The sequence below is a fragment of the Anopheles gambiae genome, chromosome 2, assembly GCF_943734735.2.
Source record: "Anopheles gambiae chromosome 2, idAnoGambNW_F1_1, whole genome shotgun sequence".
NCBI lineage: Eukaryota > Metazoa > Arthropoda > Insecta > Diptera > Culicidae > Anopheles > Anopheles gambiae.
The window spans coordinates 14,208,825-14,334,192 of NC_064601.1; the positions used below are offsets into that span (position 1 = coordinate 14,208,825).

At 47.4% G+C, this 125,368-nt stretch overlaps 9 protein-coding genes across 25 annotated transcripts; 3 read left to right on the forward strand and 6 right to left on the reverse strand.

Annotated features, from left to right (window-relative positions):
- Nucleotides 1-7,351: 7,351 nt before the first annotated feature.
- Nucleotides 7,352-21,845, forward strand: LOC1281068 (atlastin). 8 transcript variants are annotated; one of them, XM_061647800.1, is made up of 8 exons: nt 7,352-7,686; nt 15,494-15,974; nt 16,056-16,205; nt 16,291-16,446; nt 16,538-17,167; nt 17,253-17,533; nt 17,610-17,676; nt 19,145-21,845. In XM_061647800.1, exons 2-8 carry the CDS (start codon nt 15,780-15,782, stop codon nt 19,277-19,279), a joined length of 1,614 nt encoding a protein of 537 aa, XP_061503784.1. In that variant the 5' UTR covers nt 7,352-7,686; nt 15,494-15,779; the 3' UTR covers nt 19,280-21,845. The 8 variants fall into 8 exon arrangements, with proteins under 8 accessions (XP_061503784.1, XP_061503791.1, XP_061503787.1 ...); XM_061647807.1 differs by lacking the exon at nt 19,145-21,845 and adding an exon at nt 18,758-19,138; XM_061647803.1 differs by having other exon boundaries at nt 7,387-11,779.
- A 158-nt stretch (nt 21,846-22,003) lies between these two features.
- On the reverse strand, nt 22,004-31,322 carry LOC1281066 (yemanuclein). 6 transcript variants are annotated; one of them, XR_009765198.1, is made up of 6 exons: nt 29,777-31,322; nt 28,428-28,664; nt 25,689-28,343; nt 25,542-25,617; nt 23,811-24,084; nt 22,004-23,429 (listed from the first exon to the last, which is right to left on the reverse strand). XR_009765198.1 is itself a non-coding variant. In XM_061647798.1 (5 exons), the coding sequence occupies exons 1-5, from the start codon at nt 30,080-30,082 to the stop codon at nt 23,398-23,400; spliced, it is 3,306 nt and encodes a 1,101-aa protein (XP_061503782.1). In that variant the 5' UTR covers nt 30,083-31,322; the 3' UTR covers nt 22,004-23,397. The 6 variants fall into 6 exon arrangements, 2 of the variants coding, with proteins under 2 accessions (XP_061503782.1, XP_061503781.1); XR_009765199.1 differs by lacking the exon at nt 23,811-24,084 and adding an exon at nt 25,236-25,439; XR_009765201.1 differs by lacking the exon at nt 29,777-31,322 and adding an exon at nt 29,515-29,724.
- Nucleotides 31,323-32,936: 1,614 nt separating this feature from the next.
- LOC11175569 (protein D3) lies at nt 32,937-33,989 on the reverse strand. 2 transcript variants are annotated; one of them, XM_061643291.1, is made up of 2 exons: nt 33,271-33,989; nt 32,937-33,192 (listed from the first exon to the last, which is right to left on the reverse strand). In XM_061643291.1, the coding sequence occupies exons 1-2, from the start codon at nt 33,920-33,922 to the stop codon at nt 33,137-33,139; spliced, it is 708 nt and encodes a 235-aa protein (XP_061499275.1). In that variant the 5' UTR covers nt 33,923-33,989; the 3' UTR covers nt 32,937-33,136. The 2 variants fall into 2 exon arrangements, with proteins under 2 accessions (XP_061499275.1, XP_003436014.1); XM_003435966.2 differs by having other exon boundaries at nt 32,938-33,192; nt 33,283-33,988.
- A 963-nt stretch (nt 33,990-34,952) lies between these two features.
- On the reverse strand, nt 34,953-36,124 carry LOC11175838 (protein D3). The gene is made up of 2 exons (XM_003435967.2): nt 35,623-36,124; nt 34,953-35,536 (listed from the first exon to the last, which is right to left on the reverse strand). Exons 1-2 carry the CDS (start codon nt 35,839-35,841, stop codon nt 35,045-35,047), a joined length of 711 nt encoding a protein of 236 aa, XP_003436015.2. The 5' UTR covers nt 35,842-36,124; the 3' UTR covers nt 34,953-35,044.
- Nucleotides 36,125-36,218: 94 nt separating this feature from the next.
- Nucleotides 36,219-39,654, reverse strand: LOC11176082 (phosphatidylethanolamine-binding protein homolog F40A3.3). Its single transcript, XM_003435968.2, has 2 exons — nt 38,876-39,654; nt 36,219-38,767 (listed from the first exon to the last, which is right to left on the reverse strand). The coding sequence occupies exons 1-2, from the start codon at nt 39,295-39,297 to the stop codon at nt 38,614-38,616; spliced, it is 576 nt and encodes a 191-aa protein (XP_003436016.1). The 5' UTR covers nt 39,298-39,654; the 3' UTR covers nt 36,219-38,613.
- A 767-nt stretch (nt 39,655-40,421) lies between these two features.
- On the reverse strand, nt 40,422-41,727 carry LOC3290548 (protein D2). The gene is made up of 2 exons (XM_550759.2): nt 40,872-41,727; nt 40,422-40,796 (listed from the first exon to the last, which is right to left on the reverse strand). The coding sequence occupies exons 1-2, from the start codon at nt 41,363-41,365 to the stop codon at nt 40,655-40,657; spliced, it is 636 nt and encodes a 211-aa protein (XP_550759.2). The 5' UTR covers nt 41,366-41,727; the 3' UTR covers nt 40,422-40,654.
- Nucleotides 41,728-44,066: 2,339 nt separating this feature from the next.
- Nucleotides 44,067-75,909, reverse strand: LOC1281063 (ATP-binding cassette sub-family G member 8). Of its 4 annotated transcripts, none has more exons than XM_061643290.1 (9): nt 75,805-75,909; nt 73,596-73,919; nt 49,561-49,755; nt 47,543-47,908; nt 45,887-47,104; nt 45,665-45,808; nt 45,329-45,588; nt 44,980-45,260; nt 44,067-44,900 (listed from the first exon to the last, which is right to left on the reverse strand). In XM_061643290.1, the coding sequence occupies exons 3-9, from the start codon at nt 49,731-49,733 to the stop codon at nt 44,655-44,657; spliced, it is 2,688 nt and encodes an 895-aa protein (XP_061499274.1). In that variant the 5' UTR covers nt 49,734-49,755; nt 73,596-73,919; nt 75,805-75,909; the 3' UTR covers nt 44,067-44,654. The 4 variants fall into 4 exon arrangements, with proteins under 4 accessions (XP_061499274.1, XP_061499272.1, XP_061499273.1 ...); XM_061643288.1 differs by having other exon boundaries at nt 75,756-75,883; XM_061643289.1 differs by having other exon boundaries at nt 75,602-75,883.
- Nucleotides 75,910-76,568: 659 nt separating this feature from the next.
- LOC1281061 (ATP-binding cassette sub-family G member 5) lies at nt 76,569-91,335 on the forward strand. The gene is made up of 8 exons (XM_320996.5): nt 76,569-76,847; nt 76,987-77,286; nt 77,367-77,665; nt 77,745-77,888; nt 89,823-89,990; nt 90,055-90,266; nt 90,339-90,669; nt 90,738-91,335. The coding sequence occupies exons 1-8, from the start codon at nt 76,794-76,796 to the stop codon at nt 91,036-91,038; spliced, it is 1,809 nt and encodes a 602-aa protein (XP_320996.6). The 5' UTR covers nt 76,569-76,793; the 3' UTR covers nt 91,039-91,335.
- On the forward strand, nt 82,115-89,712 carry LOC11175676 (uncharacterized). Its single transcript, XM_003435969.2, has 2 exons — nt 82,115-84,205; nt 87,553-89,712. Exons 1-2 carry the CDS (start codon nt 83,897-83,899, stop codon nt 89,617-89,619), a joined length of 2,376 nt encoding a protein of 791 aa, XP_003436017.2. The 5' UTR covers nt 82,115-83,896; the 3' UTR covers nt 89,620-89,712.
- Nucleotides 91,336-125,368: the final 34,033 nt, after the last annotated feature.

Consider the following 125,368-nt stretch of genomic DNA (forward strand, 5'->3'; position numbering starts at 1 on the left):
AGAAACGGAGACGAGCAGTTTCGGGGCGAACAAACACGCTTGGCGCGCCAAACGGGGACGAGTGATGTTGTGGCAGAGATTCGTACCTGATTCCCGAATGGGACGGATGGCAAATGTCGCCCACGCCCGTGTGTGTGTGTGTGTCGCGTGTGTAAAACGCACTGGCAAACAGTTACCAACATTTCCTTCCAGGATAGTAGGACTCCACTAGCAAACGGAAGATTTGACTGGCGTACGAACGAGAAGCACTTAAAAGCGTTTGCGGTGCGCGCGCTCGTCAAGGCACGGGTGGTTCAACCTAGCCGTATGTATCCGTGTTGTTGCTAGTGAGGTGAACGTCTGTTGATTGGACATCCCGCATGTTGTCGGTACACTTTTTGGTTCGAACGCGAATTCTTCGACGCGTTCGTTTTGAGCCACCATTCTCAAAATAACAACGTTTCGTTGTACCTGATAAACTGTTTCGAACATTGGGATAGTATTGGAGAACTTTGGAGGTAAGATTTTCAACATTTGGTGAAGTTATGATTTAATTTGTAGTCTCACATAACGGGAGGAATGATGCGGAAGCATTAAAGTTTGGAGTGCCTAAACCTATCGTACGATAATCTAACTTTTGATCTGTCTGTTATGAAACTACACGGGAACACCTTTAAACCACTCGTTCTTACCTAACATACATGGTAATTAATTTCAACATTTCGCAGCAATTTCAGTAAGCTAGAACCTTCAACATTAATCTCTAACCGCGAGGCCACATGAGGTGAAATATATAGCGAAATGAACACTTTGACAGGCGAAATATCTGACGTATAAAGCATCACAGCAACCAGCTGATGTGCAATGTAAACAAATAATAACATGCACAAAATCGTAATAAAATCCATTAAATAACTTCAATATCGAGTGCTTCGTCAATTTTCAGTCAACAGTTCATAATTTCTTCCAATTAGGGAATGTTCTGCTTGAGAAGATATTATTTTTAATAGAATTTCGAAAGTGGATGTTGTGTCTCCCCTAACCCTTTTTAGCTGTACCTGTCAGATATTTCACCTGTCAAATAGCTCATTTCGCTGTATATTTCACCTCATGTAGCCGCGCGGTAATGCTATATGTACGGTTATAATGCGCTTTCGTAATTGACAGGGTAAGGAAATTTTTACATATTCTTCCTTTGCTTGTTATAAAACAGCTGGGCTGAGATTCGAACTACGCCCTGTTTGTCAAGAGCCAACACTCTTATCCAATGGACTATCGAGCCATCGCACATAACATCGATTTACTCCCCAATATTAATCTCACTGCGCCAAACGGACATAGCAGGACTACTATCAATCACTTTGCCAACATGAATAAACCACCGCCAACACACGAAATTGTGACCAAAAATAAATCCCTACCCAGCAATCACTCTCACTGTGCACACATTCCCACGCCGTCGTACTGAGACCGGTGCCACCTTGGCAGGGGCGACAGGAGAGTTCAAGAAAATGTTTCCAAATTCCCAAAACCCATCACTGTTTGCCCGAACCTTCAATCCGAATGCTTACACTTCCGCAATACCGGTCGCACTCAATTCGCCGATTTGTCTCGCTCGTCATCTCGTCCTTCGTGTAATACGCGCACAATTCTACGATGTTCTTCCCTCCCGCGTAAGGTACCACTACTTCCCACCAGCCCCAGCTAACAAGTGCTGCACAAATTCAATAAACAAAACACCCACCTATCACGGTGATACGTACCACTGGGGAAGGACGCGTGGGCTTGCCACTACAAAAACCGTCGGGCATTGTTATCGGCTTGCCGGAAGAACAACATGCCCTTGCACAGGAATAATTCTGCACATAAACACACACACACACACACGCTGTGGCACATATATACAGAGCGCACCGGAGACAGCCCTAATGCGGCTTACAGCACACGATCATTTCTCCGTGTATTTTCCCTCCAAATGCTTGCGAAATAATGGGTATGGAAAATGTTTACATTTTCTTCGCGTTTTCACCAGCTGCCACTTACGGTCCAGCAATAGCAACAGCAACAATGATAACAACAAAAAAGTATTATGCTCTTTTAACCCTTTTTCCTGGGCCGTTTTTTTTGTTTTTGTTTTCACGTCGCCAATGCACTACACCACTCCGCTGGGCTGCTCGAGCTGTTGCTACGCAATGCCTAACCGATATGGGTAAAGGGGTTCCTGTTCACCTGTTGCCCCGAACGAATGAAGGTAGCGCCGCAACACGTTGCTACGGTAGCCTCCGCACACATGCACACAGGGGGCTCTTACTTTCCACATGACCTTTTCGCGGGAATCGCTGCCCGTCTTTTCACCATAAAATTCCCTTTTCACAAAAGTGAGCACAAACAATGACCGCGCGATCGTATCCCCCCCCACCCTCTCCCCTCTCCACCCAAAACAAAATGGATCAATGTGGTAGAGACAGAGAAAGCGAAAGAGAGTTCTGCCGCTTCTGGGCTGCCTGTACATTGCGCTGGAACCTTTATCTTCAGGTAAAAACGGGGTTTTCCGTGGAATTTTCATACTGCTGCTGCTGCTGCTGCGCCATACCATTGAAGCGTTCAAATAATGGAAAGAGAATGTATTTTTATTTCTACCCACTCACGTGAGCGGTAAAATGTGGGGCAAGAGCGATCCAGAGGGATGGGCGAACAAATCAAATCAAACGTATCCGTTTCAGCCCTTGCCGCTCGAGGCTGCTCGAGGTTGGAATTCAAGGGAAAAAGGATGAGAGCCTGTGTGCGTATCTCCCTGCAGCATCGGCTTTTTCTTGGAACACCGAAACAATCCGGCTAACAATCGGTGTTGAGATGCTGACCAGCGTTTTTCGGATTCAAGCCAGCGGGTGACTACTAGGCACTGCTACGGCTCCCGCTAACCTAGACGCGTCCAGTGTCGTGTCCTTTGGTGTGTTTGGTTTGAGAACAATATATAAATGAACTCACTCTTGTGTACGTGTGTATACCTTCTTTCATGTGAAACAATGGTATGAGTGAAACACATTCCATTTCCGGATTCAATTTCGTTAATTAAATTAATTATCATTTCGAGTTCATAATTTCATTGGAAAGGTGTGTTGCTCTACTTTACCGAATGTGGGTCGAATAAATACAACGAAACCCCACTTTTTTTAGTTAAAATCGTATTGTCTTGGTATCATTTGTTAGCTGTTTCAGCATTCTCAATAAGCTTCTCAAATAGTTATGAGTTGAGCTACCTTTTTGGCTATAACAATAACCATTATTGCATACCTTCAGGCGTACTGTGTACAAAACATTGCCGTGCCGTGTACAAAACAACAAACGATATTGCATACCTCAAGGCGCAAAGCCAGCAAACTAGATTATTATGTTGCAGCCTGTTAGGCGCACTTAGTTTCAGAGGTGTTTGAAGGAAAGGTACAATTGTTTCCATTGGCTGGAATCATTTTTAGAAAATTGCATGTTTTTTTTAAGTTTCATGCGAGTATCTAATATTATTCTAAAAATAGTTTCATACAATTTGTGTTGCAGGTTAATTATTATTATTTTTGTTTCAATCATCAGCCCATACTGTTGGAAACGCACGAATTGAACCCAGATCTATCGTATCTATTAATCCGTGCCACACCCGCGACAACATACTATCAATCTGACTGAATGTTTGGGATTTGTTTGCCCCCACTTGTGCATAAGGAAGCGCCTGCCAGTGAAAAAAAGGTATCCTACGCATCGTAATGCAATAAACCCTACAACAATCCATCGCTCGAGGGCACTCGCGCTCCCGGAGTACGCTCCTGCTCATATGGTTCTCGCACCAAACTCTTATCCGGCACCTTCCCGTTCGCATGCAGCCGATCGATCAAAATCGTTACACTATTTTATGTGATATTGTACAAAGCAGCATCAACAACAAAAATACACCCAACATACAACCGAAGAACACACAAAGCGTAAGCCAAAACAATATCAGCCCAGTGCAAGGGACGGTTGATACTCCTGTGTTTCCGGTTCATCGAGAGGCAACAACGATAACAAAAAATCTCAACCCAGTTGCCAATGGCACCGATTGGCTGTCGGAAACGACTTTTTAATAGAACGCCACTCAGCCGCACCGTCGAGAAGATGCATTACCTGCTGCCACGAGAGTGCGTCGTTAGACACATCTGGTGCAAGCGCGTTCGAGAGATGGTTGAAAGCGCTTTCATTTTTTTCACCCTCTTCCCCCTGCAAGCGGAAAGAATCATCTCGCCAGAAATGGCGAAAGGTTCGTCGTCTCCCCAACACCCAACAGACGTCCCGATAACGACCCCCTCGCCGCCGTAAGACGTCGATCTTCAGCGGGCATAACTCCTGCACCTTGCCACGTTTTAATGACACTTTGCTTTCTACTAAGAAAACCCATCAACTGCAGATATGTCCCACAAAAAGGGAGCACGGTGCCGAAACAAACGTCACCCACCCGGTGGCGCCTCCATAACCTGAAGGCAGCGCGCGCCTTCGAGATGACACACTTAAACTGTTCGCTACCGCGGTCGATTTCGTTTTATAACGACTGCAAACACGCTGCCGGATGAGGTGGTGAGTTTATTTCACATGCTCGAGTGGTCGTAATTGTCACTTTCAACCGTGAATCCACCACACCCCGCAGAGAGTGTGTTTTCTGTAGAACTGCGAGAGAAGGGAAGTGTTTTTTTGCCAACTTTCTACCACAATTTTCCAATGCGGTGTGCGTAAAAAAAGCGACGATATATTTCGACAGTAGAACGCGGTTTACTACCGGTACTCAATCGATTAATTGCTCGTAACCGGATGTCGCCCATCCGTACCGGAGCGATTGTTTATTAAAACCGCCCCAAGAAGTGTTTTTGCGGCTTTGTAAGTTTCAAGTACTTTGTGGTACACGACAGCTTTATCTTATCATTCGCACTCCCGAGAATGTCAACCGTAGGAGAATGGTGCGTGGTTTTATGTAACAGTAATTCATTTTAAAGACTGTTTCATCCAACATTAAATGCTGCCGAAAAGGTAAGCTTGAGATACTAAACCCCCACACCTACACCGGATGAGTTGTGATGAAAAGTGTCATGCAACATCATTCATTGGAATAAAACAATTGAATGTACTTCAAGTACATCAGCGCTCTATTTTGAACATAAAACAACTACCGCGATTGAACTTTTCCATGAACTCTGACGGACAGAACGCTGATAGTGATCTTGTTTAGAGCATTTTTAGATAGCATTTTCCACTGAAACACCCTACAATGTACCAGCAGATGGTCCGTTGCAATTATTCACTCTGCGAAACGGTAATCACTTAACGTTATCCTCGACATGACATGGCAGTGTTTGGAGTAGTTCGCGAAAAGAGTGGCACCATCATTTGAATTCACCTTCTTGGAACAGTGTGTCGATAAAATGTAAACACACAGACACGCTGACATTTAATCAAAGGTAAAACGTACAGCACACAAAGGTGCGCCAGCAGACCCAAGTCCGATGTACGGTCGGTGAAAATTGGCGCCCGCTAACGATGCTGTGTCATTTCTCACAATTTTCGAATTTAAATACTATCATTCATGGGGAGGGTAGGCGTATATTACGAGTTTTTTCTATTTTCTTACAATAAAGGTTAACAGGAATCGCAGAACAATGTAGTAAGCGTGATACGGCACAATTCGGTGTGACAATCGCACCAGAGAATGCTGTTGTCTGTTTTCCAATCCAACAACTGTGTTTTCAATAGCACATGGTACTTGGTAGGAATGGAGAGTTCCTCTACTACTACTCCGAACTGTTTACTTCATCTACGGTCCGCAAAGCTGTGTCGACGTTGTAATTTTTCTACCTAATTGCATATTTGAAAGCTTTAGCCCCAACAAATGCTAGTAAACGCCTTCACGTATGCAATGTGATTTCTTTTAAACATTTTAGCATAAATCTATTGCATACTTTTAGGAGTTTACCAGCTCCCAGTTGGAGTAGAAATTTAAGGATATTCTTAGTGCTGTCATGTCTTTAACTTGTTTAACATGTTTGATAGCCGCACCGGCTCCCCCCCCCCCCCTCCCACCCTCCCCCCCCCCCCCACACGACCGAATTATTTTTTTAAACAGTTTTCGGATAAAGGCTCACACGTCCAACTGCAACTCTCCACGCAACGATTGTTTGATGGCCAATCTTTCACCTTCCACCGTCAAAAAACGGAAGTTGGGAAGTTGGGAAACGGTCATTTTGACAGAAGTTTTCAAAAAGAAATCGTTCCGTAGAAACAAGGCTTTTCGCATCTAAAAAATCCATGCTACAAAGAGCCTCGAGTGAGATACCTGAATTCTACAACCTGTATGGTGTTGGGACCTATTCTAGGACTTGGTTTTGTAAAAGTGATACGAATGTCACACGAAGCGTAAACTTCAGCGTAAACAGGATTTCAGCCATACAACCGCATACTCTTTCGATGTAAATTTTACGCTTACCCACACAAATTAAGCGTAAACTTTTCTATTTTACACCTCGTGTGAAGTGGGTACTACAGAATTGGCAAGAGTTCGGGGTCAGTTCCAAGACCGATATGGATCTTGCTTCAGATTCTCTTGCCGTTTGGATATCACTGAATGCCAAGCCCACTTGTTGTACAGGTAGGTCTTTACCGACAACGGTAGTTGTGCCAAACAAGAAGAAGAAAAATTGATGTAACGAAGCCTAATAAACTACAGTCAGCTTCATAAAAATGGACATGCAAGTTCAAAATCTGTTTATCTTAAATATTTTTCACAATTTCTTCCTTTAACATTACCGTTACGTATATTTTTGAATCCAAAAGCCATCAACTGTTATACAAGAAAACCGTGCACTGCGGTTTCTTTTTCAAGCAAAACTGTAGCGCCCTCAACCGTGCACCATAAACACACGCACTTCGCAAAACATCACCCGCCTCGCAGCCAGAGTGACCAGAAATACCGATGTATCTGTGTACCTATCGATTTTCGATATTCCTACCGATTCACAGATGACCACCCTAAAACTAACGATTTTTCATTATCCTACAGATTTTCGCATAATACTGACCGAAAAGTCATAAAACCATTTCCCACATGATTTAATGCAGTAAACTCTATGTGTAATATGGAAATCACTAGCGACCAGAACCAGAAGAAGAACTGCCACTGCGACTGGTCCTAAGCGGCCGCGTGGAACCCCAAGAAAAGGGAATCGCCTCCGCTCAAAAGAAAATGTGTATCTCAATCCTAAAACATTCCGAAAACTACCGATACAAATTGAAACTCCTACCGAATACTACCGATAAAATATTGACGCTCCTACCAAAATCTGGCGAAATAATCTGGCCACACTGCCAGCAGCACTGCTTGCAGGTTGTGAACGTCACCGTGTTCGGGCAGCATTAGCGTTGATATTTCCCGAAGTACGGGTCATCTTTTCCATCGTCGTACTGGCTGATGTGTGATGTGAATTGTGCTACACCAAATTGGCAAAAATTGCGTGTCCCAAAATGTGCTGTGCGTTTTAGCAAGTGCAGAGTGCATCGTTTATCGTATATCTGGTGGTGCGCGATTGGCATTGAAAAGCAGTGGCAGTGCGCGCGTGGAGCACCATCGTGTCATAACTTTTGTTGATGAAGAACCAACTCGGTCGACACCAGCAGCGAGAGAAAAGATCAAAATAAGTGCGTAATATTTTCTTCATTTGGTTCGTTTGGTTGTTTCTCCTTCTGGAGGAATGCAATTTGTCGAGCAATCAGTCAACACTTTTTGGGTGACATTGCATTATTCAGCAAATCGAGTCGTGTTTTTTTGTCTTCTGGTGAAGTGATGGAGGAAGCTACTGGTGTGAAGAAAGGTGGCTCCTGCCGAAGTGCGACCCTGACGTGCTAGCGAAGTTGGTGTAGTGTTGGTAGTGTGAAAAAAGTGCAAGTACGAGATGCAGCAGTGTATGTGTGTGTGTGGAAGGGGGGGGGGGGGACTATGTCTGTTGAATTGGCCCCAATCACCTTTCCAATCCACAATGTTTGTGTCCCCACGCAGGCTACCACAGGCCGACGGAGGGGGGGATAGCTGGTGGACGTTTGTCTGCCAGGTGAAAGGCGAAAACTCACAGCAGCAGCGAAATATTTCGTGTTACACGGAGCATTGTGTGGAACGAAAAGAAGAATCTCCGTTGCTGACCATAGAAAAGCGCGGCACAGGTGTAGCTGTAGTCCGGTCGTGAAACATGGGTCCAAAATAGAAGGAATGCGAAAAATGCAGCACATTCCAGCGCCGCCCGAAAGAGGCTGAATGTTTGATCCCAAATCCAAGGGCTACCGATTTAGCATAGCCTGCTTTAATAATGCTCCGTTTCTTCCCAGCAGGCTGCTTCAAGGACCATTTGCAGTAACCATGGAACCACAGTTTACAGCGGCCATGAAGAGAGTGAATACAAAACAGGCCATTGTTCACCTTCCCGGATGCAAAACGGTCCCTCTGTCCAAATCCTCACAGCGATTCAGCAAAAGAATCAGCACAAAGGTGGAGAGAATCCAGTGGCACAATGGAACAGAAACAAAAACAACCAAACCTTCCCAGCATTGCGGATACCAACCGAGAAGGGGGGAAGAAAGGTGCACGCGGTCCAAAATTTGGACATCAGTTTGCTATGCTTCTGCCCTTCCCAAAGAGGAGTAGGCCTCCGGGTGAAGCAGCACGCGTTGCTCTGTTTGTGCTACCCCCTGGCTGTGGACATATGAAGGGCGCGCGAATGTTTCTCCCCAGTGCAACAGGAAGCTCACGGTGTCTCGGGAGAGGATCCACGTGGAAAGGCAAGGGACGCTGACAAGCAGAAAGATTCGGACAGCATGAAAGCAAGCCAGCACACAGTCGGGGAGAGAAAGAAGGCGATGAGCAGCAGGGGAACTGGGAGAACGGAACGGTATTTGTTTTCGTGGCAATGCGCAAACGCAGCACTCTACACAACAGAGGCGCCCGCCAGGGGAAATCTGTATGTGGGCCGTGTGTTTGTGTGTTATGTTGTTCTTTTTGTTTTCTTTTGCTCTCCACCCCGTCCCAACAACACACCATGCTGGCTTTCACCTTCTTGCCACTGTCTACCCCTTTTTTTGATGATGGTTTTCTGCTTGTCCCCACTGGGGAAGCGTTGAGGCGGATGCGGGCGCTCCGGATGAAAATTGTCCCATTTTTATGTCGCGATGTGGTATGATTAGGAGGCGCTTTCTGCTGATCTCTTCACTCACTGAAAATCACTGAAGGAATTCGCATGCAGATTGATTTTTAGCATTATTTGTATTTTGAAGACATTTTGCAGGCAGATCAAGAACATTACAATTCAATGACAAAATGAGTTCCAACAATTTAAAAATATTGTATTAATACCTTGTGAAGCAGGTTGATATTTCAACGCAAATTAATCTCCGTCCTCTCTGTACACGACAGCAAAATTTTGCCACTCCATCAGCATATTCGCCCAACAGTCGAACCCTCATTAAGTTGATTACAAAATAATGCGTCCGTGCACCTCTCCACGTCACACACACCTTTTTCCGCGCTTTCTTGCAACGAATTGCGTCAGTCGAACATCGAAAAGAACCGAAACTGCATCTTATCTTTCGACCAAAACCAAAAACCCATCAGTTGCTACCGACCGACCGACCGACCCTGAGAAATCTATGACGATAAAGCGCCGGCCCGCCCGCCAGCTGCATGGAATGACCACGAATCAAACAGTTCGTTCGTCGGAGGAGAAGAAGCATTATCAACCTATCAAACCTGCTGGTGTACAACACCGCACGGAAACACACCAGTGGAGTGGTGAGGAAGCATCGAGTCAGTAATGCGCTGTTAAATTAACACCATTGAACAGGAAGATGTAAAGCTAAAGATACCGAAGAAGAGTAATGCTCTATTTTGAATTGAAAATTTGCCCTCGCTACCACAGTTCCCATTTGGGTGAGTTGGAATTTGGGAATTGCTTCTTCTACATCATACAAAAAAGTGGAGAAATTGCGTGTCTTTGCAACCGAGCTAATTTTACACATTTTCTTCCCTAATCCCCAGCAGTTCAAAGCCACCACAACGCGTCCAGTTAAGAAGTGCACAAAATAGCACATCTCTGTTATCATTCTCCTACGTAGCGGCGAAACGTGCTCATCTGTCTTCAAAATACACCTGGAAATCCGTCACTAGCCACCGCCACCGCATGGAAGTACATAGAACGCGAACGCATGGGAAGCATCGCATATAAATAAACAAAAAATCCACCCACGGTGTTGGTAGCGCATCACTCCCAAGGGACAAGGGCTCAAGTTTGCCGGGGATCGCGCAAATCCATCCACACACAACAACACGACGATCGACGGCGCGTGACGCGCGTATAGGCTGCTCACGTCGGCCACCACCACAAACGTACACGCAAACGCGCAGCCACACGTACACAGCGCAACAGTAGGAACCGGACCACGAAAACCGCCACGACGGTCGGTCCAACACGCGCGCGCACACACACGAACACGGGGCGATGGAAAACGGCTCGACGGCCGCGCGCGGCTCATCAGTACGCTCCGTGTGGTCGTCGTCTGTGGTGCGCGCCGTGATCGTGTGTCCGTCCCGGGTGGTTTCGTGTAAGCTTCTCCGCTTTTCGCTTTTGCTGCGCCACGAGAAAGGCGCAGAACGTGACCGCTACTGTCCCCGTCGCGCCCCTGTGTGTGTGTGTGTTTGTGTGTGATTGGGTCCTTAAAAATAGTACCCCGTAAACCCTCCGACCAGGGAGCGCTAGGGAAGATTTGGTCAGTGCGCCGTTAGTCACTGCTTCTACAAAAAGCCAAAAAAAAAACGGAGCAGCACAGACCCAAGTCTCCCTTCTAATACTAATCAATGCTTAATGCGTGATGGAAAGAGAGCGAAAAGAAAGTGCGTGGGTGAACACATCACATTGACGTATGTGTGTGTGTATGTGTGTGTGGAACAGCTGCTTCGCGTAACCATTTCCTTTCCTTTTTCTGCTCATAAAACCCAGGCCATAGTCCATATACTGGGTGTTTTTTCGGGGGATGATTGGCGCGATAAATTAATCCACGCAGCTGATAATCTTTGGTGTGTGTGTGTGTGTGTGTGTGTGTGTGTGTGTGTGTGTGTGTGTGTGTATGTGAGTGAACGTGTGTGTGTGTTTATGTACATCGTTCACACCTTCTTCTAATCGTTATCAGTTTTCTGCTACATTTGCTGCTACCGGAAAGAAAAGGAGCAGGGAGAAATGATGATTACAGCACATTACACCCTTTTTCCACGAGGAAGCCTCCCCGTTTCGGTGGAGTTTTTCCAACACAACAGCTGAATTGTGAATTATTGAGAGCAATCTACTCGACGTGTGTGTGTGTGCGTTTGTGGTGGTGGTGTTTGCGTGAAAATGGCCAGGTGTAGCGTGTTTTATCAGACCGGAATACCATCCGAACACGCCACAGAACCGGAGAGTGGGGAAGCAGCCGGAATGTAGCCATGGCTGGAGAATATGCCAACACTACCATCATCAGAATGGAAACCACCCTCGGACTCTACTGCTCCAAATGGCGGAGAAATTAATTAGCAAACGCTACAGCTCCTCCTAAGGCTGCACGTGGATACACCAACATCTCCTATCGTACACCGTTGTCTACCTTTGGCTCTATTAAATTGAATTGAAACTCTTAAAACGCGCCTCGAATGCCACGTCATCTTCGACAACAACAATTGAGCAACCTCAATTTAGGGCGTCTGATGTCCCAATTTAAAGTAAAATAGGATTGACTGTACCTCTCAAATTGAAATTGTATACAGCAAACACCTATCTGGTACACCTCCAAAACCTTCGGCGCTCCAGGAATTGGAAATGATTAGCAATTGCATGGTGGCGTGTGTGTGTGTTTTTGTGTTGCTGATCCTGGTCAAAGTACAGTGCGCAACGCTTCTCCCATCAAACCCCCTTTCCAGCCGCAAAGGGAGGCTCACCAATACAGACACACATGGTTTGTGTATTATTTTTGCGTTGATGCCCTTTTTTCTGGTTCCTTCTTCTCTGCCTTCTCTGTTCCATTTACCTGGTCCACCGCTGCCGAGGGCACATCAGGGTTAATTGGACTTAAGCCAACAACGCACAGGTAGAATATCGCCTTGCGTGTCTTCGTGCGTCTTCTTACCCATTGGAAGCAAGCAAGTGCGCGATTGTGCTGCGTAATCAAATTGGTTTTATTTATAACTTTGTATTTTCCAATTTGAAACGTGAACATTCTAGAGAGAAAAGATATTTTTTATTTTTTTTATATTGGAACGTAAAAACTAACAAATAATGACTCTATAATCAAATAAATTCATTACTATTTTCATTATTAAGTCATGTTATCACTCCAAAAAACAAAAGCGCACGATAAGAGTTATCTAAGCACTGCCCCTCCACTCCTCCCTCGCGCCCACGAGATTGCATGTTGAATTTTATTGTGATGGATTTGAAAGTTAAATCCACCAACAGCGGTGGTGTAGTGGTTGAAGCCTGCTTTTTTATATTTTACGCAATGCGCCCGCAATGACGAAATATCGGTCAATGTCTGCGCGCACGGCTTAAGATGGGCAGCAGCAGCAGCAGCAGCAGGGGTGGGAAACTAATTCAAGTTCACCCAGCGTTGCAGAGACGCATCACAAAAACACTCACTCACCCCCGTCCCGCTCGAAGCCCTACTGATGTTTCAATTTTTCGGTTTTTTCTTTCCTCGAAGCCCTCTACCGAGACCGATCCAAAACCGAAAGTGAGTTGTTTTCGTTTGAAGATTAAAGGAATGGGCGCCTCTTTTCTTCCGAGGCAACCTTATCTGATTTCGTCCATCAATCAGCGTGATCGCGAAACTGCGAAACAGTGTGTTTGTTAGTGTGGTTGAAAAGGAAAACATCGCCGGGTATGATCTCCTTGGGAATGATTGGAATTACATACAAAATAACACAACTAGTGTTAAATTGTATAATTTGACATCTTCAAAATGCACCTACCCATACCTAATACATTTGCCCTCTTTTGCTGGTGTTAACATGGGTAATCAATTCTTCTTCAAACACGATCATAGTACACGCTCTATTAATCGCGATCGATGATCAAGAGACGACCCCGCGCGCGTCATCGAAAGCGAAACAGCCAATGCAGTGTGTAAGTTACACTGCTACATTCCACGCAATAGTAGCTGGGACGTGCGCGCACTATCGAAGATCGAAGCGTTCGATATATGCAACACAACATACGCGCACCCGCGTCCATCGAAAATGCGCCCTGATAACCGTTTTCTCGCTGGTTCAACTCCAAACTCCCCTTGCTTGCTGGCCCAGTTGTTTGAAGACGAGGCAGAAGAAAGAAAAGCCAGCAACCACCATATAAACAAACCTCCCCCGCCTGCCCATGTGTGTGATGATGTCGAAAGTGAAGCAACCGAGGGCATAAAACAGCGATTAACACGTAATCGAGACGGCCGGTGGGTCAAATTCCCTGCATGGAGAGTGAATTTTGTTGTGGAATTCAGCCGCTTCCTACCATACTTCCCGAGGTGTGGGGCGGCTTCTGGATGCACCACTGCATCACACGCAAACATAGGGCATGAAGATATCAAGCAGACAGAGCCAGATCCGGCGCATTACAAGATCAAGTGATGTAATAGCACCAAGCACTAGCGGGAATAAATCTTACCAACCCCCAGTGTGTGTCTCTGACGTGTGTCAGATGGTTAAAGCGCATGACATTAAGGGAAGGGATTTGCACCATCTCTCCTCTTCCCTGAACCACTTGTGATCCTGGCTGAGCGACGCAACGAAATAGAGGCTAACAAGAAGCTAACAAGCAGAAGATCAAGCGGTTTGTGTGGCGGGAGTGAAATAATCTCACGGATGCGATGCCCCCGGTCGTCGTCAACAAACCACCAAAAATTGTTGAAACGCGGGCGGAGGAGGGATGCTCTATTAATAGTTCACGGGCACAAAAATCTCAGGAATATGATGGTGCCCGGCTTCTTGAAATCCAAACGGAAGATGCGCTTTTCGTGTTTCGTACGCCAAAAAGCTAACACCCTGACCCGCTCTAGTAGTAAGAAGTGTTCTTCTCCACCCTTCAGTAAATCATTTGTTTGCAGCTGTACTTGTTTTGCCCAGCTGTCGCCGTACATTACACCCTTGCTGTTGTTGTGCCAAAATGTGTGCCAAGGGCTTGGATGGGGTTGTCCACCCAGGAACACTGGCCAATTATATGAACCTTCTAATTCAGTACCATTACACCATCCTCCTGTTGCAAAGGTCTCAAACCTTTGAGCCTAATGCAACACTTTTTTGGCCACAGTCTTTTCGTCTATCCTTTTCAGGGTCATTTCGGTGGAAAGAATGCAACATTTTGGACGCGCGATCTTTAATGTCTTTGTGGTTTGGAAAAATCAAAACTATACGTGCACCTTTATCACACACAAATACAAGGTTTGGTTACTCATATTCCGGTTTGACGGGTTGGAAAGTCAACCCAAGAAGAAAGCGGGTCACTCGGCGAGCCGCCAACGAAGAGAAAGTAGGGATTGTAGTCGCAACAGGTCGCTGTCACCGAAAGGCAGATTTAATAGCCATAAAGCCCCATAACAAGAACGCCCATTAGAGAACCTGTTCGGGTCTATGTCTTTAAAGAGAAAGAGAGAGAGAGAGAGAGTTTCCATGTGTTTGTGAAGTTGAACTTTGCAGCACTCGAGTTGCTTCAAAGAATATGAGATCAGTAACAGTCTCGTCTCGATCTTCTAACCGTGGCTCGATCTCAAACACAGTATATGCCCATTTTAGCTTCACAGACCATTTACGGCGCTCTGCAACACGCTACTGATCTTGACTTTGCGATCTTTCCCCGCGTGTTTCATGGTTGTAATTGTGTGTCCGTCAACCCAACCCCCCATATAGAGTGGTGGTAGTAATTGTGCGCGAGTCATCACTCCATCATTAATTCCAACTATCGACCCCACAACGTTCCGTATACTATATCGCGCAACTCGCCCCACCAGTGTGTCGTTATTGATCGTTGATCGTTTTGGATGCGCTCTCGCTGTGTTTGTGTTTATAGTATATATCTACACACGCGCGGCCAAATGGCCCCCTGTACGGGGAAGACCTTGAGGATCGTGGTTGCGCCGTAAATGTTGAGCCACTTCTAACGCATTTAGACGGTTGCGGTCCAGTCGCACGCTCGGCGTCGAGATGGTTTCTTTGCGATCTTGAAGAACGAGAGAGAGAAAAAACAGTTTCCAAGTGTGTGACGCATTGTTCCCCCATCCTTCTGTAACGTACGGAGTGTTTTGGAGATCTTCAGATGTTTTAATATAATGTTTTTTTAATAGAAGTATACAGGTTTTCACCGCATTATCGGATGTTTTCAAAGAATTGATCACATAGAAGCTTTAAACGTTAGCATTGTATTAAATTGTTTCTTTTTTGCTTTTCTCCCAACAGCCCGGATCTGACGCCGTGTTAAAGTTCGCCCAGCAACAGTGTAACACACACGGTCGGGCGCATGAATGACGAATAAGTTTTAAGCACGTTTTGAACTCCCACGAACCCCACGGACAGAAAGAGTGTGTAACTTAAAAAAGAAACCGCTTTAGTGCAAATTTTTAGATAGAAAATAAATCTAGTGTATAGTAATAGTAGTAGTAGGGCAAAAGCGCGCTCGTTCGTGTCCCCATTTCAAAATAGTTAAAATAGAGTGCGCAAAAAAACGAAAAACACAGCCAAAAGCATGGAGGCAAGACCGGTGCAGGTCGTGGAGACGAGCGAAGATCACAGCTTTCTGCTGAACGAGGAGGCACTGTCGGAAATTCTGCTGCAGGACAGCATCAAAGACCGGGCGATCGTGGTCGTCTCGGTGGCCGGTGCCTTCCGGAAGGGCAAAAGCTTCCTGCTGGACTTTTTCCTCCGCTACATGTACGCCAAGGTAGGGTAGTGGTTTGGCTTGGTCTTGGGATGAATTGTTTGTGCATCGCTAATTTAACTCATTCCGTCTGACCGTTTGCAGTATGTGCATCATCAGAGCGTGCTGGAGTGGCTGGGCGATGAGAGTGAACCACTGTCCGGGTTTTCGTGGCGCGGTGGCAGCGAGCGTGACACAACGGGCATCCTGATGTGGTCCGACATTTTCCTCCACGACAGAGCCAATGGCGAGAAGGTAAGGAAAAGAGGAGGGTGCATTTGACCAAGAGAGGGGTCGCCCTATGTGATTCTAATTGTACTCGTGTTTGGCACGGTTTCAGCTGGCAATTATACTGATGGACACACAAGGCGCCTTTGACAGCCAGAGTACCGTGCGGGACTGTGCAACCGTGTTCGCCCTCAGCACCATGCTATCCTCCGTGCAGATTTACAACCTCTCACAGAACATACAGGAAGATGATCTGCAACATCTACAGGTACATCGTAGAAAGGGGGAGGCCTTTTCTCTGTCAACCGTCCTAACCACCGAATGTTTCCTCCTTCCCTCTCTCTCTCGATTCGTTGCAGCTCTTCACAGAGTACGGTCGGCTCGCGTTGGCCGACTCGGGCAAGAAGCCGTTCCAGCGGCTACAGTTTCTCGTGCGCGACTGGAGCTTCCCGTACGAGGCCGAGTACGGTGCGCTCGGCGGTCAGCTGATCCTGCAGCGACGGCTGGAGGTGTCGGACAAGCAGCACCCGGAGCTGCAATCGCTGCGGCGCCACATCACGTCCTGCTTCTCCGAGATCGCCTGCTTCCTGATGCCCCACCCGGGCCTGACGGTCGCCACCAATCCGAGCTTCGACGGCCGCCTGTCCGACATTACGCCCGAGTTTAAGAAGAGCCTGCGCGAGCTGGTCCCGATGCTGCTGGCGCCGGAAAATCTGATCGTGAAGGAAATCAACGGCCAGCGGGTGAAGGCCCGGGATCTGGTGCAGTACTTCAAATCGTACATGGCCATCTACAAGGGCAACGAGCTGCCGGAGCCGAAAAGCATGCTGGTGGCGACGGCGGAAGCGAACAACCTGACGGCGGTCGCCGCAGCGAAGGAAATCTACACGCAGCTGATGGAGGATGTGTGCGGGGGCACCAAACCGTACCTCAGCACGGCCCACCTGGACTCGGAGCACAGCCGCATCAAGGAGAAGGCGTTGCATCAGGTTAGGAGAGGACCGCGAAGGAGGCGGAAGTAACCGTGTAGTGGTGCATCGGAATGATCATAATTGGGGTTTTAATGTTTTGCAGTTTTCGTCCAAGCGAAAAATGGGCGGCGAAGAGTTTTCGGAAAAGTATCGGGAAAAGTTGGAACAGGATCTGGACGAAACGTTCGTCACGTTCCGGGCGCACAACGAGAGCAAGAACATCTTCAAGGCCGCCCGCACGCCCGCCGTCTACTTCGTGATCGCGATGGTAATGTACATCATGAGCGGCATCTTCGGGCTGGTCGGGCTGTACACGTTTGCCAACTTTGCCAACCTGATCATGGGCGTTGCGCTGATCACGCTAGGCACGTGGGCCTACATCAGGTACGTGGGTGTTGTAGGAGAGCAAAACGGGACCCGGCATCTGCTACTGAGATCGTTTCCCTCCTCTCCCATCCAGGTATAGCGGCGAGCTGAGCGACTTTGGCGTACGGTTAGACGAGATCGCGAACCTGCTGTGGGAAAATGTAAGTTACTTTTGCTATTCCTTTTATATTGTCGGTGTCGGCGCGCTGCTGTACCTGCACCAGGACGAGATCGTGTACTATATGCGTATGCTGAACGTACTGTAGAAGAGCGGATGGGGAAGGCAAGGGGCGGGCGGTGTGTGTTGTAGTGTTCTGTTGTAGCGGGTGGGCTGCCGGAAATAGCTATATCGTGTGGCTATCGTGTTGAGTGTGTGCATAGGGTAGGTCGTTGGTGGGTGGGTGGGTGGTGGGTTAACTCAATTTAGCAATATATTATTTATCACACGTTTCGAGAGAGCATCCAACACACACACACACACACACAATACTCTACAAATAATCCCGTTCAAAGACCGTAGGACGAAGAAGAAGCCGCTGCTACTAATCCTCCCAGCCACAAAAAGCAAGTAAAAGCGTGACCCAAACCAGGTGTGAAATACCCCCTCTCTCCTGTGTGTGGATGCTAACACAGTAGTACGATGTGTGGTGTGTTACGATTGTTGACAACAAGGAACGGGAGCTACCTTTTTGGAACCCAAGAAAAAGCGCAAGATTATTGATCGAAAAACCCCAAACAGAAGAAAAAGCGCAAGTCAAACTCAAAATAGTTGAAAAAAAAACCAAAGCTCTAAATGAAATAGAACACTAACACGAAAGCAATTGTAAAAGCAAAAAAGCGAACAAAAAAACAAAGAAAGTCAATCAAAATTGACCAAACGAAACCGTACTCGATCACTCTATCTCTCTCTCTCTCTCCTTTTGGGGGTTCGTGTCCTGGCTGTGTTTAGTGTGGTTTTGTCTTTTTTGTTAATTTCTGTCTTACTTTGTCTGTGGGTTCAATGTTATTTACTTCAGTTTTTTTATGTTTGGGGTAAATGTGTTACGTTTTCTTTGCTTTCTATTCTTAGTTCTAGGTTTTGTTTGATTGTTTCTTTTTTTTGTTTTATTTCCTTATTTTATGTTTTAATTTTACAAAAAACACACACATCATTGGCTTTCTTTCCTTTAACAAAATCAAATCGAAATTTCATTCTTTCATTCCGCTCTCTCTCTCTTTCCCCACTCTGCCGGAGGGATATAGATTCTTGTCCGTTTCCTTTTCGAATCCATTGCTTGCCTTTCGTCTCCGATCATTATCTAGGTAGGTAGGTATGGAGGGTGAAGGGGTATGAGTCCATGTTCCGTTCTGTGGTGCCGTCCGAAATTGTGTGTCCTTCAGCCGGTTGTGGTAAAGTAAGAGGGGTAATGCATGTATGTGTGTGTGTGTCCGTCCGTCCGTCCAAGGTGTGTGGAGTCGTGTCGATTACACAAACAAACCCTTTGGGTATAGCGTTTAAGAACAGTCCCTCTTTCTCTCACTGTCTCTCTCCGTCACGGATTCTAATCGCTCGAGTACTCGTCCACCCACCATGCGTATGTGTGTGTGTGTTCTTTTCTTTTTCTTCTTCTTCTCCCCTTCCACTTCCAGATGATGAAACCAATCTACCAGTCATGCATGGAGAAGGGCATCCAGCACGTGGCGACGCACGCGACCGAGTACGCGATCAGCGGCGGCAATGCGGGCGGCGGCCGTCAGCTGAACGGCAAGGTGAAGCACTCTTGAGAGTACGCTTCCAGCCGATGGCAGGTAGCGACGACGACGCCGCCGCCGCCACCATCACCGCCAACCAACAGCAGCAGCAGCTGGTACGGCAGCTGGCCCTGGCGATGGTCCTGGCGGTATCGTGAGGTGGAGACGCCCGATGCTGCTGCTGCTGCTATAGAACCGACGAACAACAACGCACCCGATCGGACGTCCGCGTACTGTGTGGCGTCATCTACCGCGGGTGACCGTAAAGCAACGATCCTGCTCCACCGAGGAACCAACTTCAGCAATAGCAACGGCAACAAAAATACCAACACCACCAACAATAGCCTGAATAGCAGCAGAAGCCATAGCAGCAGCTTGTTGGGCAGCGACAGCGACAGCAGTAGTGATAGTGGCAATGGACCCGCCGTCCCCAGCGACGGCGGCACTAGGTTTAGTAAATTTATCAGTAGCATTAAGTACGCCTTTGGTAGCAACGCTGCTGGTGGTGGGTGCGGTACGCAACAGGACGCCAGGATCAACGAGCTGCTGAGAGCTGGCGATATTCACGAAAGAAGCAGCAGCAGCAGCAGAAACAGCAGCACGAGACCACTGGTGATCAAATCGACGTCCGTCTTCAAGCGAGCGACCGGCGTTGGTGGCTGCTCGAACGAACAATTCACCGATTGCACCAAGCGGGGACGCCACAAAGTACCGACGGCGGGGGTCACAGCACCACCCACGGCAAATGGAATACGCAACAACAACAACAACAGCCGGCGCACATAAGAAAAAGGTTTTGGAAGGGTCGCGCGCCTCGCGTTCTCTTTTGCTCTGAAGTGTTGTCCCTCAGATCCCTATCAAACCTTCCCTTTTGAGTAAACGAAAAACGAACACATGAACACTCTAGCGAGAAAAAAAAAGAATTTTGCTCAGCTTCTAAACCCTCTCCCTCCCCTCCTTTGCCCCGTGTTAGACACACCCACTTTATATTACTTGTTGTAGATCGGATCGCGGAGTGGGGCCGTTTCTGTCCTCCGTCGTTCGATCATGCATCTTGGCGCGGCGTTTTTGTTTACGGTTACGTTACTTTGTTGAACTCTTTACATTTGTTAAATATGCGCTATTTGTTTTATACACACACGCCCACACACACACGCGCGCGCGCGCGCTCTATTTACATACTGCATTTTTGTGGAGCCCCAGCACAGCAGCGTCGTGAAAGCGGAATTAATGTGCAGTCAGGAGAGCGCAGCTTAGAACGATTGAGATATAGTGTTATTGTGCCAAACGTTGTGGAAATATTACGGTGTTACACGGTTACTAAAAACATGTGAAATGAATTAGAACAGAGCGGTTTGTTTACACACAAAAAAGCTCTCCTTTTTGGCGGGCGTTTGTCTTTTGGTCAAATCAAAACCACACAAACACACACACAGCATCGTACGCTCAAAAATTTTGGATAAAGCCAGAAAGTGAAGCAAACGCCCCGCATGCAGTCCTTTGGCGAGCGCCCTTTGCATTGCAAATTCTCTTCTGCGCATATAGCATTATAGTGTATTCTTTTAAATAACTCTTGCCAACAACAACCACATACACACATACACGGTACACGGAACACGAAACATGAATAACAATCGAGGCAAAACAAAGCATCGAGCTTTTTCGAACTATTATGAAACACAAAAATCCACAATTACGTACCGGCGGTGAGGAAAAAAAACACAAACACACACAACTGCATAGCAGCATCGTCAGTGTGTATGTGTGTATCGAAACACAAAGGAAAGGAAGATGCAGAACGGATTTACCCGCAAAGATCACAATCATCAGCGGGCGCTCGCGCCATCGCCATTTACGAAATGTGTTTTTTTGTTTGTTTTTTTGATTTTGATAAGAATTTATATACGTTTGTTTTGTTATATTATGCGTAATATTTGTTTTGTTAGTAGAACGGATACCGGAAAGCGAGGTGCAAAGCAATGTAAAAGCAGTTTAAAAACAAATTCTCTTGTACATATATATAAAACCATAAACCTAGTGTACTGGGCCGACCCGCCTCTGTTGCTCTGTTTGTGTGTGTCAATCGTCGATCGTCGGCAACGTGTAAAAGTCGAAGAAAGAAACAAACAATAACCCCCCTTTTTTTCTTTTCCAGTACTTTACTAGTACTACTGTACAAAAAAGCTGTTATTGGTTTTGGTTTTCGTTTTCTAAATATTACCCTTTTAAACCCACATTCAAACAACAACAACAACACCAACGGTTTCGAATTGGTCTGATTAATGCGCTTTTTGCTGTAATTGTGTCAAGGTGAAAAAAAAATGTGAAATTTCAGTTTTTTTTCTGCGAACACAACACTATCCTATTTATGCCACTCTCTCTCTCTAAAGCTAGCAGTTCAGCAGTATAGTTTAGTTAGCTAGGACACACAGTGCAACAGCAACAAAGAAAAAGGGAAGAATGTAAGCTGAGGTGAATTTTATTTCGATTGCGACACGGTATATTGTGACTGAAAATTTTTCGTGCTCTCACTCGCAAAAATATCATTTGGTTGTTTAAATAAAGATTTACCACCTTTTATCGATTGTCAAAAACGAAAGCCGCTGTTTGCTGTTTCATTTACCCTGCTGTAGAATCAAGCAGTGAAATATTTACACCTCCACTCCAAACAATCTATCTATCTCTCCACCAGCAGCATGTTGATAAGCACCTTCTTTTCTTTCTTTTTTATCAGAAAAATCCCTAAACAACAGTCCGTTCAGTGTAGAAATCTAATTTCCGTTTTTATTACATCTTACTGTTTGTGTGTGTGTTTCTGTAACTCTGTGTTGAGATGGAGAACCGTTGAATCAGTGTGGCTGAAATTTTAGATTCATTTGCCAGATTCCATCATGCCCCTTCCCTTTCCTTCTCGTTTACCCTGTGATCTGGGAGAGTTCATTATAAAACGTAACGGTGGATGATCCTCTCCCCATCCTCTCCGTGCCAATCGGGAGAGAGAGAACACAGCACGATGTTGGGTAAAGTTAAAACATTATACACAAAAAATGTTCCCAGAGTGTTTGGAAGAAGAAAAAAACATATCCTACATTTTAAGAAGGGACGTAAGCAGTAGAAGTGGAAATCGGAAAACAGAAAGAAACGTTTTAAAATCAAATCAGGCTCTTGTTGGGGATAAATACTATAGCAAAACAAAAGCACACACGCACACTCTTTATACATAACATGAGCAAAACATAAAGAGATAAACAAACAAAAACATTCGTAAGTAACACCAGCATTAGGCAGTAATGAAGGAGAGGGGAGGGGGGGGGGGGGGTGAGAAGTGGGAAGTTGAATTAAAAAGTATTCAATTTAAAGTGATCATTTATCTTACGTTCTTATCGCTCTTTTAGGCTATCTTTGTATGCAGTCCATCTAGCTCTTCCCTTCTCGTTTTTTTACAATTCATACACAATCAACGTTCTATTTATGCTACAATAAACCCCCGCGAGTGGTGTGTGGCACCCAGCAGTTACTGTTTGTGTGACTGAGTGTCGCCTAGCTAACACGCGAATGTACAAAACAGAGTGTGAAACAAAAATGCACCCATAGATCTCTCTGGTAGAGTACTGCGAGTTGAATCGGGTTGATGGGATCTGTCGTTAAACGCACCACCACCACAACTACCTACCCATCTACCACCACCACACGGGGAATCAATATCCTTCTTTTCGTTTTAGCCCTTTGTTTAACCTACTTCTTACACTTCTCCACTGGCATTTTTTTCGTGAGCAACAGAAGAAGTGCGTGCGGGTAAATACAGCCGCCTGCTATAGCCTAACACACACACGTCCCTAAACTAAACCCTCGGCTCAATTATATGCATTGCTGTGTCCAGAAGGTGTTCCGTGTCGATACACACTGCCAATTAGTCTCCGGGAGGGGTTTCTACACATTAACGGGCAGACGCGCACGCCGTTTGCCACAAAAGCGCAACCGGACAAACCACATTTCACGCAGCAGTGGCGTTTTGCGCTCGGGCGCGTTCATGCGCAGCGTGCGGGAGAATCCCTTTCCTCGTTTGCCTTTTGGAGAGAGGTCATCTTTTTAGGAAAGCAATCTTTCCATTGAATTCGCGCGAGTAACGAACCCCGCCGCATGCGGTTTTTTTATGCTGCCATTTTTTTCTTATCCGAACGATCTATAAAAAACAAAAAGATTTGAGAAACAACACAGGTAATCAGTAAACACGTTTTGGGTAGCGAACTAGAATTTCACCAATAAAACCAATAATCATTACATAAGCGACTAAAACTAACAAGAAGCATGCAAAAGCATCAGCATAGAGCAATGAGTCGTGCGGGAAAGTGTGTGCAATTAGCGTGTAGAGTGCGCCAGGTGGTGTATGATTCAATGGTACAGTATGAACCCAGAGACACCAGAGAGCAGATTAAAGACACCAAAAGACTATTCTACGGAAACCCATCAGTCTCTACACGATTCGACTATTTACTCCCAGACACCGATTAATTGGAACAACCTGTCTAAACACCATCTTATCGGGCATACATTCGTAGTTTACCTCCACTGCGCAATACCGACATACTGTGGCGAATGGGACACCACTTCCGAGATACGCTTCAGGATGGGTAGGAAGGACGATGACACTACGACACTATATAAGCACATGCACATGGGGACAGCTATTCAGTTCTTGTGCGCACCCCCACCGTAGGTGAAGTTGGTGGCGAACAGTATATCTTCCTCATCCATATCACAGTCGATAAAGTAATCGGCAACAGTAGTGGAGCGGGCTGCTGCATTGGATGTGGTGGTGGTAGTGGTCGCCGTTGCGGCTGGAAGGGAGAACATACACGAAGGTTCAAGAGAGAGAGAGAGAGAGAGAGAGAGACAGAGCGATTAGGGAGTGGGGAGAATCACTTCCATCGAGTGATGGTTCAAACAGTGAGAGGGAGACAACGGTCCTCAGCAAGTTGGAACTAGTGGTGGGAGCTCGGAACCGGACCTACCCGATTCCGTGTTCGAAAACTATTCTGGAACTAATTCCAGAGCCGATTCTAGAGCTGATTCTGCAGTTTACTTCGGAGCTGATTCAGAAATTGACTCCGAAGCCGATTCTAGAGTCGGCTCCGCAGTCGTTTCAGCGGCCGGAATCGGCTCCGGACCGAAATCGACCTGGGAATTGATTCCAGAAATGGAATTAGCTCAGGAATTAGAATCAGTTATTGAAATAAAATAACAAGATTCAGAAGCGAAGCGGGAATCTCCATGAGAAAGGATCGTTTACAAGTAAATTTTGATTCTTTGCGCCTATCAATACGCAGCATTATTGGACCCAAACGCCTTTTCTTATGGTGATCCCGAAATCGACTCCGTTTCGAAGCAGATTCCAATTCCGGATCGGATTCCAATTCCAGAGCTGATACTGGATTTGACTTCGGAACCGATTCCGGAGCCCATTATGGAGCTGATTCCGGAGTTGCCCGAAGAGTTTTGAGCTGCACATTCCTAACGGCTTGGTTTGTAGGTGAATATGATTCTCCAGTATACCTTACGGTATATATCACGTTTAGCCAGGTTTTGTATTTTTAGCTGTGAGCAATTAAACTGTTGATAAGAAAAAACACCATTCATTCTGATAAGAAAAACATGTGATACAGGATTTTTTTTAAATTAAAGCAACGGAAACCCGTTAGCGAGAAACGGATTTCTGCCGTTCGCTCCAACGTACTAAGGACCAACAAGGTTAAGCAACGCGACACACTACACAACCCTGTGATCGAACGATCGTTTTCGATTATAGCCACAAAAGCAAATGTCTTCATGCTACTACAAGACCGATTATACAAAAATAAGCGAACAGCAAAACAAACAAATATTCTCTAACGAGATCGCTACAAAAACAAGCACATCGAGCAACAACGGTAACACACGGCAGGCCACAAATCACATCAAATTTAGTGCTAAAATACTTCAAAATCCACACCTTCCATATATCTACACCGCGAACGCAACGCTATTTTGTATGATCCGTCGCCACATCGCCTCGGTCGGATTGCGAGGATTCCTACGTTAAACGAGCACCGCAATATGACGGACCTCCCCCCTTGAAGGATGAAAGGGATGCAGCATCACGACCGGGACGACCTTTACGATCGTGGAACGAACTGGGCCAGTGGAACTTGTTGCACTACGTTGTTAATAGGGACAAGAAGTGATGTGTACTTTCAATGGATTTGATCGCCTCAACGCGTGTTAGTATGAGTGAGAGGGTAAAGTCCTTTCCACTTACCGTGCTGCTGTTGTGATTGTAACGCTGAACTATCCGGCTTCCGGTTACCGCTGGTGTTGTGTTGCTTTTGGAGTTCCTAAAATACGGAGAAAAAGCCACATTTTAGTATAAGAATGCCTCTTGTAAGTTCCTTTCCCTCCCACTTACCTGCAGTTCTTTGAGATCCTTCATGATCTGATGGACGTCCACATCGATGGGCGACGGTGTATCCTTTAGCCGGACGCTCCCAGCACCAGTGCCACCGGCCATATCGGGGAGATGCATACCACCACCACCACCACTCACATTGCCCGAAGGTGCAGCAAAACCAATCACACCACCACCCATGCCGATCGGGCTAGAGCCCGCACTGCTGCCACTGCCACCGTGCGACGACGATTTGTGCTTGGCCGCGATCAAGTTTTTATACTTTTCCTTGTTCAGCACGGGCAGATTCGATGCACCGGGAAGGGTTGGCGTCGTCATCTGCAGCACCGTCGCGGAAGCGGGCAGCTTCCCCGCCTGGAACGCACCACCACCAACACCGACCGGTGCCCTAGGAACGTTGTATTCCGCTATAATCTCGATGCTGCTGTCGCTGTCGTCCTCCCGGCTGTTCCACCGCTGCCGATCCTGGTTCCTTCTGTCAGCCGGCGTGGCAGGAGATCGTTTCAAGCTGTCCCTTCCCACCGTCCCGCCGGTGTCCGGATTGGCGAACGGGGCACCGGACGTGTCCATCGCGTCGAACGAGCGACGCTGATCGCCGGCGGACTGCTTGTCCGCCGCAGGCGGTGGTGGCGGTGAGTTCATAATGTTGATAATGCTATGGTCCGAGGTACGTTTGTGGGCAGCGTTGGGCGACATGTTGGCGGCCGCCGACAGTGAGTGATGTGTGGCAGTGGCGGCGCTCTTGTCACCGTCCACTCCACCCTTACCGATGATCCCCGACGACTTTATCGGCGTGGACGAACGGGGTGGACAGGCAGCATCGTGTGCTTTCACACCGTTCGGGGTGCTGCCGGTGGGCAGGGGCAGTGCCGCCGACTCGAACGGTGTCGTGCTGGGGGACACGAGCGGGGAAACGACCGGCGTGGATTTCTTCCCCGTCGGAAGCGGCGCACCACCAGCAGCAGCAGCCTGACCCTTCGCCAGTGCCTTTTTCCGCCGGTCCAGCTCCTTCTGTATGTCTTCGTAGCGTATCCAACCTTTCGGCCATAGCGGCACCACCTTCGTGCGCAGAAACTCCGCCAGCACCTCGTCCTCCGACTGGTTGCGCGGCCGCACCAGGGCAAACAGCTGCTGGCGCACGTTGTACAGCTCCCAGAGCAGATCGCGCGACCGCTCGTTCCAGGTGTACTTTTTCTTTGGATTGCGTATCTGCTGCGTGACTGGGTTGGGTGGGGCATCACCCTTCTCCCCGTTTGGCAGTGGGTTGTTGGTGACGGTTTGGGCCGCTGCCGCCAGCCGCAGCTCGTTCACCTTCAGACAGTCCAGCTCGTACTTGGTGACGATCGCCGGCATCGTATCGGCGATCACGTCCTCCAGCTTCGCAGCCAGCGATTTCGTCCTGCCCTCCAGCTTCCGGATGCGTATCTTCTTCAGCTTCAGCTGTAGCGACTGCCGGCTGACCGACAGCTGCGCCTCGAGATGGCGGAACACCGCATTGCGCGTGCTGCTGCCGGACGCGCGGGCCCCGTCGTCGATGCGGAGCAGCAGGTCCGCCACTTTGCTCTCGAACAAGTTCAGCTTCCCTCCTGCACCGGACAGGCCGCGCGCTAGCTCCTTCAGCGCATCCACATCGCGCCGCAGCTGGTCGGGAATGTCCTCGGGAAGCTTGCGGTCCTTTTGCTTGCGCTCCTTGGCCGGTTCACCGTCCAGCGCTCCATTCGCCACTGGCAGTGGCTCGCCCGACTTCCCAGCCCTGGCGTCCTTTTCACTTCCATGGCTGCTTTCGCTTTCCGACGCAATGTCCACCTCGGAACCGGACTCGGGCGAATTTTTCTCGCTTCCCTCCTCATCGTACTCATCGTCCTCCTCCTCATCCTCCTCGTCGTCCTCGTCATCTTCCTCGTCATTCTCCTCGTCCTCGTCCTCGTCGTCCCCGCCACCGTCGCCGTCCTCTTCCGCCTCCGAGCTGGACACGCGGCTCGACCCACTGCTGCGTCCCTTCTTCTCCTGCTCCATCTTGCGCAAGCTGTCCCGCTTGGCCCGCAGCATATCCTTCACGGTGGTCGTCTTGATCGATTTCATACCGCTTTCATCCTTTTTGCTGGCCTCCTCGCCCCCAACGGTGGACGACACACCGCCGGGCGCCACCGCTACCTTTTCCTTCACACCATTCGCCTTCTCCTTGCCACCACCTCCTCCTTCGCTGGCGGACGGTTTGTTCTTTTGCTCGGCCGCCAGCTGCCCATTATCTACGATCTTTTGCTTCTTGGCCACGTGTCCGTTCGTGCGCGCTTTGTCCTCCGGTTCCGGTCCGGACTTGCCGGCATCGGAGCCTTTTTCGACTCCTTCAGGTTGAGTCCGACCCGGTTCCAGCACGCCAGCCGTGGCCGCGGGCTTGTCCACCGTTTGCTTCGACTGCCCAGACAGACCGCTGGCGCTACTCTCCGCCACCGGGGCATTCTTTTTCTCTCCCGCCGGTTCATCCTCGTCGCTGCTTTCGGATGTGGTGGAGAGGGCGCGCTTTTTCGGCTTCGGCATCCGGTGCGCATCTTCGGGGCGCTCGAAGTTCGACAGCTGCTTAAATTCCAGCTGGCCCGAGTTGATGTAAAACCCACCGCCGACGGTTTCTATCTCTTGCGGGATCAGTTCGTCGTACTATAAAAGGAAGAAGAAGGAGCGGGAAGGAAATAAATAAAAGCATTCTTCAATATCATACAATAGGGAGCCAGTGGCAGTTACCGCTTCGGAGTTATCGATGAACGAGTCTTCCTCGTCGTAGCCGGCGCCACGATCGTAGTAGTCCAGCTTGGAGGGACGGGCTGCCTTGCCCTTGGTTGCGTAGTCCGAACCCGAGCCGTACTTTCGCTCCAGCTCCCGGGCCATTCGGGCAACGTCGTTGTCCAGCTCCGGGTCGGAGAGGAACCCGTTCGCTTCATCGTCGTGCTGCTGCTTTTTCTGTGCTTTCTTCAGCCGTTTCTACAACGAAATCAGAAAGCATTACACAAATTAATGTCGGTGGAAATACAAAATGTAATAAAAATAGTCAACTTAATTAAGGGGAAAAAGTAGTTTCAAGTAAGTGAAACAAACTCCTTCCAAAAAGGCCCATTCACACAGTTTCATTCATAAATTGTCGTTCCCGATTAAAAAAAAAAGTGCAAATTTAAACACAACAGTTGACATCTATTTAAACCCCCCCTCATCGCACCACTTTGACGTAACTTTGGGAAGAAACGTCAAAAACGCACCTCTCTTCTTTTTCTTTTCTACCAAAACACACGCATACACAAACACACATTACCACACTGACACACATCCCTTTTGACCATGGGCTGCGCTGCTACTCATAAAAAAACACGCACGTCTAGCAGCATACCACCCGCCCGAAGTCACGTACGCAAAAAGGGAGAGAATGCGCAAGAAGCAGAGCGACAACAGAAAAAGCGCGAGAATTATCTTCCGCCGCAAGATTCGCGCAATTAGAACGGAAGCGCAGCAATCGATTGTTGTATGAGGTAGGTGGGGAAGCGAGACACAGGCGCGGTGCAGTGACATCTTTCTTCCCACGCCCCTCCTCTTCGCTCTGTGGGTTGCATTCACCCACGCACACAACAAAAAAAAACATAAAAGCAAAGTGCGTTTGTATGTTACCAAAAAAAACAAAAACTGCGTACTTACACACCCACAAACACACATGCACTATTCCAATCCTCAGGTAAGGGGTGCAGGCAGTGGGGTAAAAACGCGAGCAAAATACGCACACGCACACCCTAAAAAGAATCACCTCAATTGCACCGTAATAAAGCGGTGAATTAATGACGCGCACCAAACTCGGACACACGCCATCGGATGTGGAAATGCACTCTGGTGGAGAGGGGCGAGTGAGGCGGACAGTACCCTTCCACCCCAGCCTACTAAGGATTGGCAAATAGACGAAACATTCCCCCCCCCCTTTCTTCCGTAACAGAATTTGACAATTGAAGGGAAACAAAACAGCAGAAACTGCGCTCCCAACACCCATACACACACGACAAAGATGGCCACGTTTTCTACACACATTCCCCCTTACCGCCCCGCGGCTAACCTACCTGCTCGACGTGTATCAGCTTGGAAAAGTTAAACTCGGGAAAACTGTCTGCGGTCGGCTCGAACAGGTTCAGCTCGAGGCGGACAGTTTTGAGCTTCTTCGCTGCTGTCGCCGCACCACCACCACCACCACTTCCGGCGTTCGGTCCACTGCTTGTGGTCTCCCCTCCTTTGCTGCTGCCGAATGGGTGAATTGCCGCCGCGGTGCTCGACTCAAACGCCGACGACAATGCACCGAACGGGCTGGTGCCACCCTTTTTCACCACATCACTGATCGTCGTGAGTGTGACGCGTTTTACATCCGACATTATTTGTCCACCAGCCCACCCACCCCAGCAAAGGTGCCGTGTCTTGTGCACGCACTCTTCACTCTCTACCACACTGCACCCGCCGCTCCTCCTCGCTTAGCACGGGCCCTTCGTTCTAGCCGCGCTGGCTCCGCTTCACGGGAGCGGTGAACGGTGAAACGATGTGTGGCGTGCCCGTGTGTGTGTGTGAGCGGACACACGCGGTAGCTTCTTCGTTACGTCGGCTTCCTGCACTTCCTCCTGGCCACGCTACATGCGTTGCACACCGTCACGGCACGGGAATGACGATGGTACTGGTAGGAGTGGGCCGGCGGCGCTTACCCCGTTTGGCCCCTTCATTCGGCAACACAGGCTGGCAGGGTGACGACCCCGCTAACACGGGTGGTGTAGGGTAAGGGGGGGAATAGAATGAAATCGACACGCACGCACACACTCACTCACGCAGAAACACAAAAGCACTCGCGCGCGCGGTCACTGATGATGGAAGGCAACGAAAGGTGTGCAAAACGGCTACGGAGGACACAACCGAACGGCACTTATCATCACTACCACCACGGCCAGCCACCCAAAAAAAGGTAACGCTCCCCCGAATGTGCACGCAACGGGAAACGAGGAGAGCGGTGTGCTAATTTACAAAATGGAGCTTCGGCAGGACTTTCCGTACGTACGCGTCGGTTTAGCGAAATGCACCGTAAAAAAACACGACACACACGAGGCTTTTTCCTAGAGACGGCTGCTTCGATTTTCGCGATACCTTCTCCCGTGGCGCACTAAATGAGACACGCACACAATTCTCACTCCACATACATACACACACACACATATGCGCGCGCGAGAAAGGCAATACACGGCACGCACGTTGCAATGAGACGAAGAAGAAAAAACCCTTGTGATATGCGTGTGTGTGAGTGTGTGTGTTTCTCTTTGGGGACCTGCAGCTGGACGTGCCCGTTTGGTAGTGTGGCACACTGCCCGCTGCTTTTCAACTACGATTACACGATTCAGTACAAGACAGTACACACTAACGTTTACACGAGCACAACGGACGGTGAAGGAAACACACTTTTCTCCGTAGGTTATGTTACAGTTCACCAGTGACTCTTCTCACACGATTGGTTTTGCACAAAAAAAAATTGGTCGGCCCTTGCACGCACCGAGAACACGGACAATCAGACTTTTCTTCCTGCCTTCCGTCTGCAGCTTCTGCGGCTGTAAACAATCGGCCCGTAAACGTCAGTGCTGCTCGGTGACCCAGCGAACAAAATGCGACCGTGCGTCAAAGTCTGCTCACTTTGACAGTTGGGATAGGTTTTTTTTCTTTTTGATGGTTCAGAGCGGAAAGCCAACATTTTCGTGGTGGATTTTTCTTTTAAACACAATTATATATTTCTGCAATTTTAGAATGTAAAAAAAATCTTTCAATTTTCATCACATAACTACCGTCTCAGCTTAGAACCGTGTTTTTTTATGTTTCAATAAAGTTTAATAGTAAATTTAATAAAGTAAATTAAAAAAAATGAATAAAAAATCAATTCTATTACGTAAACTAATTCACATACCAAAATGCGTTTTAAATCTATTATCGCTGTCCATTGGGAGCAAAACATGTTTGTATGCGAATTTAGAACAGTTTAAATCAGGGGCCTCCAAACTTTTCAGCTCGCGGGCCGCATTGCTTCAAAAATAACTATGTTGAGGGCCATTTGACGCTAACTTTAACTGATGAGTGAACGTTTAAATCTCTTTTTTATAATAAAATACCAATGATACTTGTACAGTTTCGTGTTACTAAAGCTTGATTTTGTCTAAGAAAAGTAAAAAAAAAACATTTTAATTTTAAAAATTCATAATAACGTAATATTTATATTAAATCTGACAAAGTCATCGTGGGCCGCATTATAAGCTCTTGAGGGCCGCATGCGGCCCGCGGGCCGTAGTTTGGAGACCCCTGGTTTAAATCAAAAGATAAATGTATTTCAGTTTGAATTAAAATCGTCGCAGACGACCCTATTGCGAAGGATCTTCTTTCATTTATTGAGATGAACGACCTGAATGGAAAACAATTTACATCCGATCTTGCAGGATCCGGTGCTGCAGATTTGTTAATTGGGTATTTACACCATTGCTGCCATAGCAAACTGGCAACCCAACAAACAACTGATTCGAAGATTTTCTTCTGTGCTAGAGCGAGAAAGCATGTCATCTTTTGCTAGTTCGGTAGCACCAAACACAGCACATGTGAATGTGTGTCTGGCCGAAAGAGTGGAAGGCGCAGGGAAACGATTCACACACGAACCAATTCTACCGAAAATCGATGAAGACGGACGTATCGTTTCCATCAACATTGGAGTGAAAATTAAAATTACTCAGTAATCCTTGAACAACGGGATAGCAAAATAGGTTACAGTCATAAAATTAAAAAAGTGTATGAGGGAATGAATTGTATAGAGTAACATTCTTTCATGACAGGTTCGGCTAAAACATTCGAATCAGTACTTCCATTCCTTGTTGCACAAGGTACTACCATTTGAACCATTTTATATTTCTTATTCGAAGTTTTATTCGACGTTGAATAACATTTCATTGTTCGTTGGGGATGCTCTTGCTTCAACAAGCTTTTTGGGAAAACCCTACAAATGTCGATTACCGCCCATCACTTGTAGCGCTTCACATGCCGTTGCTATGGTTACCGGTACGCGATGGTCATGCTGACGATATTTAAATTTTATCTTTTCTTTCAAGTTTAACCGCCAGCACAATTCTTTCAAAACATAATTAATGCATCAATTGTGTAATTTTTGGATGTCTATTTATCTGTATCACCACTATTCTTATATTATTCTATTACGCTGAACCATGTTGAGATTTTTTATAAGAAATTTTGATTTTGTTACGTTTATCTTACAACTACTGATTCCACCATAAAAAAGCTATTTACTTCTCAAAACACACACACGTCTCTTCCCTATAAATGAAGACCCCCTTCCCCACATTTACACACGTCGCAGCCCCTACCAAGCAACAGTGGCAGCACTGGGCTAACCCTTCTTCCACCTACGGTCCACCGAAAACGGTTCCATTGCGCGCGCCGTTCAGTTCGTTCAGCGAACCTAGATGGGGACACCGGGAAAAGAAAGAGCAAAACAAATTCTAGCATCAAACTCACTGCACCAGCCAGTCAAACTCACGCTCGCTCTCACATTCGCGCAGCTGTGCCTGCAGCGTGTTCACGTAATCGTCGTACTGCGTCTGGAAGAAGTTGCCCGCGTACACGCCACTCAAATCGTACTTGCGTGTAAAGTTGCGCGTGGAGAAGTATCGCCGCACCGTACCGCACTGTGCCGTGATCCTCGGTTCCGCCGAAAAGTCCAGCTTCTGCAGATGCTCAAACACCAGCAGCACGAACCGATGCAACCCTGTGCCCCGTGGCGTCACCGCTCCCAGATACTCCACGAGCGTTTCACCCCGATCGATATCGTTGCCGGGGATGTTCCCCACAGCCCAGTGGATAAACTCCCGATAGCGTGGATCATCCCGTGACGGTACGTCCGGATCGGTCAGGATCAGCGTGTACAACGCACGCTCGTTCGCGTTCCAGCTCACAACCGGAGGGTTTCGTATTTGTGTTGGCGTTAGCCGATTACCTCCTTCCGCCTGGCGGCCACTTTTAAACGACACCCGGGCCCAACAGTCGGGCGCTTCGTCGATCACATCCGGCACGACCTCGTACGACGCGAAGGCACGGTACACGTGCGCATCGTTCAGTATGTCGGAGGCGCGAGATTCTAGCAGCAGCAAACTAACCACCAACAACGCTACACCGCGCACGCACGTGGACATACTGCCGGGGAACACACTGTGGGTCACGAATGGCGTCAACTAACTGTCCTCCGGACGGTGGTGAGATTTTCCTTTTAAACAAATCCCCTCCAACATCGAATGCGGCAACCCTTCAATAGCCCACAGCAGCTGGCAGTATAGCAGTTGCGAAAAACTGGTTCTCCCTTATGAGGACACCCCCACGATGCGTAGAATTTTCCACTTCCACGCCGGTGTGAGAGTGAAAAGTGAACGGAGAGTAGATGTCCGTGCGTCTTTGTGCATCGATTATCTAACAAGCACGGGTCATTGCATTCTGCACACGAGAGTAGTGATGGGAATAATGAAGTTGGGCTGTCGTTATCGATTCCGACAAGCTCCTAACATATCTGGAAGCGATTTCGTCGGGTAGGCCCAGAATCAGAGTCGGCTTGGGAATCGGTGTTGGGATCGTTTTGGGAATCAATTGCAAAATCTGAATCGGCTCTGGATTCGGTTCCGGATTTGGAATCGGAATAGGTTCCGGAATTGGAATCGATTCCAGGATTGACATGGAATTCCGAAATCGGAATCAGAATGATTGTTTAGAGTAGATTTTAAACAGGTTCAATTTGAACGATGATGCGAACTCTTTTATGCAAATAAATGCCGTTCAACCGTTGTTCAAGTTTAAGTCTTAATTTATAGTCGGAAGCATCTGTCGGCCTATACAGACTTTCGATACTTATTCAGTATCACGCAGCAGAATAGTCAAACATTGCTACGGAGGGACGGTCCATTCTAGGCTTGAAGAGGCTCCAGAGTTGATTACGGAATCGACTCCAGGGTACATTCGGAATCATTTTCAGTATAGATTCATGAATCGAACCCGAATAATTCCGATAACAAGAGCCCACCACTATACGAAAGCCCAGACCAAGCGAAATCGATCATTAGAGCTAGCACACTATGCTCAACTGAGCCTAATTGGATGGAATCGGGTGATAATGACTCCGCTGTGGATGCCTATGCGACCCCAAACCTTGATAATTTGATGCATGCAAACTTGCCCTTTGCTGTCACCAGATTTGTTTTTTATTACGAAACATACCTCGAACAGATTCAGAGCTCATAAAAAATACATTTCCGGCCTTATCAACCGCCTTACTCCGTGCCGGACGATAGCTGTGCGTGCAGCGTCGGCACGTAGTCATCGTACTGCGCCTGGTAGAAGTTCCCGGCCACCAGCTCGCCGAGCCCGTACTGCTTTACAAACTCCCGGTGCCGGTAGTTCACACGATGGTTGCGGCTACGGTTCGAAACTCGAGGCGCCTTAGAAAAGTCAATCTTGCCGCCCGGCTGCTCGTACACCAAAAACACGTACCGATGCAGCCCGGATCCGTTCGGTGGGCCGGAGCCAACGAACGCGTACATATGGTCACCGTCCTCCACCTGCGTGCCGGGAATGTTACCCACCAGCCAGTGGCCAATCTCGCGGAACTTTGGCTCCTGACGGTTCGGTGCGTCCGGATCGACCATGAACAGCGTGTAGTAGGCGTCCGGCTTGGCGGTCCATTCGACGCGCGGCTGGTCCTTCACCTGCGTCGGTCGTAGCTCGTTACCGCCGCTCACGGTAACACCGCTCGGGTAGGTGATCTGGCAACAAACGAAGGGAGGGTAGGAAGGGATATCAATCACTGCAAACTGGCCAACAGACAAGCGTACCACCACTGCTCTCTTACCTTCGCAAACTCTTTCGGTGCGGCGTCGATCACGTCGGGAATCACCTCATGCTGGGCGAAAACCTGTTGCACCTCGGTCGTCATGTTGTTGGAGGTTGCTGCTGTCGTTGCGTCACCGCTGGCACTCGAAATGTCGTCCAGCACCAAACACAGCCAGAGCGAAACTAGCGCTACCGTTGCTGTACGGCGACGGGCTGATGGTAGGCTTGCCGGTGCCATCACGCTTATCTCGCACGATGAACAATTGACAAGCTACAAGTGAGCTTAGATGTGTGCCTGTTTGCAGTGCTATACCACAGCGAAAAACACTAATCTCCTCTTCTGGACGTGGCGTACGATGATAACACACCGATCTGGAAGAGATTGCTGGACTGGACGTTTTGAGTGCGTTCAGCAGTCACGAGATGACGAGAGTCTTGTCTGTCCCTCTCGAGCTGTTGAGAGGCTTTCTACCTTTCCGGTTTTTTTTTGTTTTGGAGTAGAGGGGTTTAATCTAACACACCCATTTTATCATAGTTTGCGTGACATCGTGCCCCCAACCTTTGACGCGATCGAGCTGCGGCAGGGCGGCGCGTTGATCGTGTTGGTGTGTGCAGGCGTTTGCTGTGTCGTTGGATCATTTCTAACAAATTGTATCTCTCTTTGTTCTTTTGTTCCGTTTTTTTTTTGGGATACGGTTAAATTCAGCGTATTTTACATATTTCCACAAGTAGTTTTAAAGCTTCTCAAACTTTTTGATTTCTTTCCATACTGTTTTTGCGTCTCTTTGGTTTCTCATTTTATTGGAAAAATGTGCTTTAAAAATGGTAGATATCAAAGTACCCACTTCTTACAATTTTATGTTTGTTAAATTTCGTTTTTTTTTTGTTAAAAATGAAATGTCATTTTTTTATGTTTAAACTATAATTTAACTATTATGAGTATTGTGCTTAAAGCTGTGTAAAATCAATCGATTTGATTCGGTCCAATTTTTGATACATTATTATTACATTTACTTTTTAATCAAACTTCTCTATTTAGTTATGGTTTGGTATTGTACAAAATAAATTAATTAATGCATTAGTAAAACTTCATTTTTAGGTAAAACTACTCACTACTTAAAGTACAACAAATCTAAACTTGTAAGAGGAGGGCGTTTTATTATGCCGATCATTGTATGAAACACACTGTTGAAAACATCGAGAACCAGTCAATAAATAGTAGCACAGATTGAGAACATACGTGTGAAAGTGTCCATAATTCGTGAAACGATTCAAACAATATCTAAAAATGATGAGAAAATGTAACAAAAAGTCACAGGAACTCTGTAATTCTTCAACGTAATACTTATAATAAATAAATTATAGAAAACAAAGAGATAAACTGATTATGTTCAAGATAAGGAAATTTGCTTAGGAGTAAATGCATTGAACTAGATCAATCATAATCGAAGGGCTGTAAAAATGACTCAAACATGTACCGTTGTAATGGAAAAGATAAATAAATAAATAATATAAAACAACGAAAAATGATCCTTCTTCTCCACGGGACAATGATCTACAATGTGTGGTTATGGTGCCTTCTTTCTACACAAGTCTTACAAACCCCTTTTTGTTATCATACCGTACACGAGGAGACGAGCGATCGGAGCTGAGAATCGAACTTACATCCTGCGTTGTGGAAACCGCCGCCTTCGAGCAAAAAACACACTCAAACCCAGTCCAAATCCTTCGCTCCATCCCAACAGCAACAAACCATTTCCAGCCGCACAGCCGCGCTTGCAACATTGTGCCCCTTTCTTGCCCTTTTCTCACGCACGCAGCAAGCTTCACCGGGTACGTAAAAGGACACCGATACGATACAATGATACATTGGCCCCTTCCGCCCAGCACTGCCGTGTGCGCACGAAGAGGTCGCAAATTTTTATTGAACACTCCAAGAGGTCGCAGTTCCATCGTCTGCAACACACACACACACATACACGTACACATAGCGTGAGCCCTGTGTGTGAGCGCAAGGCTGGCACCCCGTTTTATCCTACCCTACCGCTATCGCCCTTTCGGGTAACACATAACACCTATTGCCGGAACTTGCGACTAAACAGTAATAAGAATAATAAAATCGACGTATTTTCTCTCTCTCTCTCTCTCTCTCTCTCTCTCATCACTCCACTGCCCTTCCTCAACGTGCAAACGTACATTCGCTAGTGCTTGTTTTTCTCTTATTTTTTCATCTCTTCCGACTGTCTGACTTGATGATCGTACAACGTTATATGCTAAATCACTCTACCTATACTACCACATATCTTTGGGGATCTTTGTTTTACATAAAATCGTTTCTTCTGCTTCCGTTTTTTTTTCTTTGTTTGTTTGCGCTTTTCTTCTTCGCTTCTTGCTATTTATTAATTTTCGTTTTTCTTTTCGCTTTATCCTTGTTTTTGTCTGCCTTTCTACGGCTCGGCGAAGGATTCTAGCAGCAGACTCGCAGCCTTTGCCCTTCGCCGGAATTGTCCGCTCGGTGGCAAAGATCCCTTCCGAAGGTATCATGGCAACAGCAGAGGCACCACAGGTGAGCCGACGTTAAATCGATCTGCGAAGCACGTCTTTGTGTGTATGTTGTGTATGCCATTCTGCCCTCTCGAGGTGATCATTTCCATCCCATGGCCTATGTATCCTGCCCTATGCCAGCCACTCGTTTGGGCTTTTTTTTCTTTCCTTTTTAGCTATAGCTTCACAAATCCTTTCATCCTCCCCACAGAGCTCACAGATGCTGTGAACTGTTTCTTCACCGTTCGTCCCTGTCTGTCTGTCTGTGCGAATGTGTGCGTGTGTGCGTTTTTATTGCGCAGCAGACCACGAGCATCGCACTTTATCATTATCCTCTCAACCGATCGCGAGAAAGATCCTGCTTCTGACCCCGAAAGTTGAACGACCCCTAGTCGCAAGTTGATGCGCACTTTCTTCTCTCTGTCTCTTTCTCTTTCTCTTTCATCCTTCGCACTGTTGGCAGCTTTTAGAATGCGTTTTGAAAGTGTCCCAGCTGACGGTACAGCTTCGGCACGTAGTCATCGAACTGGGCCTGGAAGAAGTTCCCCGCCACCGGCAGCCCCAGCTCGTACTTTTCCGAAAACTTGTGCGTGGAGAACTTGCCCCGACCCTGGGTGCTTCTGTTAAGGAAGAATACACACACACACACACACACACGCACAGGGTCAGTGTTATGTTGGCACTTTCACGAGGTCAACCCGGTCATCGAAAAAGTGTCCCGTGCCTACCTGTTCGACAGCCGTGACTCCTTGTAGTAGATCCGCTCGTTCTGCCGGTACAGCAGAAACACGTACCGATGGAGGCCAGTTTTGCGGGGCGGCGCAGCGCCAATGTAATCCGACAGCGTGTCCCCCTTCGCCAGGTCCATGCCGGGTATGTTCACCACCAGCCAGTGGTGCCATTCGCGAAACTTGGGCGCCGTCCGGCTCGGCGCGTCCGGATCGGTCAGCACGAGCGCGTAGTAGGCGTCCGGTTCCGCCTCCGGCCAGGCCACCTCCGGCACGTGCTTCACCTCGGTCGGGGTGAGGATGTTGCCAAGGTTGACCCGCAGCCCGCCGGGATAGGTCACGTGCAGGAGGCTCTCGGGCGGGACCGGCACCACGTCCGGCACTATCTTGTGGTTGCGCATATCGCGCACAAAGTCCGACATCCTGCCGGGGGCGAACGTTCGCGACGAACTGGCACTGGCGAACAACACCCACACCGGGCAGGAGCACCGGGTAACAACACCGGAAGGTTTGTGGGAGCGGTAGGGAGGTACCTGGTTGCGTTGGGGGTAGAAAGAGAAAACCTTACCACCCACGGTGCGCTAGTTTTGTGGGGCTGTGTTCTAGGTTTATAGGTCGTTTGGTACTACTGCTACAACAACAACTACTACTGCTACTACTACTACCACTACTACCACACATCGAGAACTCGCAGCACTGTTGGAAAATCCAAGGCAAACACGCAAGCCTCTTTCGCCGACACTGTTCCGAACTATGGAAGAGAGGCGTCGTGTTTGTTCCAAGCGTTCAAGTTCCGACAAATTTCCATTTCCCAGCGAAAAAGTGTAGAAATGAACTGAATGTAATTAATTAAACTTTTTGCTCCTCCCCCGTTCCCGCTCCGTTCATTGCAAACATAAAGCGAGTGTCATTTGAGGCGCTGACAGCACCTTCCAACTTCCAAACTCCACTTCGGAAATCGTTGCTAATGACTCTTGGGGCGGCACACGCCCATCGGCGTGCAATGACCTGCAAATGCTGTTTGCCTAATTTTAATGACCTCATCGGTGCATCGTAAAAAAAGGGGAATCAAATGTCCTTTTTTTTAAAGAATTACGTACAAGATATCCCCGGAAGGGAATGCGCGATTGTGGCCACCGGAGCCTTTTCCCGTAGCACGCTGTGTGCACTCCGCTGCATTGCTTCCATGCCAACCGGGGGTGAAACAAAAGGGTGCGATGAAAGTGGGCTCCAGGCTTCTCCTCCCCCTCCCCCCCACCCTCACCCAAGGCGCATTTTTATGTTGGACCTGCCGCACTGCCCAAATAACAATAAACAAATAACTTCCAGCCCCGACGCCATCGCTGTCAAACGAGGCGGCTCCCGGTAGTGCCACGCCAAGGACTCGCGAACACATTCGCCCTTCCGTTTGCACATGAGCGAAAGTGGAACCCCAATCCTTTCCATTTACTTTTGTTGCAAATGTGCGAAATGTGTGTGTGTGTGTGTGTGTGTGTCTGTGTCATAGTGGGAAAAAAAAGGAAACACTCGAGCAAACACCGAAAGGTTCGTTTCTTCTTGCGAAGTACTTTTTTTTCGTTATGTTTTTTTATTGTAACACGGTGATTTTGTGCGGTGGATGGAACCGAAAAACAAGTTGTGTGTGGGGACATGGAGGAGCGCGTGTGTGTGGGTGTGAGAGGATACGGGAAGGGAACGCAACGGAAGGAAGCAAGGGGAACTGGGGAGGGGAGTTTAACGATTAACGAAGATCCTGCCTCGTTTTTTGGTCGCGTACTTCTACGCCGTATCCGTAAAGGTGGCGTACAGCTCCGGGACGTAGTCGTCGTACTGGGCCTGGTAGAAGTTGCCGGCAACCGGGACGCCCAGCTCGTAATCCTTCACAAACTCGGCCGGATTCCACTTGCCACGGTTCGGGTTCCTGAGGGATTTTTTTGGAGTCAAAAAAGAAGCAGTTACTTGGAAGGACTTGGAACACGCCACGCGCCAAACCTACCTGCTGCTGAGCACGGTTTCGTTAAACACAATCCGGGACGGCTGCTTGTAGACGAGGAACACGTACCGGTGCAGCCCGGTACCCTGCGGCGGTCCGGAACCGACGTAATCGGCCAGCACGTCGCCCGCATCGACGTCCGCGCCGGGGATGTTACCCACCAGCCAGTGTTTCCAGCTGCGCATCTCCGGATTGCTGCGCGACGGTGCATCCGGATCGGCCATCAGCAGCGTGTAGAGGGCGCTCGGCTCAACCTCCCAGCACAGCTTCGGGCGGGCCTTTACCTGGGTCGGCGTGAGCTGATTGCCGAGCGACACTTCCACGTCCGACTGGGGGTAGGTGATCTTGATCGTTTGCTCCGGTGCGACGTCGATCAGATCCGGCACGATTTCGTTGCGCCCAAACGCTTCGGTTGTTGGGTTCGCCGCTTGACCGCGAACGGTCACCAGCGCTAGAACTGCACCGCACGCAACGGTCACACGGAGTAGCAGTGCCATTTTTTTTATATTTTCACTCGACCTGTGTGTGTGTGTCTTTATTCAGCTGAAAGAGCGATTCACGGCGACGTTACTGCTTCGCCGACGTTGACTCCGTTCGGAGCGAGTGCACAACAAAGACTGCGACTGCGGCCGTTCGTAGCGGGTCCCCCTAGTGTCCAGACGGCGGAGACAGACAGACAGACAGCCGGACGGACGAACGGACAGCCAGTTCGTGGGACCCTTGCGATGGGCGTTTGTGTTTGTGTTCGTCTGCGTCTTAGAAGACGCTTCCCCTTCCTTGACGATGGCAGATCAAGCGCGATGTACGAGACGGGCTACAACGACAGCAGCAGACCCGTGGACCGGTTATGTAAAGCACCGTTCCAGATGCTCTTTTATATACCCACCAGCCATTTACAGCACACATAGACACTTTCAGACACGAGACGAGTCAGACGGTTTTGCTGGGGTTGCGCATCGATCCATCATGATCCCTTCGCGCCGCGCTACACTGCACCCCATCGTACGGGCTCTTCCACGATTTGCCTCACACAAAAACTCACACACATGTATAGCTCATTTCCCGAAGTTTTTGTTTCCGGGCGATAGACAGACATTCCGAGCTCGATGATGATCGGGCTTGCTTTGTGTTTGTGTAATGGTAATGCTGGTTGATGATGATGTTGCTGCTGACGATGAAACCCCGCTTGCACTGCCCTCAACCAGCACGTTCGCAAATCATATGTTTGCCCCACTCCCCCTGCCTGATGTGCACAACCCGCCCGACCATTGCATGCCTTTGCACGGGTTATCATTAGACAGATTTCGACGAATGTGTGTATGTGGTGTGGTGCTACCTCGGACAGCGCATGATAATTGACTTTTAATGCCGGCCGGCTTCAAGCGGCAACTAATGTGAACGCGCTTTAGAGACATTGTACAGATTGTAAATGATTGTTTGCATTAGCGAGCACTTTCAATGTGTAACCCTTCCTCCCACCGAAAGGGTGAATGAATTGGGTGCAGAACGAGGGGACTGTTTGATTGTCACGCTAGCTGCAAAACAGATTCGACACACCGAATGACAATTTTTGTACAAAACAAACACTGCTCAACCTGTGCTCGTTACATTGGAGGAGTCGATGGTACTGTTCGCTAATGCGAATAGTTCATTGCAGGTTTGTTTGTTTTGCGGTATACATGATTTGTGATCAATGTGAAGATTCAAGTGAATGTAAAGTGATAATTGTTCCCGAACAGTGTGGACTTCCCACGCTGTGTCGTCCCATTTAGCTCAAATTATTTGGGAAATACCGACGTCATTTATTATTTCGTAGCTTGTGCACAGCATAGCAAGAATATTTTTATTTATTTATTTATTTGAGTGTTTCCATCATACGAACTTCACTCCCCATAAGAAAGAGTCAAGGAAGTGTCCCACAACTATAAGAAACCATGGAAAACCCTGTAATCCACATTTGGTGTTCGGTTTTGGTTGTGGCGCGCTACGCAGTGAGGTCTGTTGCTTGAGCAACTTGCCACGAAATTATGCATTTAAGTGGTAAACCATGTTGATCCTCAGCATACCGGTTGGTCCTTATAGACCTTCTATTTTTTGCTCGAAATTTACTCTCAGTCAATCACATTGCGAAAGATGTAGAACAGATAAATCCCAATGGATCTTCATGCACAACAGATGAACTATCGCAGACTAAATTAATGATCGCCATCGGATCGGTAACAGGGTTTTTGTTTTTAATGAGTCCATTGACAGCCAACAACCCTTTTTTGTTATTTAAGTGCTTGTGTGCGGTTCACATTAACAAAAAAAAAACATAAGAACTTTAATGTTAAAAAAGGTTCGATTATCGATCTATCAGGAGCAATCGCTATTACAGGGTTTCCCACGATTTATTGGTTGGTTCCCATCAATTTTTGGTGGGTTCCCATATTTTTTTGTGCGTTCCCACGATTTTTGGGTCGTTTCTTAGAATTTTTTGGTCCAATTGTATTGATATCCAATCGGAAAATACCAATAAATTATGGTAACGAATCAAAAATCTATGGGATACGACCAAAAATCGTGGGAACGCACCAAAAAATCATGGGAACTGACCAATAAATCGTGGAAACCCTGTAACTAAATTAAATAAAATAATTTGAAATTAAATAACTATAAAATTAATGTAAGGGATGTTGTAAGGCTCTTCTTTGCAACAGATTGGAAGTAGGTAGAACGAACACTCAGTTAATCGATGAATCATACAACACACATACGATCGTTGTTAATCGATCGATCATTGGAAACCATTCCGATAGCGGATCTCAGCTATCATGAGGCACTGTATCTCGAGCTGGTCTGCCTGCTAAGCTTGTAAGAATGATAGATCCGATTGCCCCAGTTGTACTTGCATTTGATGTTATTCAGCGGTTCAGTACGAGACTCAGAGGACTACCACCAGTAGGATGTTTTGAAGATCAGGTGTTTACAAGCATTGAACTCTCTAAAGAAATATTGGGGACATCTAGCAAAGCACAACGTGCTCAACTGTCATCAGATCAACAAAGAAGAAGAAGAAGAAGAAGAAGAAGAAGAAGAAGAAGAAGAAGAAGAAGAAGAAGAAGAATAAGAAGAAGAAGAAGAAGAAGAAGAAGAAGAATAAGAAGAAGAAATGTCATCAACTAACAGAACAGAACTATTGGTTCTGTTACCTTAAGGTATTGTTTCCCTCGTACATCATTGTCGTTTAATTTAAAAGAAATGTTACTCATTCAATTTCTATCCGTTGTCTAATGCATGTATCCTACTTTGCCGCTGCCCTCCCAAATCGTCCTAAATGCCACGCGTACGCTAGCACGTAACACGAACCAGTTGCGTAGATATGCTGGCCCCTAACTACTACTCCCACTATCTCCATGTCATCTACGTTAGAACCTTTAAAATCGATCTCTACTACTTAGCTAACAGCTGCTCGTCGTCCCTATGCACTAGCTTACCAGTCGGTTACAACTGGCTGGCTGTATATGTATATATGTAAAAAGAAAACTGCTACCTTGATTATTTCGCTAAAAATAGAAAACATCATAATACACATAATGAAAGGACGGAAGCGAAACATACCACCTAATCTGGACGGTTGTATCATACGGGAAGCTCCTTCGCCCTGCACCATTTCGTATGCGGCAATGGATCGAAAGGGTCGTATCAGGGGGAAATGATAATTAGGAATAAAATTAACTAGCACTTTTACATCCTGCAGGCTTAAGTCTAATGCTTCAACGGGGGCCCTCTCTAACGGCCTTGCCATTACACACGCTTCCCGGAACGGCCCGTGCTCTTCTTTCGCATCAACGACTGGCAGTTCAGAAGGAAGACGAACATGGTAAGGGCGAAGAACACGATGCAGGTCAGCAGCAGTCCCAGCACGGTCGAGGTGTACATGTCGGCCGCATCCAGGACATGATCGCGCGGCAGCAGCTGATGGTCGGCCAGCACGAAGGTACCGTTCGGTGGTGGACACGGCTGCTGCACGATAATCTCAGTGTACTGAACCTGGAATTGAGCGCAGAGGAGTGATGGTTTTAGTGAGCCGTTTGGCTCCTGTAGGACTAAAGTGATCCTGTTTTAGTACCTGTTTGTTTCGACACTGTTGCTGGCTGGTGATGCTCGCGAGCGTTTCCGCACTGTACTCGTTTTCGGTCAGCAGCGGTGTGAGCCATTTCTGCGGCGCTACCAGCTCCATCCAGCGCAGATAGTCGGGCACGTTGGCGACGTGCACGGCAAAGCCACCGACGGCGGCCATCGTCAGCAGGACGAGCGTGGTCACTATCGAGGCGGTCACGCCGCACGGCACCAGGTGAGCGATGAACAGCACTATCGTTTGTATGGCCATTAGATAGAGCAGCATGTAGCCTGTGAAGATGATCGGAGGTTGGTTAGGCAACAAACAGAGCATCGTATGCACTGCAGTGTCCACTTACCCATGTACAAATAGATGCCGGTATCGTTGTTGGTGGTGTAGGAGTACAGTCCGGCCATGCTGTGTGCGGGCAGCAGGTACGCGAGCCATATGCACAGGCTCGGCATCACGCTCAGCGTGCTCTGGATGATCATGTACAGAAAGCGACCGTACAGGCCTAGCTTGAGGTCCTTCTCCGCATGTCTACGATCCTCCTGTACGTCTCGTATCTGTAGAAGTAGTAGCGGCCAGAGTGCAACCATCATCATGCAATGGTGATAGCTGTGAGAATGAAAGATCTCGTCGTTAGCGATCTTCTCCTTGTAAGAGATCCTATTAAGCCCAAGACTCCACTCACCCAAGACGATCGTTCAGGTTCAGCTGAGGATCGGAAGCTGGAACATCCCAGAAGATACAGCCGATGAGGAGCGACAGAACGGCGGCAAGAATGAGCCGGCTAATCCAGGTCAGTAGCGATCCTGGCTGCTTGTACGTCATGTATCTGTAGAAAGAACATATCATTAATTTGTGATTAGATTCCCTCTTCGTCTACAGATCGTTCGACAAATACCATCCTTACCTCTTGGCTAGCGCGTTGATTTGACTGAAGAAACCGGCACTGCGCGTCGGCTCGGGCAGATTAGCAACGGGCGCCGCTAGCGGTGGTTCCGAGTTGACGTGATCCCACGAGTTGGCGAGTGATTCGATGCGCGCGGACGACTCGAGCAATGCCGCCGCCGACAGATCGTCCAGGGTGACCAGATCCAGATAGTAGTCGGCGGGGTTCTTGAACGGCGGACACGGATACCCGAGCTGACCCATGTGCCGGGGTAGGTCGGCCCGGCTGCCCGAGTACACGGTACGGCCACCGGACAGCAGCAGCACGCCGGAACACATCGACAGGATCTCGAACGTGGGTGGCTGCAGCGTCATGATGACGATCCGGCCGGCACTGCACCACTGCCGCAGGTACTCCACCAGGAAGAAGGTGTCGAAGATGTCCATGTTGATGGTGGTCTGGTCGAGCAGCAGGATGGATGCCTGCGTCAGCAGCTGGCAGGCTACGTTCAGTCTTTGCTTTTCCGAGTGCGTCAAGCGCGATACGTTCGCCGAACGGACAGCAGTTAGGCCCAGGTCCTCGACCAGTATGTCGATGCGTTCCTTCAGATCGGCTCGATCGTACGGGCCGCGCAGGGCGGCCGCAAACGATAGTGTGCTCTGGACGCTCATGCGCGGATCGAGCGGTGCGGCATCGAGCGCAGGAACGTACCCGCACAGTTGGCGCAGGATGCGCCTGTTCACCTGCTGCCCGTTGACGAGAATCTCACCGGCCATACGCTGCCGCACGCCGGCCAACGCTTCGACCAGTGCCGTGCCTTCGCGCTGTGCCGTCGCCATGATCGCGAACAGATCGCCCGCCTTCGCTTGGAGCGAAACGCCACGCAGCCCGGGAAGAACGTCCAAACAGTGCACCTGGATGTTGGGATACACCAGCCCGGCCATCGAGTGGCGCCGGCTCTGGGTGGCGTACATTGCTTCCTCCGGGTAGAGGCGCGTTTCGCCGTACGTCGGCGAATCGTCGTAGTCCCACTCGGCCAGCAGGTCCGCTTCGCTCTGGGAGCGCAGGTTGTGATGGCGCAGGTTCGTCGCGTACGGGTTGTAGACGTGCGTGCCGGCTATGCTGGCGCGGCTGTTCGCTTGCTTGAGGGCGGCCAGCGGTATGCCCTGGGCACGGGAACTCGGCCGCGACGTGTTGGTGGCACCGATCGCTCGGAAATCGGACTCGCTGCGGTATTTTCTGCAATTCGAGAAGGAAGGAATTAGTGAGATGACTTGGTGAAGCGAAGACTTTGAATGAAATGTTGTTGACATTGTTTCCAAAAAGATGAAATTGGATTTGAAAACAGATGCACCTTGCATTCAACAACAATGGCTAGTAGTTATGGTTCACTAGTTTTGATACTTTGGGCACAATTTCTGAACTTTGTGTAACATTTGTGATTTAAAGGATTATTACATTGCAGACACATCTGAGGCACAAACGTCAGGGATGGACTTCATGGATTTGATATATATTACAACTCAACAAGAAGGAGGCAAGTCATGGTTAGCTGATCAACACAAATACAAATCTGTAACATCGATCCTTAGGTTCTTGCGATATTTTGGTCGAGAGTTCAGAACATGTGCCAAAAGTAACAGAGCCGTTGCAAACCCCCATACCCTCACCACATACCTTAGATTAGCTGGCACACGACCGCGGTTCGTTTCGTTGTCGCTACTGTCGTAGCCGGACGAGCCGGGCCCGGGCCCGGTACTGTCCCGATATCCGCGATTCACCCGGCCCCGTCCGTTCGCTTTGGAGGAGGCCCGGCCCGGCCGTCCGTTCGCCATCGGTTGGCCACCGTTCGGGGGGAAGACGCGCGGCAGCCCGAACTTGAGGTAGGTGTACATGTTGCTGTTGATCGGGTTCTGTTTCGGGCCATAGCGCGGATGGTTGAGGATGGCTGTGTCTCGCTGATGGTACTGGGAGGCGTACGGTTTGGGCGATTTGTCCGACGAGCCGAGCGCCGAGTCGGCAAAGTCTGAGTTGAGGTTCTGGCTGTGATGGGGAGAATCGAAAACAAAAACGGGACAAAAGATTAATTGAAGTTGGCGATCACACACACACACACATATAGGCAAGTGCATTATCTTGCAAAGATTTGCATGCAAGTCACGCAACGTAAAGTACAATCAAGGTTCTAGTCATTGGAGCACGCTCTCGTAAAACCTTGCCAGCGCTCTCTACGGCAAATAATAAACAACCGGCCGGCTTAACACACTCACAATGCATTTTTACATTCCAACGGCGCGGCACTGCCTTCGGGTACACCCTATAGCCACACATACGCTCTGTCGGATTGCACAATGTCCGTTCCCTTTTGCGTCTGATGAGGCGTACATTAGGTTGGCTCGTTGCACTTTAGCGTCACTCTCCGCTGGCGGGTAGGCTTTGTGGCATAGTTTTAGGTTTTAGGCGTCGATGACTACCGCCCAAGGTCACGCAGGTACTGGGTAAACGGTGGGCCCAGCTGTGGGCGATACGGCTGCTAGGGTAGGTCCCCGAATGCCGCGACGGAAATGCTTTCACGGGCTTGAAATTAGACTTGGCGTAGTTTTTCGTACAGCACCGCACTGCTAAAGGCGTTGCAAACGCGCAAGGTTAGGCTGCCTGCTGCCGGGGGTTGAAGTATTTAAGAGACCATGCGACCGCCACGCGTTAGTGCCGTACGATTGCAACAATCGATCCCAACTATGGAGTCGAAGGTGACAATCTACACCGGGTTGGGTCTGTTCTCCTTGCACGGGCCTCCCATAGAAGAACTACGCCGAACCGTTTTGCAATCGATCCGTTCAAGTTGCGTTACAAGAGACAAAGCGAGACATTCAAACGCGTAAGAAAAGCCGTGCCCTTGCCGTTTTTTCCCCGCCCATCCAAAACACAGACTGCTGCAACCTTATTAGAAGTTTCGATGTAACTCGTTAAAAAAGGGCTTCGAACAAGCTCGTTCGGAATCCAGGTCAGCCAAACTGCTCACGAATCGATTAGGCTTACAGTGCGTACCACATCTAGCCGGTGGCTTTTCCCACTCTCTCCCACCCCTCCTTCGACCGGACAACAAGATCGGGAAAAGTGTAGCGTCATTAACACGCGCACACACGGGCACGTTTCGTGCGCGCCCCGATTTGCGCAATTCAATTGGATGCGATCCGGTGGCGCGCGCGCACGCCTGTTGGTATCATATGATCAGTTTTCCCGCTCGATTAACGATCATTCGGCCTGCGGTGGGGTGAGTTGTTATTTTTTTGCCTAGATGAAAAAAGGGTTTGGTTCGATCTAGGTGTCGGAAAATGTAGCAATTGTGGGGCTATTGGTTTAATGCGTTTTTAAAGCCGTTTTTCTGTCCGTCATGTTATGAAGTCTGTTGGATGTGATTTTCGCTCTCTTTGTCCCCTTTTTTCAATGTTGTGCAACATTTTTTCATTTACTTTTACATAGCATTCCACAACGCATAGCTCTCCTCCAGGAAAAGAACTACCCTTTCCAAAACAAAGTCCCGATACAAATTAATTAGGCGTTCTTACGGTTAATTGTCGGCCTAGAATTTAGCACACACAGCGATGAGATTCACTTCGCTTCGTTCCAGTTTTTTGTTTGCTTTATATATCAACACCTCCATTCTATGCTGGCGGGTGTGAAGTACCACTTACCGATAGATGGACCACGCGTGCAGATCATCCGTTGCTCCGGGTGGTAGCGTGCCGTGCATACCGTGCGGCATCGAGTATCGTCGATCTTCGCGCTGCTGCTGGTGTTGCTGCTGCTGATGCTGCTGCTGGAGCTGCTGCTGCTGCTTGGCCGTACTCATTTTGCGCAGTTCCATACCATGCAGAACCGATGGGGGTCTAAAAGAGGGTGAAGAATAAGAACATGCGAGGTAGATGATTAGAAAAAAATCAATCAAAATGTGATAAAACTTTAATGTTTCATTTTTCACACACAACACACTTTAGGGTAATTTGTGACAAGACTTTAGCGCAGAATGGTTTCCCTAATAAACTGTGCCACTGTGCCGTAGTTTCGTACACTTTTGCCACCCCCTTCCCCATGGGACACATTTGGCCATCACGGCGTAATGGGGGCTTCATCTCCGGTTCCGGTTCTCCGGAGAGCTTCGTCACCCCAAGAGCGTTTGACTAAATCACTCAGCCACTTCCACCAACTACGGGAGGGTGGTGCCTGGGTACGTTCCCTTCGGTTTTTTTTGTAATGATCCGACACCCTTCCGGGCCATTCATTCGATCCATTAGGCGCAACGGAATGGACATTCCGTTCGGTTGATTTCATCATGACATTTCTTAGCGTACTCGCCCGCTCGCAAGCTGAGAAGCTGAGTGAGGTGCTTGATTTCGTTTGCCGTTTGCAGGACGCACAGCTCACTTTTATGCTCCTTTCAGCTCAAACCCACAGTCGCACAGTTGCGCAATCGGGACTTCTCGAGGCATACCGTGGTACCGTTGGGCCCGTCGATGGGATGAGGGGGGTTTGGATTTTCGTTCCTCTGCCTCGCCATCAACGAATCGATTGGCTGGTGGAAGCCGCTGTACCGAAAAGGAAAACTCAAAACGTTTCCATTCCTTTCGGAATGCATCTTACGCTGCATTTCGTGAGTTTGGTTGTGGGTTATGCTTCAATCAGTCCACACTGGACTGGACGTTCGACAATGGAGCCTGATGGACGGCTCCAGCTCTAGATGGGATTAGATCTTATCGTGTGGCGTGGAAGTAACGTACCAGTCTTAACTCGCTCCGGCGAGTGTGTGCAGCGGTGCAGTAAATGCAAGATGCAGTTTGTAACCGAGGCAAAAAGTCTTAGCAAAAAAAAGCACAATAGATTAAGCTTTACACATTGTCTCTACAAAGTTCTTTTTTTGGTTCATCGAGAGTCTCCTCTTCTGGTACAGATCATCACTTTCTACACGTATGCAACCGTAGGCTCCACTTTCACCTGCATGGTTTGAAAGACTTTAGACATTCGTCTTCAAGAAACACTTTAAACTGAATAATTTTAAAGCCATTTACTTCGGGTGATATAAACGCGTTAGTTTAATCTTTTGACGTGACCATAAACAACATGGCTCCAACAAAACGGTGCACGTCAAAGCTCGCCTGATCCAGGCCTGATGAGTAAAACACACACACACCTTTCCAGCGAATCCGTTTGCTGAGCTGTCACATAAACGCACGCATGACTGTTGCGTTTGTTGCATTTTGAGCCTCTCGGCCCCATGAGCCTGCTAAATGGCTGTGATTTCCCAGCTGCCCAAAACCCCCGTTGCCGATGACCCTGGCAAGAATCACGTACGACGGCATCCCCACGGTGCGCCATGCCAGCCGCCGCAGCACACCGAAGGCATCCGTTATCGTACCGACGCATGCTCGGCAGCAGTCGGATGAAGAAATTATGCCATTGCGTGCTGCCACAACCCGGGGGATGCCACAATTTACACGCCTTATCACGTACAGTTATGAGTTGCTGCGCTGCGTGTGGACCACAACACTGTGGACGAAAGATGCCGTTAGAAAGATCCGCACACCAAACACACACACACAGAAGATGGACAGGGTGGGTTTGCCTGAAGATGGTGCAGCTTTTGCCCGGTGTGCGAGTGGTGAGAGTTGCACGGGCTGAGTGGAAATGCGGAAGACACCATGCAGGGAGATGAAGCGACTCGTTTCTTTCTCCCCTCCGTAAGTGGACTTTTCTGTTCTTTGTGCATCACAACAGGCTACTGTAGAACGCACCAAAGCACCCTCGATGCTGCCTTCTTCACACTGCACGACACGTCATTTGCATTGTCCGTCAAAATGGCTTTCAACGGGTGTGTAACGTTACTTTTAAGCAGCCCAGGACAAAGTAAACCAATCTCAGTCGAGTGTGGGGAGCTCTGAGTTGCAACAAATATTACCCGAGTAGGTGGGATGATTGTCCAGCGAGTGTGTGTTCGCTTCACTTCCTGGCAGCCACAGAACACCCTGCACCTGGTCCGTTTGGTCCGTTAATTACATTCGTTTGCATTTTTTCTCTCTCTCTCTCTCTCTCTCTCTCTCTCTCTCTCTATTTGATCCCGCAAATTCTGTGCTGCTTCTGCTTTCGATTTTAGAGAGGAGCCGGCGGATGAGATTGTGCTTTTTTGCTTATTGAAACTCACTGCAACCCCTAACGTCACTTTCACGTCGATCGTGCGGTGGCGGGTACCGGGTGAGGATGTAAAAGAGGTAATTAGATGGGAAAGTGTGTCTATTGTTTTACAACACCCATCACCCGCTCCTTTTGCCACGAGCCATGTGGGATATGTGGTGAAGAGGCGGGGAGAGGCGAGAGCAAGCGAATAACGTTCGACCTGCGATCGATCGGTGGACGGGTGGAGGCGGTGAAGTGTCTTTGGAAATTGGTTTGAATAATGAAAGTGTCCAGCTATAGGAGTTCAAGATTTTCTTATTAGCCAAGTGGCAGAAAGTGTTGAAGCGCTAAAATATGCAAAATGCAGCGCTTGCTTCGTTAGCGCCCAAATGTATGCAAAGGTTTCATCAAAAGTAATGATTTTGTTGACAGAAATTGATTTTTGTCACAAGAAAGCTTAAAAGCTAAAAAATCCTAACATATTAAATGAAATTTAATGAACTCATATATCTACGTTAAAAAATCACTAATTAGAGGCAAAAAAGCTGATAATTTGTTTTCAAATGGTTACGGAAATAAATAACATTTCTAGTTCGCACAATTTAGCTCATGAATTTCTAGGCTCTCGTTTTTACACGTCTAACACACGGCAACACAACATTTCCAACTCGACCAAATGTGTCTTCGGTGCTCTCGGTGCATCATCATCATCATCCTCATCGCCCGGCAGCCCGTCCCGATGATCCGTCCCGATTCCAGGCGGTTGCGTTTCCTGGACGTCTTGCCGATGGTCCGGTTTTCGGTCGTCTTGATAAACGACGGGCAAACAGTGCGACCAGCAGCGTTCCAAACCACCGTGTGTCCATTTCCCCCAAGCGTAACACACTTTTCCCTTCCCTTCATTTTTCCCAATCGCTACCAACCCCCCAGACCGCCGATCTCTGGTTGCTCGTCTAACGCTAATTGTAAATCCGTACACGGGTACGGGCCATCTCATCGGTTTTTTGTTCCCTATTGCCATACCGGTTTATGATGATTATTTGCCCTGCACTGGTGGTAGTGGCTGTTGTTGATTCTCTTCTACATTCCCGTTCCCGCGGGATCTTCTGCTTCCACCGGCACACCGGCACTGGAACGCTTACCACAGCACGGTGCGAGCACCGTGATCGCCCAGTTTTCCTGACCATTCCCTCCTGCAAAAGGGTTGCATTTGCACAGTCCGGGATGGCTCGCTTTGTGCTAGCGCTGCATTTGCACCGTCTTTTACCATTTCGCGACACGGACAGTCTGCTTGCAATGAACGGACGATCGCTCCGTTCGCTTACCCGGTCACCCCGGGCTGAAGGTTTCTATTTATCATTTCTTTATTAATTTCAAGGCAAATGGTACGCTTCCATTTGTTTAAACAACAAGAGTTTTGTGTTGTGTTGTTTGTGTTGACAATAAACACATCGTATACAATCATTGAAAGCTTGTCAGCTCGAACAGCCATTAATAATGTGATCAATCTCAGCATCACTTTCTCGCGTCACAAAAAAAAATGTCTCCAACAGAAGCCGACATAAATTTACCTCGCGAATCCTTTTGCCCCACCCTCATCTGTCTCCCATGCTTCATCACCAAACTCTTGCCGTACCAAGACTTGCCAGTGAAAGTGTTACACACATTCCACCCCGGACGTGGTTGCCGCACGTTCGCGATTTTGTTTGTTTCCGAAAACTTTCATCACAAATATGTCTCCCCTCGCCGCGGTCCCTATTGCTCGTTTGCATCCTTTTTTTTATTTTCTTTTCGCGCGTTGCTTCGTCACCCCTGGTTCAGCCCCATTCATCGTGGCGTGGCGCGTTGAATGTCATTCCCCAGCTATAGGAGTCTAAATTTGTCGCCCCTAAGGGCAAAAAGGCTCTCCCAGCACCGAGACAGTGAATGTCCCAAGAGCCATAGCGTGTGTGTGTGTGCTGTGGAGCCGATTCAGGTGGTTATGATTGAGCATGGCATAAAAAGGGGCGTTGGTGCGCGTTGTCCATTTCGTCGATTTCGAGCGAAATTGATGGATTTTTGATGGGATGAAAGTGCTGTTTGCGTTGCGTTGTTTTCGGTTATCGGTGGACCCGTGGCTGGGGGCGGTGGTGCTTTCGGTGCGAGTGCGAGTGGCAGGGATAAGTAGGAAAAAGTTCGATCGATGGTTAAGGTTAAAGGGGGGGTATGGAAAGTAAATTAATTTACGGTCGGATTGCTAATTTCAAAGCAAAACAGGTTTTTAAAAGGCGAAACTCTAATCGGAAAAAGCAAAAGGTGTGTTGAAATATGAAAGCAACATTGGGCTCCTTACATGTGTATTGGTTTAGTTTACATGGTCGATTTATTCTTGTTAGATTTAACTTTTTGCTTTTTTTATTTTAAATTGATCAACATGATTTTCTGTATCATTCACTGATTTATAATAAAGTTAATACCACATCCGGCTTTAATAAATACTTGATTGTGCTAACGATCCCTTATAATGGCATTATTTTCACCTCTGCCCTCCAACGAATACACAATTAGACCGATTAACTTTTCCAAATTAAAGCATGAAAATCTTTGAAAAATAGTGTTTTTCCTTCATTTCCATAATTTCCCGCCCTAACGCTTTGTGATCAAATAGAAACGAAATCACCGCACCACAACGAACTGTCGAAACGGTTCGATTAGCAATTCATTAGCCATTCCGAGCTCGCTTGAAACCCTTGGCAGTGTTCAAGTTCAGCAAGCGCAGGGCAGCCGGATCGCTTTTCCCTTTTTGCCAGCCCTCATTCACCTGACGCCCTCGATGGCCCGAGGTCAATGTGGCTAGCGTGGCCCCCGGACGAGCCAGCACAAACGCCAAACGCCAATATTTCCACTCCACCCGATCGTATCGAATTCCGGCGATGGCCCCCATCGGAACTGGATACCAGGGGAGTGGGGAGTTTTGGGTTTTGTTTTCGATCGATCGATCGATCACCCATCAAAACCGTTTACCGTGCTTGTAACGGCTGTTTTCGAGGGCCGTGGAAAGAAATAAACCTTTTTTTATATTATTTAACGCTGGAATTTCCTATCCACCAAGTGGATGTGCGCGAAGTGTTTCCTTTCCACGCTCGCAGACCCTATTCCCGTATGTACCGTATGGTGCCCGGGAAAGGGCAGTGGCCGATTGTATTGGGCCGCCGCGCTAGCCGCAAGATCAGCTGCTGCAGTAGAAGATGAGCTGCTTGAGCTGGCCGGCGACTAACGGGCTTGCTTTCGTCGGCTTGTTTCGATTGGGAAGATGCTGTCCAAATTTCCCTGCCGTTTGCCGGTTCGGATCGGAAGGTGAGCTTTTCGGAGGGGGGTTTGTTGTTGCGGTGCAGCACTCATTATATTCCAAGCCTGCTTGTTTCTTTTCTATTTCAGTTCGAATTTCCGAAACCGGCTCGTTAGCTGCCGGGAAGGGGAGGTGTTGATTATTTTAAATTCCAGTATGACCTACTAACACCGAGATTTTTTCGTTTCCCCCGGCATCAACCCCCTTACCGAACCCCTTTGATTGACCTGAATCCACCTGGGAGAGGGTTTTTGGTGGGTAGATAATCAAACATCTTTAGAAAAGCGGGTAAAACGGCTCCCCGCAGAAAGTAAATCAACAAACCAACAAGGGTGCTGAAGTAATGCGATAACCAGGCTCAGTATTTAAATTACATCATCGCGCATAATGCCACGGAACTAATCGTCTCGCGGGGAGTTTGGCTAGGTGTGTTGGCTAACGCATAAAAGGGTTTTTTTGTTGTGCGAGTCTACACGATACGGTGGTGATACGAGCGAAAGAAAGTAGACTTTTGAATCGGAGGAAGCACAGTCTAAATGCGTTGCGTTGAGTATGTAAGTTGTCTCACGTAAGGTGTCATAATAAAAGTAAATGACACGATCCCCGCACTCCTACTGCTACGGGCTGGCACCTGCTGCATTATGGAAATCACGTGGAAAGGTGAGAAAAGCGCGGCAGTGGAAAGCAAATTAGTCACAGGTACGTCGTAACGTCCGTTTGCCGTTCGATGTGCGCGTACGCGGACGGCTCTGTACGCAATACGCGAGACGAAATGCGAAGCCGTCTGTTACCACTTTCCTTGCAACACACATCTTCCAACACCCTTCGCTCCGCCTTCGCACAGTGTGTGCGTGTTTCACAGCGCTGAAACAAACCCCCAAAAAACGGAAATTGGCTGCAAAACGGTCCCAAGCGTGGCCTCGTTTCAATCGAGCGGCCCGCTGCAAAGGGCTCCGTGTCCAGGTGTCGCGTCGCAGCGGCCACGGTGAGGCAACCGAGACTTCCTACGTTGTTTTCTTACGCCCGTAGCGAATCGTCAATCGACGTCGTCCGATTGTCCGTGACCTGCGCAGGCCGGGGGACTGTTGACGATCGAGGGGGGGGGGATGCTTGACCCCAAAAAGTAGGGTGGCCCTTTCCCTCCCCTACGATGGGCGTACGCGCGTAGCCGTTCGCGAAGCGCATCAAGCTTCGAGCGCGAATGCATACACCCGAACGAAAGACTTCACTGTGCGGTACGGCGACGAACCGCGCCGGTTCGTGTTTTGTGACGCCCATTTTTGTTTTTCTCTCTCCTTAAAACAAAAAACGATTTCGGAAGGGCAATTCAGCCGCCCTGTGTGAACCTTCTAATCAATTCGCGCACCGACCGTAGACCGTTCGCGCACCCTGCTCGGTTGCGTTGCTTTCCATCCCGCTTTCGCGGCCGTGCCTGTGCCAAGGGTGCGGGCACCGAAATTGCACCTTGAAACAATGGCCCAAGGGTGCATGCGTGCGTGCGGGAAGTGTTCATAAAGACGGGCGGCGGAGAAGAGCGATATTCAACCGCCAATGAATGTATGGATGAGCCCGAGACGCTAAACTTTTCAAAAAACTTCTCAAACAAACCGGCAATAAAACTCGCCAGCCCGATTCAAATCGGTTAAACGATTCATTGAGCTTAGAGACAGGGGGGTAGATGGATGGTGGCAAATGGCAATAAAGTGTGCAATCATCACGCACCGCATCTCACGCTGGAAAGTGCATCCCCAAATTTCGGTGAAAGATGAGAGCGAGAGTGGTGACAAATCTGGAGCATGGGAAACCAACCTGCCACGACATGCCGAACCGAGCCGAGCCGCGCAGGGAAAGTTGCGTGGGAGCAAAGCATTCGCAGTCTGGGTAGGGTAGTGTCGACACGCGGCCACCTTTCGACTGAGCCCTGAGAAAGCCACACAACACCAGCAGACACACCTACCTCACCTTAGGGCGCGTACTTTGTGGGTAATTAGTTTAAATAAAGATATTTGACAAACGCTGGTGCACTGTGCACCCGTAATTGAGCGCTCAGTCGAACAGCTTTTGCGTGAGTGAGTAGTCAGTCGGTACTAGACGCAGAAGGGTGGCAGAGGTTGACTTAATAGCACGCTGGCGCAAATGAAATGAACACTTTCGCGTCGCACACGCGCACACGGAGGGAAAAAGGGTGTTAATGCGTCGCGATAATGTTTTTTCTGATTTTTATGATTTGCTCGGTTTCATTTATGGATGTGCAGAAGAAGAAGAAAAAAAAAAGCTTATTAAAGCTTTCTTTTAATGGAATTAGGCTTTAATTATAGTGCAGTGAGGTGTCTGCTAATAACCTTCAGAGTTATGAGAGTCACCTTCATCATGCATATTTTTCAGCCAGTTTAATTGTATCTTAAATTCTATTTTTAAACACAACGCGAGACACAAACCCCCTAACAAAGGGCTATAAAATTAAATTCTAAGCAACGCGTCAACCTTGGCCCGCCCTAGGTAAACAATAGCTCACCCGAATATAACGCCAACCCGGAATGCACATGCAGACAGACAGCATAACAAAGGCAAGGTCTTGCCTACTGGTCAACTTCCTGCAACACATCTGTGCGGGGTTTGTACTTGTGTGTGTCTGATTTTGTATATTTTGTCCGTTTCAATTAACCTGCAATGCTGGCACATTGAGAGAAGCTTTTTCATCTGCATTTATGGGCTCGGTTCTCGGTTGGTTTGATGTGGCTGCTTTGTGTGAAATGCTTTCATTTTTAGTCGATCAATACGTTGAATGATGTTGCGTCAACCACACCTTTCGGGCATACTGATCACAGTACAAAGCCGTTCGATCTGCTCCAATCCATTTGCAAACGATGGCTGAGAGTGAATGTCAAACAAATATTTGAAAAAAGAAAAAAACGGGATTCGGTCGCGATTCGGTCGCGATTCATTAGGCGGTGCACCTTGAAATGCTGAATAAGTAAATGATGCGTTTCGACGCTTTCCTGGGTGTATGTTTTTTCACCCTCAACGGCTCACCCGTCCGGTTACGCGGCCCACATTTACGACCACGCGCTTTGTGCGCTTTGGCGTCGGCGGTTTGTTTGCTTTCAATTAAATTCCACTCCATTCGGACCCAAATATGTCCCGAAGCATTGCAATTAAGGCTAGCGCAAACTCGAACAGCAAACAAATTGCACTCTCGACCAGCGCCAACGTTGTGCTTGTGTTTGTGTGACGTTTCTGTTTTGTCTTTACGCGCATTCTGAGGAGATGATGAAGTGCACAAAAGAATACTAATGAACTTCCGTCCCGGTCGGTGGAAGGAATAGAGGGAGAAATAGGAAGCTAGGAAGATAGGAAACAAAACAGGCTACAACAATGCTGAAGATGGTTTCGCTTTTGCGCATTGAAGTTGTGGTTTAGATGTCACGGTAAGGTCCTTGAAGGATGGGAAGCAAATAAATTGACATTTCCGGCGACACAGAGGAAGTGTGTCTGCGTCGAGGTTCCGATTTATGACTGCGACATCCTCGGAAAGTGAATTTGTGACGATTGTCCAAAGCTGTACCATCAAGACGACGTTCATTGTGGTATTTGCTTCCAGAAATGTACCGTCAAAATACGCCAACCTTATCCATCGACTCTTTAAGAAGTCAACCCAACGCAATAAACACATCTTAGTCAACCTTTTAGTAGTAATTTGCCTACGTCAAATCAAAACAAACACAAAGATGCATGCGTTTTCCACTCCAACAAATTGCTTCTTTGCTACACTCTCACGATCATCGATCATTTCACTGGAATGCGGCACAAATCCGATTGCTTCATCGATCGTGCAAAAAAAAGGTAGTCGAGCGCGGCTGTCCCACTACACTTCCAGAGTAACAAATGTCAAAGTGAACATGCACAGGTAATGCAATACAGCAAGACGCAAATGTGATGCGTTGGCAGGCCTCGAGATGTGCTGAAGGCGTACGGTGGGACTTGCACTTGAACTACACAACCATTGCACGCCGAGAAATGGCAACTGCCAACGGGCGTGTGACATCTTTGCATCTTGCACGGAGATAGATATAGCAAGAAAGAGAGAGAGGGACCCAAAACAGGATAGAATTCCAGTTTTCTATCAACTTGGATGCATGGAATGCGGACCTATCGTAGGTCCAGTTTTCCGGACCTAACAGCCGATCAGAAAACTGGAGGGAGCCCAGATCGATCTCCTATTGCGGCACCACACCCGCTCTCACCAAATCCAGCGATGCACGAAACGTTGCAACGGCTACATTATGCAACTGTGCAACTCCAACGGGCAGTGATATCACCGTTAGGTTTGATAATCTGAAACTATGCCTCCCTTACCGGTTCCAGGACCCGGGCCGGTTGCCGAAGATTGTACGTCTTTGGTAACCGCAACCAAACTGCTGTCAAAATAATGCTGTCAAATTGTTTTAGTTGTGCCGGCCACACCGTGAGGTCACAAACTGTGTTTGTTTTAAGGTTTGCTTTATTTCTGCTTTGCAACGGTGCCGCCAATTTCGGCCATCCAAAGCCGTTCCACACGGGTAACGTTTACGACCTTGGGAAGCGGTTTTTAGTGCATCGGCCAGCTGCAACGTGTCGCTCATTTTTAGCAGCGCATTCAATTGCCTTCAATTCGCGGCGAATGATACCTTATGTCATGTCCAGTTGCGACCAGTTCAGCTTTAGGTTTTGCCTTCAAATTGGCTAGATTGGCCTGGAAGATTGATTGGACGGGCTTTTGGATTAGAATTTTCACACCCGTTCCTGCTGTAGCGTACCGAACGGCAGCGTGCTGCTAGGTTTGGTCCTTCGAACCGGATTCGTTGCTTTGATGCACACACTTCTTGTTTTCGCGCCATCAAACGAACGGTACCTCGGCAGTATGCTGCCCTTGCTGCCTATCACAAACGATTTAACCTACTTTGCGTACGATCGTTTATCATTGACGATAGGCAAAAACAAAACAAAACAAAAAAACGCAACAACATGAAGCTATCGTTTGCTCCAATACGTACCATTGTTTTCGCTTGCGCTTACCGTTGGCATTTACATTCCCACGCAATTTATCTTGCGGCTGCCTTGGCATTCACCGTTCAAACTGTTCAGACTGCTGTATAAGCAAAACCAAAACAAAAAAACAGCTTTACCTTGCAATGCAAAAAACAACCCTTCCTGACCATCATCACACTCGACCGTGAGTTAATCGTTTGCGCCAGAAGAAAGCAGCAAACATTGCAAACCTATTTTAATGAGCGAAAGAACCCGCTCTGATGATGCTCGCTCAGTGTGCATAAAACTTTCGCGATCATTTTGCTACCACTGGGTATATCAGATGAGGAGCTAAATATTTTAATGTTTTTTATGATTCGTCTGTTTATTAGTTTCGGCAAAAAACTGGGGGCATGAAGATTTCCAAACATGACACAACAACAAACACCGGTAGCACATACCCGCGGGACTGGGACAACGACCGAGACGCGGGTACCGGGTCGAATTGGGGCCAACAAGCGGGGCCAAACCCCATTAAAGTAAAAGTCTTCTCATTTTGGAGCGAGCTGTGGCTTTCGTGGCGTCTCAATCCGTCCGTCCAGTTGCGATCCCGAGTCCCCGAGTGACGGAACGGAAGACAAATTAGCCAGCAGTAGGAACGGCGGGCAGGAACTGTTTGAAACGATCGGCGTCGGCTGAGAGCCGTTCAATCGTGCTTCGGCGCTTTTGAGGCGCTTCGAACGTGCCACGGTAGGCACAAATCCCCACACAGCACGGCGACTTCTACGAAGTTTTGTGTTGCGGGAAGAGCAAACGAGAGCACCGCAAGTCGGCCGGAATGGTGGTCGTGTGATTTCCAGTAAATTACCGGTTGTTTATACTAGGTTGAGTAAGCAGCCCACAAAAAAATGAGAGAGAGAGAGAGAGAGAAAGAGAGATAGAGAGAGAGAGACAAAAATGCAGAGTGAAGTCTAAATCCACCGCTCTGCTGTTACTCCAGATGGTCTATACTTTTCGGAATCACCAAGTCGGTATGCCGCTGGTTGGTGACTTACTAGGTGGGTAGCGTAGGCTTCGAGCAGCGAGGCAAAGAGGGACGCGTTTGACGTGTCACCGTGGCGCCTGTATTACTACCTACCAGCTGGCCCTGACGTTCGGCCGATGTTTGCTGACATCTGCGAGAATGTTTTTACGAGAATATCACGTGTGGCTTTACTAACAGTAGGGTCATGTTCTCTCAGTGAGTCATCGCTTGATCGCCGTTCTCGACCAGTTTCTTGAAGTGCTTCTTGCAAAAGTCTCTGCAACATCACGCTAAATCACTATCTTTTTCTCTTCGCGTGGTAAGGGTAAGAAACGTAACTGTAAACACCTGGAGCGTCACATGGAACGAATGTGGTGCGTCCCGCGTGATGTGTGCTCAGACACACGCGACCCAGGCCGCTCAGCTTTTCCACCCCTTACAAGATCCGGGAGCTAAGGTTGCGTAGAACTTTCAGTCGGACTGGCTTCCTCCCCTTTAATGGACACGTTTGACGCTTATGGCAAATAGCGAATTTGAATGTGTGTTCTGGGTCGGTGGGAGCGCATAAAAATGTCAACGAAATACCATCGCGAGTAACAACAAAACCTCACGTTCCGATCGGTCGAATGTTTTTTCCTATTGGATTTGCTAAACATTTATCTTGCTCAACAAAGCCCGAAGAATGGCTCCAAGCTCTCTCGCACTCGAACGTCTCTGAGGGCTACCGTAAAGAGGCAAACCAAAGTAACAGACAAAAAAATAACGCCCGTACTCTTTGTGCGTCAATTCGCTCAGCTGGCAGGCCAAGCTCCGAGTTGGGCGGCGTATCGCGCTCGTTACCTCTACAGCGTCCCAACAAGGCGCAAACGACGACGACGACGACGCCGGGATGGGTAGGAAAAGCCAATTCTTCCATTTTTCCCCTCAGATCGGACGGCAAAGATCGCTTCGTCACACAAACACAACCTTGCACGGCCGGTACGACCCAACCCGCGGCTGTGGGGAGTGGCTGGAACGAAACGGACGTTCCAACCGAACGTACCATCATCTTCTTGCGTAAAAGCTTGGAACTCGAGGAAAAAAAAAACGCCGAAGCAGAACGGTGGAAAATTCATGGACAAAATCGGACCGCGGCAGTACAACGCTAGGCCTGGAAAGGGTTTGCAGTGATGGGAGTGAGGCGAAAAGTCGCTGAACTTTTCACGGCGCGCGCGATAAGAACGCTGGTTTGGTGTAATAATAGTACTTGCGAAGGAAATAACACATGTGCAGTCGCAGACGCAGCTTTCCTTATGCGAGGGTTTGTGTGGGGATCTAGTGTGTCGCTGTACACGGATTGCCATATGCTTGCAGGCTGTATTTGAATTTGCAAATTTGGTTCCTCCGGTCCGGCCTCGGTTCCTTTTACGGGTGGACCTGACAGCTGTCAAAATTGTCAAACGTTAACGCATAACACGCAGCGACACACCAAGCACATAGCACGCTGGAGGCCACGGTGTCAGCGCGATCGTCCACGGGCATGCCATGCCAGCGATCGCCTTGTATCGGCCCCGGGTGTGTTCAAGTTACGGATGCTGCGTATGCTGCGGTTTCAAGTTCATGCTGAAACAGTTCTAGCGGGCAGGAAAAATGTGCAAACTACCTTTACGGCGCTCTAAACGCAGCCCTTCATCTCTCCAGAAGATACTCACACAGCCACAATTTTCCTTTTTTTTGTTGCTGCTGCTTCTGTTATGCCTGTATCTCGTCCGCCGCATGTCTTCCGCAAGTTGCTTCGTACGCCCACCCATCTCACTTTATGGCGAAGCTTTCGTAACCTTGGCTTCCTCCGGGCCAACGCGCGCTCACACTCTCCACCTCCTAAGAACGCGTTGCTGCCCACGAATGGGCTCACATGAACCGTCTTCGCGGTGGTGGCCGTCTTTAAGCGCGTCGTCGTCGCCGTCGTTCGGATACGCTTACGTGTGTGTGCGGGTGTTTGCTTGCTCCGCTGTGCCATTGACCTTTTCCCGCGGCGGTTTGGCGTCTTTTGCTTTGGCGTTCCTTTTGCTGCTCCTGCAAGATATATTCTTGCGGTTTTTTTTTGTGTGTGTGGTTGTTAAAATGCTGTTGTGAAAATGTTGCATATTTTTCATTTTGGGTATGGATGGCCCAACAGCTAAATTTTTAGTAAAATGTACAAATTACAGCGATTCGTGTTGATTTTGTTTATGTAAAACTCTTAAATTGCATTATTTTTACACTCAATTGTAAAGAAATTGATTTCTCCTAATAAATACGGCACTTAAACACATCTCGACAACCACATTCATCAACAAATAGCACTCAAACACTCAAAAACAGTCAAAGCAAAAATGTCTGAAAACATTCCTCTCCTACCACTCATTTAAATCTTTCGATGCTTACACTTCTACCAATCAATTGGAGGTTGGTGCTGCTTCTCTACTAACGTTTCAAGTAATTGTGAGAGCTCGATTTTTTTTCGCGCAGCTACAATCCCATCGGTCGTTACTTCAACTCTAATCGGACGGACATTACTGCGGGTGAGAAGTATCGCCGCGCTTGTTATGTCTTTATTCTAATTCTAGCTCGCTCCCAGCCTCGGCAGTTCCCTTTCCAAAGTGCGCCTAAGCATCACTATTCAATCGGGAAGCCGGAGGAAGCCTAAACGCACAGGCCCAGTGAGGGAAGTAACTGTAACCAGCATTAGCAAACGCCGTACTCCCGAACGGAAGAGGCCCTATCAAAATCGGATCCGAACGCTGTTTTGCTGCTGAATGCTGAATGAGGGAGAGAAGCTTTGCTGCAGGCGGTTAAGAACACTTAGGCGGGGAAGATTTTCGTTCTTTCGAAATCAGCCCCAAAGAAACATAACCATGACAGCTGATAAACGTACGTAATTATGAAGGCCGCACCGTTTTTGCTTTTTTTTGGTTCGTGATCGTTCAACAAGATCGGGGAAAGAATGTTTTTTTCCTATCCACTGGGAAGATAAACACTATCATCAGACGCTGAAGGAGCGACACTTAGCTGCGCGAGCCTCTTCAGGGTACGATCACCGGATGGTCGGATGGTTGTTCTTTCTTCCCCCGTTGGCTGATACTTTAACGCTTCGGCGTGGTTGGGATTTCGGTGTAAGTTATTGAGAGAAATCTTCCCGACCACTTTGTTGCCCTGCCGCAACAAGCATTCGCACACACACGCGCGGTGCATTCCACCTACCGATTCTCGCGCTTTGCATACCGGCGGACGGGCGGGAATCGATTTATTTTCGGCCCGTACATGTCTCGAGCTCTGGAGATTTATTCCCCCCCTCCGCGTGTGAACCGGTTCCCCGGGGAGTGAAAACGCCTTCACATCGCGTTCGCGATGGTTTTTTTTTCTTTCTTCGAAATATCTCCTTCCCCGTCGGGGAAGATTGCGTAGGGAAAGTTGAGTGACCGGTCGAGTTCAGATCACAGTCGCTGTGTGAGAGATGCAGAGTGGAGTCGATCGTATTAGTTTGTTGTTGTTTTAATGCTTTCTTCCAACACAGAGTGAAGATTTTATGCGCTCAAACCTTCATCCGACCGCGACCGTGGCGTACGACCCGGGAGACAGCATCAACATCAACAACAGCCACTTGTCGCTATGCAAATAAACACGCGACCTCATACGTGGTTCCCCGCGATCAACCACAGTTCCACCACAGTGTGTTGAAAGTGAAAGAAAGTTTCTGACGGGCTTTTGTGTTTATGTTTTTCTTTTTTGGTTGATCGCTTTCGTGACATTTGTTTATTTGCTACACTTTGCCCTGGAAGGCTGTGATGATGGTAGGTTTGCTTTATTTCGTGTGCAGTTTTCGATTCATTGTTTCCGGAGCGGCAAAGACCATTCCCATCTGTCACACAAATGGTTACAAATGAGGTTCCGCAGGGCGGGCGAAAGTCCACGCATTTCCCGTTGGCAGCGGCCAACGGATGGGAACGGATTGATTCTTGAGCTTGTTTATATTACTTTTCACCTTGCAAGCATGCGTAATGTGGCAGGTTCGGTGGCCTCGGAACTGAGTATGGGATGTGTCAGCAGAGGGAATACATTTAAACTCACCGAGCAGCGTGTAGAGCCTGAGATGATGAGCCATAATGTCTGTGGACAGTGGTAAAAGAACACGGCGCGCTAAAAAGCCAACGCCCAACAATTAACCATTTTCTAAAGATCGTCCACTGGAACTCATTTTTAACGGGTTCGTTCTATCGGTACAGCACCTTTGCGCGCTTTTACATCATTTACATCACCGGGTGTCCAATTGGATACGCACCACTACTGGGGAAAGGGAGGGGCGTAAGAAACAGCGTTTTTCAATTCAACCTTTTTTCTATGACGGCAGAAACGGCGTATGCGTATTTGGAGGACAATGACAGCTGACCCAGGTGTAGGAGATGGCGGGAAATGGAGTGGTTAGTTTCGTTCGTGATGGATGATGTTACACGATGACGGTTTCGATGGTGGAAAGCGCTCAAGAAAAGCGACACGGGGAAAGACAACGGCGGCCCGAGAGGCCAAGAGCTGGTGGCAGTAGTACATGGTTGCACTGATACGGATCAGGAGTTTGTAAAACGCTTCACGCGTCAGGCACACGGCCGTTCTGATGTAACCGTAACAGTGATGATGGCAGCTGATCATATCTCAGCGATCTGGTAACTGTATCATGGGTGGAATAAGGTTAAACCATTTTTGGACGATAGAAAATTTGGAGTGCGTGTACGATTTAATTGAATGCTTTTTGTTTCATTAAAATGAAATACATAATATCAATCAATCATGAGAAAGATAACAATGTATTAAATACAAGATTACATTTTACTTAAAATCTATTAAATCACTCGCTGCAAAGTGGCTCAGCATTGAAATGATGCATTGTATTCTACAATTTCTCTTTTCTTATGCTCACTTTACTCACAAATTGCAATTTTATTATCATTGTGATGAATTGGGTTGATAAATGTAATTGTTTTTCACTCTTTCCATTTCTAATCACATGATAACATTTTCTCAAACCTCACAGCGCCAACATGAATGGATTGGCTCCCCCTTCCAACAGCGAGAATGGCCGCGTCGTAATCACGGTGACCAACTTTCTTTCTACTTGGCGGCTGCTTGTAATGGAAACGAGCCCGAAATCTTCCCCCAAATTTGAGGTCAGCCGCATCTCCACGCCCCCCGAGCTCGGCTACATTACCGATGAGATACACCGCTGACCATCATTGCTATCGGACGCCCCATTCTCTGTGTAGGCCCCGCGGCATTCGAAGCGTCCTCAAAACAGGTTCAATTTGCTCGCCAGCACACACTCACACACACTCACGTGCACGGTCAAAAGAAAGCCGAACAGCACACGCAAAGCGTCCATTTCGATCCCGACCAATCTCATTTATCATCGGCCCGCTCGGACAGAGTGATAATGCCGGCCGGCCGGTCGCTCGACCCTGCTCGAAAGCTAAACGTGGCCACTACACACCGTACAGCCCAGCGATCCCTTGGCCGGGGCACCCGCGCTACTACCCGCAAACGCTTCTCTATGCACCTCCGTGACGCTAATGGCGCGTCGCGCAAGTAGGGTTCGTCGCTTTCATCCGCAGTCTTTCGTTTTGTGCCACGTGTGCCGCGCGCTATGCTATTGCTGTGCGGCATCTAGCGCCCGGGCGAGAACAATCGTATGCACTTGCACGGGCGAAAGTGGTAATTCCGTGCACCACATACCTGCCTGCATGTGATGTTGTGACGTGTGTTTTATGCGACGCGAGACAACAAAACGATGTCTTCCAGGCGATGGTGAGGCCACGATTTAGAGAGGGGAAACAGGCGGCAGGCATGTGGGAGGGCTTCGTACGCTTTATTGCATCGCTGTTTTTGTTGCTGCTGTTGTTTCGGCGGGGGAAAGTTTTCACTCTTCTCCGCGAATGCTGCGAGCGTTTCACTTTCACGAAGCCACGTTTTGACGGAAGGCGGAAGGCACAAGTGGCCTGTGCCACCGACGCAACCGTGCCGACGCATGAAGGGCCAATAGTAGCGAAGGAAAAAGGGGAACAGAGAGGGTTTTTTTTTGTTATGGAAAAATGGAATTGATGTTGATATGAGATCGAGAGGGAGAGAGCGTCTGAATGAGAACGGAATGAGCAATATACACTTTACAAAGCCATAAAGGCAACTGCCTCCCAGCAGCTGCGAAGACGACAGCGACGACGACGACGACGACGATCGATTGTATTGTTTTTCGATGAGCTCCGTCGGTGGCCTCCATTCCAGTAAGAAAATTACCCGAACCGAACGATCGCGCATCAGCAAAGAAGAAAGTAGCCCTTTCGGCCTACCCTTCTCACCCTCTTTTAATCAATGACCAAGCGAGAGAGAGAAAGAGAGAGAGAGTGCGATTGAGAGGAAAGAAAAATGACGATAGCGACGCGGTTGCTAATTGCTTTTGGCATTCCTTCGACAGAGATCAACCGAGACTTCCCCATCCCGCACTGACCGAATCGTTCGAGCTGTGGCTGCCAGCGGTAGAGGGTACGGGTGTAAATTTGAATGGAGAAAAGCCCTTTAATGCGTTTCAATCGAACGATCGGACTCGATCGGCGGTGTCTAGGGTGACGTCCTATCGCAGGCCTAGAACGGTCCACCCCAACTCGGTTTAATAGCACGCATCGGGCAACGGTTCGTTGACCCCGTACTCACGATACCGTTAAGGGCTTTTCGCTGCGGTATGCTAATGGGTGGCTTGGGTTTAAACGTTGACAGTGGACTTTTCGATAACCAGAAAGCAACGAGAGAGGTGAAATAAAATCCGATTGGATTGAAACGATTCGAATTGGATGGTGAGGAGAAATTGGTTATTTCTGTCTTTCTTTGAAGGGAACTTCAGGCAGGTGGTTCGTTTGAATTGAATGCGATTTGAAGCTAAAGGCTCTAACATGTGTTGACCAGAGAAATACATCAACAGCTCGCAAAAGCATCAATCATTTCTAGCAAACCATTTTGCCACTGAATTGGGACAAATGATTGAGCCACTGAATTGGGTCAGCAATAATCAATTGAACGATGATGTCGTAATGATGATGGTATGCGAAATAACACACAAAGTGCAAACTAATCCACCCGCAAAAAATGCTACCAATTCAAAAACATTCGTGTGTCACACGATTCATGCAAATATCTTCAAGCAAGTCGCACCCACTGACATGCTTCGTGGCACCTTTGAGCATATGTTTTATTCATCGTCCGTCTTCAACGTGGCGCAGTGATTACAATATTACGCGCCCAATGTCGGTCCATCGGCTCCTTTAAACGACGTGCGTAGAATCCCGAAAATCCGCTACCCACCACAACCGGGCCGGCTTGGCCCGCCATACACGTACATCGCGACGAGCATTGAATTTCTCTTTTGCACTCAAAACTCTCCAAAATCTCTTCTGACCGACACGACCACGACCAGCAGCAGCAACATGATCTTGGCAGCCCACTCCGTCCATATATTTACATGACCGCGTGCAAGTAGCGTTGAGCTTGGGGCGCAAAATTGGCAAAAGGAGGAAACAATAATCAACCGCAAACGAAAAACCACCTAACCTCATTTCTACTGCTCGGGCACGATCAGCCAAACCAAATCCGATGAGCCTGAACCGAGCCTGCGCGCTGGTAGCGAGGTGGACATGGGGAAGCGTTTGAGAAGATTATGCTACACTCGGCACACTACCGGAACACTTTGTGGGTTTCAGCGTTTCTTTCTCCAAATGTGTGTGTGTGAGTGTGTTTTCTTTTCTTCTTCTTTTTTTGGCCAGAAATTATGTACTCCGATCGTTTGGTGCAAATTTTGCTGCTTTTCTTTGCCACCCTTCCTGCTTCCCCTCCAACCCGTTCGCCCCCTTTTTGGTACAGTATGAACTCTTACCCAAGCTGCCTTCCCTGGCTTTCCCTCCCCTCATTGCACCAGGGCAGGCGAAAGATCCGGAAATGGAAGATGATCGATCGATTTTCCACCCGGCGGTCCGCCGAGCGTTCGAAAGATGCGATGCATGCGATACGCTAATGCAAATTGCAATCTCGACGATGGTTTGCCGTCGATATGCGAAACGCACCGTAAATCGATTGGAAAGATGATTCCTGCCCTGCCCTGCCTCCGCATTTGCTTGCCTGCGCCGCTTTCGCTCCGGTCCGGCTTTCCATCGCGGTTCACGTTCGTCAATCATAAGCCATCATCATCGCTCCGAAGTAGTGCATGTAGAATTGGGTAAATTGAAATATTACTTAATTGTTCATTTGTTTACGTTCGATGTATGATGTCCGCGGTGTGTATAGGAATGCGCTCTCTCTCTCTCTCTCTCTCTCTCTCTCTCTTTCTCTCTCTCTCTCTCTCTCTCTCTCTCTCTCTCTCTCGTTTAATCTACTTTTCGTCTGCCACGCCAATCTTGCTTCGGTGTAGCGTTTTCTTTCGATCGATACAGGTGCGCCAAGAGGATGGCAGAGGATGGGAGCTGCAAGTGAAACCACGCATTATGTGTGCAAACAACGCCACAAATCGATCACCACGCACTTCCGTGGTACGTGCGATGCGTTTGCGAGCTGGGAAATTTGGCGCTCGAGAAAAACTAACAACGAAACCACAACACAACATCAAGAAGCGAACCCAATTTTAGGATTTGATGGTTTTTCTTTCTCTTTCCAATTTTTCTCTTTTGCATCTTTTCCCCCCCAAGTTTTCCAACCAGCACCGTTACCGACTGGTTGCGCTTTTGGCCACACGATTATTTGCGTTTTTTTTTATTTATTTACGCACTTACGCGGGCGCTTGGGTGAAACTGGGCCACCACCACACTACCCGATGGGGTAGGGGGAGCTGTTTTTTACCGCGTTCTGTGAGCAATCGAGTGCGGTTTGGGAGCAGACACGTTTCGGTTATCAAAGGGGGTGCTAAATGATGAGGGTTCGATGAGCTCAATGCGATCGCGGGAAAGGGTGCATTGGCGCGGAAGTCGCGATCGCCATGCCGTATTAGGGCGGAATGTGCCAGGTGTGGGTCCCAGTTGATCCCACTTTAGAAAACGTGTTAGCTGGGCTCGTTTGCGCAAGCATATCTGCTTGCTCTAGTTTTCAAGCGGTGCAGGTAGTAGTGTTGATAGTATGAGCAACTTTTATACTATTTTTTGTCCAAAACGAAACGATGATAAATTCATCACACTCTACAATAAAATGTACTTTATACTTCTTTTAGAGTTGGAAAATTGGTGTGCAAAAAAATCCTATACTGACTAGAAGCTCAATACAATGGAATGAAATGTTAGGATCTTTGTAACTTTTTAAGTATTTTTTGTCAAAATTGTTATATCATTCGAAACAAAATCAACAGATGTATGTATTCATTATAGGAAACCCCCCAGACACGACAGTATTTGGGGTCGTTAAAAATTTTCCAAAGAAAGTCCTAAGTCGAAAAAGATGTATATTTAATATCTGTCAATATAATGTTTATAACCGACATATAACCGAGAGTCGAAATGTATGATATCGTTTATTTAAACTAAAACAATTTTCGATGAGGTATTAATTTTATTCCAAAGTCGAATTTCAGGATATAAGTACAGTAAAACGCCTTTTATCCGGGCTCATCGGGACTCAACCTTGCCCTTATACTTAAATAGCACGGCTATTGGGTCCAAGAACGTTTTTTATCACTAATTCTTGAGATATTGTTTTTTTTAAATTGATATACATATTGTTTTGGTAAAGCTTTGTCAGCTTTTATGAACTTCATGTTATTTCAACGAAAATATTGAAAATTTGCCCAAAATCTTAGTGCTTTTTGTTATGACGATGTGCTCTGATAACGATTTGTTTTCAAATATCCTCCTCGGCACGCAATGTCATCTTCCACTGTATTCAAATTCGGGTAGTTGGAGAATCATGGGAAATGTGTATGTAAGGAATATGAGTGAGAAATTAATAAAAAATCCCACCGTTGTTTTTCTAAATAACAGTTTTCAACTGTCAGAATCAAAATAATCGTAAAACTCGGGGGGTTTGTATCTCCTCGAGGTTTTCCTGTACTTTGACAATAGATACTGCTCAAGGCTTTCATCTGGTTGTGTGCTTTATGATGTAAAACTATGTAGAACTATGTACAAATGTATACTACTGAAACATTGTGCTTTTGCTCTAGCACTGTTACAACAGACCATTAAAAATAATTACTTTTACTATGTAAACGTACCATGTTACGGTTGCAAACAAAACGACTTTTCAGAAATCTCCAGCAAGTTTTTAGCAACCGTGTTTCGCATTAAAGCTACTATGCACTAACATTCCAAGACCAAGCAATAAATCTCTGTACACTAAATGTATTTTAAACGACATTCCAACAATGTAATCGCTAGAGCTCCAATCGCGTCTGTCAACTTTCAAGTTGGTTTTCTTTTAAACAGCTTCCCAAACAGTTCCTCAATCCTGCAGTGGTTTCTGATAATGTTTGCCCACGTATGGCACGCATTGTTGTGCGGCTGCTGCTTCCTGCCCGCGTAACGCATCTCGGAAGCTTGGGAACGATCTTGCACCAACGAACCTCGACGCCTGCAACCTCTTAAACGGCACGTTCCACCCTTGAAACCGTGCCAGCGCACAGTGCAGGTGCAGTTTTCGGATTGTTAATGGTCATTATGTTACATTTTATTAGCCACCTGGAATGCAGCAATACGGTGCAGCAAACCGTGCGCGATGGCACGCGTAACGCAATGTTGCAAACCCTAATCGACCATGATGCACCCCGTGCAATCAGTTCGGTTGGGTTGGGGTTTATTGAACGGTTTTGTTAAAAGCAGTGGCCCTTTTTTTGTTTTGAAGGTAACCGTTAAGGTCCATAAAGCGGTCGCTTGTTTATGACGGCGTTATGATACTCTTGTAGTCGCGCACGGTATGGCTCAAGCTTCCGAAAGCAAAACACACATCCACTCGCACGGCGGTACATATATAGCCTTGGCTGCTACGATGTTATGATAGTCGACGGGAGATTAAAAACAACAACACTTCCCAAAGAAAACCTCTGAGCCGGGGGGGAAGACCCTCCTTGTGTGCATTTGGTAATGTTTTTATGTTTTTCCTAATAGTTACACGTTCTCGTATAAAGCTGCCGCTGGGTGCGGTGGGATGAGGTTGATCGGGGCGGCCCTGCGCGGAACACGCACGAGTGAGCCGCCCCGATTGCAGGCCTGCACCGTGCCTGACCTCATTGAGGCTTCGAGCGACCATTGTCGTTTTGGTGCGACGGTTGACGATAGTTGCTGCTGTAACCGTGCAAGTTCGTTTAAAAAATGAAACCAAAAGAAATGCTGCTAACCACACACACACACATGCCTGGGTGCGATCACACAAAAGCTTACAAAACGAACGAGCACGATAGGTGCACCGTCAGGAAATCGCTGTGCGCACATAAACATAACCGCAAACCCAGCTTCAGAGGTAAAACGCTGCGACGATGATCGCTGTGTGCTGAGGTCTCTCAGCTGAGATATCAGCGCACACCACCACCACACGGCACGTCGAGGGTGCCACCGGTAAGTCACCGAAGACCGCCGCTGGCAAAGGCAAAGGCAGGCTCTGTGCGGACGTGGTTCAGTTGCTTTCAGGTTCATCCATAATTCATGGACGGCCGGCTTTTCGGTTTCCTCCGCTCTGGCCCGAGGGCCCGACGTAGAGGGGAATGGAAGCCGGAAAAGCCGATGCACCATTTCCTTCTCCACCTCCGCGACTGTCTTTGATTCCGACGCGCAGAAGAAAGAAACCCCGCCAAACGCTCAAAACAAGCGCAATCGGGCAAAAGACCTATCGCATCTTGGTCGAAGAAAACCTTGAGTTACTTTTTTCGGTTACCATGACTTTTGATTCGTTCGCTTTGTGGGTGTGTGTGTGTTTTAGGAAGACGCTGTGACCTCCACCAACTAGTCGGCTGGAGGATAAACACAAAGACTCGTTTTTTCGTAGTTTTTTCGACGCTAAATAGCTTTCGGTGGGTTGAATCGTCATATAATTTGCATTTTATTAATTAAAAGCTTCATCCATCCATTTTCCTTTATCGCCTATTACGTGTGTGGAAAACTATCGCTATCGTCACCATCAGGCCTGGGGCAGTATTTTCGCAACGGCTTTGATGACGGCTGAAAATTGATCTTTTCACTTACCGTTTTGCTCCAAAGAAATACGTTAAAGATGAGGCTTTAATCGGTCACTGTTGGACGATTTTTCTTCGATTGCTCTCCCGCGTTCCTCGTGGGCTTCGGTGATGCTGTATCACTCTGCTTGCTTGTGACTTTTTTTTTATTTGTTTATTTCCTTTCCGCTTGGCAAAACGATCACTCGAAATATTTGTTTTTGTGCATAGGCTTTTCGCCCTTTCAAACTATTTTCAATCTACTTCACCCACAAACTAACTTCTTTCACTTTCTTAAAACATTCCGCGCGTTCACACGGCGCGCTCACATTGTCGAACGGCTAGAGGGGCGGCACTGAGAAGCGAGACGAAGTTAGAAAAGTAAAACAACGAGTCCCACCACCCCCCGCAACTGGACCACATTAATGCATGGGGCATGGGAATCGGGTGGCAGATCAGTCCGATCTTCCGGGCACATTGATGATCACTTGTTTGGCGACCGTGGCGATCGTCTTCACAGTGGTTCACAGTTCCCACTCTACGCTCCCCACTACGGAAGGTTTCACTCTTGACACTGTTTCACGGTCAGTTGGTCGGAATTTTTGGTCATTTTCGGGGATCAGCGGGGGTTTTTACCCCATTTCCGCCCTGTGTGACCAACAGGTTTAAAGGCTAAACACCGCGATCACACTTTTTTTTTCTCTCACACCGAATCGGGGTTAACTGTTTTACATTCTAAGTGTGTCTGCCGTTTTTTTCTACTTCTTTTTATTGCTTTCTTCACCTCTCTCATGGTGAGGTTAGAAAAGGGTTTCGATTTTCACACCTGTCTTCTGTCGCTTTTCTTCTTTCTACGTCCAGTGTTAGACGAAAAAGACAAAAAAGAAACTCTTTTTTTTCAGACAGAAAAGGAAGCCAAAGATAAAACGAAAAAGCAACCTGCTCTCCCGGGACCTGTTCGCTCCAGGGGACGATATTTGTTTGGAATGTCTGAAAGCCAGGGGGGTGGGGGGAAACTTGAACCACGATAAAAGAATTCTCGTGGTGTCTACAGCGCGATCGAGAATTAAACGCAGCATCGTCGCTTTTACCCTCGTTGAAATCTTCCGTTTTGCTGAACGCTTGCGGAACGCTGTCTTTGTGCGGAGCAAGAATGGAGAAAGAGCGTACGGATGACGATCGCGAACTGGTGTCGCCTACTCATACTCAACATTTCAAACACACTCACACACCCTCACGCACTCTCTCTTCTTGAGGTAAACGCAAAAAAAAGAACCTTTTCTGCAATATCATCTCCTCAGTGCTAGGCTTCATTGGAGTTTAGTTCGATTGGTGTATTAATTTGGTTGAAAATAGCGAATTCCTCTTCATCCTGTACCAGAAACCCGAAAACACGATGGTCAGAACGGGGCAAAAAAAAACTCTTCAGTGATCATGGCATGAAACATTTTGACCGAGCGACCGAGCGCGTCTAACCGATGCTCACCGCCCTCTGTAAATGTATGTGTGTTGCGAACATAGAACGCCAGAGCGGTAAAGAATGAAGCGTTGCGAAAGCGCAGAGCCAATGCAGCCCGCAAACGGTTGTGCAATTGTGCAACGGCCACGCTTTTTTCCTTCTACTCGCTACTACTGTTGGCCAGCTGTATCGAAACCGATTCATAGAATATTCTAACGCCCCCTACAGTCAACTCATTGGAGAAGTGCACATACACACACACAAAACAAACCAAAAATACATCTAACGCCAAACAGAAAAGCCCCAGGGGAGGAAAATACAAGCACGAAGCATACGGTAGAGCGTAGAAGCACCTTGCGCGTCGGCGGAAACACGCGGTACAAAACGAAAAGTGAAACAATGCGAGTGGGCACTGTGGTAACCTTCAAAAGGTGTGATCTCATTTCAGGCACGCGGATCACAGCAGTGTTTTGCATTTTAATCAAACACTTTCGGTGAATCTGTGCGTTTTTTTTTTCGCTCTAACACAAAACACCCGTACACACACACACACAGAATCACAGAACACTCACACACACATAGCACATAGTCAGCATCAGTCATCAGATGGATATCGGTACACTCGTTGAAATGCAAAGCTTCTTCACTTTTGATGAGTAATTCTTCAGTGGAGGACAATTTGCACACTGATAGAAGGGAGGGAGTTTTCCGACGGTTCCGCGGTTCACTCACAAAGCTGCACAGAGTGCACACAGAGCTTCTGCACGGTAGTGCAACTCACTGCATGGGGCACGCGCTGCTGAAACGGTTGATGCGCTGCTGCGGCTTGCTGGCAGCGAGGCGAAACTACAACTAACCCTGCTCGGGACGCCATGTTGGTTCGGGTGGCTCCAAGCGCGATCGATAGGCCTCGGCTGTGACTCGCGCATACAACTACCAACAAACACACAGTGCGATTGCGTCCGGGGCTGGGGTTGTGTGGGTTGTGACGCACACGGCACGTTTGTAGCCGTGCCGTGGGCAAAAAGGTAAACATTGTGTTAGGGGCGTGAGGGATGAGAGGGTCGGTTAGCCAAAGCCACCTAGGGGGTGAGGGTGGAACAGTGTAGGTTATCGTGCATTTGTTTTGATGATCAATTGTAAAGATGATCAACAGTAAAAACATAAATATAATGAAAAATGAACGTTAAACAATTAAGTTAGATGAATAAATTAAACAATAATAATTTATGTAAATAATATAAATATAGACAATAATATTCATTAATGATTTAAAATAATTTTTGATGATATCTTTAAAGAAGAGAAAATATTTCAAAAATGGAGATGAAAAAAATCCAATTGCCAGCATAAGAAAAGTACCGAAGCATTTAAAATCTCTTTTAAGGCCCCATTTCGACGTCAGATTCCATAGGCATTACCAATACCAGCAAACCATCGGACGCATCCGGCTACGAGTGTTGAAGAATACGGTCAACGATTCATCAACACTCCCCCCTCCCTAACCGGAAAAGCGTACGAAACGGGCCGAAGCATCGTGGATCGGGGAACCGACCCAACAGTCTCGCTTGTAACGTTGTCGGTGGAGGTTGCCGCTGTTTTGTCCCGATCGGTGGCCGTTCTGCTGTTCTGCCACGGTAACCATCTGTCAAGGGTTGCGCCACGCACCACTCACCACGCGCGCTCAGTGGGTGAACGATCGAGCTCATTTCATTTGCTTCAGGTTCGTCGCTTGTGCTGTGTCGAACATCAACACTAGGTCAGATCGTCATGATCGGGAGCGACTACGTGCTTGAGGCACACAACATCTACCACACAACCGAGGTACGTACACCCAGCCACCACCTGAGTGTCCTACGCTGCTGTGTACGCTGCGAACGTGCTCCCGCAGCGAACAGCCACTCTCAAGGTGCACCGTTCTGTGCCTGTGCGCTCGTTGATGTCGTTTGTTTTGGTTTGGCAGGTTGATACGGGCGGGTGCTTCAATGGCGGCGGCCAGTCAGCGCTGGTGCTGAAGGGAGTGCATCTGACCGTGCACAGCGGCGAGGTGATGGCCATCCTCGGCTCGAAGGGCAGTGGAAAGCGTGCCCTGCTCGATGTTATCGCCCGCCGGTCGGATGGATCGTCCCGCGGCCAGGTACTGCTGAATGGGGCACCGCTGACGAAGTCACTGTTCCAGCAGCGGTGCGGATATGTCACGCATGCCTGTGACTTTATTCCCGGGCTGACGGTTTCCCAAACGCTTCACTACACACCAACGATCGTAAGTGAAAACTGAGTTGAAAACTCATATTTAGATTGCTTAATTAAACTCTTTTCCCGTTTCCCATTTTTGTTTACCAGTTGGGAGGTTATCTGAAAAGCTCTAAAGTACGCCAGGTGCTGGCTGATCTTGCCCTGTCGCAGGTGTCCCACAAGAAGGTGGAAAATCTCAACATCAGTGAGAAGCGCCGGCTCGCGATCGGTATTCAGCTGGTGCGCGATCCGGTGATGCTGCTGCTGGACGAACCGACGCAAGGGCTTGATCCGCTCAGCGCTTACCTGCTGATTAGCATACTGTCTAACTCGGCCAAGAAAACGGGCTGTGGTATATTGCTTTCGCTCGAGAAGCCACGGTCGGATGTGTTCCCCTTTTTAGATAGGTAAGTTGGATGGCATGGAACGCTGCTTAACTGTGAAAAGTTCGTGGCTAATTGGCTGTATGTTTTGTTTTTGTTTTAGGGCATTATTCTTGTGTCTGGGAGGTGCTGTTTACTCTGGCGGTACTCGTGCCATGCTGGAGTACTTCCACGGTATTGGTTTCCCGTGTCCCCAGCTGGAAAATCCTCTCATGTACTATCTATGCCTGTCGACGGTGGACCGAAGGTAAGTGCCACTGCTTGCTTTCATAACAAATAATTGCTGTTTTATGAGTTTTTACATAATGTTTATATTTACATACTCTGTCAATGAAACTGTCAATTTGTGCATTTTTAGTTTTATTTATAAAAAACACATCTGTCACTACAAGCAATTATTTATACCATAAAATGAAACAACATATTATACCTTTCGATAATGCTCATTCAATATCGCAAATCAAATTTGCAATCGAAAAACGAACTCCTGTAAAGAAATAAGCTTTTAGAGTTTAAGTAGTGGTGATCATTAAGTGTGGTCATGATCGTTCATGATTGTTTCTTTAATGTTTTTAAGTGTTACTTAGCATAATGTGTGCATATTACTATCATATATGAAGGAACAGGGAATACTAATTTCAAATCTTTTTTTTTTCAAAACTGAAATCGAAATTATCAATTCCTTTTATACATTTAATTGGATAGAGTAGCTTACACCATCTGACGTGTGAGCAAGTGATAGACAGCGGTGTCTATTCAAAACGACTATTGTTATAAACAAATGGACAGTTGTTTATTATGCTGGTAAACCCTGTAAATATATAGTAGCCAAATATATTTTAGTTATGTTGTGAATTTTCAAACCATCTAATAGTTAGCAAATATAACTACAAAATATTTATTCAATGTTAACCTACGTTGTTAACATCATCAGTATTTTCATTTCCATCAATGAAATATATTGTTGAAATCCTAAACATATACAACATAAAACTGTAATATTCCCGGTGTGATGACTAAAACACAACATAAACGAGGAAACCACAAGAAATTTGGTCATAAAGGTAAACGAGAAAAATTAAAGGTTTTAATTAAAATTAATTAAAGGAATTTCTGTCATAAAGGTCCTTTTTTCCTTAGGAGACGTGACTTTCATCCATATATGATAACGATAAAATATGAAAACAAAATGAGCTTGGCCCCAAGGAACACTTGTACTCTTGCAACTCTTGCTCTTGTTTTTAGACTTAATGTGTAAAAATTTATTTAATTAAATTTGTGGCAAACGCGAATAATTTATGAAAAATAATTGTTTTGTTTTTATTATATTGTCTAATTAGAATTAAAGCATCATGCATTCGTTCGAGGCTATCTAAACAATGTTGTGTTGTAGACATTTATAGAGGAATTATTTTCGTTTTTATTCTATTCTTCTAACATGATCTCTACCCGATTCCAGTCGGAAAAATGAAGTTCCTATATGGTTCCTATAGTTTATTTGTTTATTTGTAAATGTTAAGTGATTGGCCATCATTGGCCTTATCACTGATCTTATAAACTAAACTTATAATAACATAAAGCATCACGGTACAATGTAACATCAGCACAAAATAAATAACACAGAGTATCACAGCAAGAAAAACAGGTTAACTTAGGGAATTCCAGTCAAAAGAGTCATAATGTGCATTAAATCTAATAGCCATCGCAGTCAAAGGTTCATTATCGCTATATGCACGTCTAGTTTGGTCAACTCTTAGTAGCCTAAAGTTTCTTAAAATACGAGCAGGTACGTGGAAATTAACTCTAGCTAAAAGGTCCGGTGAATCTATCTCTCCTAGGATGATTTTTTTCATAAACAAGATTTGCGCCGTTTCGCGACGAGTAGCGAGAGACTCGAGTCCAAAAATTAAACACCGGGCATGATAACTAGGTCTCGCTGCTACGTTACGCCAGGGTGTGAACCGTAAGACCAAACGGGTGAATGAAGTGCTAAAAATGTATGAATTCGAACTATAAATTTCATTTAAATACTTCGATTTCAACAATATTATACGCTCAATTATTTCAAATTAAAGAAAACCTAGTAAATTGAGTAAATTATGTATAGTTAGTAAATGTACAAACGCAGTACAACTTTTTTTATATATCATCTTGCTACTTTTGTTGTGGAGCCACCAGCACAAACTATTACCATTGCTATGTTTAGATTGTTGAGTCTCAATTTCCTCGTCATATTTGTGTGCTCTTGTAGTTATTGTGTTTTGTTTTCCATTTTATTGTCATACTTTTCTGTTTATTCAAAACAAACAACACAAGTGCCGTTTGAAACTTCCTTATGTCTTCGAAAAAATCAAAATATACAACCTTTAAAATCATACTCTACGCTGTAAAATATTTGTGCAATTATGCTTTATTATTTTTGCTAATGGTAGCAACATAATGACCAATATCATAAACAATATCGCACGAAACGTGAAAATATTAAAATTATTCAACGTCATTCTGCTACTCCCTTCCGTTACGCTAATCACGACCGTAAAACGTCCGCCCATAATTCACCACTTCCGTGCCTTGCCAGCGTGCTGGTTTGTACAAATGGCACGATTTTGTATTGCACCGTGCACAGAGCGCAAAACAAATGCCACTGCACAGTAACTACCTTCTCTGTGCGACACAGTACTAAATCTGCAGCAAGTCACGTTGGGGGAAACAGTAGGGGTTGGGACTGACCTCCGCCTTGTACTGTGGAGCCAAACCAAGCCCAATGAAAGTGTTTGCGGTTTGGTGTTTATTTGCCTCGCGAACGCGGTTTCTAACGCGCCAGCGAACGATTCACCGGAAATGTGGCTGCGTACTTTGCGCCTCGTTTCGATAGTGTGATTCACGCTACGCACACACATCACGCTGGCTCACTTGCTCACTCTCACGCGGCTCTCTTCTCACTTCAAGCTCGCAGCTCATCTGCCACGGAAACCCACGGGTGAGATGTTGCGTCTTGCAAACGGAACAGGAAAAAAAGCTTCCCCCGTTTTGTGCCGTAGAGCAATTTCAGCACGCCACCGCTATAGAGGTAGTTTTCGTGAGGGTGAAAGAGCGTTCGTACGTTGGTGGTGGTGGTGGTTTCGTGGTACGCGCACGAACCGTACGCTACTCCGCGTAACAAACAAAGAAAAAAAGACACCGAGCTGTAACCACCCCCTCCCCTTTGGGGGGTGGTTGGTGCGTGCGTCTTGTTTGCGGCGGTTGGCGAGTTGAACGTTCTAGGTTCGCTTTGCGTGCGGTTTCACCAGCCTCTTACCGCGGTACCGCGCACATAGGTACACACACACACGCACACGTAGCCATACACTTGTCACGCGGGAACAGGGGGTGTGGGAAAGGGGCCTGCTTCGTTTGTCCTGCGGAAGGTGCGAAGATGCAACACAAAAGGAAGGAGAAAGGAAAAAGCGCAAAGAAAAAGCACACACACACACACACTCACTTAAAAAGGGGGCAAGCAAACGGTCGGTCCGTGTACTGTCGTGGGCCCCTTTAGGAAGGAAAAGGGAAGTGAACCAAAGCAGGCAGAAGCACAACAAGAAGAAGCAGAAGAAGCAGAAGAAGCAGAAGAAGAAGAAGAAGAATAATAAGAAGAAGAGAAAGAAGATCCAGTCACGCAAAATGGTAAAATGCGCCATAGTATTAGGTTGATCACGAAAGGTGTTCTCCAGGGTTGTTTTTGTTGTTGTTGTTCTGTGTTCGAGGTAAGAACCGTCGTTTTGACCTGTGCAAGAAGATGGATGGGAAAGAAGATTGTATGAAGATCAACATACACGCACACACGCACGCACACGTGTATTTTATGTGCTTTGGAGTTGAAAGAAGCTAAAAGTTGAAAGCGTTTTCCTGTTCAGTTTCGTTTGGTTCCTTCTTTGTTTTGAACAAATGATGTTTTTAGTAACACGTGTTAAGCAGACATAATTCAACCATTTTTAGTATTTTGTATTTATCTTCCTCGTTTCATTTTTTTAAACTTTTATCTTACTTTTTAACTAATAAACACTGTAAAGGCTTAATTACAACATTTATCTCTTACTACTTACTGTTAGTATTGAAACATGTTATGTACTATTTATTATAGAACATTCATAGTTTACAATTTATGTAAAAAATATATTTAAAAAAAAAACAAAAAAAGGAAAACCAACATCAGGAAGCAAACGTACGAAATCGTGTCCGCTCTGTTGCCCGTTTCACGAGCTCAAAACCCTGGGCACCGCGGGCACCGCTATGCTTTTTATGCTCTCGTCAAACCCCCCACCAACCCTTAGCTGTGATGCTGGAAGGTACAAAGAATGAAACTAAACGAAAAAACAACAAAACTTCACATTAACGACTGTGCGGAGGTGCAAGGCACAAGGGGGCACAGGTAGCCAGCAACCCCGTGTGTGTGTGTGTTTGTGTGTGAGGGCACATGTTGTGTGTGTGAGGGCACACACAGTGACATCCGGACGCAGCACAGAGTGTCCCACAGCAACACACCAGGAACCGGGGCAGGGAACCATGGTTTTGGTAGGAGGGAAGGTGTGACGTTGTTGGCGGCTGCACACCAGCAGAACCGGGTGTGTAATGGAAAAACGTGACCAACGACGCGCGGCACACACGGAAAGGAGAATTTGAACACGCAACACGACGCTGGAAGGGCAGGGTGAGCCACGGGGGTGAAGGGTTGTCGGAGAGAGGGGATGGCCAGGAGAAACGTGAGTGAATATAGAATGTTGAACCGTGGATGTTAATTTCGCAGAACGAAACGGGCACCGGACAGTGTGTCTCTGTGTGTGTGTACGTGCCGTGAGCAAAGGGTATAACTTTTAGCAGCAGCAGCAAAGGTTGCGTAGAATCGAGAATCCCGCCGTGAGCCTATACCGTGCACGAGAGAGTGAATGAGCGAGCAGGCAAGCGAGCGAGCCAGTGAGCGAAAGAGACCGCGCCGGTGGGAGAGAGTGAGAGCGGGCGCGCTGTCAAGAACCCGAGCCACAACCTCGAGGCTCACGCTCGATGCGCTGACTTCGCATTCTTTCAATCGTTCACCGGAATCCTGCGAGAGAGGAACGCACACTCCGGCACGGAACAGTAGCAGCAGCAGCAGCCGCACATTCGCCGTGTTCGGGAACCTGTGCGTCACACACAGAGTTGGCGGTGTGTGAATGTGAAACGGAGATAGAGAGCGAGCGCACGGCTACGGCATCGAACCGAGAAGCGCTTGTGTGTGAGCGAGCGAGTGCGGAAATTGAATCGCGTTGTGTGTGCGTGTGTGTTTTTTTAACTTCCGCGATTTGAGTTGGAATTAACCGGTAACCGGACACCGGGCATTCGATTTGTGCGTGTTTTTTTGCTTTTCAAAAATCTAACTACACCTAACCTGCTCCGCTGTCAGTACGGGGTGGACAACCACCCTCCAGTGACGGTGTGAGCTGTATGTGTGAGTGTGTGCGTTTGCAGAACGTTCTACAAGCACGCACGCACCCTGTGACAGCACTGGCAAACGTCAAACCGACGGAGGGCTTCACCGAAACCAAAAGCGGGCAGCGAACGGCGGAGCCAAACACAAATACAAACGTTCGAAAACAACCACCGGCTCTCGTTCGTTCGTGACAGAAGCGTGTGTGTGTGAGTGTGTGTGTGCGTTTCGTGACAACATTAAAACGTTTCTCCCCTCGGCTGGTGTGTGTTGCGCTACGAGAGAGCGCACAGAACCATCATTGTGTGTGCAGTTGTAGCGGCAGTAGACGACAGACACCACAACGCAGTGGTGCTGGAAGAAGGGGGGGTGCACACGGGTGCGCACGAAATCATGGCGTCATCTCACGCACACAACACGGCACGACGCAGCCTACTGCTACTCCGTGCCACCACGGTCGCCGTCGCTCGGTAGAGTCGTGCACGTACACTCCAAGCTCAAGCTCTGCTCTCTCCCCTGCGAACGGGGCGCGTTCTATTTTGACAACAACCGTCGTGCAGCACGGACACGGAACAACCGCGCCACCATCCCCCCGCCCCGTTGCTTTTTGCCAAGGTTAAAAGCTCTTGCCCACTCAATGTGAAACAGTAACGGAACAAAGAGAAGAAGCAAAAACAGGATTAAAGGGGACCCCCCCCCCCGTCTGTGTGTGTGAGTTTGCACCGTGAACGTGATCAGAACATTGTCGCAAAACTCGTCGCCGCCTAAAAGAGAGGTAGCAGAAAAAAAAGAAAACGGAAAGGAGCAAAACCGACATGAACGACGCCGCCGTTGTCGGTACGCTTAGTGCCGGCAGCATCCTTGCCGCCGCCGCCGCCGCCGGCGACTCACCGGAAGAATCGCCGCTCAGCCCGGCGACGGGCGGTAGCGGAAGCGAGAGCAGTAGCTCCCCGAGCGCCCCGTCCTCCATCTCCTCCTCGACCAGCGGCTCGTCGGCGTCCACCTGTGAGGCGGCGTCACCACCGGGCGTCACCACCGGCCAGCCACCGTCGGTAGCGCAGGTGCTCTACATGCCAGTGGGGCTGGCCAACATAAAGGAGGAGCTGCCGGAACCGGAAATACAGGTAGGAAGGGGGAGGGGGTGTGCCCACGCGGCACAGCACGCACAGTTCGTGACAGACAAAATGGCGACCATTTGGTGGGCAGCTTTCACGCACATTACCTGCCTGTCCGGCCGATCGTGGACAAAATCGTAGCAGACGTGTGGTGTGAAGGCAGTACAGAAGGGACCCGGCCAATGCTCCACTTTAGTTTGCAAAATCTGACTCGACAAATTTTTGGTTTGGCCCACACTTACACCCTCCTCGCATCCCCCTTCCCCGGGGAGGTTGTGTGACTCCTTCATTAGTGCTGGCAAAACGGTCGCCGAGAGAGAGAGAGAGATAGAGAGAGAGAGCGTATTATTATTGCGCTGCTGCGTTTTTGTCACAGCGTTTGTCACGTCAAAGATGGTGTGCTTTTTTGTGCGTTCTGTTGTATTGCCTCTACTCACGCGCATTACAAACACAGTCACACACACACTCGTGCACATCGTCCGGTAGAGTGGTTCTCTGTGTTCCCAGTGCCGCCGCGCTTCACTGCACGCAACTCCCACCTTCGGTGCTGCACACTCAGCGGACAGCGGAGGCAGGAAAACCCACTTGGCGCAATGAAACCATTGAAAATTATGTTAAATATTTAGCTGCAGGGTTTTAAAAACGGCGTGTAAGCTTTGGTAAAGTTTCAATTTTACATTTTTCACAAACACATTTTGCACGCCAAACAAACGGCCTAATGAGATACGCATTTTTCGCTACAACTCGTTAGACTACCGCTCCGTTTTGTGGCTGCCAAAACACACGTGCGCTAGAACGAGAGGGAAAGAGCAATTGAATCGTGTGCGTGTGAGAGAGAGAGAGAGAGTTAACGAGTGAATGAGACGGAGCGTAATAGAATCGTGCTCACGCGTTTTTTTGTTGTTGTTGTTGTCCGAAGTATCTAGAGAGATTAGATTTGCGTGTTCCTGCATTGTACAGTGTGTACCAAAATGTATAATTAATGTCTTTAAAACACCAATATTGTTTCCTGATGGTTCTCCTACGGCAACTCGTATGTCTTGAAGTTTTGGATGGAATAATTACATTAAAATTCGGAGTTACTTTGAATTTATAGGTAAACTAAAAGTTAACAAAGTTATTCAACGTACAGTAAATTCACTCTAAGATGTCTGCAATGCATTAAATGTCGAGCTGTAAGGCGAATGTCTTCTTAGGACGAACTTATCCAATTTAGCTAGATTATATAACAAAGAGTGAAATACACGGCGAAATTAACTATTTGACAGATATTTTCGCCTGGTAAAGCTAATCTTCACAATTAATTGTTACCGTGCGGCTACATGAGGTGAAATATACAGCGAAATGAACTATTTGACAGGTGAAATATCTGACAGGTACAGCTAAAGGGTTGGGGGAGACGCAACATCCGCTTTCGAAATTCTATTAAAAATAATATCTTCTTAAGCAAAACATTCCCTAATTGGAAGAAATTATGAACTGTTTACTGAAAATTGACGAAGTACTCGATATTGAAGATATTTAATGGTTTTAATTACGATTTTGTGCATGTTATTTGTTTACATTGCACATCAACTGGTTGCTGTGATGCTTTATCCGTCAGATATTTCGCCTGTCAAATAGTTCATTTCGCTGTATATTTCACCTCATGTGGCCTCGCGGTTATGCTATGCAAGCTAGTAACGTATACAAAAGCGCAGTTAAACACATTCAAGAACTTTAAAAGCAAGCTTTGCGGTAATTTTTGGTAAATAGTCCATCAGCTCTTCCATTTTGTGAATGTTCCGGTTCAAAAGGAAATTTCTTTAGAGTGATTATCGAAAGCGGCAGTTGTTTATCCTTCTACATATACATATGCGTGGACCAGATTTTTTTCCGATACAAAATAGAGACTAGATGTTGTCTGTGGCTTTTTTGGCATGTTGATCATGTTGCTTAACGTTAACGTTTAAGTTAGCGTAAAGCTAGCGTTATCATGTTTTTCATGCTCGACAGTTAACATCTCCCAGCCAGGTTTCATGACCAACTGATTCAAAACAAAACTGATTTCTTGTGCATTTATCGTGCACAGCACTGTAAGCCCGTTTCACGCTTCTCTCATTTCGCCTACTGCGAGAGTACTACTGCTGCGCTGTTTCTCTCTCTCTCTCTTGGAGCGTTTAGGTGCAAGGCAAGGGGTGTGTACTACTCCCTCGAACCATCCCCCTCAATTAACGCAAAACGCCGGGTTTGTTGTTGTGCGCGGCGCGGTTTGTTTTGTTGAAGTTCCTCTTCTTTCTCTTTTTCTTCTTCCTCTTCTTCTTGTGCTACTTCTTCTTCTTCTTCTACTACTTCTTCGTCAGCGCTTCAGCGTGCTGGCTAGCCCGCTCTTGTGCGCATTCCTCATCCCTTAGCATTCGGTGATTCTTGCTGCGGTTCGCAGACCTTCCAGCGGACCACACAAAACTCTCCGATCACTGTACAACATCTTCCTCCCGCGTGTGAGGGATGGTCGTGAAGGTATGGTGCCTTCTTGGAGTTCTTCCCCGTGTCTTCCCTGTGCACGCGAACCGTTCCCTCGTACTGCACTCAACCACATTAGCTCATTGTTTCGCTCGAGCATCTAGGGAGCTGGGGTGGTTTTTCTTTCACTTCCAGAACATTTTTTTCCCCATTCTGCCAGCTCCCTTTTTCTACTCCATCACGAGTCCGTTGGATAGTGGTTCGATCGTGCCAACTCTGCGCCTTCTCCCCCATCGCATGATGTTGACTTCTTGCGCGTTCTCCATTCCGTGCTGTTCGTTCTTTGCGTTCGTGTTGGCTTGTTTTCTTTCTTTCTTTCTTTTTTTGCATCTCCCCGTTCCGATTGCCTTCAAGCGGGCAAGAAGAAGCAGCGCGCGTTCCCAAAGGCATCTTGGATCACAGAGCGCACCGAAAAAAGCTCCCTTGCAGTCTGTGCCTCACGTTGTTCTGTTTTCCTTTTCATTTGCTCCTGCTCGCACACACACGCTCTGCTGCCCACCTGCTCGCTCTCGCTCTCTCCCTCTCTCACGGTTCTGTTTTTCATCTCGTGCGTATTTTCTCTTCACTTCAAAATGGCTCCCACTGAAGAGGTGGTTTTATAACCCGAGGGCAGCCGTTTAAAAAAAGACCTCACAGACACGAGGCCACTTGTTGATTTTTGACGCTCGTTTAACGTTGGACTAATTTTTTCCCTTATTTTTCACGAACTGTCTGTCGATTCTGGAAGAAATTCCATTCCCACTTCGGTTGCCATTTCTGTTTCAGTCACGTTTCTGTCACGGGTACTATTGCCCACTGGGTTCGCTGGATTGCGCTTCGAACAACCGTACTAACGATCTCCCAATTCCCCGTAGGCCGACTCCGAACTGTCCCTGGAGGAAGGTCACGCGCTGGTGCAGGTCCTGGAAGACACGCCGAACGATGAGGCGCCACCGCCGGAGCCGGAGGTCGAAATACGTGCCGGCAAGGCGGACAAATCCTTCCGCAAGCTCACGTCCGACGGCTACCCGGCCAAGGGTGCCGTCGTCCGGCTGCAGATGGGCAAGGTGACGTACCAGCTGACGGACCAGATGCTCAAATCCGGTGCGCTCGCCGCCATGCACAATCCGCTGCTGCTGACGAAGGATCAGCTCGAGCGAATGATCAGCGACAAAGACCCGGAGCTGGAGTACCGGAAGCACCACAACAACAACAGCACCTGGCAGCGCTACATGCCGATGTACTACAAGGGCATCAAGCAGAACTACGTGCGCTGCCTGGAGTGCGGCTGGCTCGTGCTGCACAAGGCGAGCACTGGCACGGGCAGCCTGCTGCGGCACCGCTGCAAGATCAAGCTGCCCTCCGGCGTGGAGGTGAAGCTGGAGCCGAAAGTGTCGAGCAGCTGGAACAGCTCGCAGGGCGGCAAAGCGCCGGCGGCGCCCAAATCCGCCGCAGCCATTGGCGCCGCGAAGGTGGTGCAGCCCGCGGCGCCACCGTCCAGCACGGCCGTCACGACGACCCCGCCGCAGATGGTGAAGTACGGTGGTGTGCTGCCCCAGAACGTGAAGGACGAGCTGGTGCGGCAGCAGGCCTGCGTCCTGTACAAAGACATCGTCAGTGCGGATCTGTTCGATCAGCCGAGCTTCCGCACGCTCGCCCAAATGCTGGTCAACATCGGTGCGTTCTACGGGCAGCAGCCGGACGGGCTGCTCGCGTCTCGGGACGCCCTGCTCGAAACCGTACTGCCCGCCATGTACCACGAGGCGAAGGGCCAGCTCAACAAGGTGCTGTCCGACTGCGATCTCACGTTCAGCTTCAGCCTGTTCCGGCACGAGCACGAGCGGCGCACGTACGTCGCGATCAACGCGTACACGGTCGCGTCCGACTACTACTTCCGGCCGCTGCACGTGAAAACGCTGGACGTGACCGGGCAGGAGGCGGCCTACGTCGAGCATCTGCAGCGCATCATCGAGGACAGCCTCGCCCGGTCGTTCTCCGATCCGCTCAAGCTGGTGTACGGGGGCCCGCCGGACGCGGACGACTGCCCGGAGCCGGAAAGGACGCTGCGCAACCAGCGCGAACAGTACGAGCTGATACCGTGCGCGGTAACGATGCTGTGGGGCATTATGAGGCGCGTGCTGGACATGTTCCAGTACGACAGTGGCCGCTACCTGGAGCGGTTCATGCTCGGCAGCGAGGACGAGGACGAGACGGTACCGGCGGAGCTGGCGGTGCTGCAGCGCTTTCTCGAGCCGTTCCGCGAGCCGATCCGGGGGCTCGCCTCCGACACGGGCGTCACCATCAGCGAGGTGGTGCTGTGGCGCAAAAAGCTCGAGCTTAGCTTCCGCCCCGAGCCGGACGACGAGGAGGACGTGCGGCTGCTGAAGGAAACGCTGCTCGACCAGCTGAGGGTACACTTCCCGCTGCACGACTACCACCGGATAGCGGTGTTTCTCGATCCCAAGTTCAAAGGGTTGCGCTTCCTGTCGGACGAGGAGCGGAACGAAACGCTTGCGAAGGTGAAGCAACACCTGCACGCCGATCTCGACGGGGTGGAGCGGGTGAAGCGGGGCCAGTACGGGACGCACGGGGTGCGCAAGCGGCGCAGCTCGCTGGCGCCGTCGGAGCTGCCGTTCTACGAGTTTATGGACGCCTCGCTGAAGCTCGAGTGCGAGGACGTGGTGGACGACGAGATTCAGCAGTACGTGGACGTGAAGCTGGAGAGTGCGGTCGACATCATGTCGTACTGGCGGAACGAGACGGCCTTCCCGCTGCTGAAGCGCCTGTGCCGGCGCATACTAAACATTCCTGCGGCCTGTGATGAGATGCGGCAGCTGTTCGGTCAGACCGGCCAGCGGGACCTGCAGAAGCGGCGGCTCGCGCTTAGCAATAGCGAGCTCGATATGGTGATGTATCTGCATCAGAACGTGAGCAGTCCGTAGTAAGATTGTGCTTTTTTGTGAGAGCAGAAGGGGGAGAGAAGGGGAGTCATTGCAGGATATAAGAATAAAGTTTATATTTATTAATTTTTAAAACTCTGGTTCTTCTTGAGATAAAAACGGAACCCTGCAGCGTCCGAAACAGTAGAAGCAAGACTTTGAGCGTTTGATAACATCCAGTTGCATTTGTTTGACTTACACTTTAGATCGCGCGATCGCTTCCTGGAGTCAAGCCAGCAGATTGAAGCGCTGGTGGAACGATTCGCCCGTGAAACGCCCATCCCGGAAGCACCGATCAACCCGATCGGTAGTGGCAAAATACCGCTGGCGTACGGAAAACCGGGCGAGCTGAAAGTATGGGGCATCCTGTATCTGTGAGTATCACTTTATAGTAAATCAGACCAATATGAAATTAACTTTACTTCGCTCTTTCGATAGACGACTTTTGGCGGCCACGTTCTCCTGTGGATATGCTGGTATGAAGGCGCTGTTCCTGCGTCTTCTCGCGCTGCCCGCTACGATGGGGCTGCTGTGGCTGTTCTACGGCCAAACTGGCGACGATGCGCACGGATTCTTCAGCAAGGGTGGTCTCATCCTAAGCGTACTGGCACTCAGCTACGGTGTCGGCATATGGGCAACAATCTCACTGTGTACGGATGAGTTGTAAACGAGAAGATTTTGCAAGTTTGCTAAAGCATTAACCCTCAATTCATTCCCTTTAGTTCCACCGTGGAGAAAACGCTTCTGCCAGGAGTATGCGGAGGGCCTTTACACTGGCGCAACGATGCTGATCGCGTACAACACCGTTTCGATACCGTTCTCCTTCATCTCGTCGGCCGTCGCTGCCTGTGTGCTGTACCCGCTCGTCCTGGATCCGTCCAATCCCGACGGTATGACGTTCACGTATCTGCTGGTGGCGCTCTGGACCAGCTTCATGCTGGCCGAGCAGCTGTGCGTGATGTTTTTGCTGGTGATGAAGTCACAGCTGAACGCGGCGATCGCTACCTCGTACATACTGATCGTGTGCCTCACGCTCGCCAGTGGCACTATCAGGTAAGGTGGAACATTCAATACAACTTTCTACCTCTGTTTTGCTAATGTTTGATTTCCCCTTTTCACAGATCCACCAAAGGATTGCCCGGATGGTTGCAGGAAAACGCTAAAGGTGTGCACACCAAGTACGCCAGTTCGCTGCTGCACACGGCCACGTTTTTGGGCCGCAAAATGAACTGCACACCCGCCAACGGGATCGTATGTCCGCAGCCGGCCGATTTTCTGATGGAGCGGCTTGGCCGCCCGAATCCCCAGGAAACGACCGATATTGCCGCCAGCATTGCTTTTGCCCTGGGGTTGTGTGCGTTCAACATGATACTGTACCTACTACCGATGCCTCGCTTTGTGCGACGGAAGTTCCGCGAGTAGAGAGAGAGAAAGGGAGAGAGTGAGAGAGAAATACCATTACAGATTATCGTACAGTCTAAGGATAATCTGTAATTGTATTTTATTTAAATTAAGTTTAATTAAGGTAATTTGACAATTGTGGCACACTTTAGGGCCAACGTATTTCATATGTTTGAGATGGATAAAATCACAATATGCACGTTATGCGTGCCTAGTATACTTCATTATTGGTAAAAAAAATGTACGTGTATTTTATTTTAGGCAGAAAAATTATGAATAATATCAAGAAATATAGCTTTTTAAACTTATACAAAAATTCAATTGTTGCATACTTACAAAAACTCGAAATTCTATTATTGCACACTTTATACCCAATGAGTGCACACTGCCGAATACATTGAAACCGACGAAAGCGACCCCTAAACTGGATGTTTATCGTTCGAATAGTGTTAAGAATAATACTCACTATTTGAAGTCCTTTTTGCGATATCTCTCATAGTTTCTGAAATATTTAAGTTTAAGGTTTTCATTTTTAATAAATTAAATGTCATAAATCTGAGGAAGCAATCATATTTAAAAAAAATCTATATTTTCAGGAAAATATGGTTGTTCATACTTTAGACAGATTTCATAAGAAAATCCTTTTTGCGCTATCTCTTCTAGTGTCCGAGAAATTCAAGTTTAAAGGTGTATGTTGGCAAATTTCATAAATTTGGGGAAACATCATATTTAATGAAAAATTCTGATATTTTCGGGAAAATACAGTTTTTCTTACATTCCACTGATTACATATTAAATTCCTTTTTGCGCTATCTCTTCTAGTTTCCAAGATATGTAAGTTTAAAGTCTTATCGTGAAATTTTTCATTACGTTGGGGGGAAAATCATTTTTGAACAAAATCTTATTAAAGTCCTTTTTGCGAATATGAATTTGTTTGTCCTCTTACCATTACCATCGTCCTTATACCGTTAGCGAGATATTAAAGTTCTTTGTTTGCGACGTTCGCAGATTCTTTGCGACAATCGAAAAATATGTTTTGCTGAAAATTACAAACTTGTGTTTGGAGAATTGGAAAATTGGGTTTGTGGCCAAGGACCGTAAAGATATCAGGTCAAGTTATAAGCCCGTTTTGACAGCTAGGTGGAAGAAGAATCGACGAAGAAAACTGACAGTTAGTTTTCCGCTTTTGGCGAACGCTTCAAGTTCTCGAAGGAAAATTTCCATTTTAAATCACGGACTGTGTTCTAATAAACTAAAATATTCACCCAAATTGATCTCCACCAAATATTGACCATGCAAAACGTAAACAATCCATCAATACATATACAAGCGGTAAACCATCTGTCAAAATCGGAGCCCTGGAGGGGATCGCCAAAAGCGTTATAACTACACCTCATTATACATTCCACCTTGGTTTGTGGCAATGGCAGATTTATATTTTTTGCTTCTCGAAATTCTTGATAGCAAAATTGTTGGTCGCATAATTCTTGGTTGTAAAATTGTTGGTCGCAAAATCCCGCGTTAGAACATTTTTAGGTCGCCAAATTCATAGTTGCAAAATTCATGGTGATTTAGTGTTTGGGCGCAAAAGCCACGAACAAGGATTTTGCTCCAACAATCATTCTCAACAAATTTCATTGATTTTAGGCTTCACGGCGCGTCGCTGTTTGGCGGTATGTCTAGGCGCACGGTGAGATTGCATTGTACAATTGTATGCAATGTTGTGTACGAGTCACCCCCGGTACTTGAGTTCAATCTTGTGAACAAATCGTAACGAAAGCAAATCACAATGGTAATTTTTTTTTTTTCAAATCATTCCATTTTTTTCTGATAAACATACCACCAGGGATTTGAAACTCAAAACAAATGAGACGATTTTACAAGCTTATCATTTTCAACGAAATGTAAACCAGAAGTTTTTGTTTTATTTACATGGCTCAACGTTTTTTTTCCAAATGGTTAAGGGACTTTTGTCGTTTTCAATTTGTTCGATAAAATAGTTCCACCATACTTATACGTCCAACGGTCTACTTATACACGATACGATACGTCCAAAACTTCAAAGTGATCATTAAAGTATCAATATGAAACAAAGATAAATTTTTAAAAAGTTTCAAAAGAGATAGTTTATGCTTCTTGTGTTACTCAGAAGTTCACAAGTTCACATAAAACTCACAAGTTTTCAGGTTCATCGGTCTATTCTGCACTTTGTTCCATTATAGGGACACTAAACCAATCTGACTAATTTACTTCACTGCCTCCATTAGCAGTCTCACACGTACGTAGTTACATCTATCTCTCCTGTTTGTAATGAATCTTACCACTCTGGATTTCATTGAATGCAGCTACCATTAATATCCGCTCCACAAACTCACCAAACCAGCGCAAAGGTTAATTCAGTAACCAAAAATGCTCGTGCTGCAGATGAAACATTCCACAGACCGCAGACTCTATGGAACGTTAACAGAGGAGTCTGTTAAAGGAGGCCATCTCTACCCACTTTTCGATGTGTCCCTTTCCCTCCGCGCCAAAGGAAGTCGGTTAATTACCATCAACTACAACAAAAACCAACAATACTTACCTAGCTGTGCGAAGCCATCCGAGAGCTGCCATCCGTAGCTAATAAAACCGAAACGACGATCGCAGCCGGTGTGATTTGAATTGGTTTCGATTGTTGTGTTTCCGTTGCATTTGCTTCGCGAACGTTTGGGGGACTTGATCTTGATCGCACTGCCAACGGGGCCGTCCTTGCCGTCCGAAGATCAAGCGACCGTTCGTACGATATCGCGTGTGGTTCTGTCCGACCGATCGGTGAACGATTTAACGATCGTTAAGCCATTAACACGGAAAAGGCCGTGTGACAAGTGCGAGCCCGGTGAGGTCCCGTTCAACGCTGGTGCAGATTCCGCTCCGACCGGATGATGCTACCGATGTCGCCTGCCGACCCCTGAGCGGTGCAGAGGTCAGAGGCAATAATATACGCGCGTGAGTGGAGAGTGGTCGTAAAAGCGGAGGATCACCAATGAGAACAATCGACTTTTTGATGGCTCGAACTTTTTACAAGTATTTCATTAGCAGCAGCAGCAGTAGCCGTCGTAGTTGAACTAGATCTTGCGTGTGCGCTCTCACATATTTGAAGGTCCAGTCCCGGGGAAGGTTGCGCACCAGCGCGTGATCGCGCGTTCTCTTCGGCGCTCATTTCACAAGCCGCACAAGCCGGATGGATGCGCGAACGGATGGAGAACGGGATCGAGAATGGGTGTCCCGAGCTGAGGCGGTCTTGTGCGGGTGTGCGACAACGACTTGGCGTTTACAACGTGAAGGCATTAATCCATCGGTAATTACAGTCACCCGCCGGTTAGCGAAGGGCAGTAGGGCGGGATGATGAATAGAATTATGATGCGGCTGTCGTCGGCCGAAAGGCAAAAGGCAGTAGGCGATCGGGTGATGGCATTAAAAGGGCTGCTTGTATTTGAAGAAGACGCGTTTTGGAGGATACGAGAAGGGTAAAATAAGATCGATTTTAGTAGATTCATTCCTAAATATGTATAATGTGCAGTTGATAAGTCTACTTGGAGCATAAATTGCGTGGATAAGTTACATTGTATGCTCATCAGCTTAAACTTACGCTCAGGTATTTTTAAATTGATTTTCCCTCACAAATCGTTTGACACATTTCACACAAGATCTCATTATTTGACAAGAAACAAACAAATCTTTACAGTCTAAAACATGCTGCAATGAAAAAAATAAATATACATAATGGGCAGTCGGGTGCATATCAAACCTGCCATACCCGCTTACCGAACCCGACGAAGCGCCAATCCAACCACCCAATTAAGATCTTCTCGATTTCTCGAGCCTCGAGCCCACCTCTGCTAATGCGGCGGCATTGCTTTTTTGCGCTTCATTTAGCACGTCAAGCCAATCCGACCGATTTCAGCAGAACTCTTAACCTTTTCTTCGCGTACCACCAGTGTTCCCACGGAGGGGGAGCGTCGAATGGCATGATTAGCACCCGGTTTTGGTGAATTATGCGATCGCAAACAAAAAATGCACCCACCAGCGGGGAAGGGCAGAAGAGATGCAAATTATCGCAAACCAACCAAAAAAAAAAAATTGATGCTTCATTCTTTTCGTTGGACTGCGATTTTTTGTCTGGCCGTGCTAGTATGTCGCCATGCGTTTAACCACACGGTTTCATCACGCTCGAATGAAGCTGCAACTGACCACCGGGCGCCACACGGTTGGATCATAATAAGTGGGGCTTACAATCGGGACCCCCTGCCCCTGATCCCACGTGATGCTCAGAACCTCACCAACTCTGCCCGAACTGCTGCGCGAGCTCGAGCGCGCGCACACTGTATAATCATGGCGAGCAGCAGTAATAAAGCGTTAATGTTTGCCGGAGCTTCCAAGAAGGTAGGGAAGAATTTGCATTGTTAATACCAAATTACTCACCCACCCACACCCCTGCTCCACTCGGAACGCAATATTGTTGTGCGCTCAAACAAATGCATCAACGCGCGTCTTTTTAGGGTCATCTAAGACGAGGCATCGACAACAGCTAACAACAACAAAAAACCATCCAATTCTTGTGACCACGCTGCACCGGGCGGCGTAGAATGGGCAAGATTTTCCGGCACAATCGCACCGATCTAACGATTGATCGTGCACCTTGCTAGGTGCGTCTCTTCGCCACGCTACGGAAGCAAGTATCTGATCGTCATCAGGCTCAGATCTGACTGAAGATCGAGTAAATCTTCACTTCGACAGCAAGCGCGAGCGGGTAGCAATTAAAAATCATCCAACCTGCCAAGGTCACGACAGAATTTAACCTCCTTACGGTTCGCAGGGTTGGGGGGATGTTGCTTGCTATAATGCGTGTGATCTCCGTGCTGTTCCGAACCCCCAGGGCACTGGTTTGAGTTGCAAGGTCGAATGGGCTACCAGTCTAATTGGGGGTGTCAGGAAGCCTAAGTTGCCTCTGCTATTGCTCTGAGAATGATCTTCCTTTTTTGTGATTGTTTTTTTTCACTCCGCTAGAGGTAATACTAAATTAAAGGAAGAACCTCTCTTGAAGATGGCATGGAGACGCCAAGGCAATAGTAAAATAGATCTCTCCAAGCTGTCTTAGGTGTTCGTTTTCCCCGTCGTGTTCTATGCGACTGTCCAGCATCAAGGCCAGTAGCATGATTTGGGTTTGACACATCAGATCGTTCTGTTATCTAGTAAGATCGGACACGACGCTCACACAATTACAACGCCCGAAACGATTATACTAAATTCAATTCCCAAAACTCCATTCAACCTTAAACTGTGTTTACTCCACCGAGGGCTTTTGCTTTGCTATTTGTGAGGCCCTTTTTTACTGTTGTTATTGTACCAGTGATGGCGTAACGCAAGAAAAACGCGACCGCGCACACGGGGTAATTTGCGAATTTGGTTTGTTCGGTTGATTTCTGCGCGAGGTGGCGAGGCGTTACTTTTTCGGATCCCACGGGCTAATTTCGCTGCACGCTGAGGGTGGTTTCGGCTAAACCGCCCTGAATCGCGCAACATACTTTTAGCTTGTAGGTATGTTTGTGTGTCTGTGTGTGTGTATGTATGTGTGAGAGATGGTTAGAAAAGGTGGAAGTAAATCTATGGGAGGGAACGCATATGCTTGCGGGCGTTCCATTGCCACGTACGCCCCGATGTGTTTTGCTGGAGAGGCCGACTGCCGCGTAGGTTATTTTATTTATTTTTTGCTAGTGACGGCATTTTGTTGTTGTTGTTCTCTTCTTGTTGTTACTACAAATCACTACACATGGAAGTATTTATTTAGATTTGCGTGAGAAAGGAAAAGTAGTTTTTTTGCGGTTGTTCGTTCTACATTAATTCATGGCAAAAATGGTTTAAATCAACTGAAATATAAGGCAATATTAAATATTCGACTAAAATTATAAATATAATAACGTATAATTAATTTATTCAACATCAAATTAAACAGTATATTAAATCATAAATGCAGAAGGCATTCGAATGTATGCAAACATGTAAAATTACGAATAATTAATCGGCTTTTACATCAAATATTACATGATGCCATAGAAAAAAATCCATAGCATTGAATTCTTTACTTATGTAATGAAAATTTTGATTCACTTTTACTAACTCCACCATTGCCTTTCGTTTTTCAAGCAAATTTGTTCCCTTCACCTATTAAACCTGTTCCCCCGGCTGTAGAGATACTAAAAACCAGTAGCGAACTCTAACACCTCATCACCATAGTGTAAGATAGTGAAGTCGTGATAACACACGCGGCCCAAAATAAACAAATCCCCATCTTGATAAGAGACCGTTACCATCGTTTAATTTTGGGAATTTTCGGAACATCTTTCCTTCACCGTTTAACGGTGTTTCAAGCTCTCGAATTTATTTATTATTCTTTTTTTTTTCGCCTCCCTTTTCTAAACACACAGATGCGTTACATTTTATGAGATGATTTGTAGGGCAAAACCACAAAAAAAGTAAAAGGAATCGTAGTGGAATACCTTTTTGCCTCCTTTCCTCATTTTGTAGGACCTGAATGATGACGATGTGATAATTATAGGACCGTGGTGAGTATGCACGTAATGTGGGCTTTTTGGCTTCAGTTTTTTTCTTTTCTTTTGTGAATTTTTATCCGAAAAAACTGACCCCAACGGAATGTGAAGAGTTCGCGATCTTCTCATGTACAAACGAGCGAGCGGAATGCTTTTCGGGGAGCGAGGAAGCTTGTTCAAAACAGCCTGAAAACTGACTACGTGACTGACAAAGCTCTATAGCTTCTTTGTTCCTGGTTTTTGTGCATCTCCGGCCGACTTCAACGGTAGGCGGAACGCAGTATAGTTTTGATTGTAAATTTTCATTAGAAATGGAAATGACACGACCAGTTGTAGTGTTTATGGGATGGCATCCCCGAGGCCGGTAGGAGGCATTTTCTTTGTCCGTATCTGTCTCCTAATTGCCGTGCATAAAATTTGCTTACAAATACTTCCCCCCGTTATCTTGGCTGAATGTCGCAACAATGCTGGAATTTGTAATTAGACAAACCCAAAATGCAGTTTCTTTCATCGTTTCATAAACATGGGACAGGTAACATAACTCAGTTTTTATCTGTTTTACATGGAGCATGCAGCAAAAATTGTTACACAGTTATGGGGCGAAACAATCAAATACAATATTCACTAATGCCTTCCTCCCGTAAACATCTGCCAATCCCACGAAAGGGTTCATTTGTCTATTAATGTGAGATATCCCGAAGACGACGACTGCGATCTTGTGGTTCATTTTTCACCCAACACGTACAGTAAATCATTCCCTGAAACGTATAATTAAGAACGAACCCATATCCTCCCCAATCAAGCTAAAACATCTGCCATTTCCCGCCGTGCATCGACTGAAACGACATTCCCGATTGAGCAAATCGAACGGAAGACTTCAACGCAATATCCAGCGAGAAACCCCTACGTATCTGACGGGAAACACTGTTAAGTGCAATGTTTGACCACCACGTATCACCTAATGGAGAGACCTCTGTTTCATCTTTGCCCCCGTGGAATGCCCCTCCCCAATATATATCCCCCCCCCTCCTCCACACCCGTCCGTTGCCACCCCCAAATCCCACTCGTTGAGCAATCGCGCATACCTACGCCGGGTTCAAGATCGATCACGCGATAGCGGCAACAACATTTTTGACAGCCCACAAACTTACCAGAAGGAAAGGTTCAGCTTGATGACGGTACGGCACGAAAGGGAACATCCAAACCCGGGCCCGGAGAGACAGTATCAATTTTTCCCACAGCTTTTCCCTTCCAGTGACCCGGTAATGGTTACACAACCCCCTGGGCCCCCCGAACCCAGAACCGTGCTGTCGCGTTGGCAGATGCTTTTCCGACATCTTCGCGCCGGTGTTCATCTTCTTGTGTTGGCATTGTGCTTTCGGATCGCGATAAAAGAGTTGACGGCGCTTCGATAGTGATAGGGATGATCGATTATGTGTACGATCGGTAGGTGGTGCTGCTTTGTGTGTTACATTGTAGGTTGTGGATGATCACTATTAGCAATCCGAAAAGAGTAATGTACTTCAACTTCAACTTAAAAACGAATTATTTATTGAAGTATAACTTTCTAGCCCCATTTAAATGGCCTTTAAACTACCAATGAATACCAAAATCTAATTTTAAATAATATACCCGGTGCTAAAAAACTCTGTCATAATTTAACCACATCCAAAGATTCATCTTATTCCTCACTGCCCGTTACTCGCTCGTAAAACAAATTAATTCCCACACACACACATACTCCACTAAGCACTGCCACGGCCACCAGATCTGAATCAGTAAACTTTGGTGCATCTTACTTTTCACCTCATTAGCGATTCTGTACGACAACAAAAAAGAAGCAACCGAGGGAGAGAGTCAACGAACATTATCTAACGTGATTAATCGCCCATTGCCTAGAGCTTCCCCGCTCCGAGGAGACAAAATGCTCAATCAGACTAGGTGTGTGTGTGTGTGCGCCCTCTCAATCGAAAAGCACCTGTGAGAAAGTAAAAGTACAAAACCCCCGGCCACAGCAAGTACTTGCTCCGGGATGCGCCTGCTGTATACTGCCTAATGAGATCGTTTGCTGCCGGGTGACTTTTGACATGCGTATTTTAACATTTAGCGTTTTGATGGCGTGGCGGCTTGGACAGTGGAAATTAAGCGCCCAGTTCCCACGGCTCACCAGCGCTGTTTAATCTGTCACTATGCGATCGATCTTTTCGCTCATTTATTCACTTGATCCCACTTAAATTGTGTACTGCGAAAGCGAACCACCAAAAAAACGGGTAAGTACAGGAAGTATCTTAACCTTTTTTTGGTCCGTCCTGTCCGTCCCGTCCGGCTGTGTCCTTGCATTTTGTGTTAAAGATGATGAGACTACCCTCGGGTCATTGCTTGCAACATTGCTCACCACTCCACTCACAACCGTTACGGAACCAACTTACAATGGCTTGTTGTCTATCATTTAACTGTCACCGTGGATCGCTACCGCTTACCGGGTTGAACGCCTCAAATTCGACAATCAATTTGTTCTGCCGGTTGTCTGTCGTGTTAGTGTCCCGGGTGGGCACAAACACCGCAACGCTAGCCAAAACGGGCACGATCGATTTTCGTCTTTCGGCGTTAAATTGATACCTTCCGGTTAATGACGGTTGGTGCCGGGGTGGAAAGGCCATTCCGGGCCATCGCTGGCGGCGCAGTTCCTCATGGAGCAGTGAGCATTAATTTGTCGAACGGCTCAACCGCTACAACACCGCTGCAGGCCACTAATAATCGCCCGAAGGGAGGAGGTAGTGATTTTTTGTTTTTTTGGGGATAAATTATGGTCATTTCAGCACGACCGTGAGTGGACCTGGGTGGCTGGGTCTGGGCCGGGTGCAAGGAAAGCCACCGCGAGCCAACGTAATACGGCGATGGAATTGATTAATTCGTGAAGCGCGAATAATCGTGGGACGACGCTGCGTGATGGGAGGAAATTACGCTAATTTGATGCTTGATTTGATGGAATTGAATGCTGCTGACTACTGTTTTGATGTTTGATAGGTGTAGGTTAATGTGTACATTCGGTTTCGAACAGCTGTAATTACTCATTCGGGATGAATTATTCATAGGTTGTTCACAAGCGTCGTGAAGTGTGCGCAAGCGGTATAACAAAACCTCAAATTGATCCTTGGTAGTTTACTGTTTATTTTTAACGTATCATAAACCTTTAAAACTTTCCCTCAACGACACATTCCTGCACGATATACTGGGAATTACCACCCTGCAATAAATATCAACCCATGATTTTTGCAGCCTTTTTTATTATTTCCCCTAGCTTTACACGAATAAACAACCGTCGATCGTACCATCGTGAAATTCCCGACCACATTTCTCACACATTCGTCCCATGCGCACACCTGTCACGCTTTTGCTGCCGCGAGACACGATCAAACGCCCCCGCATAACGTGCCACGGTGCGGCACTGCCATATCATTTCCATTGCTTAACCTTTTCCCGCGGACCGACCGCAAACACACCGAAAAAACCGACCCTTGGGTGCTCCATTCCAAATCGCGATGGCGTATGTGCATTAACAAATGCTTCCTGTGGTGCCGCCTGTGTGACGATTCCATAAAGTTTATTGATGCCGTTCGATGGGTGGTTCCGTCGGTTGGCGTGGCGCATTCGTTTCGGGCTGTTCACACCTATACCCATTTTGCTGCGATTTATATTGTTCAGCGTGCATCAACTGGAGAGAACGAATTCGGGGGGAGTTTTTTTGTCCTTCCTTTCGATGCAAGACACTCAAAAATCGACAACGAAACGGTACAGCGAGAGTGACAAAAACCAGCGCAGAAGAGATTAACATGTCAGGGTCGTGCATAATATATGCGCGCAATACGCCGCTGTCCCACAATTATCGATCGAGTCGCTGATGGGGTAGTTGAACAATTTGCAGCTCATCCTCAGCACTCGAGCACGATGATGCAACGTGCGTTGCGTACCGTCGTTAACCTCTTCTTTCCCGGACTTTGTCGAGATGGAAAAAATGCTACGAGCCGACCGATCATCGAAACGATCAATTTGCCTGCCGGGCAGATCGAGTTACCCGGCCCGCAACGAGTATCCTCCAAGTGGCGCGCGACCTGACGTACCTTCTCGTACCATTACTTGCAAGCAAAAACCATCCTCCACGCCCCTACGCAATAACCAGCGTTGAAGCAACGAGCCCCGCTTTTACGGAACGGAAGAATAATCGAAAGACTTTGACAGGCGTAAGTGACGAACCTCGACTCGCGCCGCAAATCACATTTCACGCCCATTCGGTGGCGCGGTTGCATAAAATATGCCACAGCGTCGCCGAACCGGGCCTGGAGGACGTCCTCCAGTCTAACCTTTCGCTCTAACGATGTGGACCAGAAGTTGCAACAAACTACACCGAACAGCAGACTGTGGGGTGTGTGCTGAGAGAGATGTTGCTTTTCCACTTCCTAGCAGGGCCCATTCCCTTCGTGCCACACGTACCACGATCAAATTTTTCGCTGTCTCAGTGACATCGTGCATTCCCTGGAGCCGCCCAATTCCATGCTGCGGTGTATGACGGAGAAACAATTTTCCACTACAACGCCACACGTCGTGCACAGTGATACGCGTAATGTACTACGCACCCCCTCCCTGTACAGACTCGGGCGACACAAACCACGCGTGCGTACTTGGGCGTGCTTGGTGGAACGGTTGGCACCGCGTTGAATCGAGTGATAAATCGTGATCGCTGTCCAAGTGTCATCTAAACGGGGTGGAACGAAAGCACACACCGTGCTGTGTACTGTGTTTTTTGCGAAAGCATTGCACCGTTGATACGAAGACGATGAGGTGGTACGCGTCCACTATCTTCCAGCGCAAAACAGAGCTCACATACACAACAGGGCGTAAAATATAGGTAGAAGTAAAGGTGACCACCGAGAAGGTGTGAGACACACATTTGACGGGGTCGTTAAGCGAGCGAGCCCGCAGCTAATTAAATTGACCATCACCGCCTGATGTGCGTGAACCGGTGAGCATACGCAGATGTTGAGCGCACAGATAGTGTCCCTCGCGTAAGGTGTCAAAGTTCAACGGACAGCGTCCAGCGCTGGAGTGGATTCGAAAGGGGAACCGGGGGAATGGGATGAGAAACCTGGTTATGCAATCGACACTTATGAGCGACCTACTCCCGTGGGCGAAGCTAGCTGTACTGCTTGTTTAAACGAGCCTATTTTTTTTCCTACCCTTTTATCTATCTGTAGATCGTAATGTTCCCAAACAACACATTAGATAAAGCCATCATAAAGATAGATCGAAACGATAAAAACAACCATCATGTTTTTTCACGCTTACATGCACGCTGCTTGTTGGCAATCAAACGCAAACGTCATTCTATTCGTGGCTTCGTTGTACCGTTCTGTGTACTCTATTGGTTTGACTGCTTCAGCTTAGTACGCGCGGGTTCAATTGCGTCGCTACTTGAGGGGCTAATTGAATTAAACTTATTTTAATAAGGTTCACCCCAAACCGATCCTTTCACCGAACAGTGCACATCAATAATCAGCTGACGTGAAGTGAAAGGCAGTACGGGTGATGCTCGTAGGTGCCTTCATCTCACAACGTACTTAGCAAAGCGCAGGCAGCTCACTGAGCAAAGGCACCTATTTCAAAGACATTAGAGCGCCTCTAATTAACGGCTTCTGCCACCGGTAACGCTTCAGATGAACGAATTATGTGTCACGCGTTGCACACATCTCATCAAGTGACATTCTCATCCATCGACTAGGCCCGGCCCCCGGCACCCGGGTGCATCTTCAGCGATGCTTGATGGTGCTTCTTCGGCTTAAAGTTACAATCTCGGGCACTAGTTAATCATCGGCCACTGCTTCATTTTGCAAAACCAAAACCACACTCATCCACAACTCTCCTGCACTGGCCTGTCGCTGGAAGGGCAAACGACAACCTCCGAGGAGCTTAACATATCAATCGCACGTGGACGTGGTCCACAAGTGGGTCCACGAGAACACACGATGCAGTGTTGCGCGCTCTGGAACAAGTTTCCGCAGCATAAACTGTGCCAGCCGGCGGCAGATCGGTACGAGATTCGAATGATTCTCTCGCTTCTAGCCGCACGGCTAGCAGCTTCTTTGGCAATCGCTCCGCTCCGTCTCTGCCAGAAAGGTACACGTGCATCCTCGACCGCGAGCGTGTGTAGCCCTTTCACTTGCCAGCGTTGTTGGCTGCCAGCGTGCGGATCGGTTCGCAACGTTTGCAACGCTGGCAAATGGCTGCGGGCGATTCGCGTATTTTGATTATCGAATCGTAGCGTGCCAGAATCGTGCGCCCCGCCATGCGCCGACGTCCTTTGAATGCGGGGAATCTTCCTCGGCGCGTTGTATTTTAAATGGAGGAGTGCATAAAAACGGTACCGCGGTGGTGGTAACTATGTAATCGAAACTATGGGCAGACAGTATGGGACGATATGGTGCGGTTATTAAGATTGCGTTATCACTGGCGCTGTGCCTCATAGTAACAGTTTGTGGTGGAATGTGGACTTTCAAAATGTGTTGTTCATTTTCAATCGCGAATGCCCTCAACACTCGCGAACACATTTGGACTAGGGTTTGTGGAGGTGAACGGAGTAGAGATAAAGATTCCTGAGCAAATATTCAAAACATTCCACATACTACATATTTTAGGTGGAGAGAATTGAACTACTTCACCTTTCGTTGTGCTATTTACAGTTCAGTGCACTTACCAAATAGACCATTCGGACGATCATGGTGAGTATCAACTATTCTCGATTGCATTCTGAAATCCTTGTTCATACCATAAAAAGCTAAAAAAAGGAGTTAGATTCAGAATAATATGTAAATAAATAAGTAAATAATACTAAAGTGAAATTATTTTCTCTAAGTTCATATGCGTTATCTAATCGTGTTCGCTATTACTAATCCAAAAATAGAAAAAAAATCTCATTCACATTGAATCAGTTACAATCCATTAAGCCATAATTGTAGATAATCCCTGTCAGACTGATTTAACGATTATCTACTTAATATGAGACGACCAAAAAATCATGCGTTCGATTACCTTAAATGCCAACCATCTCCAATTCGTCATCGATTGAGTGAAAGATTGGTCACAGATTGTAGCTCATCAACCATTGGCTATCGCCGTGATATGTGATCTACCGTACGTGACACACCGACCCAGCAATATAGCTCGTACATTCGTGTAGCCTACATTCCGGATACTGCCCGGTCAGCTAATCCTTTCACTTGATCGCATTCCACACCAGAAGTCCGATTCGATGCGTACACTAGAAATCACACTAATTAGTGTGCTCGTGAAGTCCCGGCCAGAGCCGTACGGTGGCGATTAGATCTCCCACGGATCCCTCGTAGCAAAGATCCTTGACATTTGAGCCCGTGCATGCGTTTCATCGTCGCATTGTCCGAAACACACAGCACACAACGGGTTGAAACATATATTGCATGCCCAGAGATGTTCGAAATAACTCCAAGCGAAGATCACCGCATCAACCGTACCGACTCACGCTGCCTGCGGAGAGCTTTATTTCTGATGTGTTTACGTTCGTATCGTTTGCGGAGATCCGGTTTCTGACTTTTGCTGCGTCGACAAAGGATTAATAGAGGAACGGGCAATAAAATGGAATGATTTGATTTTCAAATACCATCGTGATGGATCGTTTTATGGAAGCGTGTTTTTTCTGCTTTTTCCGCAGTGTTTTGAAGTGTTTTATTTTAAAACCACTAACAGAATCGAAACGGAACTGCATAGTATTTTATTTGGTTTTCAATTTCTATTGCTTCCTTTACTCGTAAATAAACATCAATTCCATCATTTTCATCAAAACAGAGCAATTCATTCATCATAACACGTTCCAAGGCGTATCCCCTGCGCGGTTGAATGGTAATCAGGAAATGTTCTACTTTTCCAAAGCACCCAGCACTCAAACATGCCACCAGCATGGTCTCATAAGAGTGTTCTCCGCACTATTCCATGCCCTAAAACGCCTCTAACGACAACCTGCCCATGTTACAGCCGAGTGAGGTAAAATAATTAAAAGAATCACCGGAAATTGCAACACACGCGATCGCACCGTGGCTGGATGGGAAGGGAGGTCGGAAGTCGATCTTCATCGCGCGAAGATTGCACTCTTTCCTGCACAAAGCGGAGAGCGGCATTCAAATAGGGAGCAACCGGTCAGTGGTATTTCGCGGTGGCCCACTGTCTGGGTACCATAATTATTTACGCCAGGGCATCACCCCGTCCCTTGCAATAGAGTGGGTGGTGCTGGTGGCCGTTGAAGCGCTAGGATTGTGAAATTAGACTGCCGCAAGTAGCATTTAGCTGTTGTTGTTGTTGTTGAAGTATTTGCCTTTTACTAACTGTGCGGGATAGTGGTTTCTTTTGAATAAAAGCATTAAAATGAGCTATGTTGTCTATCAACTTTATTTTAGTTCAAAAATGCAGTAGTTTATGGTAACGGTTAGGAAATATTACCGTTTGCTGGATTATAACTTGAATACATACAGAACATCGTAACATTTTAAGGGACAAATGAATCACGTCTCTAGAACCTTCAGCTGTCTTTCACCCGTCGAGGGCTTGCTCGAAACGGACCATCTTCCGCTCACAAACCCCTCACAAGCAGATACAAATAATGACCGACCGAAGCATAAGCGAGCCAGCACTGTGGGCTCCTATCCTACAGACCATCGAACACCATCCATCCCTAGAAAAACCTTCCCGCACCACCATCACCACCGAAGGGGTTCCAATAATTGAATAGTTGTGATGGTTCCTGCACGACCGCAGACTACGGTCCGAAAGGGAGACGGCCAGCCGGAAAGGGAAAGGACCTGTGGAGAACGTTTGAATTCGAACAACCCTTTCAGCCAAACAATCGCGCGGACGAACGGACCCTTGAGGCACGATTCACCCGGGAGGGGGGAGGACCATACAACACACGTCGTCGTCGCAATCGGCCAGAACACAGGTGCAACGGGTGAAGCAGCAGTTGTAACCGAGCGAGCCAGCACGACACGTGACCGGCGCAAGGTAAACCACTTTTGCACCACGCTGCGCTCCGTTCGCACGATGGAAAATCGGTCACTTTCGGTCAGTCCTTGCGTCCGCGTCCTGCCTGTGCTTCCCCGGACCCGGATACGATCCAGCTCCGGCTCCGGGTTTTGTGATGCTATGGGGAAGCGCGGCTCATCGGAGGCGGATTCAGCTGTGCCGGCAGGTTCTCACAGCCGCGTGTTATGCTTGAATGCGGCCGGTGGATGATGGTTGCCTTCAAGGTTGCCTCCAGCGAGTACCGTATGCGAGCGTTGGTGATGCAAAAAACAAAACGGAACACGGTTTATTGCGGTTTGCTAATGCTCGGTGGGCATGTTCATCCGCAGAACCCCAGCCTGGTCTTTTGTGTGCGAGTGGAGAGAAGGTGTTTCTGGACGGAGTTATGTTTTAGTAGGATTTTTCTGTTACTTTCAACAGGATTTATGACACAAAGGTACCTGAAATCAAAAGTTTCAGCACTTAATAAGAAAGTAAAGTAGGATTAGCTTTGATTTATATAACAGACGCATGAAGATTTAAAAACCTTTTTTCTTTTGACAACTTGAAGTTCCATCCACATTAAACCGAAATGTTTAAGCATTGAGCTCAAACTTCTCTTGAAAGCTTTCATCGCTTTGCAACGTCGTCAAACGAATGTCTATCCACTGGAGATCATCCCCTTGGGATGACAAATCTTTGTATAGTACAGACCACTGGAGAGGATCCATTCCACAACGGTGCGCTTTCATCCGATCGGACATGGTGTTAATAACTCATTCAGTTAATAAATGAACGCTCCCAACGTCACCTGCATCAAGGCCCGTTTTTTCTTCCAACCATGTAAAAAGCGAATATCATGCTGTGAGGAGCCTGTGGGCAAGGAATGAATCTTCCCGCCCGTACGCCCCGCGAGTGACGATGGGATGAAAAATTACTTAACCCTCTCCGACAAAACCCTCGACCTACGCTGAAAATGTCAAAACAGCTCAGCCCCCCGCGCTTCCGCTCTCCTCTTGCGGTGCGCCGTATGGCGCCATCGTTTGCGAATGTTTTCAATGCATGCCTTTTATTTGCTTATAAACAACGCACATTGTAATATTCAATCTTCCCACGTCCGGCGTGAGGCCGGCAGCAGGACAACCAATTCATTAAAGGTACGAACAGCGAGAAATGGTCGAGGAATGGCCAATCCAAGGCAGGAGAAAGAGCCCCAACCATTAATCAACCTGTTGTGATGGGTGATGGGACTGAGGACGCCCGTTGGGGCCGAATCGGGGACAGATTTTTATCCCCGCAGGTTCGTCGCTTGGCGCGCATCTTCGCGCGCATTGAAGTTTCACTGGCGCGTGATGTAAGCGGGATGCTCCTGGTGACCCAGTAGCATACTGAAATGCTGGTCAAGCGTGACGAGCTTTCTTTACCCTTTTGATCAACACATCATAAAGCGATTTGTTGTCACGCTGCGCCGTCAAACGCGGTAAGTGAATCATTTGTTTCGTTTCCTGTGTGGTTTTTATCTTTGAATAGCAGTTCAAAGTGTGATCGTTTCATGCTTGCATCATATCGTAGCTTCTTCGTGCGTTTAAGCTATCTCTGTAGATTGCTTTACCCTTTTTCTTGTTTCTTAACGAAGTTTTCTTCGCTTTTTTGAGCCATTATGTAGTCAATTATGCTTCCCTTTAAAATGTAAAACGGTGCACAGTGTATCGTAGCTTTATTAAGTTAATTAAAATTGCAACATCACCATACTGAAAGTGATGACGGTTTGCATTTTTCATCATTTTATGAATAAAATTAAAATGTGATAAAATTTAAACTGCATTTCCAGCATGCTTCAAGGTGTAAAGGGACAGCGCTGAATTGCATACTGCAGCGTGTCAGCTTTTTTTCAGGCCCTGGCTTGTCGCGTACCGTTCATCTAGTGTACGTCCAAGACCCCACGGTGACGCAACCGATCTTCTTCATTCCGATGTAATCGATCGTTCCAATGATTCGGACGTGGTGAAGGAATTTCCCTCCAGGCGGTCGTTGCGATGCGCTCGCTAGTGCTCGCGCATCGTGTTGCAACAAGTACAGCTCCGTTTCAACCAGGGTAATGGGAAGCTTTATCATTTACGTGTTTACTTCGCTGCTTTCATTGAAGATTATAACGTTCACTGAATATTATAAATAGGTAGAAGCTTCTTCCTTTGCGAGCTATTAAACGTCGGCGACCTTTTTGGCTCCCCCGGCGAACAGTGAAAAAATTAAACGAAATTAACTTTTTGTGGTCAATTTCATAAACCAGACACACACACACACATACACTACTATCGCAGCTAGCTGCATTGCAGCAACAACCTTTCCATTCTGCTTCATCTCCCCCCCCCCCCCATCCCCCAAACGGCACTGCACGTGCACCTTTTGACCTGATCCATCGCATCCCAATCACCCGCTGCGAGTGCTGCGTCGCTGACAAAAACGGTTTTGGAGACAAAGTTCCTTGTAACGCTGTGCCCATAAGCGTCTTTTCGTACGTAAAAGACAAACACCGAACCTTCGCCGGCCGTTCGATTGGCTGATCGGCCGGTGGAAATGGAATTGGAGACGATTCGTTTCGCAGTTGGGTTTGATTAAGAGAGCCATCGGCCACGTGAAGACGCGCTACGCGATCGTACTCAATTGCATAGCCTTCAGCATTCTTGTCGATTGTTGGCACCGCAGGTGTACATGGACACATGTTGCCACTTGGGGCTTGGAAGAAAAACGTGTAAAAGTGTCTTCTCTTTTTGTAGTTTGTTTTCCATTCCAAAGATCATCTCAAATACAGACGTCCTTGCCTTCATGGACAACTGCCTTCGGGCGTAGGAACTTTGTTGGGAGTGTGTTTTGATAAACTTTTCATAACAAAGTGATGTGCCTCAGCATCTTGAGCGGTCATGCAAGATTTTCCAAAAAATTGAACTATTTTTGCAACAAAGTAAAAATAGAATCACTTGAGCAGTGTGCACTTCACCACTCTTCGTCGACCTTAAAAGGCGTAGCAGAGGACTTGTCGAATCAAAAACCTTGATGGCAGAAGTGAAAAAAAATCGGATTGAGCATAAAAAATACAATCCAAATGTGCATTTTCATGTAACTCTCCTGTCATCACACCGGCAACGTCCGACCAGCGGCCCAAGCTATTATTTCATCATGTTGCAATTATGCATTTGTGCCTTTTTTTCTTCCTTTTCTACTCCGTAACTTCATGAAGCCAAACGCACTTGATTTGATTGTACGTTTCATTAGTTTTACTTTCGTTTCCTCATGTTTGTCTCAGCCGCTATTGCGATCCCTTTGACGGCACATTATTGGCTGTGTGAAACCAACTGGGGCGAAACTCATGCGCAGTACGATCGTATGTCCAATTACCCACGATGACACAAAGCTTGACCGATCGTTCCTACGCTGCGTTGCGTTCTGTTTCGGTACCAAACAAATAGACGCAAACTCGTTCAATTCGCACAAGCGCTAACCCCAAAACATGAAGGCATTGGAATGTGGTTGTTATTTTTAAAGCGCCCAGCGAATTAAAACCATCAAACCTCTTTCTACCCCGACCGGGAGAAGATGAACAGCGACCTCGGATCTTCGACTGGTTGCTGTAAATGTTCAAAAACGTGGGGAAAAAACACCACATGATAGATAAATATGTGAAATTTGGCTGTGTGTTGTTTCGGCTGCCCATCTTGTGCACCGCATCCGCATCAAGGGCGTGGGAACCGTTGTGCTGATGATCCGTTTTGCGTAATAAAATAATAACATCTATTACGTGCATTAAACATTACGGCTACCCGTTTCTGCTCTGCAAAGGTTTGAGCGCTTTCTGTACAGGAAGCAATGTTGTTGTAACGTTTTAATCGCACTTTCGAGGTTGTAGGGCCGTACACATAAGTGAAAAATCGACAAATTACACTTGTACTTTTACTGTACAATATTCGTAAAGTGGAATGATCAAACCTGTAACGAACAAGTTGCCTCAGCAGAAACATCGTGCGCTGTTTTGAATTGCAATTAATTCAAGGTCACCCCAATACAAACTCACCCAAACATGGTTAAATCCACTGTCTCCACTCATGCTTCCCTTTTTTCCTTGCTCTTCCAAATCTTCGCTGCAATTGCACCTTCGAACCATGAACCGTACCTGCTTGCTTAAGATGTGACATTTGGGGTGTTTTTTTTTCCTTAACGATTCATAAATCACCGTCTCATCATAAAACGGGAAGGTTCGTGTTTTAACAACCCGATTTGGAAGTGTTGGTACGAAAGAAACATAAAATAAAATTAGCCCCCGGGAAGCTGTTGGTACGATCAAGCGACGAACCTGTACGGGAAAGGTTGAATGCAAAAAATAAAAAATAAACCCAGCACGCGGTAGGTCAGGTCAAACGACTGAATGAGGCAAGCGCGTTGCATATGGATGCTGCCAGCGAACCTACCATATGTGTGGCGTGATTATGTTTATTTTATGCCTTACACCAATCAATAGGGCTGTGAACGAGGGGAAATCGAGGGAAGGAATTACGCAAAAAAAAGAGATGGCTTCACTTTCATTACAAACCCATTCATCATGCTGACAACGATGAGGCGAACGACGCATGATCCCTGCGTCTGCGGCGAGCAAATCGACGACCCCTGGCGGGGAAGATGATACGCAGGGTTTGATGTCAATTTTTGTGACACCAGGGATAGGAAGGTAGCCTTTGTTATCCAAAATTGGTACGGCACGATGTGGAGGAATCATCTTCTGAATCAGCGTTACTGCGAGACAGTCAATATAATCAACTTAGAAAACGATCGTCTGCAAAATACACAACAGGTAATGCGAATTATTGGCCATTTTCCTCTAAATGCTGCAAAGCAAAACTCGTTCCCATCAGGGGGGGAAAATATATTAAATTATAATAAAGGTTAAGTACCCTAAATTAAGCAATCAAGTCCATTCATTAGCTTTTAATAAGCTTATTATGCCACGTTCTAGCTTCCGCTGCGAACAGAACCAATAGCTGAAACGTAATCAGCTTTGCAATGGAAGCGTAAAAAACGCACACATTAAATAATCCCCCCTCCCCCCCCACTAAGGTATGGAATAAACTACCATTTGCATCTTCGCTTGATTATGACTGGAGTGGGGTATGATCTCACCCGCTCGCTACACACCGTGCCACGCGCCCCAACTGCTCCGCTAATGTTTCTCTAATTTTATGTGCCATTTGCTAAATGCCAATAAAAACGGATTCTCCATTAACATTTATCCTGCGTGTTTGCCGGCACACGTTACAACCCGGAGCCGCTGGTGTGAAGGTCGGTCCATCGGATCGGCCACTCGAAAGGATCGCCATGTGAAGCCGGTGGCCTTCTGCTCCCGGTGGTTGGCGGTTCATCTTCGCTGGCGCTCGTGTGCTTTGTATGACCGCCCAACAATGCGACCGCAAACCGCAAACGATACCGTGAACTCTACGAAAGAGAGGATGATGCTTCATTTGTTTGGAATGTTTTTTTTTTTGTTCTCTCTTTACTGCCTGAATTGGGACCGTTTTCGTGCCTCTTCTAAGCTGCCACTGGGCACTGACACCACGGAACGGTGCACGGTATCCGTGAGGAAGATGGCCTTTAATTTCCACACCGAAAGTTCATTCAATTAACCTCCCATTCGGGATCGCAAGGAAGTGGCGAATGCCGGCGAGATGTAGAGTGTAATAAACATAATGCAAGGAATACCGCACTGCAGCTCACCTTAGACATGTTGCAAAGGCAATGTGTGGTAGAGAAAAGGGTACAATTAAACTGAGAAAAAAACTCCTTCTCGATCGCAATGACGGTATGACAAAGTGACGTAACAAATGAAATCATCTGAGCTGACATTTTTATTGCTTTCAAATCTTCCCCTTAGCCGATGGGGGGCCGATGCAAAGCAGTCCAGTGCAGTCTTTTTCCATCCCTCTCCACCTTCTTTTGGAATGCTGGCATGAATCGAAAAAATCAAACAAAAGCACTGCAATTCACAGAGCGATTTCTGCACACCGGAGCGAGCGATCGCCCAAACTGGTGCACGCGTTTAATTTCGTTCGGCTTTTTGCAACCCACCGGTTGGCTGGGAAACGCCACGGCATGACAAAACAATTAAAGCCCGTCCCAAAACTGTGACTCGCTAAATCGTAAATCAAATGCAACAGAAAATAGCGAGCAGCCCCAAAACTTGCCCTGTGATTGAAACTGTGATTGAAACTGTGGAGCTTTTGCTATCGTGGGACAGGTTTCGGTTTCGGGGGCTTTGCGTGTACTTTGTGGGGAAATGTACAAAAAAAAAAATGCTGAGAAACTTATGCTGATCCACCGTTTTCGCAAATGTTTGAAATGAAATATTGAAAGTGAGTTTAACCGTTTCATCTCTTTCTGCTAATCTTGGAACACTTTTACCAATTTTGAGCTTATAAGCAGCTGAAATGAAATTAAATGTACCATCTATAATTCAATACGCCTTAATGTATGCAATAACGTATCAAATTACGCCTTTTAATTTTATTTAAGCATTTATTACATTCTTTGCCCATTCTTGTTGCATACCCAACTTTTACTTTCTATTCGCCTTGAATCTCACCAGTCAACAAGAAACCCATCCTCTGCTTGGTACAAATCGATGTCACCTTCGCGCAAGAGCTTATCCACCAGATGCCGGGTGAAAGGAACGGGGCGCACAGAGAAAAAAGGCGAATCCTTTCTCCTTCGCAACCATCTTACACTGCGCCATTCGCTCATGCTCGAAAAGCAAGCTCATCCTTTGACCTTCTCACCTTCGCGCAACAAATGCGCAGAACAAACGATCGGTTCCAGGCTAGAATGGCGCTCGGGTCATCGATTGTCGGCTCATATACCATCGCCACTCCGCCGACGAATCGAATGTAAAATGTCAGCCCAGGGAGCTGCACTAGTAGTAGAAGAAAAAACAGCAACAGACCAAAAAAAAAGAAGGGAAAGGTTCGTTTGCGGAGGTGGCTTGCAACACATTTGCCAAACAACACGTAGTTCTACTTCGATCGCGGCTAAACGCCGGTCGGTAGCGACAGGCAGCCGTCATAAATCTAGACCGTCGCGAGGCGAGATGATCTTTACCCGGCTGGGATGAACGTTGAGCCGCTGACTTTCAAGCCCGCTCGCCACCGGGTTTTGGCGAGCGTTCTTCGGATGGCTGAAGTCCCCTCCGTTCCCCGGGGCACACGCAGCAGCACCCTTGGCGCAGAATGCACACGATCTCTCTGCGTGCGATTTTACGAGCGTGTGTATGTGTGTGTGTGTGTTGAGCTCCTCACGAGCTGCAAAAAGGTAAAACATGGTGGAATGTTGTCTGACGAACTGTGTGTGGAGATGATCTTCTAGATGAGCTTGTTCCAGATTTGAAGGTCTTTAAAGCCTTCTACCTTTCTACCATCGTCGTAATATCGTCGTACATTCTGAGGCGTGCGTTTTTTCTTTTAAAATGTTGGCAAATGTCGCACGCGCATTGATCGCACTCACTCAATTTCAAATCACGCAATCGCGCAACAATAATGCGCCCTGCAATCAGCTTAATTCCAGCGCACCTTTTCAGAAAAGAAAGGTTGTTCCTGTGGGACGGCACGGCACTCGCGAGCGAACGTGTTAAATGGCTCATAAAAATTTGACTGCCCTCCGAACGGCTGGTCATTTTGTGGTGGGTTGGTACGATCACGATCGTGCGGCAGTCTTCCGCACAGCGGTTCGATTCGGTGTCGATTGATGATCCTAGCGATGTGGTCATCGATTACCGACGGCCGAAAAACCCCCCCGGGAAGGAAGCCGCGATTCCCACCCAGTGCATCCCGAATCGGACCGGCTCTACTCCCCCCACCCCCTCGGCGGATGGCGGCAGATTGGTGGGTTTCGTTCGATCGGATCCGCAAATGTCGATCCGTCCCTGGCAGACCGGGAAGATGGTACCCAGGCTCGGCGCCAGGGCCGGACTAATTGTCGGTGGTGTTGGCGCACCGAAATTGTGCACGCTTGTGACATGGAGCGGGTGCCGCTCACGATCGCCGTGCCGCCGCTCGCAACAAAGAAAGGTACAATTTCCCCCCATCCCCGCTAGAGCGTCGAAATGTTGAGCCTGCAACGACGGATTTACACAATTTTTTTGAACCGGACTGCAGCAGCAGCAGCCCAAGACGAAGGTGGGCACTCAAATTGGAAGTTGCCTAGCTTAATTGGTCACTTTTGCGCGGATTCGATGACGACCTTTCCGCCGATGGTTTGTTGCACCATGCAGGGCGATGCGTGCATTATGCCGCAGCGATCGGTCAGATGATGGGAGATTTGAAATCGATTCGCTCACTGCGATGCAGGGCTCGTCGCAGAGACTCATCGAAGTCCTAAGTGTACTCGTTCAATTTAATTTAAAATGTTCTTTGCTGCTTTTAAACTGTTTACAATGCAACTGCTTGATTTGTATGGGAAAATTGTTCATTCTTGTGTGATTTCCACATGATTAACCCTATTAGAATCCAATGAAGATCATCACACATAAATAATTCAAGCAAAAAATATTATGTTGAATGTTGGAAAAAAGAGAACTAAGTTTTCCTTGCCTTCCATCGCCCTGCAAACACCCCTGTAAGGGTCGCACCAAATCAAACAAAAAGTGCGTAACCCATCAAATGACATTTCTCGATCGACATCGCAGATCCACCCCAAAAAAAGCTGAGAAGAAAAAGAAGACAAAAACACAGTGCTTTCGTCAACTGCTGCGGTACGGTTTCATACCTCCTTTTTCATTGCAGTTCAATGCCTTGCAAAATCGGAGCTCGAATCGAATCGGATCCGTTCTGTCGATTGATCGGCTGCTGACGAATTGCCGACAGCCAATGCCATCGACACCTCTCGAACCGCACACTACTGGGGGTCACACACACACGCGCATTGCAACACTGCTGGTTTGGTTATTGTTTCGCGGTGCTCTTGGGCGGCGGGCGTTGCCAGCCACATATGCTGAGAGCATAATATTGCAAGCTCTCACACATCGAAATCGATCAAACGCAACCCTCCCCTCTCGGCCGGTACGGTAAACAAACAAATCAATAACTACAGATGCCCTTTTCCATCAGCAAAATCAATGGAACAACGCAGCTGAAGCGGGAGCCAGACTGATTGGGCCGTGGGCCATTACGCTCCTTGACAGACGTATCGAACTCGGAAATCAAAAGCTCAACCTACTTAGCAAACATACTACTCCGGTGGAGTGGAGTAGGGAATAGCATTAAAAAAACGACCTTAATTCAGTGGTGAGAACAAACGGTTAGCCCTTTTCCGCCACCACCACCCTGCACCCAAAACGGGTGGAGCTCATTTCTCGCACACACTGGGCTCATTTTGTCAAATTTGTCCAACTGCCAGTCCGCACACCGCACTGTGACAAATGTGCACCGAGCGCGATGGGAAACCAACCGAACGTCATACACGGTCTCGTGTGCGCGTGTGTGTGTTTTTTACACCCAGTAAAAAAGAGTTTTCATTCACAACACGGGTTGAATGTGGAGCGAAACGAAAACGATTACCCCTTGCCGACCGACCTTCCTTCGCCTCGGCGTACGTTTTTCGGGTGTCATAATCATGTTTTGCACGTTGTAATGGTGGCCACCCCACATCGGAATGGCGCCCGGCGGAATGACGTATTTATCTCACACGGTGACAAAATAATCACCCACCCGAGGAGGGTGTGAGTACACACGAACAGGTCAAGAATGCAAAGCAAAAACAAACCAAAAAAACGCCCTCACCCCCAAAACGGCCGATTCTTGCAGCAAGACTAGGTGGTAACGTTCGTCGCCTGCTCGTACGGGCAAGTCTTTTGTTTCTGCGCGTACGCCCGTCGGACCAGCTTCGGTCCAGTTTGTGCGAGAAATTGAACGCCCGATTTGCATACAATTCGGTGGACAATTGCTGATTTTGCAGGCTGCTGCGGGGAGATGCTGCTTTTTTGCATACCACACTCATACACCCCCTGTTAATAGACCTGGGCAGCATGAATGGACCCCCACTGGGTGTGTATGGTGAAATGTTTTGCGACGTGCAATTAAAAGCGTATTAAAATTACTGCATCTCATAAACAATCTTAAACCGTCCGGCTCGCGTGAACTGGGTTAGTGGCATATGCATCAACCAGACCGGCCGGCCCCACAAAACAATACGGACCGTCGGTCACCTTCCCTACCGCACCCACACACGCAATAGGGCATTGGGTCAAGCCGTCCGATGGAGTGGAGCAGCGAAGGAAACAAGCTGTACAATTAGCATGTCGCGATTCCGTACTTATCACCTCCATTTCTACATCAATTCTTCCCTCGTTCGCGCTCGTACCCGGGACGCCGGGCTTGGCTTGCCCAATGGTTCCTCTATGTTACCGTGTTCAATGTTCGATCCACCCAGCATGGATGCTTTCGAATTTACCACAGCTGGCCGTCGACCGTCTCCCAAAAGGTGCCCATTTTATCGACCGAGACCGAGGAGAAAGGTGCGTGGCCTATGGCGACTCGTTGCTCGCTGCATCGCGGCAGCGTGATTCGTTCCACGGCGCGGCGCTTACGTAACGGCTAGAACGATCGGCAGCTTCGTTCGGCAGCTCCACTCCAGCTGTAAGGCGCGGGTGATACGATGAAGTTATTACACCACTAATGAAGCAGCGCTAGAGACGACGGACGTGCCGGACTGTGTACATAATGTGGCAGCATACGTTTTGCTTAAATTATTGAGCTCGTTCCAGGCAATGTCCTACCAAGCGGGGGGGTGGTGCACGATAAAAACAGTGCTGCGGCACGACGACGACGACGACGGTTATGGGACATTTCCACTGTTTCTTTATGGGTGTTTGTCGCGCGAGTTGATCATGTTGTGGTATGCTTTATGTAAACACATGATCGTAAATCATAAACGTTAAGATAATGAAACATGCATGACTTGATACAGCCGGAGATTTTACAGACGATTGTATTCATCGCGATAAGTGAATCAATTAACAAGATCATAATTAACGACACTAAAAATGCACAAAAATTGCTATTTTATTTTTAAATTAGAATTTTATTTTAAAATTAGTATAAAATATTTGTATTTCAAAAAACTATAGTAAAATAGTGAAATTATTGATTCACTGGTCGTGCTATTCCCGAGTCGATCAAGCCGTGCATTATTGCTGATGGATCTTAATTAGCACATCGAAAGCATCGGGAATTTAGACAAAATCACACACGTTTTACCCACCGAAGCGGACACGCTGCCATTCCTCCCGGTGCTTCCAACTGCTACTCACACAGCGGTAAGCTTTAATGCAATTTCCGGGTGACGTATCGATCGTTCACTCTGCATCCGGAGCGGCACAGTGAACGCTACCATTCACCGTGCACCAGCAGACACTTCTCACACAAAATATTCGCGAATCCAACACGTAATGATGCCTGCTTCACGACAATCTCCAGCTGCAGCTTTTGTCGGGAAAAACTGTAATTTCCTTACCATCACCACCACCGCCCCACGACCTAACCGTTACCATCGTTTGTCATTAATGATAGTCATTAGCGGTAGGTATCGATCGACACCTTTGGCTGAACTGCTGCGCCTAATAGCTGCACCCGAAGCATATGGATATTGAATTGAGTGAAAAATGGTACCGATGTGCAGAACGGGCTACGTAATCTTTCCCCCTTTTCGGCTGCGCGGGATCATCCGAATAGGGGAAAAGCGCTTTAAAAGCGAAAGCACTTACAACAGTTGCTACAGCATTCACCGGTACTAAGGGATGTTCTAAAGATGCCACTTCGTTTACATCGTCTTGAAGGTACCGTACCAAGGCCCCTTCTTTGCTGCTACTCACACAGTCTGAAGGAAATGCAACTAAAGGAAAGGTGAACATGGAGCGTACTGATATTGCAGAAGCAAAACACACACACACACACACACCGAGCAGCAAAGGTTCGTCGCTTACGTTCGGAAGGGAGTGAGATCGAGATCGAATGCAGCGCGCCGCTATCGTGTCTGCCCACTGTCTGAGCCCGTGGTGGGCCCAGTTGGTTGCACATTTTCCCACACTCCCACACTCGGTGGTGCTTCGGACGGACGACCTCGAGCGGGCAGGCAGCGGGAAGACGGCATGGAAAAATAGTCACCGCCTTAATGACTGACTGATGCTCGTCGAAATGACATCGCACTCTCCTCGCTTCTAACATTGGTGGCGTTACGCTCTGAAGTGGTGTGTGTGTGTGTGTGTGTGTGTGAGAGAGAGAGAGAGAGAGAGAGAGAGAGAGAGAGATAGCGAGTAAAAAGTTGTTGCACGAAAAGCATGGACGTGAAAAGACACTGCAACCGTTAGTGGCAAAAAATGCATAAATACAACCGCAACAGCTTTTTTGGAACCACCCACCGGGAGGCTACTGGGAGTGAAAATGCTTTAAATATCATCTTAAAAGCAGCTTGCTTTTCTCTTCGACTTTTCGGAGACTTTTGTTTTTATTTTGCTTTTTGGGTTGCAGTTTTCGTTAATTTTGTCGTTGCGAATTTTCCCTGCCTTCAGCGTGCACTGGTCACGGGTCCAACCTTTCCGTTGATGAATAATTGTTTTTCGAAATAAAAGTGTGCGAATTTTTGGCTTTGCTACAGGGTACGGAAGCTTAGCCGCTGGTTTGTTTCGTTGCGCTGGTGTGAACGACCGAATTAATGTGTTTTAAAACAAGAATCGCGCATTGTGTTCGCGCGGTTTTGCAGTAGCTTAGGTAACACCCATTTCGCTGATAATTACAATCAGTTCCGAGAAATGCATTCGTTAGTGAAGATTGTTTAAAAGAACAGTTAATGGAATTTAAAATAAGCTCAATGAAAATTTAATATAATTAGCTTAGAACTTATTGCAAACAAAAAGGAAGTAATTTGAAATTTCTTGAAGCTTTACATCGAACAACAAACCTGAAATTTCACCACACATCGATCTAATTTGCATGAGAAAATCTCAGCCCCAACTAAGCGGTTCTTGGACACTTTTCTCCCCGCTTTTTAGCGCTGGCGAGTGAAAATTCCTTCGCTAATTTTCACATTCGACAGCAGCACCATTGCGCACCACACTTTAATTAAGGCAAGCAATGAAAACCCGCAAAAAACAGACAAACAAACAACCAGCCCGCCCTCGCACCGACCAAAAGGCATAAAAAGCGCCCTAAAAATTCTTCTCGTCGCAAATATCTCGCCACCTTGCCAAATGACGGAAATGACCCACATTTTCCGTGCCAAGCGTCGCGCCTGCCAAATGGGCGATTCCGATACGAAATTCTCACAATATGGAGCAATTGTGTGCCGCGGGGCGAGCTAGCGCTCCGTCTAATTCCGTCCGCACGCGGCCACTTTAGTGAACTGGTCTGAGGGTGATTGGGGTACGAGGGATTAAGTTTTTTTGTTGTGTGTGTTGGTACTTTTCTTTCTTACATCAGCAAGCGATTGAAGCACAAGAAACGAAAAAAAAAACTGAGAAAAAAATTGCAGCAACAAACAACAAAAACTAACCGTCACTACCATCCCGCCGACGCCACACCAACGTTGACGTGCGAACCGCTGGAGAATTGAAGAAGAGGAGCCAAGGCGCGCGCGATAAAAGGAAGCCGCGAGTAGCCCATGACATCGTGCCGTGCCGCTGTGGCTAATCGTGGCCATGTTAGTCAACAGTAAACTCCCACATCCTCTCCCTACGTTTGCCGCTGCAAACTCCTCGACTGTGGCGTCAGCACAATAGTAAAATGAGGCTGATAGAAGAAACGGGGGGCCCAACATAACGCCCGTCCATACTAGCGGCTGCGATGCTTTTTGTTGTGCGCATGAAGCACACAACTTTGCGCGACACACGCGTGCAATACGCGCGCTCGCTTGCTTGAGCGACCGTAAACGAGAGAAGAACAAAAAAACAAAGGTGTTACAAGGGCCCCGAAAATGTGAAACACAGCAAACGCCAAACGCACAGTGAAGGAAAATGGAATAGACATAAAACGTAAAGATGGCTCAAATGAAGGGGAAAAACTAACGCAAAATAAACACAGTGCATTTATGGCGCGTCCCTCGCGTGCGGTGAACTGAGACGGTTGTCTTTCTTCTCTACTCTTAAAATAAAGATCGCCCGATCGTCACAATTACTGACCGGAGCGCGGTGGTTGCGGTGAGGCTGTGCACTGGCTTTTTTTTGTTTCTGTTTGTGCGCCGTTGCGATCACCAGTGAAAGTTATGATGTAAATGAAGCGAAAAGAAAAAGAGCACTCTGCGATACCGGAATGTCATCGCTGGGATGATCAATCGATCGGTTAGGATGACGTCTAGAAAAAAAAGAAGCGTCCACGGAATGTGTCATTTCTCATTTCTCTTTTTATGAAAATCACATTCACATACCTTCGAAATTACATTTTTCTTCGGACAATCATTCCTCATTGTACTGCCCTGTACCGATAGAAGCAGTGAAACATTGATTAACCCGATTCTGCCCACCACTATCAACAAGCGATAGATGCCTCTCCCGCGACGTGCTTTCGACGTTCGGCCTCCCTCACACATTCACCACCGATGTGCATGCAATCGTCTTCATTACGTTTCGCGCATCGTGTCGCTGGGCCATTTCAATGTACCATCCTGCACCGCACCGTCCCACTCCCTCAAGGGTTTCCCTTTGTCCGGTGCCTCAGGTGGAAAGCATTATGCAACCGGGCAGCAGCAGCAGCCGCAGCAAGCATGCCGACATTGCTATTGCTTCATCTGCGCGCGTTGAAGAAGATCCCCCTTTGCGTTGGCTGACCGACTGCCAATGGACAGATCAGACCGCTCAGGCCCACCCCGGTTCGCTAAAGCCGGTCGGTCGAGTGTCGCGCATTGGCACGGGTCGCCAGTTTTGGTGTCGCTTTTTAGCTTTTGGAGCGTTGGCGCATTTGCAAAATAATTCCCACCCTGCCCCCTGCGGGCGGGGGACAGTAACATCCCCAGGCTCCGCTTTGGGAGATTGGGGATAGTGAGTGACGATTGAAAATTTGCGCTGCCGCACTGCGAATCGTTAATTATGTAAAGTGTGGTTGGAGTGGAGACTTCTTTTTTTTTTCGAGATGAGAGAACAATTCTTTGGCAATGTCTTTTGTTTGGGAAATGAAACAGATATTTGTTAAATGTACTTTGGTATTTAAAAATAAAGACCCAATCAGCACTGGAATTGGTCTAGATCCAATAATAAGGTCGTTATTTTAACTAAGTAACTTCGCGAGAAAGATAGTTTGAATTTTATCACACGGCTTCAAATTTATGCGAAAAATAAGGAAAAACTGACATTAAGATTATGTATGACCCCACAATTGTGAACATATTCCACAACTGGTTCTGGTCCCCTTTTTCCTTCACGTTGAAGTTGAACCTCCAACTAATGTGCACCGATTCTACTTGCCCTCATCCACCCCTTTCTAATCCGATTTGATTCGAGTGTGTCATAAATGAAAGTTTTCCCTTCTTCTTCTTTTTTTCTTCTTCTTCTCCTTCTTCTTCTTCTTTTTTTCTTCTTCTTCTCCTTCTTCTTCTTCTTCACACTTCGTTGACAAACCTCAGTCAAGCCAAAAATGATCGTCCTCAAGCTCCGTTTGCAGGCCGGGAAAGTGGTCGAAAATTCACGCCCCTCGTTGATGAACCGCTTGCCCCGGTGGGTGGTTCATATTTACGCAACAGGTTGTGGGTCCGGCCAGGCTAAGCCGGACCCTCACTCCGCAAGGGTGTTAGTTGGCGATTATTTTTCGATCTTTGCTTCCCGCCACGGCCCAAACTCCCACCTTCGCACCGGTATCGCTCACCTCACCCGTTCGTAATGGTGCTAAAATTATGGGTTTGACCGTAACGACACTATCCGTAATGGATGTGTTTTATTATTTTCGAAGAAATGTCCATCATTTTCGTTCCCTTTTCGAGGGGTTCCCGGCTTTGTCGGAAAAACTAAAGCTACGACTGGAGCACTGGTAGAATTATGATGTAATGATAAGACAGTGTGGTGTCATTGTTTCGCAATGCGTTTTTCTGTTTTGTTTTGTTTCTGTAGTTTGGTGCAAATAACTACCTTTTGATTTGCTACATTTATCTGAATCGGTTACCCTTACGACGGGGTTAGCTAATAAAACGGGCCAACTCCGCGAGCATGCAACTCCCTTGCCCAATAGAGAACTCATTTTGTTCCACAAAAAAGCAAGCACAGGACTGTTTAGGGAAATTACTGTTGCGGTGGTGTTTGAAGCAAACAATCCTGGCGAATGGCTTTCGCCGACGCTTCTTTTCGGCTGCTCGATTTGTCCGACCCCCCTGCAAACAAATAAACACCATAAAACGTTATGACACATGGTACAGGAGCAGACATAAAAAAGAAGGTTTGTGGCTACTATTGCTACTGGTACTGAACTCCGCATGATCATAAAATCAATTAGCATGCATCCCACCCAATCCCGAACACCCTCCCCCTCCCCCCGATCCCACCGCCCAGGATGCTTCGAAACGCCGTCCGCATTTCTCACATCACCGATGGCGTAACGCTTGCAGCCAGGCCAAATGTCCGTTTTTGTAGGGTAATTTCGGTGTTTTGCGGTCGTCTCTGCCTAATAAGCTCCATTCAAAAGCGAAGCACTCACTTAGCTTTGTGTGAATCTGCGTGGTGGACTTTGCTCATCCGAGGTGTTAGTAAATGGAACGGGATTAGTGCGAAATGTTAACGAAATAAAACATAATTAAGTCAAGGCTGATAAGTTAACCTCCTTCTTTTCTCGCACAACTGATCGATTAGCGTTCGAATTTGATTGGCATTCTGATTGTCACTAAAAAAAACCCACAACACAAAACGGAATAGGGGTTTTAAGTACGTATGCCAACCACTGGCATCTTCTGAACCGGGGGGCCACTGCTCGAAAATTAATGACTAATTTGCGAGCCAGATTATCCCCGGTTCCCCCGGCGGATAGCGTGCGCATTAAAGTCAAATTAACCCGAGCACCTCGCACGACCGGCTGCCGGTTTGCGGTTTTTTGGTCGACCAGCTTCTTGGCGGGTGGGTGAGCTTGTACGCCCCTGGAAGGGCACCCTGTTGAGGGTGAGAGGGTAAATGGTAGCTTAAAGAAATGAGGGAAAAAGAAGAAGTCGAGAGGAGGAGCGTCGTTACCATAGTAACGGCAAAACGAGAGTGAAATTAGTGCACCAGGGAAAAGGAAAGTGTTGCAATATCATCAAAGGGCTGCTCATTCTATCTCAAAGCAACCGTTGCAGACCTTGTGGATTCTCGATTAGCATGCATAGAGCATTATGTCGTGTTTTTATCATCAATTTCATGACACAGAGATTCAAAAATTTATGAAATTTGTATTATCATGAACGTAGAACGATGAATATGACGAACAATGACTCGGTAATGTTGCTTTATGAAATAGTAGTTGAATAATAATATGTTTATCATTTTCATTTTCATTTTTTTAAGTATTACTTTACTGATTTTAAACCTCAATAATGTACATACAAGAAACGGTCAGCTTAACTTAATTCAACTATACAGACACAATTAAACTTGTATCGTCTTGTTACCATGTGGTTGATTCGTATGACCTCGATTGGCCATCGATTGGCCACGAAAATTCGCCGAAGGACCATCGATCGGACGACATTCGGAAACCATCCACACAACACACACGCACAGCAGCCACTAGATCCAGGGTCCAAAATGCAGCACCACCTCAGCAGCTTGGAGTGTTACTTCAGCTCAAGCCAGCAATGCCGCACTACGCGCGCCGCAGGAAACAACGGCATTACAAACGTCCGCAGCCGAAAGAAAATGCCGAAAACAAAACCACTTTTCCTCAATTAAAACAAATCATCGACGAGAGGTGGGTTTCGCGGCAGTGGCTGTTGTATATGCCGCTGAAGTGGATGATGAAATGATAGCCTCCAATTTGCGTACCCTTAAGTTGGATTATTATTATGCGAAAGTGGCTAGCCGGCCGGTGTCCCTTTCGAGCGAGTGCTTCAGGCCAGTGCCGGAGAGTCGAATGTCAAGGCTGGAGCCTGGAGGGTGTCCGTAGACACGGCGTGGGAAAATGCACCACTCCTTGACTCGAGAACTTCGACGGTACTTTCCAACATCAATCACTCACGATGCCGGCTAGACGCGGATATTGGTAGGGTTATTGGTTTTTTTCTATAATTTTATTACTCGCTCAACTTCCTAACACGCCAAACTACGGGCAAATTGCACCGTTCAGCTGTTCTATAACGTTTTTTTGTTGCCAGCTAGCTTTTGCACCATCCTCTCGGTATTACCGATTTCAGCCCGCTTTTTCCCTATCCACCGTTCGCAGTGAAATGTCGTCAAACCATTTAACCCGACCTCACGGAATGCAACCCCGTTGGTCGTAGAAGCGCATCGTTAGATTGCCATAAAGACGGTTGCTTATAATCCAACCTCTGTTCCTCCCCTTGCATAACTCCCGCTGAACCCAGTATGCGGACGGAAACGACATTTTAAGGTTATGGCTTTACCGTGCGGCTCGGTCGGTACGAGCGATCTTCTCTTCCTACCCGAAGATGCCACTGCTCGCGGTGAAGTGTATTGAAATGTATCACCCAAACCGGTG

What these genes read in the sequence shown, in the direction of transcription:
- LOC1281068 (XM_061647800.1), top strand. Translation starts at nt 15,780, where the DNA reads ATGGAGGCAAGACCGGTGCAGGTCGTGGAGACGAGCGAAGATCACAGC. An exon ending in TCCGCTACATGTACGCCAAG is followed by an intron (nt 15,975 to 16,055) that starts GTAGGGTAGTGG and finishes GACCGTTTGCAG; the next exon opens with TATGTGCATCATCAGAGCGT. An exon ending in ACAGAGCCAATGGCGAGAAG is followed by an intron (nt 16,206 to 16,290) that starts GTAAGGAAAAGA and finishes GCACGGTTTCAG; the next exon opens with CTGGCAATTATACTGATGGA.
- LOC1281066 (XM_061647797.1), bottom strand. Translation starts at nt 30,082, where the DNA reads ATGTCGGATGTAAAACGCGTCACACTCACGACGATCAGTGATGTGGTG. An exon ending in AGCTGATACACGTCGAGCAG is followed by an intron (nt 28,665 to 29,776) that starts GTAGGTTAGCCG and finishes ATTTCGTTGTAG; the next exon opens with AAACGGCTGAAGAAAGCACA. An exon ending in AGGATCTCAAAGAACTGCAG is followed by an intron (nt 25,618 to 25,688) that starts GTAAGTGGGAGG and finishes TCCGTATTTTAG; the next exon opens with GAACTCCAAAAGCAACACAA.
- LOC11175569 (XM_061643291.1), bottom strand. Translation starts at nt 33,922, where the DNA reads ATGTCCACGTGCGTGCGCGGTGTAGCGTTGTTGGTGGTTAGTTTGCTG. An exon ending in GCGCGAATGTGAGAGCGAGC is followed by an intron (nt 33,193 to 33,270) that starts GTGAGTTTGACT and finishes GTCCCCATCTAG; the next exon opens with GTTCGCTGAACGAACTGAAC.
- LOC11175838 (XM_003435967.2), bottom strand. Translation starts at nt 35,841, where the DNA reads ATGGCACCGGCAAGCCTACCATCAGCCCGTCGCCGTACAGCAACGGTA. An exon ending in CACCGAAAGAGTTTGCGAAG is followed by an intron (nt 35,537 to 35,622) that starts GTAAGAGAGCAG and finishes GTTTGTTGCCAG; the next exon opens with ATCACCTACCCGAGCGGTGT.
- LOC11176082 (XM_003435968.2), bottom strand. Translation starts at nt 39,297, where the DNA reads ATGTCGGACTTTGTGCGCGATATGCGCAACCACAAGATAGTGCCGGAC. An exon ending in GAGTCACGGCTGTCGAACAG is followed by an intron (nt 38,768 to 38,875) that starts GTAGGCACGGGA and finishes CTTCCTTAACAG; the next exon opens with AAGCACCCAGGGTCGGGGCA.
- LOC3290548 (XM_550759.2), bottom strand. Translation starts at nt 41,365, where the DNA reads ATGGCACTGCTACTCCGTGTGACCGTTGCGTGCGGTGCAGTTCTAGCG. An exon ending in GAAACCGTGCTCAGCAGCAG is followed by an intron (nt 40,797 to 40,871) that starts GTAGGTTTGGCG and finishes AAAATCCCTCAG; the next exon opens with GAACCCGAACCGTGGCAAGT.
- LOC1281063 (XM_061643290.1), bottom strand. Translation starts at nt 49,733, where the DNA reads ATGGAACTGCGCAAAATGAGTACGGCCAAGCAGCAGCAGCAGCTCCAG. An exon ending in CACGCGTGGTCCATCTATCG is followed by an intron (nt 47,909 to 49,560) that starts GTAAGTGGTACT and finishes TCCCCATCACAG; the next exon opens with CCAGAACCTCAACTCAGACT. An exon ending in CGGCATCTATTTGTACATGG is followed by an intron (nt 45,261 to 45,328) that starts GTAAGTGGACAC and finishes TCATCTTCACAG; the next exon opens with GCTACATGCTGCTCTATCTA.
- LOC1281061 (XM_320996.5), top strand. Translation starts at nt 76,794, where the DNA reads ATGATCGGGAGCGACTACGTGCTTGAGGCACACAACATCTACCACACA. An exon ending in ACATCTACCACACAACCGAG is followed by an intron (nt 76,848 to 76,986) that starts GTACGTACACCC and finishes TTGGTTTGGCAG; the next exon opens with GTTGATACGGGCGGGTGCTT. An exon ending in CTCGCCAGTGGCACTATCAG is followed by an intron (nt 90,670 to 90,737) that starts GTAAGGTGGAAC and finishes CCCTTTTCACAG; the next exon opens with ATCCACCAAAGGATTGCCCG.
- LOC11175676 (XM_003435969.2), top strand. Translation starts at nt 83,897, where the DNA reads ATGAACGACGCCGCCGTTGTCGGTACGCTTAGTGCCGGCAGCATCCTT. An exon ending in TGCCGGAACCGGAAATACAG is followed by an intron (nt 84,206 to 87,552) that starts GTAGGAAGGGGG and finishes AATTCCCCGTAG; the next exon opens with GCCGACTCCGAACTGTCCCT.